The following is a 144,179-nucleotide window of genomic DNA, read 5'->3' on the forward strand; positions in this document are numbered from 1 at the left end:
CAAATTTAATATTTTTTTGTTTGGATGCAATACTCAAATAGCACAAGGTGTACAACAGTATTCGGAGACTTTCAAAGTATTATCATATCATCATCATCATTATCATCATAGAAATGTAAACATTTTCTCCCCACACAAAAAAAGATACCTTGTGTGACATACTGTAAGAGATACCTGCAGAACATACACACAAATCTGCAGCCGTGTCCTACAGATGCTGTTCATGGTTTTCTAGTTCCAATTTCCCTTCACATTTTGGAGAGGAACATTTGCTCAATGACTTGCTGATGTACAGTAGATGTTTTATTTGCCTTTTAGTTGGCCTATTTCGATAGAATTCTGAAACACAGGCAAACCTAAAATAGTTTCCACTTCAAATTGCCTTGAAAAACCACTGTCTGGGATTTTTGTCACCTCGTGAGGCTGTTTGTGTGCACTGACGGTAAAACAAAAGTCTGGCAAAGATAAGAATGTGTTATCCCTCAGACCAAAGCTCTAATTGCCTGCCTGTAGGCATATTAAAATATGTGATATCTTGGAAAACTGAATTTAAATAAATTGAAAAAAAACAAGTGACAGAAAATGAAACCTGTTATTTTGAAAAGGTTTCCCCCGATGTGCAAAACTCGTATACTCTGGCATTAAGTCAATTATTATTGCTGAACACAAACCACAACTATAGCTTAAATCACATGCCATTACCAGTTTTTCCACACAAAATGAATAAATCAATAAATACAACAAGACATGTACTTCGTATTAGGATTCCTTAATCTACCTTGTTTTACCAAAATGGTCTAAATCTTATCTGTTCAAAGGAAAAACAACCAGGATCTACTGGAAAAGGGAATAATTAGCTTGTAATGCAGTACTCCTTTTTAGACTTCATTGGCTGAGCAACATCAGAGCAAAGAGGGATGATTCCTTTGCTGGTGCTCTTGATAACATACAAATCAGACTCGGAGGCAATCTGCTTATCTTCATCAGCACTACCAAATTTAGAGATCCCATCTAAAAATGAAAATTTAACATCAGTTCTAGATTTTTCTATAATTAGCAGCAAACTGAATAGTTCCTGTAAAAACTGCCCTACAGTGTGTGTTTTGAACAATAGACTGTTTATTTGTGGAACTAACTTATAATACTTAGTCTTTATAACCTTTTCAGTTTGTACATTCAAATATTCCTGATGCTTCTACAGTGGAGGCTGAACATCAGGTATGGTAAAAAAATCACTGATCTAGTGGGAGAATTTAAAAACAAGCGAACTCGCAGTATAGTATGTTTTCATAGATACAAAGCCTCTGTTGGTCGTTTGGAAATGTGATTCATTATTTCATTGAATGACTGACACAAGTGGTTTTTAGTGCTTTAGTTCAATATTCTTTACAAGTAGCTGACATACAGTATCAACCTAGATGTTTTATTCAAAAAGTGTTGCTGCAATATGTATATTACGTATTACATATGAAAGCCTTTCAATCTCAGTACAGTCTGTCATTCATATAAGATATTGTGTCCCACTGTCCAAATACTGTGTGCACTAGCAAATATAACATGAAAAAAAACTAGTTCCTGATTTCTTTTGAAATGGTGCTTCTCAGCTTTGCAACAAAAGGTCATGTTACCCACAGAGTGTAAGAATATTTACTGTAACACACAGTAAAAGGTAGGATCAGCTGAGAGAAAATTGAGCTGGAGAGGAGTGAACAGATAACATAACAGCTAGATACTGAGGAGCCATAACATGTAGAGTGTGTTTTAACAAATCGATTTTAAAATGTAAATAAGTATAAAACTTTATTTCTGTGCAATTACATGCGTATCTCCATCAAGCATTGAGTTAGAACAACACAGTTGCATAGAGGAACAAAGTTCTGGCTTTTGTTTGGTCAAACTAGTTTAAGAGTGAAAACTTCAAATACAGTGGAAACTGAATTATTGGAGCACTAAGACACGCTGTCAAATCCTTTTAACAATTCTTTACTTATATCAACTCAGTCTGACTTTGATTATTGATGTCTATTGTGCAACACTATGTACTACAATAATCAAAAAGGGATTAGATATGAAGACAAAATGCAACAGTTGTAATGTTTTTATTTTAAGTTTATAGATACATTATCAAAGTTCCAGTGCTTATTTTAGTTTTTGCTTCAAAAGCTGTAAAAGAAACTATACCCATCACCCAACATTACCTTTTGCATTTTGCTTTGAATCCACATTCAGTGTTAAGATATCACTGCTTGACTTTTAAAGACACATTCTTTTTTCTAAAATGTATTCATTCTTTTGTCTAACAGTAACAATATGAAAAAAAATTAATCATAATTAAAATTAGAATAAAACCAAAATATACACCAAATAATCGAATTATCCAAAAAAATAAATATAACAATTAGTTTCTGGGAAAGTATTGTAAAGTGTATTGTTTAGATGAAGGCTACAAGTCCAACTGATTACATTGCATAGTGCATAAAAACAGTTTTAATATAATTTCCCAAATTAATACACAAAGAATGTCCAATACTATGTAATTTACCAATACTTGCCCAGGCTCAAGGAACTTCATCTGATATTTGTGTAATCTGACACAATTTTATGTAAACAATGTAAAACAGTTACCATTTAAAACATACCAGGAAATGAGGAAACAGTTTGTGTCTTATGAAAACACTGATGATATACTCTTAATATTAGATATGACACATATATATTACTTTCAATATAATAGAAAAGCATTTTAGCTTTATTTCAAGCTAATTTATTTAATATCACTAAAGCAAATAAACTACCAGGTCGAATTCTTGTCTTATGGTTTAGTGCACCACAAAATACACTTGAATTAAACATTTCTTCTACGGTCCACTCAAAAACACACTTCCCATTTGTGCATACCAAAAACCACAGACGAAAAATTGTTTCATTTTATCTGCCTGTTTGCCACGAGACCTGGGTTCTTTAGACTTGAATTCATTAAAACAATTTCTCCACTTTTTAGGGGAACCATTCCATAAAGTAAAGCATATATTTGGGGTTTGGGGATCAAGAAATATCACTAACAGTGATAAATGCATAAAGCACCAGCAACTGTACATCAATACCACTTTAAGCTCTGACTGGCTTTAAAATTGCCTTTAAAGGTAGCAGATGGTTAAAGAGCTGGTACAGAAAAAGACAATTACCTTGTGTCAAATATGGCTAATTTCATTTAGCTTTTCTCTTTTAACACAGAAGATACAATTTAAAAACCTGCTTTCAAACAGAATTTTTTTGAAAACTATTTTATCATTTATTGTTCTACTGTATGTACAAATCACTATATTTACATACATATCACTTTTAAAAGGTGTCAGTAAAAATTAATTGCAGCGGTCATAAGGTACAGTAGGTAGGTTAGGTCCCCTTTTCAGGCCAAAAAGGCCCAAGGGGGAATGGGGGGCAAGGCCACCATTTTTCTTGACCACCCAACACTGGAGGTGGAGGTGATGTGGGCAGCATCACGCTCCGGCAGGCCTATTACCCCTGGAAGGATTAACCCCCTGGTACTCATTTGGAAAACAGGATGACTGGACCTGGGAGCCGTCTGAAAGGAATAAGAGCAAGCTCCATCGCTTGCCCCTACCTGGGATTGAACCTGGGACCTTCCGGTCAGGAACTAGACACCCTTGCCATCTGAGCTACCACAGCTCACAGCAATCATAATGTGAACAAAATATGGTCATCCTGAACTATTACATTTTAGATTTTGAATGTAAATCTGCAATATTAACTTGTCATAGGTGTTTTTAACTAAACTATTCAAAATAGTAAGGAGTTTTGAAACTCGGCCTAAGAAGACGAAAATGACATGAAGTAAACAGGAAATTAAACATGAAGTAAAAATATGTTAGCCTGGCTGTCTTATGCATATTCTTGCCTCGCCACTTCCTATTTCTCACATACAAAAATTATCAGTAAACATTCCTATCAATCATCATTTTGTAGTGAAAAGAAACACACTCATAACAGTCTTATAATAAATTAGTTTTCCTTGTAGAAAGTTATGCTCATCTGTGTCAAAACAAGATTTTAAAACAAAGATAAATATAAATATTTGACTTCTGTGCAAGATTAAAGTAACAGCAATGTTTTGGTGTATTAATTTACTGCACTTTAAAAATTATTTTGTGAAACATTTCATTTTATCAAAAAGTAAAAACAATGATTAATTCAGTTTGATCTTGACAAAAAAAAAGATTTAATCCCCAGATTTTACCATTTTAAAAAGAAAAGGAAAGTTTAGCATTAGAGCAAGAGGTTAGCCTACAAAACCACTCCATTGTTCAAACGAGATGACCCTATAAAGCACTCTGTGCTTGGAAATAACTTTAAAAAAATCTCCCCCTGAAGTTCCACTCCTAAAAGAAAAGGATAGAAAATGCAAATACAGAATGCTTCCGCATTAAAATTTCACTTATTATCAGAAAGCCTTATTCCAGGTAAGAGTCATGACAACCCAGAGCCCATTCCAGAAGCAGAAGGCGGGACAACTCCCTGGACAGGACATGAGTTTATCACAGGGCACGAGCACAGGGACACATGGACAATTTAGAGACACCAATTACTGTAGCCTGTCAGAATCTTTGGAAAGTGGGAAGAAACTGCTGTTCCTACCAAACAAGCACATGAACATGGGGAGAACATTCAAGCCTTCCACAGAAGCATCCAATGTGGAATCAAACGATTATTCCACTTGCTCCGAATTGAATCTCGCACTCAGTGTCAGTAGGTCTCTTATTAGTGTTCAGAGTTTGGCTAGTGCGAGGTACTGGAAGCAAAACTAGTAGGGAAACTCTATCATTAGTTCAATGAAGCTTAAAATAATGCATTCACCTGCAGCCTTCTGTTTATACCAAAAAACACAATGCCATATACACTTGGAAAACATCAGTGTTTCGATCAATGATGTAATGCCAAACTTATACTTTTTTGAGCACCCCCAATTCTCATGGATCTTCCCAGATCAATATGACACGGATCATATTGTGGGTCTGCCTTCCTGCCTTTTTATAAAGTGATCACAAAATTTTGAGGAATCATACAGGTGGCATATAGTAATAAAAGAGTTCTGTGAAAGATTTCCAAAAAAAACTTACGATTAAATTAATTTAGCAGATTTGTTAGATTCTATGGTCTATTGTGTAGGCCTATAGTGACAAGACGGTATCTTGACATTATCTCCATATGTTTGAAAAGGTGAGGTCCAACACCTTAGAACACATTGCAGTAGATTCAGAGATCCAACTTATCACCAATCCTAGATTTAATTTTAAGTAAACAGATCCATGATTTGCTTACTTACTGTGGATCAAGGGATGCAAAACTGCATGTTGGTGTGAAATTAAACCTCTCTATATTTGGTAAAATATTCATCCAAACTACAGAATGCATCATTCTAGATATGTTAATCGTGATTTTTCATTTTTAGCCTAGGGTCCTATGTAAAAGAGAGCACTCTTCAAAAGATACATTTCTAATAGAGCTTTGTGCTCCACTGTTGCTGGTCTTATTTGGTATAACAGGAGGCATCTTAAATGGACGAGAATCTCAGCAGCTAAAAAACCTTTTGTCAAGACCCAGAGACCTATTACTGTGGTAAAGATTCTAGGCATTCACTCTCAGTAGTTTCTGGGGATATAAAGTCTTGCTGAAGAGAATCCTCTGACTTCACAGGTAGGCTCTGGACATCAGGGAATTCTGTACCTGTAACCTCAGCGGTTACAGTGTCCCCTGTGAATGAGTCAGGTGGCTGAGGAAAAGAGGAATCCCAGCTAGGTTCCTGGTCCGATTCCAACACTTCTACAGGTGAAGGCAGCAACTCAGAAACTGCGGAAAAATAAAAATGCACACAGTTTAACAGCAGCGAAAATAAACATGTACTAGCAGTAATGTACTAACAGGGAAAAAAAACAGATAGCTTATTAATCCTTTATAACTTAGATGTTCAGGAATTTAAAACAAAATGTCTGTAGGTCTTCCGAACTGGCTACAAAATGTCACATAAATGGAACAGAACTTCATAGTTTCGAATTTTTTCATTCCTTAACTTACCAAGACCAGGTGTACTTTCATTATGAACGGTTGCCGTATACTCCGTTAACAGGGAAGTTTTTGAAGCATCAATGACAGGGAGAGACAAATCCAGTATCTGGCTCAGATCTGTGAGCTCCGATACAGGGGCTTCAGGCAGATTTGTAAAACCTAAGTTATCGGAAAAGAGAAAATCCTTATTCCAACAGTTTTTCTCACGGGCTTAGGAAAAATTAATCAGTTTCCCTAAATAATAAATCATCAATTGCTTTATTCTTTTCAAGTGTCTTGCTTTCTTCTGAAACTGTGGTCTTTTATATACTGAAAAATGGTTTGAGATGATTGCTTTTAAAGCTTTGATATAAAATAAAGTTAGTGTTATCTCTATTTATCTTTGGGGTGAGATCATAATCACTGGTGTCTCTAACCTACAAGATCACAGAATATGCTTTATTTTATACCCAAACGCTTATCAGAAATGTTTTTGCTACAATGCAGTTTTTGAGTAGGGTCTGAATGCACATGATTGTACCTGGATCCATGACCCGCTGAAGAGGGGGAGGCAGTGGAGAGTCCTCTATGGGTCGGCTGAAGGCCTGCTGACCCAGGCTCTGGGCCTCCTCAGTGTTGTTCTGAACTGAAGGAGCCACTAGTGGAACCTGGTATTAATTGAACAATGGAATATTCAAATTCATATTCAAACACTATGTACATATTCATGGGCATATATTAATACAAAGTTATGATTGTTATGATACAGGAAAGTGCTGTCTTAATGTGAAAATAAAAATCCTGATGCCAATTTAAAACAAAATGCCCTCTACAGTCACACACACATATTTATAAATACTATTTTTTCAAAAAGTGATGAATTCACATTTGGTGAGGGAAGAACTGTATAAGATAAGATCACTTTATTAGCCATATACAATTTCTTGCATTCCATGCATTCCATGAGACACACAGACAGGGAGAGAGAAACTTGGGTCAGCCATTTATATACTGTAGCACCCTTGGAGCAGTTGGGGTTAAGGGCCTTGCTCAGGGGCCCAACAGAGTAGAATTCCTCTGCCCGCCGCGGAATTTGAACCGGCAACCTTTCCAGCCACAGGCACAAATCCTTAGCCACAGAGCCACTGCCCCGCTCCATATAAGTGCAACAAAATCAAGATTAGTTCTCCACACTACCAGCCAGTACTCAACTAATCAACACTGTGTCGCACATGCCAAAGAAGAGAAATCAGCAACAGCCTTATTATTTTAAGTCATGTCATGTTGACCGGCTAAAACGATTACAACAAACAAAATTTGAAGTGCTCATAGCAACAGAAAAGGAGTGGCAGCATCTATCAAATAATTAGCTTACTTCTCACTCAACACACAGAGCAGGACCAGGAGACATGAGCAGAAATCCAAACTAAATTCAAAAGAGTAACATCAGGCATGACTTCATTACACTTGGAGTTGTGGCTCTATGTAAATCTGATAAAACGAGGCAACAAAACATCCGGTGCTGTGTGCGGCACTATGACACTGTAAACAAGTATACACAGGCCTCCGTCTCTTTTGGTCCAATAGAAATATTGCTTTCGATTTCAATCCGGTTTTGATCTAAAAATACTACTAACGTCTTAACTCTGCAGGCAGGTCATGCTAGAACATTTCTGCTGTGAAATGCCTGCCGCACACCCTGTATTTATTTGCTCACAAACCTTATTACATTAGTCATTGCGTAGATTAGTGAGCAGAAAGGGCCACATCATGTCGCAGGTCTTGGGAACTCGAATGCAAGTTTGCAACAACATGGGGACTCACAGTACTTTCACAAAGTTCACAATTTTGTACTTAATTTGAAATTTGTCATTTTTTTCTATAACGTCAGTGAATTTATTTTGTTAATAATCAGTCTGAGAAATTGGGACTGGAGTTCCCATTTAAATTGAAAATTACTGGCTACGTAAATACACATGAAACATTCAGCTACGCAGTATCCCACTGGTAATAAGCCTCTGTCATAATAAAAAGATAACTTGGAAAGGCTCTCTACTCTACCTCAGTGTAGCCATTACTTGGTACTTCTGAAGTGGGATTTTTTTCAGGCAGTGGAGATGGTTGCATAATGTCAGTTTTCTTTGGCACGACAAGATGACAAGGGATCCGATGCAGGTAACCATAACCTATACCACAGCCTAGACTGCAAAGAGGACAAAATATTACACCTTAAACACAAGACTCAAGGGACAATTATATCTGTATCAGAATAAAACAGTACATATTACGGTTGTTTATATACTACATACTTTATTAGTTTCACTGTGCATTAAGGATTAATTTACATTGATTTGTGCACAAAATGAGACTCATTAGGTTAGTTTTGAAAATAGTGCTAAATTACCTTCCCTCTCCACCCCAGGCTCCATTGGGGATGACCACCACCTCTCTGCACCTGTCAGTCTCAGTGTTGTAAACCAGCAGCTTCAGGGGCTTTCCCTCGTGGGACTCGATCAGAGAAAAGAAATCTTCTGACTGAAACACAAAACAAACTCATTCAACACACCTCCAACAGTTTGATTCAATGCCTGAGTTGTTTGAAGCCACAGAAAAATCTGGTGTTTATTTGCTTCTTGGTTTTAATGGCCTAATATAGTGTTATTACTATGTGGTATTACTTTGACATTCTGTCTTTCATATTAATGGTCTTTTTTAATATTTTTTGGGGAGGGAAACAGTACAGCATAACAGCATAATACAGAACAACAATCCCATTTTCAGACATGCCCCCCCACCCTCCATCCCCCAAAACCCTCTCTATTGGATAAATTGTCCCCTCTCCCCTCTCCTTAATTCATCATCCCTGCCCTGGTAGCAATTCCATCCCAAACTAGCCACAAAGGATCCCCAAAACCCCATCAAACAGTGCCATTTAAGGGCAGATTCAACAGCACGTTGATGGCGTCCTCTGCTGGTCCCCAACCTTCGACAACTGTGGACACGTGCACTAGTGAGCTCTGTACTGTAAGGGAATTTAAAGAAAGAAAAGGCTCACTGACACCAGGAAAGGTACTGGGCAATCATGCTTTTAGCAGTAGTAATGACAGCCAGCCAGCCAAGTCTACCCTGAGACTGCCTGCAACGTGAACATTTCTTAAATTAATACTTACATCCTGTAAGACTTGGTCCGCTCCAACTATGAAGTCTGTATGTGCTCTGAGACCAGCCAGTGCTGCCGGTGAATTAGGTTCAATATCCTAAAATGAAGAAATATGATTTATTCAGTACTGTAATTTCAAGGAAAGGCCACCACAATATCTAGTCCTTTCTCCACTACCTACATCCTTGCACACAAACAAACTCACATCAAAATGACATTATTATGGGAAAAGGGTCAAGAAATCATTTGTGGAACAAGGGAATTTCACTTAAAACAAAAAAAAAACATTGTGAATGCTGTACTAAAACAATAGAAGCTGGCAACACTAAATTTTTTAACATTTATTTTAATCTTCGCTACTGTATGAGAACTGCAAATGACATGAGGGGTAAAAGATTTATTAATTGTATTTAACATTTTTTTTCAAAAACAGAACATACCTTCCATTTCTACACCCTATAGATAACTAATTAAAAGTCATTCAAATGTATAACTTAAAATGCACTGTACTTTCCATATCTCTCTAAGCATTTAAAGCAGGGGTGTCCAACGCAGTTCCTGTAAGGCCTAGTGACCTCTGCTTTTTGTTGAAACCTGACCTCTCGGTCTAATTATTTAATGAAATGCATAAGAAAAACCTAAGAAGTACACATAACTGTACCTTTAAAGAAGTGTTTTGAGTAATCAACTGTGGAACCCCATAAGTAACATCCTGTATACGTCTAAGAAAATAATTAGGTTAATTGTTCAATTGTCTGCTCGAGTTAAGAAATAAAAAACAACAGAGATTATGCCCTTTGAGATCCCTGATTTAAATGATATATTAATAGATAACAATATAACAATAATAATCTACATTTCTTTAAGCAATTTAGCTGATAGACTTTTCAATGAAAAAAACACCACTTATTGCACAACTCTGCTCACCAGAACATGCCAAACATTTTCATTAGCTCCTTGGAAGCTGCAAAACCTGACACTGGCCCCGAGCAGTCCCTGTCCACCCCACATGTTACTGGGAACAACTTCGATCTCTCGCATTTTCATGGCTTTAATGCTGAACACTTCAAGCTTCACTGGCTTTTCAACGTTTGCTTTCAGCAGATCTTTCAGCATGTCATTCTCCTTGTTCTAAAGGCAAAACGGTAAAAACAACACTTAAACAAGAGAAAACATTTTTAAGCCTAAACACATTTATGAATAATAATCATAAATAAACCTTACATTTCTATAGTGCTCTCTAGACACTCCACTCGAAGCGCTTTACAGGTAATGGGGACTCCCCTCCACCAATACCAATGTGTAGCACCTACTGTACCTGGATAATGCAACATCAGCCAAAGTGCACATAATACACTCACCACACATCAGCTATCAGAGTGGAAAAGAGCAGAGTAGTAAAGCCACTTGATAGATGGGAAGTATTAGGAGGCCAAGATTTGTAAAAGTGAGGGTTAAATACGGCCACGACACTGGGGTCAAGACCCCTACTCTTTTTGAGAAACCCCCTGGGATTTTTAATGACCACAGAGAGTTAGGACCTGGGTTTTACGTCTCATCCGAAGGGCGGTGCCTTTTTTACAGTATAGTGTCACCGTCACTATTGACGAAATCACATACGAAATCACCAATCACACTGGGGCATTAGGACCCACATAGACCGCAGGGTGAGCGTCCTCTACTGGTCCCCCTAACACCTCTTCCACCAGCAACCTTAGGTTTTCCCAGGAACCCATCCAAGTACAGACCAGACTCACACCTGCTAAACTTCAGTGGGTTGCCAGTTGTGAATTGAAGGGTGATAGAGCAGCTGGCTATATCATCGTTATAAACACTTCTCATAGAAGCCTTAACGGTTCTGCTGCTCTTCTGCACTGTCCTGCTCTTCTGCAATGTTCTACTTAAACCAAACCAATTGAGCTACATTTGCTAAATTGCCTCTTATCATCTGTAAATGTCCTTATGCTCATAAACAGGTGCACAAATCTGATTCAAACATTTTTTGAAGATCCAAATTCCAATTCCATTAAATATATTTCTGTACATTCTTAAACTTTTTATGTTCATCCTCTTTCTGGCAGGTCATTCTTTATGCTAAAAAGCTCACTGAAAATTTCCACCAATTACAAAACTCCAATAAAGCATAAAATAACTTTTGAAAGACTACCTATTTGCAAAGGGAGTACTAGTGGTACAGCTAATTCAGTACACTATAGTTTCTGACTACCTGGGTCCTACACAGTATTACATCATACACCTGCTTTCATCTAAAGTGAAAGGTGTGCAAAAATAAGAGGAATGGCACAGGAACACTAACACACATCCATTTACTTGATCTGGAGTCACTGAAGGTGTCACTGTTGTGTCAAACCTAAGCAAATCTGCATACTTACCAGTCTTGTATTTCCTATTGAAATGATAAAATCAAAAAACGGTTCCAGCCCTGCTTTCTCTGATGGGGAATTTTCCTGAACCTAACAATGCAAAAAGATATCACTGAGTTAACTTTACATATACAGGAACCCCAAACTACTGGAGTGCAAGACGAAAAATGTTTTCCGACTTTTAAGCAAAGCAAAAATATTTTTATTTAAATGTAAAGCTCCACAAAGTGTTTTAATTGTTCCTGTATTATAAATTAGGAAGCATTTCACACATACGAAATCACCAATCACATCTAATAATCACCGGTTCATCTAATAAGATGCGTTTTAACTTGTTTTAAAGTGTGCATGTATGATATCTTCCGACACTTAAAAGTTTTAAACTATGTAATTTGGAATTCGGATAATAACATAATATATTGTATGTTCTATGCACGACTTCCATTAGATAAAGGCACTCTCCATCGTTAATGTATATTAATTCATTGTACCAAATCGCAGATTACTGTACAAACATGGAAGAGACTGTAAGAATTGAATGTATTTGATGTGAATTAATTAAAATGCAGAGAAACTAATGAATACTACATGAACGAATAATCCACGAGATCGATTGCTAAAACAGAATTTTCCACTGCAATGTCTGCTTGGAATGCATGATTAATTTGCTGAGGGCCAAAACGCGTTTTAAGAATTTGCGAAAATGAAGTTTAAACAAATGCATATTTATTTGCTGTATTTCATTTTCACTGTCATAAACGCCGTGGTTATGACAATAACATAATACGAAATTATGGTATTATGAAAGCAAGTGCCACCTCATCAAATGATTGTGAGTGGGCAGGCCTAAACAAGACGCCACTGTACTCGGAAAAGAGTCCGAAGTTAATGGTGCTGAATGAAACAATTCTGTTTGCAAAGAGCAGTTCCGTACCCCATGTACGTGATAGCCTTCTGTTCCTCCCTCAGGCACATCCGAGCTTTGCGATAACCCCATATCTTTATATTATTGTTTTAAAGTATATATTTTTGTCAGGAAAGAGATAAGACCGACAGATCCTTCACTCTGTAGCCATACTGGTTTAAACTGATTCCGGCAGGCTTCTGCAAAGAAAAGACGATAACATCGAACTACCATCAAAGTACTTTTTAAAATCCTACTAAGAATTTTCAAGCGGGCTGCCTCACATATAAATGCTCTTTTGGACATATTTTACTGTGTTCGTCTAGTAAAAATGGCCTCACTATACCAGTTTAACTTTGTCGTAAACGTAAATAGGTATACAGTGACTTTAATATTATAATTCGTAACTTAATACGATTATACAAAAAGCCTTTTTATTTAAACAGCCTGAATTTATAATACAATTAAATGACAGATCACATTTTGTTTCTTAACAGATCTTAACAACGGTGTTGTTGTTTATTGTTTTCTTAATGTGCAGGTAAGAAAATACCCAGCTAATACACAGATATCGATTGTTTTTGCCTTGGTTGTTGCCTGGCGGGTTGTGTAGCAACCAGAGACGCCGAAGCCACTGACAGCGCAGCGGAGCAATAAAGCGTCTCGCTGAACCCTTGTGCGAAAAGAGAAATCAAAGCTGAAAATTCACAGATAATCTGCGGTGCTACGATAATTTCAGTACTGAAGTTCTCAGTGAAAATGGCCGAATCAGATCCAACATGTTTGGTACGTTTTAAAGAAAACTTGCAGAGATTTTATTCGTAAAAGACACACGTGTCCAATTTGAAGAAAGTCAAGTTTCTGTAAGAATAAAAATGACGAAACGACAATAGCAATAACGATAACGATGATACTTTCCATATCTGAAATTTCAATATTTACACAGTAAAGTGTACAAAATTGCCGGGTGTATTATATAGATAACTCAGACACTTCCTTTCATTTATAGAAAATGTTTGTGGCTTTCGTTATTATAGTAATATCGTAAAATTTCGTAATTATTATTACTCGAGAACGTTGTTTTAATTGTTTCGATCTGCTCTGTATTTTTTCAGGCATCCTTAACTTACTATTGCCGGGAGAAGTATTACCATCACGTTATACAAGTCGCAAACGAATATTTAAAAACCTACAACAACGACCCATTACTCCTGTTTTTCAAAGGCTACGGAATCTTAATGGAAGGTAACTGTAAACAATGTAACACTGTTTTCGTTGTGATAGTACACCTCTTCTCGGTTTTTACCAATGTGCCACAAGTTCCTGCTTTTCAAATTCCAGATGATCTTGTGTACAAATTATAGCTCTAAAAAGCATGTGCTTAAATCTAGATTGCTTAGTGTATTTAAATCTAAGTTCTCTTTTCCCGGTATAAACTCTCTGTATTAGAATACTGAAATGAATGATTAGGTTACTCTGAAAAAACAAAGTCCCAAATTAGCATATTTTATAAACTACTGTGTTTTGTACAATATCAAATTGTACAATGGGCAATGTCCTTAATTTTATAAAAGAAACTGTTTGTATCCACTAATTCTATCCAATATTTAGAAAAAGTGATGCATGCAATAGAAAAATAGGTAAATAAGAATTAGTGCATGTTCAAAAGTAAGTGAACCACAAGGTTCATTAGCACAGTCAAAGAGGTAGGTTTAAGCTGGTGTTAAATAATTGGGTACCAAGTTAACCACTCAAATCACCAGGACGAAGTCTGGGAAGTCCTCTATTATATAAAGGTAAAAATGTAGAATGTGGTCTTACCCATACAAGTTCAGTTCAGTTCAATTCAATTGCCATACTCACAAGTGCAATTAAATGCTTATTTTGCATGTATGCTCCAATACAAAGACATTAAGGAAACACCAGACTTAAACACAGAACAGCAGAAGAAGCAACAACAACAAAGTTAAATAACATACAACTTAAGTATAAAGTCAGCACAGGCATGAGCAAAAAAAAACACATCAGTGTGAATAGAATAAGGTTCGTTTTAATGCACTTCATTAACATGATGGTGTTCTTATCAATCATGCATAAAACATACGTAGTAGAGAATGGTTTTTGATCCATCAACCTCTGGGTTATGGGCCCAGCATGTTTCCTCTGTGCCACTCTGCTGTCCTACACTAACCGTATTCTGTCAGTGAGGAGAATAAGGTTAGTGTAGGTCAGGTAAGTGTATTACACCAAGCTACGATCTAAAGAGACCTCGGTCAACCTCAGAAAGATTGTTGTAAGTGCTCATCAGTCTTGGGAGAGTCATAAAACCATAGCAAAACATTTTGGAATTCATCAGTCTACTGTAAAACTAATATTTTACCATGGAGAAACTTTAAGACCACATTCACTTTAGCTAGATCTCACTGAGCAACAAGAAAACTAATACAGGATGTCCAAAAGAATCCCAGGACCACATCCAAGAATCTCCAGGCCTATCTTGCTGATCCATGTTCATACCTCAACAATACAATGCCAGCTGAATAGCAATGGTATTCATGGGAGGGTAGCCAGGAGAAGACCTTTGCTCTCAAAAAAGAACATTGCTGCTCATCTTTAGTTTCCAAAAGACCATGTTGAAGATCCTGGAGATTTTTGTAAAACTTTCTCTGGGCAGATGAGTCTAAATTTTTTCTTTGTGGCCACAAGAAACACCATGTTTGACAAAAATCTATCACCAAAATAATCTTATCCCCACTGATAAGCATGGTGGTGCACTGTGCACTGTGCTGGGAGCATCATGGTTTTGGACTGCTCTCCTGCCCATGGACCTGGAAGACTCACCATCATAGAGGGAACTATGAATTCAGAGTCATACCAAAATATTCTGGAGGACAGTATCAGGTGCTATGTTCCTGAGTTGAAGCTGAGACAAAAATGGGACCTCCAACATGAAAATTCCAAGGAATCTACCAAAGAATGGTTTAACAGGGATAATTATATAATTATATATATTTTACAATTATAATTATATATATAAAAATATAATTATAATTATATAATTTCTGTAAAACACATATTTTCACATACTTTCAAGCAGCACTGTATGTATTTTAGAATATTGAGATGTTGAAATCTTTGCACCTACCTGACCGCAGGTCGTATTCAAGAAGCAATCAGGGACCTCGAGCAAGTGAAAGACAAACAGGATGTTTCCCTTTGTTGTATCATGGCACTTATCTATGCACATAAACAAAGCAAAACTGTTGGTAAGTACCTCGACATCCTTTAGATATTTTTATGTTTTAGTGAAATGTTAGTTACAGTTAGTTACAGTTTTAAAATAAAATTATGACATATCTATTCTCGAGTATACATAATTATTTTTTTGTAGTGTATTCTTTTTAATCAGTAATACTGAATTTAATTTTACACAGTAAGTACCAGTCCAGAGTTTTAGTTAATAAGTTACTGTATGTAAAAATTAATACATGTATATATACATGTATGTATATTAATACATTTTCACTTGAAGTACCTTTCATCATGCTTCAGTACAGTTAAAGTTATTAAAAAGAGCTTATTTGATAGATAAACCGACGTAAAGCATTCTGAATTCTACCTTCTCAACTCAGTTTCAACCAAAAAAGTTAAATTACAGCAAGTATTGGAATCGCTAATCATCACTGTGCTTTTTTATGTGACTGAACATAAAGCAGCAGTTCCCAAACCTATCCCCTGGAGGGCTTATAGTCCTGGACGTTTCTTTCCAACTCAGCTGTTAACGATCATAATGAACTAATTATTGGCTTAACTGGAGCAGTTTAGCAGTTATCCCAAGATCTTCAAATGCTGCTGATTTAAAGTTATCTATAAACACTGCAGGATTAGTGTTGGGAAGATCTGGCATAAAACAACAATTTGTATATTGACAATTAATGTCTTATTTTAGGCATTTCTCACATGCTCTTGTTTTTGTTTAGATTTTTATTCATCATACTAAAGAAATTCTTCAATGTGAATGGTTTCTACAAATGTGATTTTAAAAATGGGGTTATGTGTGTCGTGTTTTTAAAAAAACTAAAAATAGTTATGAGAATCATAGAAGTCTATATAACTGGTATCAAAGCAGAAACAGAAAGTGTACTTGAACACATATATCCTTTCTTGTATATACAATATATGAAATTCTTCAGTTGCCCAATACCAGCAATTCAACTTCAGTATTAGCCAAGTCTACTCTTAAATGGAATTCAGAACTTATTTTAATATGGTACTATACACAGAATAAGTTTTGGTTTTCTTTAGTTTGAAAAACCATCGGGGCTACTTTTATCATGTTTATATGAATAAACTGCATCTGAGCTGAATAAAAAACATGAGAAAATTTACAAAGTGAAATGAGAAGCTTATCTAGCTTGTATGGTTTCTAGTAGTGATCCAAGGATCCAAGTGATCAAAGGAATAAAATTCAGACTAGAATTTGCTTTACTCTAAAGGTAAAAGTTGTCATTTTAGCTACTGAAGCGATAGCAGCAAGGTTACATGTCAGTTGTCAGTGATATTAGAGCTATATTCTTTTGTGAATATAGTTAAGGGTTTAATTGAATTGTAGACCACTATTTTGGCTATTCAGAAACCGTTTGGAAACAAATTTAGTTTGTAGATTGTGCTAGTGCTAGCAGCAGAACTTAAAACGTACATTAACATTCATGTGAGATTTACGTTGAAATTGTTATGTTGCCCTGGTTTGGGAATAATTCTGGAAGATTTACAAAACCTGAATGTTAAATTAAATCCCTATTAAAGTTTTTAATTGATACTAAACTCAAAGGCTCACTTAAGATAGTTACAACAACTTATATACTGTACATATGTAAAATGTCACTAGAAGGACATTCAAAGCATTGTGAATTAATGGTAGAAACTAAAGCTTTGATATCTTACTACTGTGTAAAGATCGAGAGGCTCTTGTGGAGTTGGAGACCAAACTGAAAACAGACCGAAAATCAGCAGGAGAAAAAGCCCTTTATTATGCTGGAATGTTTCTGTGGGTTCTTGGGCGCAGTCACAAGGCTAAAGACTACATCGACAGAATGCTTAAGATATCTGGTTCTACAAAAGAGGTTTGTACATTACATATAATGTAAAGTGATATCTCTAACAGCAAAGAAATTGATTGTAGTTTCCAAAAAGACCCCAACTATTTAAACATACAGATCACATACAGATGCCAGATGTTAAGTTACATAATAATCAATTGACTCAAACCTTGTGGTATTTACAACATTGAATCATTTGTTAATTAGCTAAACTGTGTTTTAAAAGAAAATCAAAATCTCACTAAAATCTTTGGTTCTCTGACTCTTTTACAGATTGACTGAATATTTTATGTTTTTTCCTTTATTCTGACAGGGTCTGATACTTAAAGGCTGGATAGAACTAAGTTCTGATAAGGAATATAACAGAAATATATCTATCAAATATTTTGATGAAGGAGTCCAGGAATCGAAAAATGTGCTAGGTTTAATGGGAAAGGTAGTGTATGACAATCATGTGATGTGGTGCTTGTTGTCATTCACTCATGAATATTTTTATATTAGACTGGTATCCTATCTAAGTCTGTTCTGCCTTACTCCCATTATCTGTTGGGTTGGACTAGTGAGTTTTTACATTAGTGACATGGGATACAAGAGATACAGATGTACAGATGTATATTTCAGTAAATGGCACCCCAGTAATAAATCATGGTCTTAGAATAAGATCCTTTGCTCATTTTACTTTCTAAACAATTTGCTTTCTCAGGAATTATATTTACCAGCATATTCTTCTCCCCATCTGTGTCTATCACATACAAACCTTTTCTCTCTCTTTACTAAACACAATATTTTAGGTCTCCTCATTGTCTTCTTGATACTGTAATAATAAATTTGAAGTAATTTATGTTTCTATAGGATGAACAGTGAACATTTTTTTTTGCAGGTAAATTATTTTGTAAGAAAACAGAATTTTACAATAGCCATTGAAAATGTGAACCAAATTATTGTATCCCATCCTGATTTTTTGCCTGCATTGATCATCAAGATGACTCTGTTCCTAGCTCAACAGGACTGGGATCAAGTGATGGAAACAGCACACAGGTTAGTAAAATGTTGCAGAATACAAATCTAATGATTAGGTGATCTGAGAAATACAACTCTTTTAATTATTCATTAACCAGTTTTCCTGTTTATTGTAACTACAGATTTAAAGAACATCTAAGTTAATGTATTAGTTCACAGCTGAAACATTGTGTTTCCTTTCTTTTCTTTTCAGCATGGAATAAACCCATTATCTGTTCCTAAATGAATGTATTGCTACTTTAATAATACAATATAAAAGCCAAAGTCCTTATACAATCAGCTTGACTTCTTTTGAGCATTAGTTCATCCTAAGGGTATATATGTAATTGTGACTAACTCTCAGTATAGTTTAACAATAGTATATTTATGCCTTACAATTTAAATCAGTTTTCAGTATTAAAAAAAACACTTTATATGTGAACTTGTTGACCAACACTGCCTGGACAAAAACATAATTTCTTTCACAGTGTGTTGGACTGCTCTTGGTTCAGTTCATAGCAAGGGATTGTCACATGAATTCCATTAGATGACAGTGGACATGCTTTTGTGTTTGTAAATGTTAGGTGCTAATTTATTTCTGATAGCACAGTGAATTGGCAATATGTCAATTTTGACAACTGGAAACCAAGTATTGAATTTCCAAGGTGTAATATTGAGCTATAATGTTTCTTGATACAAGTTTCATTTTTCTGTAGTCACTTATTTCCAATTGCATTTGTACAGAATTCTTCAGAGAGACAAAAGTAATGTGAAAGCTCTTCAGATAATGACAATGCATGCTTTAGCCAAGGAAGGAGATGTAACAAAGGTAAAACATTTTTTTTTTAGATTTCATTAAAACAAAGAACACAAGTAAATCAGAATAAGCATAATTATTACCTTACTACCACTATGGCTATGACACATGTGAAACTACATTTAAATTTGTGCAGTGAACCACTTTGTACATAAAGATTAATAGGATTCTGGAACTAGCTATTCAGCCATGTTATTGAACTCTATATCCAGGCTTCATTATAGAAATAACAAGACAAGATGACTGGTTGAATCTTTGCATTAGTTATCTACTAGCAACCAAATGTGTTAGATGGGCCAAATGACTACTTTGTATCCTTTCTTTCAATAATATAGCAAACATTCAAAGATTACATATTAAAACATATCTCAACAATAGCTGTGCCCTTTCTTTTTAACATCATACAGAACAATCTAATATGTACCATGGCAATTTGGTAAAATATAGTAGCATACATATTGAGTAGCATATTGAGTATTATGATGGACATTTTTGACTCTTCAACTCTGGCTCCTTCTTTTGAATGTTCCAGGCAATGGAATATGTGCAACTTCTTATTAGGGCAGTAGAGACCACTGAACCCTGCAATCCAAGTCTTCGCCTCAATATAATAATACCCATTAGCAGGGTGGTAAGCATCCCCTATTTATTTTTATACTTCAATAAACAGTTCCAGTTTCAGAATTCTGTGCATGTAAATCATGTGCTAAATAAGATTATCACATGCAATGATGCCGATTCTGACAACCTTTACTCTGAAGTGAAAAATACATGAAATAACATTTTAACATGTCAGGACTAATCATTTAAGTCAGGCTGGCTTCTTTTAGCAGCTACAATACTGTTGCAAAGATAGAGGGTTAAAGAATTGTTACAAATCTTCTGATACAACTTTTCATTAAGACAGCTAAATCATTTTAAAAAAGTAAAAAAGATCATGTGTGAATTCTCAAAGAAAAAGATAGTTATTTTGAGATAGTTATTTTTTATTTCATACCTTTCTAATTGTGATTTGTAAATTGTTGATCAATTCAGTTCTCCTTTGAAGCCCTATGCCATTACTTTGTGAAGGCTGTGCCCTGTGCTGAGATGCTGAGAAAAAGCCCAATATAGAGCAATAAACTCCACATTTGGACTCAACACCTATCATAGGGATGCAAATTTTTTATAACAAATAGCAGAACATACAGTGTTTTTTTTGGTTTTTTTTTGGTTTTGCTGCAGTGTGGAAACAACAAAGAAATTCTCCAGAATCTGTGTGAATTTGCTGAACGTGGCTTCAGGATGGCACCTGTTGATGCTGATGCTGCCACTGAAATTGGTCACCTGCTGGTCCTACAGGATAATGTTCGAGGGGCTGCTAAGTGGTACTCACAAGCAATGAGCCTGGATGGAAGCAGTGTTCCTGCTCTGACAGGTAATGTGTTAAAAAATACTTTACAGATGTTACCTTGCACTTCATAATTAGGTAAACATCCGTTTTCATCTATATAAATAATTAGAACATGATTCCTGAAGTTTCCAATGTACTCTGACTTAGAGATATTGTTTCATTCTATAAATGAAAAATACATTTGTCTTAGGAACTTAAAATCACTATACATTTTTATACAAAGTAATAATATCTCCATAATATAAACAGTTGATGCTTGTACATTTTGTTTTTTTATCACACATCCTTCATATTTGTTTTGAAATGTCTGTTAATACTTTTAAAGTTGTCATTTTTCTGAGAAATCAGGGATGACAAAATTGACTTTTATGTAGTTTTTAAACTTAAAGACCAAATGACTGAGAAAAAAACATGTAATTCTAGTCCAGTGAAGATTTTCTGATAACTTTATAATGTGCTTATGATTGTTAAAAATTACAGTTACAATAATTATCCTAAAATATTGTCATAGGTGTGATTAAATGCCAGCTTTTAGAAGGACAACTGAGGGAAGCAGAGCAGCAGTTGGAATTTCTAAGGGAAGTACAGCAATCGATTGGAAAATCAGGGGTAATTTACCATCATCTTTCATTTGGCCTAAGAAATGGCATCATTTCCACAAAAAGATACACAAGTGCACATTATTATATTACATAAGAATTTATGAATTATGTTTAATTGCTTGTGTCTAGTAATCAATAAAGTGTAATATAATTTATCATCCTCGGCCCTTAGTATAATATGACAAAGAACAACGGAAAACCTACACAGATGTAATGTAATGGCAAGCAATAGTTTTGACACTCTGGTTCCAGCTGTTGAGTTAATTCAGCCTGATATTGACTGTCAGGAAGTGGCACTCCTTGAAGCAATACTGGCATCCAAGAAAGGTGAAGGACAAGAGGCAGTGAGTGCCCTCCTGAAGGAGGCCACAGAACTTCACTTCTCTGCCATTGAAGGCCTGCCCCTGGGAGTGGAGTACTTCGAAAAGCTGAACCCTGCATTCCTCTTTGACATTGTGAAAACTCACATGACCTTCTGTCCCAGCCAAGTAAGCTATTTTATTTAGAAAGGTGAACTGATACTTCTATTCTAAAACTCTATAAGAGGAGCAGCTGTTATCATTTGATGATGCTAGGATGCTGAACCGTCTAAAGTAACAAACGTGTAATTCCGCATAATATGTATACAGCAGCGAAATGAACATATAGATGTATTGTGACACATGAGAATGAAGTATCATAAGCGGGTCTTTAAAATAGGCAGGTCTATTCAAAACAGACACATAGATGCAGCTGTAATGTAAAAACAGTGTTCCTTTATTCACCACGGAGGGCAAATAATAAAAAACAAACAAACCAAAATCCTAACCTCCTGTTTCAGTTTGACTTAAGAGTTCTTCAGTTACCTCTCTATTGCAGTACATAACTGGGCAGCTATTAAAGATTAAAGTTTTTTTTAAAAAGCTTTTCCAAAAAACGAGTCTCTTTCTAAGACTCTTTCAAAAACTCACTCACGCCTCATGTCCTTGAGCTCAGTCGGTAACTTCCTTCTCTGTTACATTTTCTTCTGGTATAGCCAGCAGAAGTCAAAGGCCAACCTGAAATCTCAGCTTCCTGGTTTTAAATTGTTTTCTACAATTTTTGTAGAAAACATAATTTTTAAATTAAAAAAAAATGTTTTCTATAAAACTTTCAATTTTCAAATCGGTTAGGCAATTCCTAATTTTCACCTGGAGAATGAACTGCCTTCTTTCCCGAATTTACCACTCTCTTACAGTGTCTTAAAAGAAACATCTTTCAAGATTATTCTGTATTTTAAAACAAGGTAGTTGCTATAAATTGTAGGAATATGAATATTAATTAGCTCTGTCCATTTTATTACATTAGGAGTCACAACCATCTAAGTAGACAACTACAATTTTGCATATACAGTATAAAATATAATGTGTTAGAACCATCAGTGTCTATAGCCAGTTAATTGTACATTTATATAAATATGTTTTGATGTACAAAAATAATACAGAATCCTATGTTCCATAGGAGTCACCCATCCGGTTAAAAGTAATGAGAAGGGGCCAGTTTATTTTATGCCCAATGATTCCCAAAGACTGTGAAGCAGATCAGGCCTTTTGCAAAGTATGCTTAAGAATATGAAAAAAATATTCATGTTAGTGGACTCACAAGGGGTATGAGTCTGGGTACACATGTGCTGGGTACAATGGTGAAGGTAACAACAGACTAGGCTTATATGTTAATTCAGCCATAAGGATCTGCAATTAGTTATTGGCAAATAAAACAAACACCCACAGGTGGTTCAGCTCAGTTATTTAACCACTGCCCACATCTTATACTGCTGAAGACAGTGTGGTCCTATATCTAGATGGACATCTTTAAACTAGTGTAATAGAAGCTGCTTTTTGCTGGGGCAGAGAGGTGGCTCTGTGGCTAAGGATCTGTGCCTGTGGCTAGAAGGTTACCAGTTCAAATCCTGTGGCTGGCAGAGGAATCCTACTCCATTAGGTCCCTAAGCAAGGCCCTTAACCCCAATTGATCCAGGGGTGCTGTATAAATGGCTGGCCCTGTGCTCTGACCCCAAGCTTCTCTCTCCTTGTCTGTGTGGAGAGCAAGCTGGGGTATGCAAAAAGACATATTCCTAATGCAAGAAATTGTATTAGGAATATGGCTAATAAAGTGATCTCTCTTATCTCTCTGTAATCACTGAGGTCTACTAACTTGGTATTAGGGGGGTTTTCAAATGCTGTGATGGGACAGGATATATTGCATTTTTTGTGTATGTTCTGCTTAACAGAAGTAGTGAATCCATTTCATGATCGTTCACTTTGTCTTCTTGCTCCTTCACAGCCCCGGTCCCCGGGTCAGCCCCTGTCCTTTGTGTTGAAGCACTCGGCTATGATCTTAGATCCTGTGGTTAAAACTGCCCCCGGCATATTACCTGCTGTCTATCTCATGGCCAAAGTTAAGTTCATCTCAGGTATGAAGACTGTAAAGTTTCTGTGCTTTTTGCAACGACTATCAGTTTTTGCATAGTCAGTCATTGCTTATATTACGGATTTTTTAAACCTACATTTTCCAGCTGCAGTTGTAATATAATATAAGTTGATAAAATAATTCAACAACTGGCAAGTAGTATGTAGTATGTTTGCCTTTAATCTATTTTGTTTTCGGCAGGTAAATACATTTTGATTTCTTATTGGTTACAAGTAAATTGCTCCTATTGGTATTAATTATTTCATTATCAAGCTACTCTTGATAGAAACTTGTGGTTATGTTCTCCATATAGTGCACTTAGGCAAAAGCAGATTTAAGTCAAAGGCAAAAGGGACAGCTGCCTAGGTCCTGCATGGAAAGAGAGATTTAGGAACACAAAGATTATTATATTATAAATAAATATCTAAAAGTATGTTTGCCCTGTGATGGACCGGTGTCCCATTCAGGGTATATCCTGCCTTATGTCTATTTCTTGCTGGGCTAGGCTCCTGCCCCCTGCAACCCTGTATTGGATAAGGCAGTGAGAAAATATATGGATGTTTATTGTTTGTATTTATATAAACGTATTTATTTATAAAAATAACAACAATAAGATGTTGCTATTTGACAACTTGTCCCATTCCCATCTTAAATGGCTTCACTTACTACAGTAATTAAATGTACTGTATATAGGAAGACTGGAAGATAAGGAAATAAATCAATGCAAGAGCTAAAATAGCGTGTGAAAAAGTATTTTTTTACAGGTGACCTGACTGCAGCCCATGGCTTCCTGACCCGCTGTCAGGAACTGGATCCCACGATTGCCGACGTGCACCTTCTGCAGGCTCAAGTTTACCTCTGTCTGGAGGATTACAAAAAGTGTTTCCAGTCCCTAGAGACTGGGCTCAGCCATAACTTTCAGGTAAAGAAAACATTTCCACTTCATCGTGGTACAAAGTACTACTGAGAAACTGTATCAAAAATAATAATCATTTTAATTTGGCACAATAAAATTTACAAATACCCATCCATGCTTTGTGTATCTTATAAATATACTGATAAGTCTGATAAGTGTCTTTTCTATGAAATACACATTCAGAATTGTTGCAGTTGTTGCAACAGATATCATTTAGGCATGTTTTACAGTTCAAGTTGCAGTCTAATAAGTCTAATTTTTACAAAAATATGAATGTTTTAGAAAGTGTATCTGAAATTGCCAAGCAGCTTTCATTTTAACATCATGGACATAGGAAATAAATATTAAGAATGAACAGTTTTATACGAGTCTCAAGTACACAAGCAATGGCAAATATGTGAGGCTATTTCACATAGTCAATACTTTAAAATCTGAAATTGCACAATGCAAGCTCCCCTATAAAATGTGCGCTGCCCAGTCATCTACCTCTACCATCTTTCACACTAAAAGTCCCACAGAACTTGCAGCTAAGTTAGCAGCAATTGTAGTATGGATGGAGTTCTCATTTACAACACTGTAAGTCAAGCATATTCTGTTTACTCAAAACCATTGTTAGGGAAGTTACTTTCTGAAGGAACAGTACAGAAATGAAGACTAATGAAGTTAGAGATAAAGTGATAAAAAAGCATAGATTAGGAAAGGGGTATCGAACTGTTTAGATATACCAGTTAGCATTGCTGGTTAATTAATTGCTAAGTATAAGTTACAGACAGTGCCTAGATAAGGTCGTTCCTCAAAACTCAGCATCCAAAAAGGAAGAAAACTTGTGAGGGAAGCTGCTGAAAGGCCAAAAATCACTTTGAAAGTGTTCAGTGGCTGAGAGTGGAGTGAAGGTGGATGAGTCAACTATCAAGAGCTCTGCAACACTGGCCTATATCAGAGGGTGAATGTTCTTGACTGGCCCAAACAAAGTCCCCTTACTTATGTCAGAATTATAAGAATTGAATTAAATCGAAGGGTGGATTCTATTAGAGGAAATGCACTGCTTTGCATACAGTAGTAACTGAACACAAATGCGACATAGATCACTGTAGCTGATTCATTTTCAAAATTATTTACCTCAGACTTTCTGTTTATTTTTAAAACAAATCCCTTTGAAATTGTAACTTTGATTAATTTTAAAAGTAATTTTGTGTGCTTGGCCAGTTATGCAACACTGCTTAAAAACAGTCATCTAATGACAAGCCAAGCTCAGACTAGCTATACATGGGCATGAGAGCTCAACTGGAGGGCTAAACTATTTTTTTTACTTTCTGAACCTATTAGGACAGATAGACAGATACGAGGAAATGGATTTTTAACCTGCCCATTTTTTGTTTTATTGACTAAAGAAAGCAGTTTGTGTTTTATTCTTTAGATGTGTTTTGATTTTAGTATTTCTAATCGTTGAACTTAAGCCCATTCCTGTAAGAGAGCCTTTAAGATGGCAGATTTATTTAAATCATTTTCAAAGATGGACTATGAGCTCACCACATAGGTTTAATAAGGCCATTTGAACAAGCTTTGGGAGAAAGAGTACTTAAGTCATAAAGTTGACCATGTCGTGGGTGTCTGGTTAATAAAAGCTGTGGCCTGAGAAGTTTTTATCAATGTTTCTTAGTTTATTATCACTTAAAGACCTAATGTTCTTAGCAGTTTTAATGTGTTTACAAGCCTCTTGTGGATTCGTTATGAGTTTGTATTGATGACCTATGAGCAACTGTATACCTTTCTGTTTGATAGGTTAGGGAGTTTCCTCTGTACCACCTTATCAAAGCCAGAGCCCTGAAGAAGACAGGCAGCCTTCCAGAAGCCATCCAGTCCTTGAAGATGATAATGAGTCTGCCCGGGATCAGGAGAGGTACAAAGGAGAAAGACACCACCATCAGCATTGGTGATCGAGTATCTGTTTACCTGGAGCTGGCTGAGGCTCTGCGTTTGAATGGGGAGCAGGTATACAAAAGACCATACTTCTTTTCAAAATAAAACCTCCAGTTACATGATTCTTAGCCAGCATGCCTTTGAATAAGAAACTGAGCACTGTTACCATCTTAGCTAGTTACTCATGGTGCCATCCATCTATCCTTTTTCTAACCACTTGGTCCAATTCAGGGTCACTGGAGAGCCGGAGCCTGTCCTGGTAAGCTGTGGTCGGCAGGCTGCTCACATCCTGGATAGGATGCAGTCTAGCAAAGGGCAGACATGCACACACTCACATCAGGGCCAATTTTCCCAGAAGCCAGTTAAACTACAAGTATAGCTCTGGACTGTGAGAGCAAAGAGGAGCACCAGGAGGAAACCCATGTGAACTCAGGGAGAACATACTAACTCTACATACAGTAGATAGCACCTCAGGGCTGGAATTAAAACTAGGGTCCCACTCATGGTGCCCCTACTGGTGCCACTCCACTAATGCTCGTTCATGGTGCCATTCCTTTTGATTTAAACAGGGACAAAATATGGTTTGAATTTATTCTGCATGCTGGTTACCTGAGAAGCTTAGGCACCAATTGTCTGAGCCAGTAAACATAAGAACATAAAAAAAGGTTACAAATCAATTGAAGCTATTCGGCTCACCTAAACTGTATGATAGTTAGTGGATAATTGATCCAAGGATCAAATATAAGCGTTTCTTGAAAGAAACCAGGGCATTAGCTTCAAGGTAGATTGTTCCATATTCACAACCCTCCGTGTAAAGAAGTGATTAAAACAGGGTTGTTTAATTTCACTTCCAAAAGGTTTTCAGTATTGCTTTGTGGTATGTCATGCCATCCAGGCTGAATAGCTACAGTACAGTACCTTTCAAGTTTATCAGATTAAAAAAAGATCGGATGAATACAGCGAAGGAAATGAAGTCTGTCACAGAAAGTTTTAACCATAGCAGCTAATACTTCATCTTTAGAAAGTTTACATGTAATGTGATTGTGACTATGGAAAAAATAAATTGCTGGGGTTTTTTTCAGTTTATGTTAGAAAATTGTATAATGTTGCAGTGTTCATGTTTGGGTCCTTGAAAAAAATGTTGTCATGCTCACAGAGAAATGTGGTTTTCTGTGTCATATGAATATAAGAAAGGTTAAAAATGCCAGTAGGCCATTTGACCCATCAAGCCCAATTATTAGTTTGAGATAATTGATCCAAGGATCTTTTGAGATGTTTCCAAGGATGCCAACCAGCCATTTCATGTTTTTGGTGTCTTCTTTACATAGCATGAAGCTACAAAAATAATGCAAGATGCCATTGTGAATTTTACGGGAACGCCTGAGGAGATCCGGGTTACAATTGCAAATGTTGACTTTGCTTTGGCTAAAGATGATACAGAGGCTGCATTAACCGTGTTGCAAAACATTGAACCCAGTCAGCAGTATTACACTGAGGCCAAAGAGAAGCTGGCCAAGGTTTACCTTCATAAGCGCAAAGATAAAAAACTATACATTGCGTGTTACAGGTAGGTGAAGTGTTCCCCAGTAAATATGGATTTTGTATTTAATATATAATGATTTTTCTTATTTACTTTGTCAAGTGCAAGTGAAGAGTAAAATATATTTCTGTGATTGCTAGATTTCCAACAAGTATTTTAAGAGTACCATACCAACACAAGAACAGGTACACATTTTTGGACAGAATTAGATGTGATATCAGTGTTTTTATAAATTAATTCCTGCAACTTCAGCTTCAGTGTCAGAACGTTTTATCTTTGCTTTGTCAGTACAGATGATATTGCTTTATTATCTGTTTTATATGCCTTATTATGGTCCCTTTTGACATGTTATAAACTGCTACATCCTCACAGAATTCTGTTAATTTTGGACAAGTTTCAACAATTGTCATTCATTATCATTGTAGGGAACTGTGTGAGGAATTGCCTGGTCCCCACACCAGCCTTCTCCTTGGAGATGCTTATATGCACATACAAGAGGTAATACACCATGTGATACATGTTGTACATTGTGTGCTACTTATGCTATGTTGCTTACATTGTGTATTAAATTTAAAGATTTGTACTATGGAACAACATCACCTGTACTTTTTAGCCAGGAAAAGCAATTGAAATATATCAAGATGCACTGCAGAAGAACATAAGAGATGCAACCTTGGCAAGCAGGATAGGACAAGCATTGGTGAAAACCCATCAATACAGTAAGGTAAATACTTTATCTGCTACATTTGTCCTGTGCAAGATCTGCAACCTCTGTTAACTCTGCCTTTTAGCAAAATAACTTTTCCAGTAGAACCAAATAAGGCTTGCTTGCATTTGTCTGGAGCTTTTCCTCAATAAAGATACCAAAGCACTTCAGACATAGAATTGCATCCACTTAATTGTCCACTGAAGTACTGCAATCTCTAGTGTGATACAGGCAGCCATTATGCACAATCAGCCCCAGTATATAGTGGAGAAGTGGAAAAAATTAAACCAGTTGTATTTAGGAGGATATGTTGTGCAAGCACAAAGTCAAAATGGAGTTTATTCAGCACTTCAGGGTTCACATCCCTACTCTTAGGAACAGTGTAGTTTGGACTTCTTTTTGACATCTTATACTGTACCAACGAAGGCACCCTGTAGAGCAAAGATCCACACGTTACCTGGGATTTGGAAATTCTGTTCCAGAAAAAAAAGGTGTCAACTTCAGGTTCACCAGTAACACAGCGGCAACCTGGTTTTTCTTATAGACCTCCTATGCCAGTACTGACCAAACCTTAACCTTGCTTGATATCTGACAAGATCAGGCAACAAAGTGGTCATTCTACTACCATTCTGATTTGCTGAAAATATGTTTAAAACTTTATTGCCTTGCATATAAAATAGAAGTTAAACGGTCTTCCACGAAGCTAAAAAGTATAATTAGCAAAGCGTTAAAACATTTATGTGTTTGAGTGGTTAATGGATTTTAGTTTCTTCTTTATTACAAATGGTGAAATATTGCTTAAGAAAAGAAATACTGCAATTTATCTGTATTGTTTACAATAAAAAAAATCAGAAAATATTCTGTAATTCTGATATGTTATACAGATAGCAGTTTGCTTAAAGCAGAATACAGTGCTGGTTGTAGTTCTGGAGTGTAAACTGTGGAAAAAGTCTTTTACCATCACTGCTATACCACTTAGCCTAGTCGAGAACTCTGGTGGGAGTTTTTTCTTTACAATTTTACAATGAAGTTATTTGTACTTTTAAAGTTTTAAATGTTTTACTGCAATGTTTCATTCTTAATCATTTTAAAAATTGCTCAGCATTTTCTGATAGAGTGTCATTTACCATACACACCTATCTAATTTTACTATACCTTAACATCAATTGTGTTTTTAAGGCTATTAAATATTATGAAGCAGCATTGAAGAACAGCGAGCAGGATTTCCTGTGTTATGATTTGGCAGAGCTTCTCATGAAACTGAAGCAATATGATAAAGCTGACAAACTCCTCAGCCACACTGTGGACCATGACATTGGTAAAACTGAGTTTGATATTATTGGGAAGAGTTATGGAATGTTGACCTCTTATTGATGTACAGTATAATAAACATTGAAGAAATACAGGAACACATTTGACATTTACACGCTTTCATGATTTATGTTTAAGTTCTTACTGTATATTATTCACGATTATAGATATAAAAGGTGAGAAAATTCTCTAAATTCTATATGCGTTCAGTTTCAATTCAATATTATTTATTAAAAAATGCATTTGATTTTTTTAGAATATTTTTACACTTGCATAATGTTTTGGTTTAAACATATGTAATGTAACTTAAGTTTTTTACATTTAAAGTAAAAAATCAGCTGAACCAAGTAAAGTTCATACAGTATATGAGGAAATATTGGAAACTTAAAAATTTAATCTTCACAGCCTGAACTGTAATATGTTTACACTGGTTCCAGTGTTATGCTGACAACACTCAGATGCAATCTAACTCTACTGTGATACTACTGTTATGATATACTGTATGCACTATAGCTGCCTATGTAATATTAAGCTCTGGATATAACAACAACAGCTCTTAAGATGAGCTGTAATAAGACTGAGGATATGCTTACTGACTGTGTAAAAACCCTGCACAATGTTGGGGAATAGCATGCATGCAAGTAGCAACAGCTTTACAATTTGTTTATTTACTTACTTTACTTTGTAATTCCTTTTTACTTATGGGTTATATCTGTGAACTATCATGTAGTGCTTCAAGTTTTTTAAAAACTGTAGTCTCATGATTAATTCTATTATCCTTACAGTGTTTGAATACAGGAAATATATTTATACTGTTTTCCAGAACTTAAGAAATGTTTGATAAAGTAACAGGTAGTGTTTTCTTCCTCAAATGTGAAATATCTGCTCCGCTTATTTGCCTGGTGAACATGCATGGTGAGATAGCTGTTGGATTCTGGGTGTGATTTAACACTGGGGTTTTTCTACATTTATTTCTGCATTGAAATGTACTTAAACCCATAGTGTCCCAGTACTTCTGATCATTTAGAATCACCAGGTTGAACACAAAATATGGTTCTGTTCTAGTATGATCAAAAATGTTATTACCCAAGAATAAAAATATATTGTGTATTGTCTGTTGATTAGTCAGTATTTGCCTACTTTTACAATAGTTTACAATAGCTTTCATTAAATTTGAAACAAATTCTGCACTGGGGTGAAAAACTTTAAAAATCCCAAAAGCCTCAAAAATAAAGAATTAATTCTCAAAACAATCTGACAAGCATTTTCTCTGCAAAGAAAAGTAATATATAATTCAATGGATACAGTATTTGATGATGGTTTGCAATCTGTGTTTCAGCAAATGACTTGCCTACAATGATCCATGATGTGAAGCATTTAAATTTACTGGCAAAAGTTTACACCATGTGTGGAAAACCTGCCATGGATACATTAAATAAGGTGAATTAATACACAACCCAGTGTTTTCCAAATATAACACAGCATCAGGATATGTAATTTATTAAGCTGTGCACAACAAATATTCGTATGTTCAGAATGATGATTAAGAAAGACATTAAATAATAGCATGTTTGGCATTTGAAAGTTGGTAATAAATTAAAGATTTATTTAATTATTTTAATCACAGTTTTTTTTATTTAATCTACATAACAATCATAACCACAGAAATAATGCAGTTTTCTAATAAAAATGCACCAATTTCTTTGTTTAGGAAGATGGGCTTGTTTGAATAAAAAGATGTATTTAGAAAAATAGTTTTAATATGACTTTTGAGGTAGTGCTCAAAATAAAAAAAACACTTTATATATTGTAGTACTGTTTGAAAAATTAACCATAAATACTGAATTAAAATTGTTTTTAACAGCTGATATCTGCTGTAGTTCTATTAACATATATTCACTCTATTAACCTTGAGTGATGTATACATATTTCTTCTAAAATGCTTACATTTATTCTACCATAGATGTGTGTAAATACATCAAGTTTATTTAAGCTTTAGGATATTTAAAATAAAAAGAAAAGAAAGTTATTGTATTTGATTTTTTTCCCATTAGGCCTATGATATTCAGACAAGAATACTGAGAAGACTTCCCCTAGATCAGCCAGAAATTATTCCTGCACAGAAACAAGTTGCATCGTCAATCTGCTGTTACATAGCCCAGCAGTTTTGGGAACAAAAAGATTTTGAAAAGGCAATGAAATTTTACAAGGAAGCTTTGACTTACTCTGAAGAAGACAGCAAAGTGAGTGCTTTATATTCAAATGTTTATACTGTATCTTACAACCTATTTTATTTATTGGAATAAATCCTTATGCTTTTTATTAGAGCAATTCATTAAATTATTAATTAAAATTTGTTATTTATGTAGTGTTGGAATATTACAAACGCTACAGTATTTTTAATGAGACAATATTTTTCAGGAGCTAAAAAGAGTTGTATTTGTGAACAATTTTACTTAACAGTTGCGTTTTTCTTTGTATGACAATTTAAGATACTGCTTGAGCTGGCACGTTTGTACCTGGTACGAGGAGATGTGGATTCATGCCGCCAACAGTGTCTAGTCTTGCTGAAAAATGAAGAGAACAATGAAGATGCAGTTATGGTATTCATTCTTGTTTTTTTCTCAATAGTCAGAAATTCACACACTCATAGACCAAACTGTTATTTTATACCACTCGGCTATGATGTGTACTCTTTGTGCTTAATAATATATTATAAAGGTGTTTGGTTATTTTTGTTTTTACAAAATTTGTCACATAAACAACCAACAGGACACCCAATTAGAACACAGCATAACAGAGCAATAGACAATACAGCAGTCATTTTATCTCTTACGTCATTAAAATGCTAAACTATGCATCACTTCTTTCTGGTACAAAATGTAAATTAAGTTCTATAAATTTTGGCTTATTATTTAATTTGTTTTGTAAAGAAATACAATAATTCAGTTAATTTACTGATTTAAATTACGCCAAAATCAGGGAAAGTTATAGTGAGAACTATTGGTTACTCTTCCTTCAAGCATCCTTTTGTGAGGAGTACTTGGAAAAGCAGCAAAAGTACTTGTACCTGAGAATAATGCATAGAGTGGAAAAGAGTTTCCACTTAAAATATTTAGCATAGAAATTACATCTGCTGGAACACTTTAAAACTGTGACATTTAATTTCACCTGTAAATATTAATATTTTGTGCTATCCAATTATCTAGTTATCTTGTTTTTTTCTGAGGGGATATGACATGCATTAAAATATTAAGTGTAGCATGCCACATATTTGTGGTAGAAAATGTACACTTCTGAGCTTTCAAAGGTGAGGCAAATTAATATGTCAGTTTTATCATACTGCAAAACTGGCATAATTTAGTGAAAAAGAGAAGAAGTTAAGTCTGGGAATTATGATGCTAAAACAATTATGGCCTGTCCATTCACAATCATGAGACACCAGTGACACTACCAACTGAAATGAAGTAAGTATTGGGAGAGTGAAGTGAAATTTGTTATTTTTGCTGTGTGCTATTGAAATTTGTATTTCACATCAAAATATTAACATGAGGTGAATGCATAGTTTTAAGTTTTGATTCTGGGTATTATTTTGCATACAACTTTAGCCATGTTAGAGCAATCTCAATTGTTGTGTTCAATGTCCCCATTTCAGGTGAGCATAAGTATTGGGACAAATGGCTGACAGGTGTTGCTGATTGCTCAGGTGTTCTGTGTTGCATTCATTCTGAAAAGATAAAGGCTTTGTTTCCAGCCTTTGGAGTTTACGTTTTGGGTCAACCTCTTGAGTTAGAAGACATAAGCCTAGATAAAGACTAGAGTTGTCTCTGATGGAAAAACAAGAATTCATTAACTCGGGAGCAAATCAAACTCCAATTTCAACCATTGCAGGAAGGTTGGGTATCACAAAATCAACAGTATGGAATGTCTTGAAAAAGAAGGAAACTGCTGGAGGAGTAAGCAATCAACAAAGACAATGCTGTCAAAGGGACACGACAGCAGTCGGTGAAATAAAAATAATTGAAGTTGTGAAAAATATTCCGATAATAATAGCCAAAGAGAGTGCAAAGGTGAAAGTATATCAATTGACTGTGCACAGAAGAAGCTCCACTGCAAAATGTAAACCTCTCATTAGCACTAAAATCAGAAAGGCCAGATTAGAATTTACAAAGAAGTACAAAGATAAGCCACAGGAGTTCTGGAACAAAGTTTTATTGACATAAAGTGATGGAAAGGCATGAGTCCTGAAAAAGAGAGTTACTACAAAATACCCTTAGTACACAATATCATCAGTGAAGCATGGTGGAGATAGTGCTATGGTTTGGGCATGCATGTCTACCTCTGGAACTAGCTCACCAGTCATTATTGATGTGGTAATGGATGATGACAGCAGCAGAATGAATTCTAAAGTGTACCGAAACATCTTGTCTGCCCATGTCTGAAAAATACCTCCAAACACACCGGGCAGCAATTTACCCCGCTGCATGACAAAACATACAGCACACTTGACCGAGAGGTTCCTTTGGAAGACGTGAAAGCCTTTGAACTGGCCAAGTCTCCTGATTTGAATCCTACTGAGCATGCAGTTTACGTTTTAAAGAGAAAACTAAAGTAAAAAAAAAACCCATAAGGAAGCAACAGCATAAAGTAGCTGTAGATCTACAAATCTAATGGAGAAGCATTCTTGTATTCCATACGCATTAGCTCTAGGAGTCTATGTCACTCCTTTCTCATACTTATCTTAAAGCTAAAGGTAGACACACCAGTAACTGATCACTCACATACTTTTGGTACCTCGCTTCGATGCTACATGTGACCACTACCTACTGTATATTATTATGTCTTGTGATTTTTACAAACAAAGCAAAAATACGTAAAATCTAAAACATTCAACCTGTTTTACTTGTTTTCTAAGTAGTATTATTTATCCAATGAGCTCATCAACCTTTCTGAAGTATCTCAGTGATTGCTTCTGTAATCAGGTGAGGTAAATTGGCCAAAAGACCCAAAAGGCTTGCATGCCTTTATCTTCAAAAGTGTCTTTTGGCACTATTCATCTATCAAGCTTGATGAAACTATTTGGGTTGCTTTGTCTATTCCGTTTTGAAATTTTTGCAAACAGAACACCCATTTAATATGTTCTGACCCATGGTGAAGAGATTTATAAAATCCAATATGTTAAAAGATACACTTGTATATTTTATTTTGAATTTTCTAAGATTTCAAGATGAAATCTCTCCTGTAGCTAATGGCAGATCTGCTGTTCAGAAGAGAAGAGTATGAAAAATCAATACTCCACTGCACGCAGCTGATTGAGCAATTCCCAGGTATTAAAATATTTCCATTATATGTTTACAAAACCAATATCTCGATAATATTCTTAAACAAGCTTTTTATTATGTAATATGTTTAAATGTGTTCAATGAAAATCTCAGAAATAAACTGTGTAAGTAAATATGTAAGTAAAACATCTTAAAATACAATAAGCATAATATTTTATGAGAAAACATAAAACTAGTTTTAAATAGTAATTTGTGCAGGACATGATACCATTGATTTGAATATTAACTTTTTGAAAAAGGGTAATGTGATGCAAAACACCCTAAGTCATTAAAGGTGAGTCAAAGTACATTTTCATAATGCTGCCTTCATAATATCTTCTTCATTTACAAAAAAGATTTAACATTTATAAATAACTACAAATGAGGGATTTTGAAAAATTTGAAAACTGTCACGTCCCAGGAGAAGAATTATATTTTAAGAAGCTCAACTTTCAATCCTATGGGTAATGGACAATGATATGTAATAAAAAGCAAAACAAATGTTCAAAAGTGTTTAACATATTGTTTAAATATACTTCTTTCCAAAGATATGTTTCTTTCCAAGCCATTTCCAAGGACAAATACAAAATGTTCTTGTTTTGACAGATAACTATTCTGTCTTGGCAAAACTTATTGACCTACTGAGAAGAACTGGTAGACTTGATGATGCCCCATCCTATTTGAAAATGTCAGAAAATCACTCTGTAAGGGCGCCTATGGAACCAGGTTATAATTACTGCAAAGGACTATATCTGTGGTTAGTACTATACATTTAGATTCTATACTTCCACTTTAAGTATAGACTTTAAGTAATAAATCTTGTTGAAGTAAGTTACCTCTCATGCAACCTCAGCATTATATTCTAGAGGTAAAGACAGAATATACATTTTTGCCAAAAGAGCACAATTATGCATTTACTGAATAACCATTTGAAATTAGTATCTGTTTCATCTAGATATGGCTTTAAATAGACATTAACAAGATTTTAAAAATGTCTTTACAATAGAGCTACCTATTCAATAGTCTTCCTATAATCCCAGAAACAGTTTACATGGATTAAGATCTGAAATAGCACCAACATTATAATGCAGATGATTTTACACTGTTTTGTGGTCTTTGTTAACAACACCTGAAAATATCTGCAATGTCTTAAAAACTGATCCCCTTTAGTTAGGGACTGAGTTGCAGTTTATCTTAATGGATTCTGCTGTTGTTAATATTAATTGCTTCACACTTTTTTAGTTTGTTAGTGCTGTCTAAAGAACAAAGAACTGAGAATTACTCAAAAATAAAATGTTAGCATTGTTATTTTGATCAGTGTCATCTAATTTGTTGTTGAAATCAAAGTTATTTTTTAAGGCCCAAGTTTTTTAAGTAATCTCCAGTCTCCTGAGTTGCCACATCATATGTACTGTATGCTTTTTTTCCAGGCACACTGGACAGCCAAATGAGGCTTTGAAACACTTTAATAAGTCTCGTAAAGATACAGACTGGGGTGAAAATGCTATTTATAATATGATTGAGATTTGCCTTAATCCTGACAATGAAACCATAGGTGGGGAAGTGTTTGAGGTTTCTCCTGAGGAGCCAAGGTATGACAGAATATAAATTAATATCTACATGCTTGGGAACAGTTAAACCCAAGTCTTAAAAAAGCTTTCTATTCTGAACATCAGATAACAGACCAGAAAAATTTGGAATCATCAGTTCATTTTTTTGGTGTTTTAATTATTATAACCATGTATCTGGAATATTTGAAAGACAGAATAATTACATTTTCTCATATTTTTCTATCTGTATTTCTTTGTTCTGCATATTATAACGTTTCTGGGTGCTAAAACTAAAACATAGTCGGTGAAGTAAAATGAATAGCCTGAACTGTACAAAACAGCCAGTAGCTATATCACCTTGCAACTCCCAACTGACAACCCACTGAAGCTCAGCAGATGTGAGTCTGGCCAGTACCTGAATGGGAGACCTCCTGGGAAAGCTAAGGTGCTAGAAGAGGTGTTAATGGGACCAATAGGGAGTGCTTGCCCTGCAGACTATGTGGGTCCTAATGTCCAAGTACTGTATAGTGAAGGGATACTATAAAATTTTATAATGTATATTTATACTTTATAACATAAAACCAAGGTCCTGACTATCAGTCAGGTAAATAAAAATCCCAGGGCGTTTCCTGAAAAGAGTAGAAGTGGCCATGGTGTCCTGGCCAAATTTAGCCTTGACCTTTAACAATCATGGCCTCCTAATCATCCTCATGTATGAACTGGCTTCATTACTCTCTTCACCTCCCAATTCTTAGCTGATGTCTGGGGAGCATACTGGCACACTCTGGCTGCAGTCGCATCATCCAGATGGGTGCTACACATTGGTGGTGGTGTGGGAGAGTCCCCATTATCTGTAAAGTGATTTGAGTGGAGTATCCAGAAACCTAAACAAACTTTAACCTGAACAAAATGACTGAACAATCCAGCACGAACGCAATGCAACCTCAGCGCTCAAAATCTCTCTGCACAAGAAATATATAAAACTCACAAACGGACAAATCCTGTCATAAAAATATTTCAGGGACTTGAATGCATGTCCAAACAAACTTAACAAAAAGAACTGTTTTTTTTTTTTCGGTCCCCTGAATGCATTTGTAATGTACTTTTCCTGTGAAATTTGTAATAGATTGATAAAAAGATAAACAACTACACTCATTTTTGTGATTAGAACGTATTTATGCAAACCCTTTTTAATACCAAAAGAACAGAAACATGCTGATTTTTCAAAGTCTTTTTCATTCACGTGTTACAACAGCACCAATGAAAATGAAAGAAAGGAGTTGGAGCAATTGGCAGTAAAGACCGCAGAAAATCTGCTAAAGAAGCATCAACCTCGAACAAAACAAGCGCAGGAGAAGCTTAAACTCCTTCAAAATCGCTGCTTAATGGCTACCAAAGATGTTAAGCAAGTTGAAAAGGCACTTCTCGCATTCACTGAAATGGCTAAGGTACCTAAGCTGTTTTGATCCAATAATACAACTGCTTTTGCCTATCTGACATTAGTATGACACTAAGAACTAATCTGATACTGAAATTGTGTAGTGGAAGGAGTTAAACCATATTAAGTCTGAATCTTTCATTTTGGTGCATTAGCATCATGTATTTTCACTTCTGAAAATATTCCAAATATTCGACAATCAGACTTCATTTCTTTTTTTTTCTTTTCAGAAGAACCACGTACCATCCCTGTTGGCCATGGCTCAGGCTTTCATGATCCTGAAACAAACTCCCAGGGCCAGAAACCAACTTAAGAGGCTTGGGAAAATGGAGTGGAACGAGGGAAATGCTGAAGAATTTGAACAAAGCTGGCTGCTCCTGGCTGACATTTATATCAGCTCTGGCAAATACGACATCGCAATAGACTTCCTGAAGCGTTGTTTGCTCTATAATAAGGCAGGACTTGTAGTTCTACTTGACAGCAAGGGTCAGGGGTGGGCAGCCAAGGCAATTGTTTGAAGGGCTACCTGGCTTTTATGTAAAAATATTAATTTTATTATTGTTAATAAAACCACCTGCCATTTTACACTTTTGGAATATTTTTAATGAACACCACATGGTTTTGCACACACATAAATAATATGCACTTGATACTTTTGAAGGCAAATACTGTTCATTTGTGCTAGTTGGACTGGTGGTGAGCTTCTCAAAGGACATGTCTTTTGACAAGTCAGCCAGAAATATTCAGGTACGTGCCAGGAGCCAGGCGATCAGAGCTGGCTGGAGCCCTAGACAAATATTAAATAATCATGAAATAGTTAAATATTGTCTATACATGACCTCAATTCAGACACTCAAGCTGGATTTTGAGAAGGGCAGATTTAAATTGAGACCTAAACAACAATAATAATCGAAGTTAGCAAGGGGAACTATTAAATATGTTCTTTATTTTTTTTTGTAGTTTTCTTCCATGATACTTCTTTTTAGTTGTGTAAAACTGATATATATATATAGGTTTATGTATGTTTTACCAAAAACAAAATCCTAAGGTTACAGTAGATGAAGCTACAGTATGTGAAGTGTGAAATTAGCATCTGTTTTTGAAGGGACCTGGGGTGGAAAGAAAGATGATTTATTAGTCTGAGCAGGTGTTGAGAGTGGCTGGTTAGAGTGCACTCAGGCCTTGGAGAGAAAAAAACATGGGATGAAACCACCTGATCCCTTTTCTAACGATGAGTCCAGTAGCCCGTGAATATGCATCTGTCAAAATGTATGTGAAAATAAGTCCACTTGGTTACCTAATTACACGTTTTAAACTTTTTTTCCCTGTAAAATGAATTATGTAAGGAATGTTACAATGTATACTACAATCTAATCGTGTTTTTTAGAAATTGGTGTTCATCTCTGCATTTCTGTTTTTGGTTTTCAGTCGTGCTGTAAAGCATTTGAATACCTAGGCTTCATCATGGAAATGGAGCAGTCTTACAAGGACGCTGCAAACAACTATGAAATGGCCTGGAAATACAGCAACAGGATGAACCCCGCTGTTGGTGAGGAGCTGTGTTTGTAAATTACTAATTCAATTTAAACCATACCTCCAATTTCTCTGTGTTCATAGTTTAAATTAGAACAGTACAGTTACTGTGAAACAATCAACTTTAGCCAATAAATATAGCATCTGTTACTGACAACTGGATACAGCAACAAAGAGATTTGTGAAAAATCTAAACTGCACTGAAGTATTGAATTCAAAAGTGGATTCTGATGCAGAAAAAAAAATCCAAAGTACTTGAGCGCAACCTTAACCTTAATATTTATCTCGATGCTCCTCTGCTTCAACGCGTAATTGTGAAATGCAGAATATTGGAAGGGCTGCAGTTTTAATAGCCCTGCAGCAGATAAAAAAGGGCTGTATGGGGATGAAGTTATGGAGTGTACAGTATGTCCCTACATAGGCAACATGTTTGGCTAGTGCTCATACTGTAGATATAGAGAGCCGTTTGGCCTTATGGAAACTCTTTTAGCCAGTGATACAGCAGGATTTACACAAAGTGCCCATATTGCCTAAACAGATATGCATCAATATTTCTACGCTTGTGACATTCTTCCATTTTTGCCTTTGTTTTGTCTATAAGATCTGTTTCAGTACCTTTCTATAAAGGTTATACTAACACCTGGTCAGAAAGGTCCATGGGATTCTTGTGAACCCATACAAGCACTGACCTATTTTAGTGAATGTAGAAGAAGCAAAGCATTTTGTTAGGAAATGTTATTTCTGCTCCATTTTTTAAAATCATTTTAGCAACACTTTTTATTTTTTACAGGTTTTAGGCTTGCCTTCAATTACCTAAAAGCCAAGAAATATACAGAAGCAATCGATGTTTGCCAAAAGGTCTGTATTTACACAGTCAACATTGCACTAAGATACAGAAAGGGGAAGCAGGTTCAGGTTCATCTCCTGTAATTTGTCCTTTACCATTGAAGGTGTAACAGAGTTACATTTGTGAATACTGACATGGTGACAATAAAAGTGGACATTTGTTTTCATTAAATTCTGAATCAATTTTTTTTTCTTTTTCAATTTGAGTTGCCAGATATTGATAAAGTCACTTGTGGAAATGACACCTGGACCAGCATGGCTGAAAATAAAAAAGCTGTGTACTTTCCACTCAGAAATATCCACTGTCATGCAGTTCATCATTTGCAGCAGTGCACGACTGCAGGTTCATAGGGATGTATTGTAATATTTTTGTGTTGTACATTGTGCGTCACAGCTGTTGCTAACAGGATAGAATATTGATGTGTGGAGCCCAGTTCCTTTCCTAATGGAAATGTCAATTTAAAATAACTAGTCAACCAATGCAGCATGTTTTTGGGGGCTGAATAGAAACTGCCGCACCTGGTAAAAGTCTGTACGAACACGGGTGCACTTGGTGCAATTTTTGCCCTTTGTTCTTGTCAAATTTGCTTTGCGATCACTTATGGACAGCGGTTTTTTAGTCACTCTGTTGTAGCCTTGGCCTTGTACTGTGGATTATTGTCCTCTTGGAAAGTGATTATTTGTGCCACTTTTAGCTTTGAAGCCGGTTTTCCTCCAAGAAAGTACTTTGTTCCATCTATTTTCCAAACATTCTTGACAAGCTACCCAGTTCCAGCTGATAGGAAGCAGAATTATAACATAATACCGCCACTACCTTCCTTAACAGTCCCAGTTTTGTTTTTTTCTGAGCATAAAGCCGTACATGTTTGCAGTATCAATTTAGCTCTTTGCTGCAAACATCATGCAGAATGTGCTATGTTTTTTTTTTCACTTTTATACAAGCCCCCTTTGTGGCCTGTATTGGGAAATTGTTTACCTATGGACAATTTTCTGGTTTTAGCCATTGAACGTGGTAGCTTTTTCAAAGTCCCTATTAGTCTCACAGTGGCATCCCTAACCTGTTTCCTCTTTACCCAGCTACACAGTTTGGGGAGACAGCCTGATCTAGCTATTGTCTGGGTGCTTTCCACTGACTTCACCATGCTCAGAGAGATATATGAGATATACCTCATGGTTCAATCTTTGATTGAAATTCACTGACTGTGGATCCTTACAGGGATAGGTATATTTATTCTAAAATCATGAGAAAAACTATTATTGCACACTAAACAAATATTGTGACTCATGAAGGTAGTTTTGTGCACCTAAATTAGTTTTGCCACAACAAAAGATTTGAATACTAATTTTATGACTTTTTCCTTTTTCTTTCATCTGAATTATTTATTTACTTCTTTCTTGTTATTTTATGCTTTGAATGTGCAATGTACATTGTGCTTATAAGATGTATTTAATATATTAATGTTACTACAAAGTGTTGTGACTGCATACTTCAATACAATGTGAAAACTGTGCAAGGGTCTTTTGCATATTAAAAAAGACTTGACAGACGCAGCATACAAATCTGTTAGGATGTTCTACAAATGGAAGAAATACAATAAAAAACATGCAAGGAGGAGAAATTCTCAATAAGGAATTTTCATATATTAAAATGAATATATCCACAGACTCAAAGACTCCTTGCTGCATATTTATTGTGTTTCTTTCATTATTATTATTTCAATGCAGATAACATTGTATGTTTTATGTATTGTATTTACTGTATTTACTTGTATGGGAAATGTGAGCAGTAAAACAATAGGGATAATTGAAGTGGAAACAATTATTCTTTAACTTGTCTATTTGTCCCCAGAATTAGAGTACCCATTTTCTATGATTCTAATCTTATTTTTGTTGTTCAATTTTGTAGGTCCTGACTGACTACCCTGGCTATCCAAGGATTCGAAAAGAAATCCTAGAAAGGGCCCAGTTCTCTCTCAGACCTTAATACAGAAGATTGGAAAATATTAACATTGATCTTCCAAAAGAATCCTTCAAATTAAAATAATTGTAAATGACTGAGGTTATTAGTTACTGTTCTTTATTAAAAAAAACTCAGTTCTGAAATAAACAATGTTTCGCACTTCTGGAATAAAAAGAGATGTTCTTTTGTGTTCAGAACACATTTATTTAGGTTTCTGTAAATTTACAAATATTCATAATTAAAGTTGCTGTATTTCACCACAGTGCGACATTTGCCGTTAATTTCACTTTTAAACTAACACGATTCGGTGAAAAACAGGCTCACTCCCGCCACCTGCTGGCTGTGAGGCAAAACAGCGGACAGTTCGCAAAAAATGGATTTTGGCAGTGTAATGCAAAAATATAACATAACATCACTGTATGTAAATTCATTACTGATTTTAAAAAGAATAAAGAAATTTCATTGTTTATAAAATCATTAAAATATTCTACAATAGTTCCCTCTTCTCACACCTCTCATACTCTATATGAGACTACACACCTGTCTGCTGTTGGTATAGCCTAGGAATCCTCAGGACCCCTCTGGGTGCTAACACCTCTCATCAGCCCTTGATCACTTGCCCAGCCCTGTTTCTTGGCAGCACACTTCATCTCCTTTTAGCCATCCTACACTTGTGATGCCCCTTAGTACAGCCTAAGCTATATTACATATCAGGTATTGCTTGCTCACTGAGTCCCACACATCTGTAAGCCACATCAATTTGTTGCTGCTGAGCACTCCTGAATCCTAGACACAGACTGAAACCTTTTTCCTCCTTTCTGTTCTTAAATGCCTTCCCATTAGTCCAGGGGAGTGATCAATTGCACACAAAGACAATCAGATCTGCTCCTTTACCTCATGTGGAATCTTCCACTGGATGATAATTATGCAATTAGCCCAGTTGTGTATCATTTTACCCTGGGTTATTTTCTGGAAAGTTGCTTTCTCTTAACGCCACCTTTCACTACTTCAGAGATGCATTGACTAGGAAGTGGAACTACTACAGTTGTATCTGGAGTTGTTAGTGCATTTAAAATACTTGTACATATGGATTTGTCTCAACGTCTTACACAAAAGTATAAAGAACAAATAATGAAGAAGATAGGAAGAAGTAGCTTTACAAAAAATCTTAAAATGTCCTGTTACAGTGAGTTATTCTAAAGATGAAGGACTCCTCTCTAAGGGAACAGAATGTCTTACTACACTGAGTAATAATTAATCCTATAACAGTAATGTATCTGTAGTGTAATATAATAACTGATCTTTCTCACAACAGTCTAATCCCAGCTTACATTCCTTATTCTAAGCAACACTGAAGGATCAAAACATTTCATCACATGTGGGCCGGTAAACTGATGCTGTCTTCAATATTACTCCTGCATACTGTATAGCAATACATGTTGTTAAAAAAAATCCATTTTAATGAGACCATTAAAACAACAGAAGTTTTATACAACTCATTTGATATAATAACAAGCATTACGGACAAATTATTATGGACATCGGCATTTTGTTAATTCGTTAGAAAAATAATCAAATGTGCAAATTCTTCACCCTCTAACAATCCATCTATCCATCCATTTTGGAACTGCTTCTTCTAATTCTGCCTGGAAGTCAACCGGGACTGTGGGAGGAAACTGGAGCCCCCAGAGGAAACCTGTGCAAACACAGGGAGAACAGAAACTGCAAAGATAACACTCCACGTCTGGAAATAAACCCAGGATGTCAGCGCTGTGCACACTAATTCCTGGCCACTGAGTCAGCCACCTTGCTGCCCATCTATGGTTTTTTTCTTTTTTTTAAATTTCAATGGCCCCAACGCACATAAAAAAGAATCTAGGATCAATTTAATTGATATACAGCTAGGAAATGTTTTCAATTTTAAAATTGAAAAATAAATTTGCAATTCACCAGTATGCCAATTATTTTGCTGTATTCTACGGTTTAAAAGAATAGCTTTCACTAATGTTAATAAAGACATGAAAGTAAACATGATAGTAACTGTCAAATACCTGGCAATACAGTGTGAAGATTAAAATTTAATTTTGGTGAGAAGTACGCAGCTGAACTAATGGCCAGGTTTGCTTGTGAAAGGCAAATGTGCTGTTTGGTAATCAGCTACACCGAATATACTTTAATTAAAAAAAAAATCTGTGAAAATTCTTGATATTACACTCAAAATGACCAAGAACAGTAACAATTTCACTCTTACCTCTCCGAATCTCTACTGCAGCTGAATTTCCTTTGATATTTGGGCAGTAAAAAGTTTTTTTTTCCCAAAACTATGTTATATCTGTAGTTAGTTTCACATTTTTATAGAAAGTATTACATATTTTCATGCAGTGTGTTCATATTTAATGTATTCATAAATTCCATATCTATACCAAATCCCAACCTATTGTTACAAGACTAGTAAAACCCTCTCAAATTGTAAGCACTGCAAAAGACACTCTGAATTTGGAAAAGCAGTGCTAGTGGGGCTCTTCTGTATCAGTCTAGCTTACTTTCTTATACAATATACAGTATGTAGACAGCTGTGATTCAAGTTGTTAGGCTGACAGGTGTCTGCACCATGCTGCTTAGCCAGGTTGTTAAAATTCATTCCATGTCACTTCAAGAATTGCCTTGAATACTAGAAACAAGTGAACCTGCTCATCACTTCTCATTTGTAATCTTTTTTATGTACCTATGCTGTACATTCACAGGAACATGTTGCCTGTTTGCCTGCAAAGCGCATTTTAAGCACAAAAATGAGAAAATTATCAAATGCATACAACCGAATAAGAGTGTAATAAAAATGATAAACATCGCCGTATGAGAGGAGGCCTGTATATCCTCACTCTACTCTATCGGGATTCTCTTCAAAAACACCTTGAACCACTACTCCAGAAAAGGCTAGATAATTGTTTTAGTTACCACTGGCAAAGTTCAATGCCAAAAATTAAGAACAAATTATGGTTTGTTGTTTACTGTAAATGTCTTGTATGCCATCCCATTCTTTTGAACTCAAACACTGCATAATATGTGTATTTTAGTAGATCTGGTTATCTCTTTGCTAAAAAATAAAGAGATAATGGGAAAAGAACTGGCAGACATTTAGCAACAGGATAAAAAAACATCTGCGGGGATCCCATTACAATTTGCTTAAATTGCGTTTTTTGGCACAACCTTAAACAAAGCTCTGTGTGCTCTTTTCCTAGGACAATATGTGCAAGGACAGACGTACTGGAGAAAAGCAATTCATTTCCATATATATTTGATATAAATAACATCAGCTTTTACTAACTGCATAATAAATCTACTATGCATGTTCACAAATAAGCCTCTAAAGACCTATTTTTCACTAAAATGCACACCATGTATAAAGCTATATTAACCAGTTGCAACTACAGTATTTCAACTTTCAAAGGAATAAAACGTGAATCATTCAAGAATATAAATTATTTTGTGTCAAGTGGTCAAAATAAACTGTTTAAAAATGTCCTTAGATAATCTAAAAAAAACTGCCAGGTTTTGTAAATATATGATAAAGACAAAGGCAGATAAAGTCAGTTTCCACTGGAGTAAATCCTACTTTCCAATCCAGGAAACATATATATATTGAACTGTTATGCTATGAAGTCCTACATTTCTGAATGAAGATGATGCGGCTCTTGGTATTATTGTCCTGCCTTGGTAACTATAATGCTATAGAAATGTTAGCCCTCTATTTTGCTTTGTTTTCTTTTTGCTATTCAAGATGCAAATTGGGTTAAACCATGAGAAAAAATATTTCTCATTTAACATAACGTAACTGCAACATCTTTCAATATCATAATTAAAACTCCCAAGAATAAGAGAATTAAGATTTTCATTTGAGGGATGCGGCAAAAGCAGTTTTTTTTTTTGCTAATTGATTGTTATTTGATTTGCTAGCTGCTATTATATGAATAATATAATACTAATCATTTATTTCTTAACAATCAAAATACATCATATCTCATAACCTGCAACAAAAATATGAAATCCTAAGGACATCTGTTAAGAAAGCAGCTCTAACTAAGAGCATGGAGGCCAGATTGAACAGGAAGTGAATATAATACTCTTGAGATTTGTATTTTTAGCAGCAAGGGATAAACTCCTTCTCAGTCATACATATTAAAAGATTTGTGCCAGATTTACAATGCTGTGTACAGCCAACTCTGTTCACCCTTTCATTTGAAAGTGTAATGAAGTGGCAATTTGAGTGACTGCAACTACTATCAATGTGACTCTCCGTTCACAACACCATGGATGCATATTAAAAAACCTACTAGCAGGTAGTTATGTGAAAAAATAGAAACTGGATTTAGTGTTATGCAGCAGGTAAGAGCCTTCAGCTCCTACAAGTTACTGCTTGTAGTTCGTAAAGGTTGCATACTGTGAAAGTACCAGCCTACCTCTATCATCTGCATCTGCCATGTACTGTAAAAACAGTCTTGACTATCAGGCAAACCGTGAATGCTTGTATTCAAACATTTTTCAGTCGTCAGCATTTCTGCTTCACGGTGCTGGGGCCCTGAGTTCTGTCTCTGGGGTGTATGGAGTTTGTATATTCTCCCTGTGTTTGCATGGGTTTCTTCCTCTGGTTTCCTCCCACAGTACAAAGCCATACTGGCAGGATAATTGGCTTCTGGAAAAACTGGCTCTGGTGTGACTGTTTGTCTGTGTGTGCCCTGTGATTGACTGGCGTCCTGTCCATGGTGTATCCTGCCTTGTGGCCTTTGCTTGCTGGGATAGGCTTCCCTGCGACCCTGAATCAGATGAAATGGCTAGAAAACGGATGGGTGGATAATTGGAATGTAATGTTTTAATGACACATTGGTTAACTCTCCACTGTTGGGTGGGGGCTGTTGTGTTCCATAAGGGGTAATATATGGGAACCATTCCCCCTTAAGCGATGCTGTATCCCGCCAGGGGACAGAACGGGTGGTGGGAGGAACAGATGCTCCCCCAAACTACTGGAGATGGCAGGTGAGGTCATTCTGGAATGCAACAGGATAGGATGAGATGTTTTGTCTTACAAATGCTATTTAAAAACTCAGAAAAACTTTCCCCGAATTCTCCTCCTCATAAGTCTTTCAACTAGGATCCTTCTGAAAGGGGCTCCTCTGTACACACTGTACATAAAGACAGTCACAACCAGATTACCCTGTACAATAACTCATAAACATTGTAATCACGTTGCTTTTTGGATTGGAGTATATAAAGTATTTTATATATAAAAGTTGATTTATACCTCATTATTTTAAATGAATTATTTATCAATTCTAATGATGAGAGATTATGTCGTTCTCGTGTATACTATCTTCTCCTGTCTTCTGTACATTGTTTTTTGCACAGGTCTCTTTGCAATATGGTGAACCATACGATGAGACTAGCTTCTATCACATCTGTGGAGGCACACTAATTTCTATCAATTTTGTCATGACCGCTGGTCACTGCATTCTCAGGTAAGAACACAACATTTAGTTTTACATTCCTCAGAACCTATGTTGCTTATTAACACAGACTAATGAAAACATTGATCTGCTTGGTGTTTTTAGAACACTCCTGATCATTGCTGGTCATCTGTTAATATTCCTGGATTTGTGAGCTATGAAAAAATTGTCTGTTAAGTCGTCTTGATGTTCGTGTCATCATGATGCATCTGAGATGGTGTAGCAGCCAATCCAGCATACTGGAAAAATGAGAATGAAATTAAATTGTTTATGACTATCTTGGTCAAACTCTGTGTGTGCAGAGCTAATGTTCCTTTCCTCAACAGTTTTGACACTATGATGATTGAAGGCTTAGCCATGTCTCTTAAATATATTTACATACTGCATACGTGACTTTTAGGATGTGTGTGATTTTTAGCATCTTCAGGCAAATCCTAATATTCCTAGGCAGTTTCATGTTGGGTAGATTCTGTAAAGACCGGAGATCTTTTGAGCCCAGAAAATGTCCCGCACACAATACTTGAAACGTCCCTTCAAACACTGTGTACTTCACTACAAATTGTGTACAGTTTAGAAAGTGTATTGCGTAAGGGACAACTCAAAGAGTTACGAACAGTAAGTTCATTAGGCGTCATACCTTTGATTTTTCCTTTCTTTTTACAGCCCTCAAAGCACAAACTTCCGGGTTGTTCTGGGAGAATACAACCTTTACATACAAGAAGGCACAGAGATTGTCCTTCCTGTGGAAAGGATTTTTCTGCACCCCCAGTGGACTGGGGATCTTGGCAATGGGTAAGGGCTGTGACCAACTTCCAACTCTGCTCTTATATCATCGTGACCATCCGGGTGCAAGGGTTTTTTTTCACTAAGGCTGTATTGCCGATCAAAAACTATGTTGTAGTTTTTAAAATGATTAAACGGCTTAAAAATGGAAAAACAAAATTATGAAATTAAAAAGAAAATGGCAACGGAAATCTATGTTGTCTAGTGTCTGGATTTTGAAAGTTTCATAGTATTACACTAAAGTCTTATTGTTGAATTCAAATAAGCTTTATTGCCCTTAACGGAATTTGTCTTGCGCATCAAGAGCTCATGCACAAATAACATATACCACAGTAATACAATACAATACAACCACAGTATAACACCAACATTCAACAAGCAGAACTCTTCCAGCACCACAAGATTAAAAAACAAATAATCAGCCTGTATAGACTTTAAAAACAACAATAATAATAAGATAACTTCCTCCAAACAATTATTTTCACTGTTCAAAAACTATATTTTAGGTATAAATGAAGAAAATGTCTCTCTCAGTTTTTATACAGAGGATCTGGTGCCTCTGATCAGAGGGTAGGAGAGCCTATTCTAAAAAGAGAGGATGGGAGGGTTCATCTAAGATTTTATGTGCAAGGTTATCATTAGGATTATAATATACTGTATTATATTATTTTTCAGAAATGATATCGCCCTACTGAAGCTTGCTTCTCCTATCTATGATAATGGTTTTATTGAAATTGCTCAGCTACCAGAGTATGAGCAGTTCCTTCCGAATGGGTATACTTGCTACATCACCGGATGGGGTCTGACTCAGTGTAAGTTTAAAAAAAAACAAGGAGTCTATCCAATTGCCTAATCTTACCCCACACTATGAATTGAAACAAATTGTCCAAGATTGTCTTTGCATTGTTGCTTAAGAAGAACCAAAGAACCTTCAAAAACCATTGAAATCCTAGATTCATTGCAAGAACATCCCTTCTTAATCAACACTTTCCAAAAACGAAGTGGTGTAACATGAAGACATTTCATCTCTGCCGTCCTGCATGAATCTCGGCATTAAGAACTTTTAGGATTTTGAAAATCACCAAGATGAGACCTTCAGCTCAGGCCGCACAGCCTTTTTGCTAGTTTTGCACGTTTCATTGTCTCAGATTCTGTTTCTCCCTCTCAGCTGGAGGCAGCTCCCCTGCTATTCTGCAGGAAGCCCCTCTCCCCATTGTGGAGCACTCCATCTGCTCCAGGAGCGACTGGTGGGGTAGCCTAGCTAAGGAAACCATGCTGTGTGCAGGAGGAGATGGAAATATTGCTGGCTGCCAGGTAGACCCAACCTAGCTTTCCATGTTTAATGTGCCGAGCCCAGTATTTTCAGTTCTTCATCTCTGTGCTTGCTGGCCACAACCTCCATATTTTTAAAACCAGTTACCATCATGTACTCTAAAACCTACATCCCCCTTGAAAATATTAGACTTGTCTCTAGTGGGTCAGATTCATGAGAAGGTGACAGTGGTCTGATTTTCACCCCCCTGGTACAGGGTGATTCAGGTGGGCCCCTGAACTGCTACATGAACGGGTACTGGCAGGTTCATGGCGTCGTTAGTTATGGACCCTCTGGGATGTGCAACGCCTACAAGAAGCCCACCGTCTTCACTCGCGTTTCCTCATACCTTGGATGGATCTCCAGTGTAAGTGTTGATTCACTGAAACACAATGCTCATCATTTTTTTTTAATACAAATTCCTTGCCGTGTGTGGAAGTTTTATTGGGTAGCATGGCCGGGGGTTTCCACATGAACCGTAACCTTATCTTTCCATAACTGCTAACAGTCTCAACCCAGATCACAGTGGCAATTACCTCTCTCAATCAATTCCGGTAGGCCAGGTGCGCTCATTTAGCCTCTTCTTACTTACCAGCATTCCGACCTGGAAATCGACCGAGGCTGCTATCATAACCTAATCCCGCTATGCTCACTGCTTCATAATCTTGAGGGCTCTGTGAAAAAGGCAACCTTCACTATCTCAGGAACCGCTTTTATAAGGAGTGGAATTCACCAGGTGCAGCCAATTCTGTGATTTCCTTGTGAGAATCTGAAGAATGTGGCTTTCCTGAATACAATGACTCCACCCCTTGATGACTCACCCGTGCTTCAACCACAGCTTCGCTACACAGTGTCGTTGTACACGGAAGTGCACATTTTCTTAGCATAATGTTTATACTATCCATGATATAATACTTTATAACTAAAGGTCAATGTGAAGGAAAAACGGTTATAGGCCTGTGCCACTCTCCGAAAAAAAGGGGCTTTTAAAGTCACAAAAAGTTAAAGATAATTCATTTATTTAATTTTTTACTGGGCTAGAGAGCTTGCAATTTACATGTAAAATCTTGGCAATCATTTTAATCTATTTTTTCTCATTTGCAGATCATTAGATACACTTAGAAAAGAAGAGAAGCCGTCCTTCGTTATGAAAAAAAATCATTAAATGTCATTAATTATAAAAAAAACTCATTTGAGATTAATGTGTTTTGTTGCCTTTTTATGTTTCTGTTCTTTGCAAATATAGTGTTAGATGAAAGGCATGGCTCAGGGTAGGGTAATTCACAACCAAAAGATAAACATATCAATTAAAAAGTGGTATGAAACAAAATCTGAAATTCTTTTGGGAATGTTACTTATCAACTGGTACATGAAGCCCTTAACACTGCCCGCACTGAAGGTATTTTGCATTTCTTTGAACAAGAAAATTAAATTAAATATAATAAGAAAAGAAAATTACTCTGGGGTTTAAATAGGAAAATCCTGTGAGAAAAGTGTACCTTTCTTTGTTATCTCTCATAAAACCAGAAAATAAATATGCTACATTAACATTAAAGACTAATATTTAACTGCTGCCATCCTAAGGAATACAATAAAATGCTTACCTGCAGTGTTTTTGTCCCAAAATTATGGTATTTGTACTGTAATATTACATCAAGTACATTGTTTTTACTTGTAGTTTGTGTTACATCACATATAGATCAACAAATTACTAAAAAATGGAAGTATGAACTGCTCTAAAAACATCATTACCTGCAGTCACAGCTGAAGATGTGCTGAAACTCCTCTGGATGTTTTCCTCTCCTTCATATTCACAAGTTTAGTTGTGGTTTTATTGTTAAATACAATACAGATCTGTAAAGAAATCTTTGCCAAACTCTTGTGAAGTGCACTATAGCAAATAAAAGACTGATTGAAACACAGGTAGTGATAGTACTTTGAGCAGCAAGGAGTGATATAGAGATATAGAAATGTTCCCAGAACTGTGTTTTTTCCACTTTTAATTTAACAAAATTCAGTGGAAGTGAAGTGGGACTACGGTACATGGTATTGATTTTCTTTTCCTTGAAAAACTACAAACGTGTAATACATTTTTTTTCTTGATATTGCTTTTAGTTGTGCCTGCATGTGGTCAAGGTGATCATACTTCCAAGAAATGAAGCTGTGAGGGGTTTATTAAAATGAAATGAGTGCATAACATAAGAAAACACATAAATAATCTAGTCCTAACAGGTTTCATTTGTTAATCTTGTGGGAATTCAAGTGTTGCAGTGAAAGAGGTGAGGACAAATAACTGCGCGAGGAATGGTTCCGTGATAGTTTGTAAGTGTAAGAATGGGGTGTTCCTGTAAGTATGTTGTGAAGAGTAGAAAAAACAGGGGTTTAAATGTCATTTCCAACAGTGTGCTGCTCTGCGCTATCATGAGTTTATGCTTTTTCACTGGCTTCACTCATTCAATGGATCACAGCCAACAGTAAAGACTGAAGAAGAAACTGAAACACTAGTGACACACCACTGAAGTTCCTTTCAGAACACTGGAAGTCATTCTCCGATTGAGTGTTATTTGCTGTATATACATATCACATTTTGTTTATCTTGAGATATTTAAAGACTGCTCTTTCATGACAAGAACTCCGGTCAAGGTTATGTTCACGCTGAAGTCAGTCTCATGGCACATCGCCACAAATCACTAACTATATAATGGAAACCACAAGCGAAATGTTACACTCAAAGATCAAAAAATGTGGTGCCTTCTGCCTCTGCTACTTCTCGGTAAGTCACCTGAAGAACTCTTTATGACATCAGAAAGATTTGTAAAACATCACAATTGATTGTGTATGTCCATGTCCATGTCTATATAAAATGAAGTCTGGTTGAAGAGCAGACTTCATTTTATATAGGTAAAGATTGTAGCGCTCACACGGAGCAATTCATAGAGACTTTTCTAAATATAATGACTCTGTAATCTCCTCCAGGTTCTGTAGGTGCAGATCCACCTCATAATGACTTTACTATCATCAACAAGCCAAAAACAGAGAGAGTCGTTGGAGGTGATGTAGCCAGACCTAACAGCTGGCCTTGGCAGGTAATTTTAATCATTGCATTTTGGGGAATGCTGCAATACTTTCATACAGTTGCTTACTATTTTATTCCCTGTTGATTACTGGTAAGATAATCCTTACCTATCCTCCTTCATAGCAGCAGATTTTTGCATCTGTGGATACCATCTTTAGGGACCATATTCATAGCACATATCATTTTTATGCACCTAAACATGTCATGGTGTAACTTACGCGAAGGTCATGCCAAAGCAGTCCAAATAAACATACAAGGGAAATTTCCTCCTTCAAAAAAAAAGGAAATAATACAGAATAGAAAGGCTAAATGCCATGCAAACATTAAAGCTGTTCTTACAGGATTCTCATTTCCTCACTCTAACGTTTTTTGGAAAGATGTGCCACAATCGGACATTTTATTGTTTCCTTTCCAGATCTCCCTGCAGTACACCTACCCCAATGCAGGAGGCTGGGGTGTTACATGTGGAGGCACCCTGATCACTCTCCGCTGGGTCATGACAGCGGCACACTGTGTGGATTTGTAAGTTTAAACAAGCATTGCATTGATGAAGTGGAGTGGACACTTAGCCCAACTACACTGCTGTACTCTACCGTGGTACTAGTTCACTGTCAAAGACAAAAGGACCTCTTACAATATTCCTTCATGTCCGGTACGACTGAGAAGCTTGTGACATGATTCTCCTCTATCTGTATTAATGTGGCTCTGTTTTCCAGTGATGACGGGTCCATCTACAGAGTAGCTCTGGGAGAGCACAATCTCTATGTGGAGGAAGGGACTGAGTATTACAGAGATGTTGATCAAATCATCATACATGAGAAATGGGATGGCTCTCTAGCTAGAGGGTAGGTGTTAATGAATAATGCAGGTTTCATACCATTGAAAATGTAATCACATTTCAGGTATTGTATTTGTGAATATGAAATCTAAGTCAATTTTAACTTTATGCATTTTATGAAATGTATCACAGAAATTATTTTACATAATTCTTCTAGAATTATATGATTATAAAACATCAATTCTAAATAAAAAATGCCATTATAATAATATACTCAAAGGTATTTTTTTTATTGTGTCTCTATCACTGCATTTTTTGCAAGTTTGATTTTTCCACATATGATCATCATCATCATCAGAGGTTCCCTGTGACCCTCAAATGGATAAAGTGATTAGAAAATGGATGGTTGGATAACCTGCAATAGCCATCCATTCTAAATTTTATTTCCATCTCAAGCAGTTATATTGCCTTACCACATACAAAATGGGCCATTACAATGTAATCTAAAGTGGGCACAGCTGGCAGTACTCCTGTTTCCTTGTTTTGTTTTTCATATAGGTATGACATCGCCCTGCTTCACTTGGCTGTACCTGCCTATGTCAGTGCCTATGTAAAGACTGCAACTCTGCCTCCTGCTGGAGCAATCCTCCCCAGTGGATACCCCTGCTATATCACAGGCTGGGGCCTGACTGAAGGTGCCTCCATTAAACCAGCATTACTGCTCCATCTGTCATTTCAAACGTGCATGTCACAATCCTAAATATTGTTACAAATTCTAGCTTTAACATCCCTAAATACTGAAAGCAAATATCATCGATAATGTCATAAAGGAAATTGCGAGAATAGTATGTGAAGAGGGCATCACAGTTTTGGAGGTGTTTCTAAAAAACTACTTAAGAGTCTCGTGCAAACATATAGTCAAAGTCCTCAGCAGTCACACTGCAAGTGACACTCCAGCTTCAGACCAGCTGAATGATACAGCCCTGCTCCATACAATTTATAATTAAAAAAGTATAGTTTTTATAGTTTTTAAAACTGTAAGGTATTGCGCCCTTAACACTCCAATCCTAAAAAAAAACTAACACAAACTGAGTGAGCTGTAAATTTTCTGTCACAAGCAAGATCTCAGTCATCCCCTTGCTTCTGTATGTTACACAGACAGAGGAAGTCCTTCTCCCGTTTTGCTCCAGGCTCTTCTCCCAGTCGTTGACATCCCCACGTGTGCTACCCGGGAATACTGGGATTACTACGCAAAGAATAACATGATCTGTGCAGGAGGAGATGGAAATCTGGCTGGATGCCAAGTAAGGAGGCGCAGACTTTCACAATAGCCTAGTTTCTAAATGTCTTGAAAACTCGTTCTTTCAAGCGTGCATTTACGATGTAAAATTAAATTAGGAATAAAGGACACTATTTAAGGTGCTCCTTATTTGTGTTAGGAATTTAATGCACATCCGACTTTATAACCACGAAAGATGAACTGCGACTTTTCTCACCCAGGGCGACTCTGGGGGACCGCTGAATTGTCAGGTGAACGGAGTCTGGCAGGTTCACGGTATTGTGAGTTTTGGGCCTTATATCTGTAATCTCTACAAGAAACCGACAGTCTTCAGCAGAGTTTCCGATTACATCGAATGGATCCAAAATGTGAGTCTGGTGTGGTGTTTTCATTGCATTTCAGTAACAGTAGCATATTATTCATTTAACTTTTGTCAATAATCTGAGAAAATGATTTTGGAAATGTGCAATGTTTTAGTTATTTATTTTTATTGTATCAAGATCTTTTTACCACGATATCCTATTGTGTTTTTCACTCTTAATTGTTCTGTGTGTTTGCTCCAGTTTTTGCTTTCTTGCTACATTTATTGCGACATAGCCCCTTTGTCATTTACGTTTTATTGTAAGGTAGACATGCCCTAAGTTAAAGTGCATCAATTTTTGTGAGCACTCAATAGTTATTAGAAATATATTCAAGCCATGAAAATAAAGATTATACCGTATTTGATCATTCACTAATGTAGAAAGTCATGCAAAACAAACAAACGTAATGGTAACGTAACGTAATGTTAGCGTTCTCATTACGTTATGTTACAGTCTATCATGAAAACTGCTAAACTGGGTCTAGTGACTCAAATATAACATGCTGTATGTCATTTATGCCTAATCTTTTACACTTACCAGGATTTTGTTTTTCTATTTACAGACAATGGAAATGAATGGAGGCGCCTAACTGTTTTGGGACTGAAGTTGAATAAAAAAACAATAAACATTCTTCATTAAACTCCTGTGTAATCGTCAATCTAATTAATACAGAATATCTGTGAGGAAATTATGTTATATGTATTGCTAAATGCATTGTCGAAACTTATTTTCCATTAGCAAAACCAGAATCATACGGTTGAATTTTGAAAGAGACAACGTTAATCTTTGCATTCTAAAATTCAAGCCTTTAGTTTGTGCAAATGTCGTGTAATTACGATATTTAAGTATCAACACGTAGTTCGTTAAAAACAGCACGTTTTTATGAGATATTATTCCGTAAAAGAAAGTTTTCCAATCTGATTTTTACGTTGAAACTCTTTATTTTACAAAACATTCGAATTTTTCTGATTTTAATATTCCTCATATACATCTCTAATAATACCACTAGAGGGAGACTTTTCCACATATAATGCACAACTTTTTGGCAGATGTAGCCTTGTCTCTGGTTTAGTTAGCTTGAGGGAGGGTTTTTCAGGCTGAATGGTTTTTGGTATTCGAATAATCATATTTATATAACATATACAGTGTTCTTCATCAGTTCAAGAATGAATCTCAATGAGAATATTTTTTTCCACAGTTGTTGTCTTTGAAAAATATTACAGCTGTTGAAAAGATTATGGGCAAGATTACGGGCAAAATACATAAATAGACTGATGTAATTATCAGTCTCAAAATGTATAATATACTGAAATGGACAGGTACAATTAGATCATGGTTTAGGATGTTCATTATTGGAAAACTACAGGAAAAAATATATGAAAAATACCACAGCCCAGTCTAAACTGAAACTTTCATTCACCGACTAACTGCAAATTAAACACTCAATTTAGGGTTACTTTTTGGAAACAGCCCCTTGCAAAACCCGTCATCAAATACTAGGTTTACAGTTAGGCAGATGAGTCAAAGTCTAATTTGGTTTATACCTATTTTTTCCATCTTTCCACAGTTAGCACCCGTCTCTGAATATGTCCACATTAAGTATTTAACAACTAAGATACGCTATTATTTACGGATAGAAACCCCACAGATCAGAACTTACTGAGCATCACTTACAACATTAACCCCTTTAAAGACATAAGAAAAATTGGTTTCAATATTAGTCTAGGATACAATGTTAGAAGCATCAGAAATCCTGAAACAAGATGCTACAGAAAATGGATTCTGTAAGATTATAAATGCAAGACTGTCTTTGTGATAGGACGATGTATTAAACAGAACTGATGGAAATTATCCAGAAAAGTAAGACTATTGGAGGCATGGTGTAACGGGAGCCAGTCCTGACAACCGTGTAGTGTGTAGTTTAGGACACTATGCAGATGGTATAATCCAGAAGAGACTGGAGAAGGACATTAGGGAAAACACAGTGAGGAATAAACGGGATGACGAACAGGGGGCGGTGCCGACGGTGATCTGGGCGCAAGGGGGGAGTGCAGGCGAACGAGTCCAAAAGGGGAAGTCCAAAGTGGGAAACTAGGGCGCAGTCCAGGGTCCGGGTACTGGGAGATCCATCCAAAGAGCAAGGTTAAAACCAGGGACAGGGACAGGAACAGGAGATTAAAAACAAGCCATTACGAGGCCAGAAACTCCGAGGCCTGGACTCAGCTGGACTCAGTGGTGAAGCCTATGCCGTCTGGTCTCTCCTGGACCCGCTGGTAGGCGGCCTTCCAGGCATCCATCTTCCAATATAGAGTCCTGAGCGCCTTGAGCACCGGGTTTAAATAATAATCAGGAAACAATGAACAGGTGTATGTAATAAAGTAGAAACAATATGAAAACTGTAGGAGCGCCCTCTAGAGGAGGGAGACGACCGTGACAAGTGGTTAGCATTGTTGCCTCACAGAAATGGGGCCTGGGTTCAATTCTGGGGGTGCTATCTGTGTGGAATTTGTATGTTCTCCTTGTGTTTGTGTGGGTTTCCTCCTACAGTCCAAAGGCATGCTGGTAGGTTGATTGTCTTCTGTAAAACTGGCCCTGGTGTGAGTGTGTGCATGATTATGTTTGTGTGTGCCTAGTGATGGACTGGCATCCTGTCCAGGATGCCTCTTGCTTTGCTCATGTTGCTCCAACCGTATTCTCCCTCAATGCTGTACTGGATAAAGTGCTTTAGAAAAAAGATGGATTGAATAAGATTATTCCTTATTCTCAGAAAAACACTGATGAATAAATACATTAGAAAACAGATTCTTAATTAGGTAAAATTAAAAGATACCAGGCATTTCTTTATATTTGAAAACACTGAAATCAATGGAGACTACCTGTCTTACTGTCCCATATGTTACTGTCAACTCTTACATATTATAAAGTGAATAAACATCCAAAACAGTAATGCTAAGCACACATACTACCATAGCCTACCTCCCAAGACCACATGAGCACCATGAGTACAAGGGACATAGGAAAGAAATTAGGTTAAAGCTCTTCATTCTTTACAAAAGGGAATATTCATAACTTCATGACTCACTTCTTCTCTAACAACATCTTATGAGCTTTGTGGAAAGTTCAAGTTCATGTTGTATTGCCATGGAAACCATGCTTATCTGTTTTGTCACCACCACTCTAGTTTGTGTTTCTCACACTCAGACCGCAGGGGCGGTGTACTCAAATTTCTTTTCAATTATTTAGTTTGGAAAGTAGAATAGTTTGTAGTGGGCTACCATAAATTACTAGAATAATAGAGTGTAATAAAACACTGTCTTATTAAGTCCATAATACATAATTTTCTGTTCCAGCCATTAGTCAGTGTTGTATGTTGTTTACTTTGCAACACAGGTTTGTACTGAATTTTACATGGTATCTTCAAAAGGAGGAGATACTTTATGCAAATTTATATTGTTTTTTTTAATTAAAAACTGAAAGAAGAACAGTTTATCAAGGAATGTTTTTCAAAGGTTAGTATCTTGCAGAATCAATGTTTTAAGCAAAAAATAATACTGAAAAGCTCCCCTCACTTGATCTGTCAAACTGTAATAATGGCAGAATGAGACAACAAATATAAAGGTATAGCATGCTTAGTGCTTAGGTTTATAACTCTGTTGGGTGAGGAAATGACAGTGCTCCTCAAAGATCACTGCTGTCTCCTCACTCCAAAACCATATCCAAAACACCAAAGGAGATTTTGAACAAATTGGTCTGCCTGCGGTTTCACCAGGACTGAGCAGAACTTCTGTGTAGCGTAGAACAAATGAAAAACTGTACTATGCAGGCTTGAGCTTGTTTGATCAAGTTGATTTGGATACACAGTACAGTAGGAGCACATACTGTACAAAGTGGGTGACAGAACACAAGTCAGTGAACAGGTGGCAGCACTAGCAGCTAGCAGAGGCAGCACGACCGACAAGCAGCGGTGCCCCCGGAGAAAGTGGCCTGACGTGAAACCAGGAAAAGAGCTACCACTTGCTTATGTTTGCTAGGGGGGATGGATGAGCATGTGTTTTAGTAGCAACACTAAAAGAAGAAGGAATATCAGCTATGTATACAGCTGGAAACATTTGGAGAGGGAAGGGCCAAGGGCTGGACCGCATCCGTTGGACACCAGCCAAGGGCAGTGGTAAATGCAGAGAGAATTTGTTGCTGTAGTTGTCAAGGCATGAGCACTAGGTACAGCTTGTGCTGTGAACCTGGTGGCCTGGATCTGGTGCAAACTGACACGTGCTCGTGCTCTCACACCTACAGGTTAGAGTAGGGGTCAACAACTGAGGGCTCCTGTGGGGATGGCCAAAGAAAGGATTTGGGAGAGGTGTAAGATGAAACAACAGATATATGCTGGTTCCATAGGTGCTGTGAGTTGGACACTTGACCAGAAATGCAGAGGAAAGGGGGAAGAAAGGAGTAAAGGAGAGTAAAAGGTGGGACAGAAGCACTTCAGCTGTGGCGGAAGAGGCAAGAAAACAACTCTAGTACTGGAGAAACACAATGAAGGTAAAGTACTAACAACGCCAAGAATGAAGCACATCCATCTGTGACAAACCAAAACACTGAGTGCGAAATGAATATGAAATCCTTAATGTGAAAACTTCACAAATATGGAAAATCTGATTTTAAGAAACTTTTTATTAAACCAAGTTCATGTCAACAATTTGTAGACTAAACATTCCATTACTGTGAACAAAGATATTACCTCTGTTGACAAAGTCAAATTCAAAAGCAGGTGAATATAACACCAAAAACTTCCCCACTTAATTTACTGCAACATTTAAAATCTTTGTAAAAGGAGATGTCTTAACACCAAGGGAAACTTCTGTGTAAATCATAACTGATAAAAAACATTTGTTATGTATAAAATAAACTAAGATGTAGGCACTTCTTAATAAATCTAAAGGATTTCATTGTCAAAAATGCAACTTTCTTTCATTGTGCATCTTAAAAAACTGCCATTAGGATTGTAATCATTTGAGAAGCTAATGGTTATCAATTTAGTTTGCAAATCCACATAGATCTTGTTTTAGTATACATGACTGAGAGAGAGAATAGCAGTACATATGGTGCAGATTTAAAATAGTGTAATCTATTAGCAAGAGCTGCGTTGATAAGATAAGATTGTCTTCTTGCTTCCTGCAGATATATGGTGTAATCGTCCTGTTAAGATTTATACACTATCACAGGTGAGATTTGCTTAATATAGAGAATGGAGAGGCAAAATTTCCTGTTTATGGAAATTTAAGCATTTAAAGTTGTTCCCAGCATATGCACTTGTACTGGGAACAAATTACAAAGTATTATGAGAAAATCTCAGAGTACAGTCATCTTTTTAAGGTAATACACCAAAAAATATATTTAAACAAGTAGAGCATACTATACTAAGAAAGTACTGAAAATTAGACCTTCTTATAAATGAGTATACTGGACTCACTGTTTTTACACTCAGCCAGGATGGTTTACGAACCAAAACTGAAAACAATTTTAGAACTGAATTCTGAAAGAGAGGAAGAATAATAAGTTTAATATAATTGAAACCTTCAATTATGTAAAGATGTTTGCTTTGGCCACAAACGTCTACAAGTGATAGCGCCCTATGATTTCAAAGAAATTGGCAAAAATGGTCCGGACTGTAGGTGAGTACTGCACCTTGCTATTCAGTAGATTGGTCAAATCCTAATGACGACAAAACAAGCCAACTAATATAACTGGAGAGTGTACTTCCTAATTTGGCTTTAATTTGTTTGGCTGAGGAAATGACCGCACTGGCCGAAAGATTGGCAGGGTCACAACCCCTACTAATTTTCTTGCTTGTCAATATTCTGTATCATGTTTGCAGTATTTTGGTTAACACCTGAAGAATTGAATTGAAACCTGATACTAAATAAGTTTGAATATAAAATTGTTCAATCTTGTTAATTCAGCTTGGGCAAGGTCACAGTTTTTGTTTAAATGTGTGCTTTTATGCATCTCCCCAATTTAATATATTGTATAGAGGTGATAACAAGTAATTATCTGAGTCCATGCCTGATCTCAGATTCTGCTCTTTTTTCACAGAACACAAAATCAGAGAAAGTCCTAGATTTTTACAGTTTGGCTTTAGTATTGAGTTAGATGACACAATTCAAACAGAATGTATTTTTCTCATCCCTGTTGTTATTCCCATGGATACAAACAAGTAAAATTGATCTTATTTTAAAAGATGAAAAATCAAGTCAAATAGTCTTACAGTTCAGTAGAGCAGTACATCTTTACATAATGTATGATGGTAGTACTGTGTGTAACTGAAAGACATCATATATTGTTTCGAAACTGTGCCGCATTAACAGAAATAGCAATCCAAGTTTTATGATCTCTTCTTCCAGGAGACATGCTAACTGCTTTGCTTTAATTCATTAGCATTTAAAAATGCTTTGGAAAGCCTCAGTTGCCATGGGAACAGACAGCTGCTCTAGAAATAGTACAGAATTTATCTTAATACCACTGACCATCCCTATTTCAGATACAAATTTGCAAGGTAAAAAGGAAGGCTGCTTTTCTTTTATTAATTGCACCTCGATAAAGAATCTATATACTATCCCCAGCACATCATGAAAAGGGGCTGCTGGCAAGTAATGGCTGCCCTGCATCATCCCCATGGAAAGATAACTTCATTGGCGGTTGAAGCAGGTGACATCCTGTTTGTGAAGTTCCTGGGATCTTCTGGGATGAAAAGCATTATACCAATGCAGGGAATTATTAACATTATCCCACTTGATTTCAGGTAGGACTACCTGGCCACAGGGTTTAAGACTTGGGAACCCCTTTAATAAGCCAATGGCTGCTATGGTAGAATGGTGAGAAATATTTGGAAATACCTATCTGAAGCCTATTTCGTATACCCAAGGGAGCTGACAATTGGTGGAAATTAGGTTACTCCCACTCTTTCTCTCAAAACTCTCCCAAAACGTGAACATTTCTGTGTACATCTATTTCAGCTTCATTCTGTCCCCCACCACGGCTTAAAAATAATGAAGACTAAAAGACTAAATTGCAATCTGTACTTAATTGTAAGCAAAACCTTTCAGCTGAATCTTTATGGAGTCATTTGTATAAACAGGCACCTAATATATTTTAATAATGTTTTGTGCTTTCCGTTCCATTTGTACCCATCCAATTTGGAATTACCAGCTGTGCCATTTGAGCTCACAGCCACGACACCTGTACCAGATGGAGAATGAAGAGGTGAAGACAGGCTCCTCCAACTTACCTATGCTTTGAGCTATTCACTTTTTGACATGCTTACAGGATCTGCAGTGACATAGCCAAAGGTTTAACATAGATTGTGAAAAAGATGCATCCCTACTGTTACCTTGAGCCCGTAAGCACCCAGGATGTTCTAGTGGCGCTTGGCTTTCAGGGAAAAGATAGCTGACAAATCCTAACCTATATGTGGTGACTCTGAGCCTGTTGTGTGCCAACACTTAGGGAATGTAAGTCACAGCTAACTCGTGAAATGATCCCAGAGTCAGCTATTATATATTCTGAAAAGAATGAATTGAAAGATCACAGTTCAGGCTTACTGACCTGATGAGCTCAAAGACTTTTATCAGGAGTTGAAAACACTAAGCTTAAGTGAATTAGAAGATACAGGATTTTCCCATTTGAGTGGTGGTGCAGTTTCTGGCTGTCCTATAGCATTAACCAATGGAACAGTTTTACGTTATAACTCGCAGTACTCAGGACAGAGCAGGGGTCACCTGACCCCTGGAAAGTGCCAGAAAACACCTGACACTGGGAGCTGGAAGAGGTTAGCTGAGCCTGTGAAGTCAGAGAGGTCACCTGATGGTGTGACGCAACAGTGGTCAGCTGTTCACAGGATCTAGTTAACTGAACCAGACACAATGTAGACTTCACCTGACAGACATGATAGAAGTCACTTGACCCTGGGGAAGTGGCAGGGGTAACCTGACCCCAGGACCAGGCGGTTTACCCCAAAATACGGCAGATGTAGCCTAACTCCAAAACGTAGCAGAGATTATGAGACCAAAGTGCACAACGGAGGTTACCTGACCCCAGTATGCAACAGAGGTCACATGAGCCCAGGTGTGGGAGAGTTCACTTGACTCAGGGAAAGGGCAGCGGTCACAGAACTTAAGAGACCCCAGTGCCCGACACGTGTCACCTGACTCCAGGATGCAGCACAGGTCATTTCAGCCCCAGGACACAAGAGTGATCCACTGACCCCAGTACATGACATTCCTTGTCCCTGGAAAGTTGCAGAGGTTAACTGAACCAGGGTTTCTACAAAAGTCATCTAACCCCAGAATGCAGCTGAGGTCACCTGATCTGGGCTCAAGGGGGGAGATGTCCACTGTTTCATTCTGGGGTCAGGAGACCTCTGTCACCTGCCCCCTAAGATTAAGATTTTTTCATTCGATATAAAGAGAGTTATTAGTTACAAATAATCCAGTGATACAGAACTTTATTTCTTTCAACAGAAGTTAAAATCATACCAGATATTCTTTAGTTAATCCACATTTAAACTAGATATTTTTAAACCCATTTTTGTCTCATTTTTAATCAAATATGATGTTCTCACAGCATTACAAAAACCTAAACTTTACCATAAATGAATTATTTGTCCCGACTTCCCAGGAATTTTTCATACTTTTTCCAACATCTAATATGTGGCACACTTCTTTTTAAAAGTGTTTTACCAGCAATGCACAAATTTCTATCAGCCTGTGACAAACTTACTAACACGCTCACTGCCAAAATAACTCCTTTGGGAGTTTTTAACTTTGTCCACAGTTAGAATTAGGTGTAATCCAACCATAAAATGAAGACTCAAGTCAGGAACTGCAAAGAAAAAAGCAGAAGTTAGTTCCATGCTGAGAAGTAGAAACTATCAACTTTTCAGCATGGAATTAAACTCTACTTGTTTCTAAGACCAAGACTTCTTCAAAAAACTGTCACTTAACTGAACAAAACAATCACAGGCATTAAGCAAACTTTTAACATTTATTTAAAGTGATAGAAACATTGTCATATTGCTTGGATGAAATGAAAATAGTTTTTATAAACAGAACATTTCTTGCCATGAAAATGTAAAAAATAAAGCAGCATTCTTTGCTCTGCAGTACCTTTTAAGCAAAAAAAAATCAAAATATATACAACATAAAAGGCAAAAGAACATTTTGAAGCAAAGCCTCAGATCAATACATACAATAGATTACATTAATAAATACCCAGAATTGTATTTCTTCATAACAAGCAATTTTTTATACACGAAAAAGAAATTTACAAATATAGTGCCTTCATGTTGGCACACAAATCAAATAAATTATAAAGAAAGCATATGAAGGCAAAGCAAACATACTTCCAATGGTTCATTTTGCACTTTTTGTGTAGAAGCTATATGCAGAGAAACCTAGGAATGTGTAAATAAATATCACGTTTAAGGGCCTGCATACACATAATGCCTAGAATATATAAACAGCATTTCAAACCAGTTTCACTGTCGACAGGATATGTAGTATCAACTGTAGTGACCTTAAATGCTCTCAATGCAGGGAATATTTTAATGCACATACTGCCTATTTTGACAGAGTATTGGGAAAACGTGTTTTTTCAGAACTGAAAGAAACAGATAAGGTGAACAGCATTAAGAAACAAACTAGTTTAAGTTTTTTGTTTAGTGAAAGTAAATGATTTAGAAATTCTAGCTGATACCTATAAATGAAAATGAATTATTTAGAGCCATTATTCATAAAAGATTATGAATCCCTTCTATCAACATAAGAACTTCAAACATGGATTAATGCTTGATAGCAACAGCCTTCATCATCATATATATAGGCCCGTAGGTGGGCTTCATTATATTACAAAATTTGCAAAAGTATATAAGGTTCCTTTTCCTTCTAAAATAATTTCTTTTCGCAGTACAGATTAGAATTTTCTTAATATACATAATTTAGATACAAAAATTTGAATCTATGATATACATATATTATGCAAAAATGCATCAGACCCAATTTTTTTGCAATTAGAAGGTAGTTGAAATAGCACACAGTTCACAGACCAACAGCTAAATAAGGCCCTCTGTTTTGAATGGACCATTAAAAATGGTTCCTCTGCATAACAGGCACATCATTAGGTCACTCTGAACCAAATGACCAACTTTCTCACTTAATTAAATAAATAAAAATAAGGAAATAACAATGAAAATAATTTAAGTTGAAATGACTTATTTAAAGAGAAAATATAATAGGTTCTTAAATATTCTCTGATTCGGTTCAAAACTATCCGATAACCCCAGCATTTCCTATATGCCACACATTTCTGCACATTATTCACTCCCAAGAAGCTTAACTCCTGTTAGTTTAATGGGTAAACACTTGTGGAGGAAACAGAGTTCAGTCTCAGGAGAGCGCTAGTAAAGAGAGAATTGCACTTTCAATCAAAACCACAGTGCTTCTTAAAATCTTATTAGTATGATGTTCGAAAAATAAATATGGATGAAGAAAATAAATTAGAAATTATACATGTAATACTTTTGAGGTATTACAGAGTTATATTAGTTTTTTTTATTTCACCTTGAGTTTCAGGAAAAAAAGTAACATCGTAGCTCACAATAAATATAATGTTCAGAATAGTGTAGTATGTAAACGGTCTGTAATGTTGCCCCAACACAAGCAGTATTGCCAAACAAGCAACAAAACTCTAAAGGGAGGAAAAAATCTAAATATTTCTTTCTGCAGCGGTTCACTCAGTTCTAAATATTTCACAGTGCTGCCTGGGGATCACTTCCAACACAACACACTACAAAAGAAATGTGTGTCCCATACAAGACAGTGGGCTCCAAGTGTGGAATACTGGTGTGCATCTGAATTCAAGCATCTTCCAGTTATGGCTTAAATTCAGGGATGGGTCGAAGGGTCACAGATTTGTTTGAATCAATGGAAACATTGCCTTATTATGTGGTTACACTTTAAAAACACTCAGATTTAATCACAGCTATGGTCACAATATATTTCTCTGAAGAGTTCTTAAAGTCCCTGAGGCACACTTGTATAATAATTGATGACGACCCAAAAGGTTCTGAAACAAAGTGGCAGCTCTACATGGTGCAATTCAAGGAGGAAAAACATTTTTCCCAGCTTCTCATGATAGGATGACAGAAGCCAAGGGTTAGAGAAAAGACCACCAGACTGTTTTGAGTCAGACTGACTTCGAAGATCTTTTTAAGAATGTTAGCTGCCGACTTGTACTGTAATGACTGAATTTTTAATTATTAACATTTAAAGGCCAATAAGTCTCAATAAAGAAAAAAATATCACAGCTTCCTTTAAAATCAAAATGGTTTTGCCTTAAAAGTGATACTGTAAAAAATATATATGTACAGTCCTCATTCTATGTTTATATTGTCCGTTTTGCAAAGATTGTTTTTCAAACCTTCACAGATTCCATCATAGAGGATTTAATGGCTTCTTCCAAAAGCTGATTGTCTGTGAATGTAGGAGGGGGCTCTGGGACGGATTCAGACAGGCCAATCAGCGACTCCAGAAAACAGGTGCCAGAGTCACTGGCTTGGGGGAAGCTGGGATAGCTGGGCAACTGAAACTGATAGAAATTGTCCAGATTCTCGTAATCTTTCAAAGAGTTGTAAAGAGGGCTCGGGCTATAGTCTGGGAAGCCATCAAAGAACTCTAAATCAGAGTCTGAAGACAGGCTGAGGTCCATGTAACTCGTTGAAGTGTGATCAATCGAAGGTGTGGAGTTGCTAGGAAAAGGTTGAACTGAGTTGCTGCTCTGAAACAATGTAGTGTCTTGGTTAGCATTGTCATCTAAACACTCTGAGATGTTGGAGATGTGGTTGTCAGTGTGGCTGCAACTTCTGCCTTCACTGCTCACTTTAGACAGAGACCCTCCCACAACGTTATCATTAAACAGATCGGATGTGCTGGTGCACCCAAAGCCACCTTCTTGCTGTTGGTTGCAGTTAGTGTCATGGGTGCTACAACAGTCTTCATTATCAGAGTCATTGAAGCTGAGGATTCTTGCCAGACCATTGTCATCCACATCTGACTGGGGTTTGTCACACTGCAGGCTGCTTCCTCCACAAGGCCCTTCAGAATCCTCACTTTGGCCCGAGGAGCTGGAGGAGTCGGTCATGTCGCTGCTGCAGCTGTTCTCTCCAATGGGATCCAGCTCTGTGCTGAAGTGGAAGGTGGGGCTGGCAGGAACTGTCCGGTCCTCCTGTGAGGAGGGGAAGATGAAATTGTCTTCCGCTTGCGGCTGCTGCTGGCGAGGCGGGAAGCCTTCTGTGTGGTCCTCGGCGTCTGAGTTCTCCTCTAGCCTCTTCTCTAACTCTAGCTTCATGATGGTGTGGATGTAATGAGTCTGGACCCTGCTGGAGTTGAACTCAATCCGGCCTTCCGTGTTGCCACACCCATCTTTGGTGCAGCCGCAGGGGAAGGAAGAGTGGTCCATCTACAGAGGAGGAATGAAACGTTCAAAGAAATGAGAAAAAGTACAAAAACAAAGTATGTGAAACTATGATGTCTTATGTTGTTTTTTTCCCCCCAAAGACAATTTAAGAGTGAGAGCTTTCAAATTCTGCATAAGGGACTTCACAAAGAAACAACAAGCTTTTGGTTGAGATTAATAAGATCACTTTATTAGCCATATATAATTTCTTGTATTAGGAATTTGTCTTTTTCGCACACCCCAGCTTGCTCTCCATGAGACACACAGACAGATTGAAGCTTTTCCAGTGATTCTTCTGGAGTGCTTTAAAATAGCTTGAACGTTTCTGGGGAAAAAAAAAATCAGAGAAACCTACACCTGTCCTCGAACGCCCCTCACGTACCTGACACTTGATGCCAGCCAGGCTGCAGCTGCAGGTCTCAGGCTCGCAAAAGCCCTGGCAGTCACAGCCACAGTCTTCTCTGGAGAGCCGGATGGAGTGCAGCTCACGCTTCTCCTCTTTGTCGATCTTCTTCACGCCGGCGGCCTTGAGTATCACGTGCCGCCTCTTGGACGGGTAGGGGTGGAGAAAGAAGCCGTCCTCCAGATCCACTCCACTGATGTCAATGTCGTCTTCAGGTATGTCATCTATGGTGAGTTGATTGGCCTCCTCGGACTCCTTTGTACCATTCTTGGTCAGCTGTTGAAAGATTATCAAAGGAACTTTTCCGTTAGAAGGAAAGTTTGGGCAAAAAGCCTCAGAAACTTTGTAAAGGGGTACAAATGAGTCATCTCTTCTTCTAAATAATGTCGAGCTCTTTTGGATTTGTCTAATCTGCATGCTCAGTTTTTCTCATTGATGTTTACTTGAAATCCATATTACAAAACTGCGGGTTTTTTTCCTGCTATGAAAGCACAATTTGGAGAAAGAACAGCTTGTTATTGCTCTATTCAGCTGGTTCGCCTTAGAGAATTTGCACTGCACATTCAAGCACTGACTACTTGTGCGCCATTCAAAGCTGCAGCTGTCGGGAGTTCTCCAAGCGGAGAAGTGCGTTTTGAAGAGGCACCGCGCCAACAATGCCCCAAAAACATGACTTGTTTTTTTTTATTTCCCCGGCTATTTGTACGAACAGGTGCCCTCTTGACAGCGGCAGGGGAGGCCTCACCTTCTGCTTCAAGGCTTCCAGTTTCTCCTCCTTCAGGCGGTTCTTGAGTTTCTCCCGGCGGAGCTGCTGCTGCTCCTGAGCGAACTCTGCCAGGGTGTACCGCCGGCACATGCTGTGCTGCTTCACCATGCCCAGGGTGCAGCCCCCGCGGCTGGGCACGCTGGTGAAGCCCTGGCATCGCGGGAAGAAGAACACCGTCACCTGGTCAAACTGCACGGTGCTTTTCCGTGCCCGCTTTGCTCTCTTCAGTATGGACGTGACTGCAAAAGAGAAGAGGGGGTTCGAAAGATCAGCCAACACAGTCATCAAAAGGAAGGGAGGGGGACAGACAATGTAAAGCACAAATTGGGGCCAATGACCACAGGTTATTTTCTTGGCGACATTTTTAAAGGACCAGCTGAAATTCTCTTATCATTGCGGAGAATGAGACATACTTGAGGTTTGCAAATTGGGCGATTTACAATCAGATCAATCTATTCTGACATTCCATACAGTTGATATTAATTACCTAAGGGGAAAAAAAACAGATCATTAAATGTTCTAGTGTGTGAACAAAATCATACATTCAATGGAAAAAAAAATTACCAGTCTTCTTTAAAAAGAACTCCCAATGAGCTATATTATGACTATTGAACTGCGGAATGTTTGACTGGGCAATGTTCCAAAAGCAATAGGAATGTTTCAGTGGAAGGAGTCTAAAGCTGCTCAGCAACACTCAAATTTCCAGATAGGAGACTGTAAATACAGCCAACCTCGGAGCCAAACAGCTGCCGCTTTGGCACTTCCACAAGATCACCGCTAGAGGGAGTACAGCACGCACTGCCAACTTCAACTAGCAGTTCTTTTCAATGAAACACGAAGTGCATTGTACAAATTTCCACTCATTGCTAAGTCCCCTAAAACCTTAGAAAGGATTGTATCTAATCACGCCCTGTTTTCCTTAGTTTCCCTCATATACAAATCACTGGTTGCTATCCATGTCACTACACCACTTAGAAACCTGTCTCGTGTTTGCAATTGCCAATTGGCATGCCTATTTATATAAACAGCAAAATACATCTCCATAAAACATGCAGTTTACATACTCCTCCTGCATGATAAACAGCAATAAAACAACATTTTCCACTTTTTCACTTGCATACAACACTGTTCACAAATTCTCTATGTTCATGTAAAACATATATGAAACAGAACAATAAAGTATCACAATAGAGCGACAAATGTAAAAAAAAATGCCTGGGTATTTTAACCAGAAACTTAATGTAACACCCCTCATCCTATACCAGAGAAGCAGAGATGATCTGAAACAAGCTATAAAAGCACGCATGTTGTAGTAACAACCAAAATAGCAACTCAAAGGTGTGGCTTTCACCTCCACCTATATCATTAAGTATGACAACTTCTTGTTCTTTGATTAAAAAAAAATGTAATCTATACATTGTATGAGATTAAGTATGGCATCTTGTCAAAAATGGACAAAGTATACAGGAAAAAGGAAAAAGAGCCCAGAAAATAACCACACTATAATGTATCCTAGAGGGATATAGATATAAATGTTTGTTGAAATTCCACAGACTGATATGATGTGTGCCTGACTAAAAAACACAACTGCATGTTGATTGACATTTTTTTAGTATCATATTGCTTACCTCGATCTTAACATTTTATCTGCTAAGAGGCTTTCTGAAAAGACTTTGCATGCTTATTTGTTTAAAACATAAGATACCAGAAATGTCATGTGTTTGTCACCAGTTAAACTGAAAACCTAATTCTAAATGGCAAGACAAGACCTTTTCTCTTTTTTTCTTAATCTCAAAACCATATGGAAGAGCAAAATGAGCTTAGCAAAGTGCAACATTCTCTGAATATTCTAACAATATACAGTACATCAAAAACTTCACAATTTTCCTCAGGAAGGGAAAATATTGGAATCCCCCCCCCCCCCTCCCCATACGACTCTTGGGGATTTCATAGAATATATACTTCTCCCCTGAGAATGTCCACTCATTGATGCTTATCTTTACTATTTATTTTTTACATTTTGTTGGCATCTGTTTTCCCTTTAGTTTCTTCACTCCATGCTGTGGCTATGCAGAAGCAGGAATATAATAATAATAATGATAAACTTTATTTTATATAATGCCTTTAAAAGTAGGTTTAAAAAAGTTAAAAAGAAAATAGTCATAAGGATCGCAAGATACAATAAGGATAGCAAGATGACTTTTATAGCTGGATCACCATCTCTGCTGAGCTGGCCACATCTGAGACCTATTGTCCACCTATACAGTAAACCTATATGATCCAAAATCATGATCCAAGATGCATCAAACATTTTCACATAAATTTAGAATCCGAGCACCATTTCACTCACAGAAAAAAACCACAAAAGCACAGAAAACAGCTCTTTACAGTTTTTGCATTTGAGAAAGAAAACCTCAAAATACAGTACGAGGGCACAAAAGCCAATGGGAGCAGCAAGCCCAGTGGTCAAGGGGAAAGCAAGGAGAAAACATCAACCACAAGATGTTTGTTCAGAGCATAAACAAGGGGCCTTGCTTTTCCTGTCTCAGGTTTGCCTCAACAGTTATCACTGAAAACTTCAAAGATGGCTCCTCACAGTTGAAAGCTACCCACCCAAAAGTCACCTTATTTATGGACATGCCTGCTAAACAAGCACGGCAATTTTAGAACTGTTGGACACCTCTCAGAAATGCTTCATTCCCTCACTCTCTTTAAAAATAAAGCCTTTTATACTAAAACCTACGAGGTTTCTCTAATCATTCTGATGCAGGCAAACGTCAACAAGAATGCAACGTACCCTGCATATGGCTCTGCATTCCTATTCTTTGATCAGAGCTCCAAAGAGAGTTATTCCTAAAATAAATGAGCACAGCTTGCTGTGCCAAGTGGAAGCTTACGCACTCCCTCCTCAGCAGCACCTGTACTGGGTGTGTGCCAAGCAGCCACACAGAAGTACACTCTGTTCTCTTTGCCAGAGTGTGGAGTTCACGTCACTAGAAGGCCTGCCCTCAGATCTTTAGAGCCTTTCTTACAACTGTTTGTCCCTGTACTGCCGGTCCTTTCTGCTGCTTAGAACAGGACGGACCAGCGCAAGAGCCTTTTTGTAATTATACATTCCATTCATTTTAAAAGATGCCAGATAATCTTGCTTGTTTTCGCCTTTCTAGGATAAAACTTGGATCATGTTAATATATGGAACAGCATATTCTTTAACTGTAAACAGCTTTTGCTTAGTGCTTAAAAGTCCCATTTGCTTCATTGTAGCTCTCATTTGGTAACACTGTTCAGTTTTAATCGTGCTGAAGCTCCAGCATGGAGAAGTGCTTCCTGTGAATGGTTAAAAGAGGAGCAGAGTCAGATGATTCTTGGAGGAGTCTGTCTACCCTTCCTCATTCCTCATTCTCTCTCCTGTGAGATCATAGCTGTGACCCACGAAGTGACCAACACACGGCTGGAACGTCCACAAATCCGGTGGGCATAAAATAATAACTGGTGTTTTTTTTTAACAGAAGAAGCTTTAAAGCAATAGTTAGGTGCTGCTTACACTTACCAGCTAGGCATTGGAATAGAGAAATGAATAGGCATATGTCAAAATTATATAAGGAACAGTGCAAACTGAACTCACCTTGCCTTATTCCTTAGGCAAAGCTTTGCAAGTTCTGAAGGACTAAAGGAAGTGTGAAAAAGGCTTACCAGGATAAGATGTTTCTGGAGAACTAGGATTGCTAGGCCTTGAATCCAGGGTGTCTGAGTAGTAACTCTCCCCATCTGAATCCCACCCCGAAGAGGCTGAAGAGCAGAGGGAGGAAGGTGATGAAGAGGAGTAGCAAGGGTCCTCATCAACCTCGTCGAACTTTCTCTTCAGTACCCCACTCATGGCTTACTCGTGGCGTGCGGACAACCTGCTGGACAAGAAAGACAAAAGATAATTATAAAAATGTCATCAGTGAGCCTAACCACAGGTTGACCGAAATCTACTCTTTTTTTACAGGGCAATGGGGAATTCTCCTTAACATCAATGCAAATGAAAACAACCATCTGCTTCACTTCTCACAGGCCATGCATGCTAACGGAAAAAAAAAACTGCACTTACTGGAAACATCTTGAACTGATAAGGAACTACCAACAGTAAACTGATTGTTCAGATTTTTGCCCTTTTAACAAATGTAACTGTGTAAATGCATTGATGTACAGTGGCAGTAGGCAAAACTGTACCAGACAAAGACATATTTAGCCCTCTGCTTTCACAATCCATCTCAAGTCTTTGGCAGAAGGCAGTTACAAGAAAACCTTGATAAGATTAATGCTCTCTTGCTGAAGCTAAAGGAAAATGATTTTTTTTCTGCCTTCTACAGAATCCTGCATGCATTTGTTCTGCCTAAATAAGCTAAAGAAAGACAAGTTTTGTCTTGAGGGGATATAAAATTTAGTTTATACATTTTTAAAGAGGCTTCCTGAGTGGCTCAACCAGTAAATATGCTCGCCTGAGCATCTTTGATCAGAGTTCTTTGATCACGGGTTCGAGCCTGGGTCATGTCACAAGCTGACTGTGATCAGGATCGCCCAAGTGGTGCAGAATAGGCTAAGTGCTGCCAAGGCTGGGGAGGTCTTCCAGGGCTCTCTTGGCTCTTAGAGACAGACTCCTCCTTCTGCCTCCCAGGTACTATGTGAAAAAGGTATCTCTCCTCCATTTAAGGCTGGTACAGAATTGTGGTGCCTATTAAGTGCTCTAAAGGCAAGTGGCTTCAAAGAGGGGCAGGTCAGAGGAATCAGTCTACTGTTCCAGACTTTCCTGGGTGCGGTCAGAGGGATGAGATGAGGTGTGAAAATTCCACAATTATATTTTCTAAATTCACCAATTATATATATTTTTTATTTTTTTAATTAAAAAATAAATAAAAATCAAGAGGGATAAAAATGAAATAGTTTCTTCTCACGCGGCTGGTAATAATCTGTATGTTGAATGGATGAAACTGCCTAATCTTTCACGGTGTTTCTGATCAGTGAAGGGATTGAGAGGACTGCTTTCACATGCAGGTGGGAAAATTATAGTCTCTTCCTAAAACCCTAAAGGTATTTCATTTACACTGACAAAACACTTACACGGTCAAGACTTCACTCAAATAGCCTGTCACCTTGTTATTTGTGTGGATTAAAGCTGTCAGTCAGGATGTCTGAAACCTTAACAATTTCCCCATGGGATGTGTGCTTGGGTGCCCAAGCACGGCCCACTGACCAAGGGTTTCACCTCACTTATCCTCTTATATACATTAAAATAAAGTAATTTACTTTCACACCACTTATTATTTTAATATTCGAATTTGAAAGAAACAGGCATACATATGCACACGGGTTCTACATTGCAACAAAAGTGCAAAAAAGCATGCAAGCAAAAAAAAAGATGAATGAACAAAGACTGCAAGATCTCATTATAACCATCAGTGGACCGAATTCTTGTCTTCATCAATCTTTTTGTAAAACATGTTTAAATGATCATCCTAATTGAGCAATCGTAAAAAAATGCTAAAAACACACTCCTCCCCCTTCAAAAAATAGAATCTGGTGCTCAAATCCGTTTTTAAGAGATAGTAACATTAATCATGTTGATTAATCTCCTTAACTGCAGTGTTGGCATTCTCTCATCAAGTGGCTCTATCTCTGGAACCTACGATTGTTAGCTGTTCTGCAGCTTCCTAATCAGCTGTAGCCAGTCCCACTCATTAATTAACAAAGAACAGAACAAGACCACTTCCACGATGAGCGGGCTGCTGGCATCAATTACAGGCTGGACTCTGGAGGGAACAGCAGTCTGCGCCTGTTATTAAATGAAGCATCAAATGCACACACATCGACTTCAACAGCACTGTCTGGAGGGAGGGCTGTCAATTAGGAGTTCATTTCCCCAGCTCACAGCTCAGGCTACGGGAGGGACTTGAGTGGATTCATAAACTTCCTCCTGAACTCTGTGTGACTCTGTCCCACACCACATGCAGCACTGAGAGCCAGACATTTAATCAGGTGTGGATGCACAAAATGCCAATAAAAATTATCCTTCTATTCACTTTCTAACCTCTTCATCCAGTCCAGGGTTGTGGGTGAGCCGGAGCTGCTGTCTGAAAGCAACAGGCCCAAGGCAGGGTACACTCTAGATGGGATGCCAGTCCATCACAGGTCAGATCCAAAAATAGACACACTCCTACCAGGGCAAATTTTCTCAGAAGCCAATTAACCCACCATTAGGTCTTTGGAATGTGGAAGGAAACCAGAGCACCCAGAGGAAACCCACTTGAACACAGGGTAAACTCCAGGCAGATAGCACCCCAGGAACTGAACCGAGGGCTCTGGGTCTCCAAACACTGCACCACTTTGCTTCCCCACAGTGAAAATTATGCCTTTTCAAAAATGAATACTTCCTCATCTTGCTCTGAATATATATTACAGTTTGCTAAACACAGTTAAATGTCATATCCTCACTTCCTGTCATCTACTGCGAACTGCTCTGTGGGTTGGTGGGGGTCACAACCTCTAAAGGTCTTGACTAAAACAAGACCAAAACATTTGCAAAAAGAAACACATCACACCTAAAGTCTATACAAAATAAGTGGGTGAAAACACACGAGATGCTTAGATAAACAGAAGCATTGAGCAAAATCCATAACTGACAAAAGATAACTTAATTTCCAATACTCATCAAACACATAAGATAGCAAGGCCTGTGCACTGCTGTTTTTTGTTTTTTTTTTACCTGAAGGAGAATGAATGTCATGCTCCAGCTACTGCACACACTGCAAAACATCTACTGGACCTGTTTGGTTAAATCCACAAATGCAAACATATCTGTGAAGCAGAAATATGTTGAAAACTTCTGAGCATAGCAGACCGTTATTTTGATCGACTGCAAAACTGCACCATAACACACCCCATGAATCTAAAAGAAACGCTTTTATTAAACGAATCCTGGATGCGTTGTCATGGTAAATAGCTATTGCTACACTGTTATGTTTTAAGAAAAAGTGTTACTCATAATTCCAAGTTCGGTGAAACATCAGCATTTCGCATCACTGCTGATGTAGTGCGAGCTGGGTGATTCAGCATGACTCAGAGCATGACTGACCACTTTTTTTTTACTGCACGACATTACAGCCTAAAGATTCCAGACTATGGGCGCATGATCTAAAGTCAGCTGCAGCTTGTTTGGCAAAGTAGTGTAGGAGTGCACAAGCACAGTGATCTTCAGCCAAACAGCCAACCCAACAGCTTCAGTAGGAGTGTATTGGGCGATTGAGCTGAATGAGCTCATCATGAGCCATGATACCCCGATGAAATAATCTGCTAAAACTAAAAGGCTATGAAAGTGATGCAAAGACAGACACATTGTGATGCAGCAGACTAGACTAACTTGATCATGTATTATAACAATATATAAATGAAATATAATAACATGGAGAAACCAGTATTAGATTTCTTTTCACAGCTTATTTTTCCAGACAAGCAGGCTGGTAAGTGGCTTATATTGTAGTTTTTAAAAAAGCCCTCAAAATTAGAGTTCAACAGCAAAATTCCAGAGGAATGTAATATCCACAAGATACGAGATACCGAGAAGTATCTGCTCCTCCTCGTTCAGCATATCAATTTACAGATAATCCCCAGAGGGAAATAGCACAGAGGAAAAACATGGAATACAATTTAAAACACAATCCTAAAATATTCCTAGGTAACATGATGCAAGTACAGAATGACATTTTTCAAGTCGTCAGACAGCGAAAACCTGAAGGGGTAACAGCGGTGCATGCATTCAGCTTTCCCTCAGATTCGATGAACTGAGGCTCTGGGAACGCATTTCAACGAGATTCCTCTTTCTAAAAAGCACAAATGCCATTCCACTTGGCAAATGTGACATTCGTTTCGTGCCCCTTGCGAACGAGAAGTATTCTGGAGGAATTTTCTGCCTACACCTCGCAGCAAAGCAAAGACTGAGCAGACGTCACAGTATCCGAGGAAATTGTTTGGCACATAACAGCGAAGTACACACCAGTTAAATTGGCCCTGGTGTGACCTTAGCTGCACCTTCTTAATGAGGACTTTCAGGTCCCAAGCAGAAACGCTGGGCCTCTGCAGCCCTTTCACTTCATAAAATGTTGACTGGGTTTCAGCTGACATACATGAGGGAGAACTGCTTGACAATTAGTCAAAGCTGAAATGTTTGCCATATTAAAATGAAACTGACTTTGCTACATAGAATAAGGGTAGGGAATCCAACAAGCACAGCATTTTGCAAGAGTTTGCAAAAGTTTGTGCTCATGGATCAGGGTAAAAGTGTAAGCACTTTATGGGAAAAGGAAAAGCACTAACCCATACCATTTTGCTTTTAAGCAATTATATTTACTAAGATAATCTGACATCATTATTGGTACTTTAGTAGCAGTAGAACTTTCAAGTGTTAATAAAAGTGTTTCAAATGTATTATTGGTTTTATTAACTTTCAAATATTCCTTTAATGAATGTTCGTTCAAATAATTTCTAGCATACATCAAACTTCAAACATAACAATATTCAACCTTGTTGTGATTTAAAGTTTTCTAAATACTTTACAGTGAGGTTTAAACAATCAGTTTTTCAAGCCGTCAATTCTTATCAGCAGAAACTTTGAAGGGACTCATTTCTAGTCAAGTACACATAGGAACATTCATATCATGCCACATCCAGACAGCCTATTTATTTAAAAAAAGAGTACAGTACTCAGAGATATAATGGACCAATTACACTAAATATTTATATTAAAGGATGAATGCAGAGGAACAAATTGTCCATAATTTTGAAACTAGGCCAGTGTTTCATTAACTATCAGACAAAATAAGCTGTATAAAATCATTCACATTACAGAAATAGTAGAGAATACTATTAATCAAATAAAGCAGTGTCTGAGAACATGGGAACAGCTCATCTAAAATTAGAATTTTTTTTTTGCTGTGAAGGAATAACATAAGAGCCAGGGACAAGAACTATAGCAGAGTAGTGCCAGTTTTTCTGATCCTTAACATAATCCTTAACAGGTTGAGAGATAGCAAGCTTGGCACCTCTCCCATCAGATCATCTACCCTGCAGATATTCTCACCCTCAAATAATCACTTGCACTTGCTTGCATGGATTCTGATTGCAAGGGACTGGATGAGAGTTGTTTTATACATTATGTATTGTATCAGGCTACCAGCTTTAAGGTAAAGTGGATTTGGAAAACATCTTGTAAAGCATTAGAATATCAGATGTAATGCCAGTTGCAAATGCAATTTATTTGATAAAGTTCCCCATGCTGTTCTTTTACTTTCACTGAATTTTAAATGGAAAGAAGGGAATCCACCAACTAAACTGTCCCAGGAACACTTATTGAATATGTAACATACTGTATCACTAGAACTGTAGGAGGCAGCCGGCAGCAATTTAAATGTGTGTGAAAACCACAGCCATGAAGTAAGATAAACACGAACTCAGCCAGGTATTCCAGCTCCAGCAGTGAATGGCTTTTCAAAGCAGTAAATCACTACAACCATTAGATTATAAAGACGTCAGTGGAAAAAAAGATCAACTAATACAGTACCCAGAAGACGGGACAAAGAGACTCAACACAGTGTACCTATGAATAAATTCAGAGTTGACAATTAACAATCTTGAATTTCAAATTTCACATTTTATCATCAATTAGCTGAAAGCACCAGAAAAAAAAAAATGAAACGGGGCTCGGAGGGTCTCAGCCTCTGTTCTTGCACTGAAAACTTCTCACGGAGAGCCAAATGCTTTGAGCCCTCAGACCAGTTCCTCTCTCACAGGAAAGACTAACAAAGGATCTGGATTACTGGAGAAAACTGATAATTTTACAGTGCAATAAAAGACCAAAGAGATTAAATGTTTATTCAGTAACCTGAAACATGAAGCTGCAAAACAAATGCATCTCATACTGCTAACATTTCCTGTAAAATGTTTACTCACACAGAGTATGAAACTTGTTTTTTTAATGCGTGGTACTTCACTTCCCTGGATCGAAAAGCATTTCATTCGCACCGCTAGAGCTTCACGTTCTGAACAGAGCTCAAGAAACCTTGTACTGAATCGATCTGTGGCGACAAGAGATCTTATCAAGATGACGCCGAAGTATTCCTTTTCAGACACGGCATCCTGTCACTACTGCTCCAGCCTGCCCTCATGAAGACAACAGTCAAAAGGGTAAACCCACTGCATGCAGATGACTTTGTCCTTTGAATTGCTCAGCCGGCAGCTTGCTCTGATAACGAGCCCTCATGTCATGCAAACTAGTACGAACTGCCGGAATGGATTTGCAAGGTAAACACCGTGCGGGACTGTGTGATTGCTGCACTTGAACTACCACCCATTCTAATCCTTCTATATTCTGTTTTTGACTGATGGCACAATCAAATCAAAATGTTTGTGCATTTTCTCTTCTGCTTTATTTTTACCGAACCGAGGGAGAAAACTCGCAACTTTCAGGAATATTACTCAGGGAACAGCCTTGGAAGAAAAAACGTAATAAAATGTCTTGTTCTACACGTATGTCTTACATGAGCCCATCGAATTTTTCATTAAAAGTATCATTTTACTTATTTCTATGAAATATCATTGCCTTAATAATCTGGGTTTAACAGAATATCGGAGCACATTGAACATTTGTTAGCCGTAGGACCACTATAGAACAGTCTACAACAGCTAAAATGAGAGATTCGAACCTAGTGTATATGTTAAAGATGCAAGAACAGAAAATATCTCCCACTAATTGAAATAAAACAGTAGAACAATTTATTTTTGGTTTAAGTATGCGGAGGAACAAAATGAAATTAGAAAATAGTGCCACCTTGTGGTGTCTCAATAGGAACTACCAGCTCTATGCTTTAATTTTTTTTGTTTCTACGAAACGTAATTCTTCCACTGTACATTTCGCCAAGGAGACATTCTGTTCCTTGGCTCCATCTCCTTTGCTCATTCATTCCAAAGTGGGGGGAAAAAAAACTTTCAAAACAAACAAATAATGTGATGGATCAAACCCGCAGGAATTCCACTCTGGCACCACAACTCCCACTGTCCTGGAGATATCATGACAAATATTTAACCCAGATGTGCTCTTCTCTCTTTCTTCCTTTGTACTTACTGTTACTGAAAAACTGAGAAAAATATTGTTGTTTTTTTCCATAATAAAAGGTTATCCATTCTCTTCTGTGAGTTAAACTACAAAACATAAAGAATATTCACATATAAAAAAGCTAAAGTACACATTGCTTGACTCTTTGGATGATACAGAAGAATGATAAATTAGTCACATCTCCAAACACCATTTAGGCCCCCACTAATTAAATCTGTTATTATACGCAACTACCTACAGAGCTCTGCCACCCCGTGTACTTTTCGTTTCCCTTGTCAAAGAAACCAGGCTTGCATTGTTATTCATAGTATTTCTAATTAAATTTATATACAACCAATTTTATGTTGTTAAGGCCATGCATTACTGCAGAAGAAAAACATCCTAAAGGTCTATTTTCACCTCATGTTTCATAAATGAAACGGAAACTAGGAATTACCCTTCTTGAGTGTTTCATGAGAAACTGTAAGTGTTAAACTTCCAAAAAGCCCTGAAGCCAAGTACAATCCAAATTTATGAAGAACAAATCCCAATACCATTTTTACAAGGTCAGATTCATTAAAAATGAAATGAATATTCAAGTTAAAGATGTTTATTCAGGTGTAAGCTGACAGCTCAAGTAACGATGCGACTCTTTTTGAGGAACGCCTAACTGTCCTGTCCTTTACACGCGCACATTTTGTGTTTCAAAAGAAGGCCAGTCCGTCTTCAAGCAGGACTTGGGGGGGGGGGGGGACAGAGGAAAGAGGTGGAATATGAAGAGTGAAAATCTGCCTGAGGCACAGGGGTCACCATTTCTACGCTGCTCTGACAAGCTCTAAGGCATGTTGGAGGGTCACAAAGCAGATGGGACCTCAGCGCTAGAACTTTTCAGAAGGAGTAGGCCTCCAGCAGCACAAAAGAAACGCCATTCTTTCAATAAAGTAACGACTGCCACCCCACCAGGCACAGAGCTAAACATGGGTGATTTACAACGCTCTTTCCCAGGGCTTTGAAAAGTCAAAGGGCCTTGATTGGCAAGTGTGTAACAAAACATAGCAGCTTCCTGCCCTTACAAAACTTGCACTCCAATACACAAAACATCTTAAGAAAACTCCCTTTACAACATTTCAGCCTTGTGTCTTAAGATAACCATCTCAATGTCAAAAGAGAAATGGGAACCTAGCAAGACAGGGTTTTGGGGAGAATAAGAGTTTAAAAATTGAAGAAAACTGGAAACAGGGGAGGATAAAACTCATTGTGCTGAGTGAAGTCTCCTTTCTCTGTCCAGGCAAATAATTCACCACAGCCTCTCATAGTTCAGACTCGTGAAAGGCTTGTGAATTTCAAAACATTCCTATGTGCACCCACATGCCTGCCTGCACAGAAGAGGAGGCTTTGTTGATGGCTAAACACAAACTGACAATGGTTCAGACAAAACCTTATGAATAAAAGAGGCGGAGTGTGTAGTGTACAGGAAATGTTACAAGGTAATGGACAAATCAATCTAATCTAGGCTCCTCTTCATTACAAGAGCTACTAGCTTACACTGAGAATTTTCCACTGTTGGTACTGTATGAAGTACTCCTTCCTACCGCACTAAGCTGGCACCTGCACTTGACTGTACAGACCGCTGAGACTTGTGAAATACCATGTGTTCCAAGTCATCTTCTAATGGTTGTTGCACTCTTTACAAAGAAGTCTGATCATTCAGTTGCCTTGTGGCTTGAACTATACTGCCTATAAGGCATATAGTTTATAGGTAATATAGGCTTTCCATTTTTCCACAGAGATTAAGGTGACAAGGCTGGACAGTGTAGATGAATCTCATCACTTCATATTAATATGGTAAATGTAGTTGACCAGACTGCTTTTTCAAGAACACCATGTTCTACAGTAAAAGCTATTAGGATACAGCTGTGTGGAATGTTAAATCCACAAAAGAATAAAAAGAAAAAATGTAATGAAAGAAATGAGGAGCTCTACAAAGTTTTGTTTTGTTTCTAACCCCAGCCAAAACATTTTTGCCCATGCTTACACAATTCATTGCAAACTAATAAAAGAACCAAAATTATTGTCTGACCTCTGACACTTGTCGAGTGTGTGGTATGCAAGGAGGGGAGTCGACAACAGAAAAGAAAACACAAGTTTCGTTTCCACAGTTGCCAAAACAATGCTGGGAAGTCACTCTACTGACATTCCAGAGAGAGAAAGCTTCCCTGTACTTCTGGGGTCTATACCCTGCAAGGGACTGTGGTCCCCATCTCCTCAGTCTCTGGGCGGAGATTACTCAGTAGGAAGCCCCTTACTTAGAAAGCAGAGATCGTTCTGTTCCACAGCTTTAAGACCCCAGCAGCTTAATTAACTTCTTTTGAATAGTCCTCTTAACGATTGCACGGCTCTTCCAAGACATTGTACGTTTTTCTGAGTACTTCATTTATTAAATATAGGCCAGAGGGTTTAAGCACTTCTTTAAATTAACTAATTTGCTTAAAATACGTGTTCAGTAGATCAAAAACATTTTTGCTACCACTTATCTTGGCTGCAGCATTCTAGGTGATAATATTCCATATATAGTTGCATGCATGTTTAGAATAGTTATTATAAGAGATCTGTTTCAGCGTTTAAGGATAAAAACATTATGAAGATTAAATACGAACCAACCATGGTTTTGCTTGCATAAAAAATATGTACTGCTATTCTAAACACGGTGTATTCAACGTGATGATAGTTGTAGGCAAAGTCTGACCCCCTCACCCTTAGCGATTACTGCTAATTACAATTACAACAGAGTATTCTCTTCAACACCGCGTGACCTCGATCAGCTGTAGTTCCTTAAGGAGTCGCTCGTGTAACAAGCAACTGGGACTTACCGTGAACAAGAGGAATCAATTTTGAATACTGTATATACAGGCACTGGCTAATCAGCGTAGTATAAATCAACACTGTCGACTGTCACCGTGCATAACACCTCAAATTAGAGTACCAAAACGCCTCACGATTTATTGTGTGATGTGCATAAGCAGTCTGTTAAGAGCACTCGTGGCTAATTAATTACACAGAAACTCTTTCTTAGCTTCAGTACCTGCGGGCATGTAGCTTTAGACAATACTCTACAGGATTTTACATTAATCATTTTTCGCATTGACCTTTTTCAGTAATGAGAATTAGAAGCGTATTGGCAAGTTTCATTCATTTTTAAGTGACTAACGATGGCATTCATAGTGTAACTAAAATCTAATAATTACAACAAAAAATCACTACTATAGAAACAAAAGCTTGTATATTTCAAATAAGAGAACGTTTAGGTCTAAGTGTAGAGTGAAACAACAATGTAAAACATTTGTTGCTAGCATCTATCCCAAAAATATTTTAAAACTGCACTTCGGATTTTTTAAAGTAAAGCCGACCTGCACCTCAGTCTCCAATCCCTGCCTTTCCTCAAATCCAAACTTCTCTCCAGAAAAAAATAATTACCTCAACCGCTTTTTAGGTCCGAGTTACATACGACAGAGAACATTCAAACTATTTGGCTGGTGTCCAGTCTCACGGTCTTTAAACATACATTTCATGTCCATTTTTAAAATAACTGGCACACTTAAATAGTTACTTACCAAGAGATTGTCTACCAGTTCACCATCAGTAGAAAAAGAAAATTCCGTAAATGAAATAATGTATATTAATCCACAGAATCGCTCTTATCCTTGCATAGTCTAGACTGCTGGGTTTTTTGTTTGACTCGGTCTGGACGAGAACTACACCAGCTGAAGCTCCCCCTTGTCTGATCCAACCTTCTCGGCAGCACAGCCTTTTTCGTCAGTGGAAAACTCCCTCCTGTGTGTCTGACGCAGGCTGTGACACGGAGAGATAGACTGCCCACACGGTTTCCTGCCTTACGATCACTGGCTCTGGTTTCATTATCTCCCCTACCTTGCCCTGGGGACATGTAAACACTGGCTGAATGGGTAAAAAGAAAGTAATGCAAAAAAAAAAATCGAGAACTATAAAGGCAGAATAAAATAAACATCACAGCTTGCCAATAAATTCGCACCTTTTTAAAACAGGGAAACTTGGTGCTGCTAAAGCAATGCTACCTTTTAAAATATTATGTGAAATATTTTTGCAGTACATTAGGGAATTAATGAAGATATTAATTCACAATTATCATTTTATGTAAACTAGCTGCGTTATTACATAATCTGTTGCATCAAAATTCCTTATGGTCTATGCTTTACTCATTTCTGATTACAGAACATCTCTCACTAGCAAATCACTTCATATGTCCACCCAACACACTAATATCACAAACCAAAATCTCATTTTTTTTAACTTAATCCAGTCTAAACGTGGTTCCTCTAAAATTACTTTACTTTCTGATCTGTATTTCCAGGAGAAAGAACCAGTTTCTTGTAGGCTACAGCAGTCTGGTTTAGAAAAGTTTGGCTTCTTTTTACAGCATTATCTAAATGCTTGAACATCAAAGTACTCTTTTCTTTACCAATACCTTGTGTACTTTTAAATTGTAAACCTCTGCTTTTCTTGATTGCACTTTCAGCACTCTCTGTCTCGTTGTCACATGACTTATTGTAAGGAACGTCTATCTGGTGCTCAGTTCGTGAAACAAAAGTTCCTATTAACTAAACTGGGGAGGATTAGCTGTTGTCAGCGGCCTCCACCCTCTAAGAGAGGTGATGTTCAGCCAGCCTGTCTCCTCTGTGCCTCATTTCCCACCCACCACAGTTTTAACATCCTTCCTCTAAGTTCTTGGCACTTCATTCTTGCTCTTTCTGCTGAAAGACTAATAGTGCAGTGGGATCAGGGTGCAGCTCTGTAATTGAGACTGCACTTTGAAAGATGTAAGTCAGCTGTTACGCTGGGCAGCTACAGATATTTCAACCAAAAAATATAAACCAAACCAACCAAATATACTACCATACTACCAAAGCTGCATTATTGACCTGTCTACCCTATGTTTACTGCCATTTGTAACACAACAATATTTCTGCCAAAACTTTCTTCTTTTTATTATTATTAAATCTAGTTTATCTTAAAAATAAACACCAAATTGCAACTGTATTACTGGCAAGTGCATGTAATACATATCATACATACGTAAGATTAAATCAAAGACACATAACCTCTGCATATGAAGTATGCTTTATAATAAGTGTTTTTTCAAGTATCATGTAATGCAGCTGTATGTTCCACATACTGTCCAGATGCACAGATACATTTACAATCATATCAACTAAGCCAAAATATCACAAATCTTTTTCATAGCAGAAGGACTTAAAAATGTGGAGTAGGACAGCTGTACTCCAGATTAATTTGTAACTACAGAGATGGTTACCGTGGATACTTACTGAATAATCCTATCACGATCAGTCCGAGGTATATTTATTAATCAAAAAACAAAAATAGTTGTGTTCTCATGTGTTCTCATTTTCTTTCTCATTACTTTCAATAACTGTGTAGCAATCATTGATGCATTATAAAAGACTAAAACTTTTAGTTAGACATACAGCAAAGGAGTTAAACATAGTTTTTCTTTACAAAATGGAAGAAAACATTTTTAAAGTTTGAACTCTAGGCTTTTGGGCTTAGACTGCATTACAAGACAAGAACACCACCAGTTGCTTTTCCAGCTTGGTCATGCATTCTCACATTATTTTTTACGAAGGAGGAAAGATGTTGCAGCTTGTGAGAACAGGACTTGAAAGCTAAGAATAATATTTAATTTATAGGCAGCAGATTTATTAGCTGGAACAGCCAGCTTTCCGCTTTGTTGACCATATTTTCTTCTAAGTGAAGTATATTTTTGTCATAATTCATCCATTGGCTTTATCCTCTGAGAGAGGGAAGAATCTTCAGAAATGAGAAATAAACTTGTTCTGTTTTCCTAAGAAATGAGCAAGGCCAGTGTACCGGCTATGTAAATACAGGTGCCACATTCAGCAAAGCTAGAAGGCATTGCTTCAAGCTGATATGTGCATATGCTAATACGGATTTGCAAATGGACCCTTTTAGCAGGAGCCTCCTAGTTATTCAGGGAGTTCACTTTTTAACACCATAGCCGCCTGCTCAACTGGACAGTCGACAGTCTGTTTCTTAGAAAATGACCAAGAATGGTAAGGGGCCTGATCAAGCTTTTTCTGCAAGTTATTTCTTGTTTTTGTTATAACACTCCAAACACTGCATCTGTATCTCTTATATTAAATACCAATCTTCAGGGCTTTAGTTACAATATTCATGCCCATACCAATGATTTTCATAGTTTTATGCTGAATTGGAAATGTGTGTTCTACAACCAAGGAAAATATTACTAAAAGGAAAAAGAATGAAAATTGTGGAAAATGGATAGCTACAGATATTGTCAGACCCATGTTTTTTTTTGTGTGTGATTTGTTTAAAAGAAGAAAAATGTTGAATGTTGGCAGTGTACTTTGAAAGTGTTTATTAATTTGCTGCTGTATTTGTTCATGTTGGGTTTTTTTCACTGCTTGTGAATTTTTAAACAAAAGAACTAAACCCATTTGTTATCCACAGATGGAAACCCAGATGTGCAATTTAATTTTTTATATTGTTTTTGTCATTAATTATTCCCCCAGTGAGAGTATTAATCTTAGTTATTTTAAACTGTATTTAAAAATGCATTGTCATATTGGAATTAAATGTTCAATTTCATATTGTTTCCAGACATAGAAATATAGAAATTGTGTTTATTCCCTAAGGTGTGAATGTAATATCTACTTCTGGATGTTCATTCATGACTTAGATAGCCCCTAAGTATCTAGGGAAAAAAACACGTGGTCTCCTTTGTAATTAGATATTTAAATATTCAAACAAATTCAGAAAAATTCTCACTGTGAACTGGCTTTCCATGAAAATATCATGCTAAGTATTAAAACCTTTCCTAAGAATTAAAAGCTTCTACGAGACAAAGTCTTCCTATAGTGAGATATCAGTTTTAAAATATACATTTAGAACAACAGTATACATTCTGGTCTAGTTTATCAGTTTGTTGTCTTGGCCTAGAAACAAAGACCCGGGTATCCCGAGGGGCTCTGTACAGAGCTTCAGAGCTTCTGGGCCTATGTTCCTGTCTCTTCAGGAACCAGAGAATTCGTTTTGCTCATTGAGGTTGGAGGCCCAGGACTATTTGCCTATGACCTGCAGAGCTCTCTGCGAGCTCCTGTCTGAGCTCAGGAACAATGCTGTTTTGTCTTCATACTGAGAGATTTTCAGGGTTTCCCCTGGCCATAGTAGACCATAAATGTCTGTGTCTTGCCTTACTGCCTCTGCAAATGGGTCTGTAAACAGAATGTACATCACTGGGGATTGGGGGCCTCTCTGTCTCCTCCCGGTTCTACTTGTTAAACATCTTTAACCAGAAACCAGCACTGCCCCCAAGTCTCACACAGAAGCACGTTTTCTGGGATGTCTTTTCTTGAAAGAAGATGGTGATGGTCTTTCGAAGGTGAATACAGGGTTGATCTACCAGAGTATAATGATGGGATAGGCACTAACTGAAGTGGATAAATGGATACAGTATTTGGCTACCAGTGTCTGTTACAACAGAAAGGGACTGTGCAAGGCAGGGAATCCTACACACCTCAGAGTTGGGAGTTAGAGAGTTGGAGGGGAAATTCCTTGCAGACTTAAGGGAAAGGATACAGAGTGATATTTGCAAGTGGGGATTCTCCACTGTGAAAGAGAGATGGAAGGGACTGCAGGTTTTGCACATAGGCTAAGGGCAAAGGTCAATAAGCCACCCTGCTCAACACGGCTCAGGTGAATGATCAGATATTGGCCGCAAATGGTGACACTAGAGGGTAAAAAGTGGACTATTGAGCCACAGTTAGAATTAAGAAACACCCAAAAAAGTCAGGGAGGACAGATTTTCACACCTCCAAATGAAATGCACTTTTGTGAAGTGACTGAAGAAGGACTGGAGAAAATGATTTCATTTACTACTCTGTAAATAGCTAAGAGCTGTAATAATTACTTTGCAAAAAAAAACTGTATGCATTCCTTGGGGCTCATTTTACATGAAGGAAGTTAAAATACATTTTAAATGGGACTTTGATGGTACATAAATCAACAATTGTTGTTTCTTTTCTAATCTGAAATTACTGGATTTCAGATTTCTGCAAAAACTGGATTGATAACTCATAATGTTTTATAAACACAGACTTATTTTAGTGCGCTGTTATGGAAAAAAAAACATTTTGAGACTGAAAAAATAAAAATAGTAAAACATTTCCATTTGGGTTTTAGCAAAATTAGTTTAATTGGAGTCATGCTGTCTGGCTATGCTAACGTCTCTATGTATATGGTTTAATGTGGCATTGTGTGCTCTCCTTTCACTCAGATGAAATGAATGCTCATGTCTTCAGGATATTCATAAAAAGATATCCAAAGGATCTGCTAAGAGCATTACCTCACAGATTACAGAAGCATTTAGTCACAAGTAAAACTGAATATTCAGTATATCATAGCGTTTTCATCCGTAAATTGTCATATGCTGCAGATGTATATGACATTATACAGTACATACAATTATACATCTATACATGGTACTAATACAGATCCCTGCAATACGCTGTTAGTTTCCCTAAATTTTAGCATTCACTCCTTATCTCTACTCTCTGTTTTCTATCCACTAGCTAGTTCTCAATCTAAAGACAATTCAATGCATTACCTTGAACGCCTAACACATGTACAGTCATTTTACAATTCGTTTATTCTGAGGAACAAAATTCTTCTGGATAACTACATATGCCATGTTACATTCATTGTGTGTATTCATTACTTCTGTCGTTTGTTCAAAGAGCTCGGACAAGTTAGTTAAAGTTTGTTAAACACTTTAAATGTCATAGAGATGATCCCCCAGATCTAATCAGTTTCCTTAAACCTACACAAAATTTAACAAAAGTATGACTTTCTGGTCTATGATTACGTGGTTCCGTTTTCTCATTATTTTTTACGGATGAACACTACCTTAGCATTTTTCCAGAAAATAGGTATTTACACCTGAGTGACTAGTGGAAGACTTTTGTTAATGGCCTATGAATAGCATCTATTGTTTAACTGGTAGGATTCCATGAGATATTTGCATGTGGCAGGCAGGATCTCTGAGAAAAAACAGGGTTCCTGCCTGATTTGGTCCTTCAGTTTCCAAGGCCTCTGAGTATGTTTCAAATGGAAACTATGCTGTCCCAGTAATTACAAGGCCTTCACCTGACTTTTGCTAATAAGCTTTCTACTTTTAGGATGGTGTCAGCCATCTTGCCTCCAGGGAGACAGTATACTGTTGTTGATTCAGAATCCCTGAAGCATTTCACACTTTTAAGTTTTTAGTGGCACTGGCACTGATAGAAGATGCTGTCTTCCATGAAAGTGCTGTCCCGGGAGCTAATTCCTTGATTTTTCTCATTTTGATATAATAGCATAAAATAATAGCAATAAAATGTTTACGAGCAAGAGGAGTCCATGCATTCCCTGAATTTATAGCATTTAGGTCTGTTTAAGTTTTGAGATCCAAGGATCTCATATACAGATAAGAATGTGGATGGATATACTGTATCGCATTGAGCAATTTCTTGAAAGAAGCCAGGGTATCAGCTTTAACAACATGGCTTGGTAGCTTGTGATACGTAAGGTGAGAAAAAAAAGCAAATTTACAATGATAGCCTGGAGAGCACACTTTCAAAAAAGGCATTTACCAGAACAATTTGAGCACTCCCATTTCTCCTGGACTCACAACCCTCCAGTCAGCACTCCATATTACTTCCCCCATCTTTTTCTATATATTTGTCCTGGAGAGGAACACACTTGTTTTGGGATACAATATTAAGTGGGGCTGTATTTTGGTTACTGTTGTGTTTTGCTTCTTGTGATGACCAGAGAGCAGCTCCTCATTGTTAGCTTCCTAGTGTTGTTGCTCTCACAATTTGTATGTAAAATTTCCTCTCTCAATTTCCTGCAGCTCTTGAAATTTGAAAACCTGTCACATTATAATAGAGCACTGCGTGCTGTCCCGCTGTGCTGTTTTGTAAATATAAAAATATAATGTTCTGCACTGCTATCATTAAGATTGTTCCAGTGAAAACTATATAAATGCAAGGACTTAATTAAAACTGCAGTACGCTATGCCTTGGAACAAGTCATTCATCAGCAAATAATATATGGTAGAGCACACTGAGTGAATGATTCTTTTTAAATATAACAATGTTTATTTAGTCACTGATATTCATTTTTCTCTCTTGCATTATTACTTCTTCTCTTATAATTACTACTCCATGTTTTAATCTTAGAAAGTTTTTGTTTTAATCTTAGAAACCTCAGAAGAGCTTCTTTGTGTCTTTAAGAGTTTAAAGTAGGTCCCTAAGCTGTTGGTGCTGCAGTGAAAAAATAAGTGCGTCTGCAGAGGGGTCAAACTAAAGGCACAGGAAGAAGGACCTTCCCTCCTGTTACGACCAACCATTCAACCAATTACTTTCCGGAGAGGCTGGTTGGAGTCCAAAGTACTTGTCTAGCACTGTGACATCATCAGCTGGCGATGAAAAGAGGAGCTTTTTTAATTGAAACAGACTGCGGAAATGTGATGCTGGTCTCTGGGAACTCTTTGTCACCGGAACATCGAGCGCTGTGGTTATGTTACCAAAACAGGTCATGATATAAAACAGCTTATGGGATTCTGTTCCCTAGAAACACAATTTACATCTCAGTACCCAGTAAACGCTTGTCTGTGTGTATGTGAGTCTGCTCGCAGCACCAGGACAGGAAATGGGCAAACAAGACAAAGTCTGCCCCTTGACAGTATCTCAGAACATAGTGTGGGGGGAAAAAAGTCAAGTCAAAATTTATCAAAGATTCACCTTAAAATAAAAGATTAGACTATTTCACAATGAAGGATTGAATCAGAAGCTTTAGTTCAAATATGGCTTTTTTCAGTCCAAATCAGTAGCTCTGTGGGTAACCATTGTTTTTAAGTGTTTCTTTAATATATATTATAATACACGACATGTTGAACACTGAGATGGTTTAAATCTATTTTACTGGCCTCTTCACACTTTAAGGTCCTATGCAATGATCTTATCCAGCTGTTTCTAGTATCTCCTTCTGTGTGGCTGGTCAACTTGTTCCACACCCAAACAAACATTTGTGTAAAAAAGGTGCTTTTAAATGTTTGCTGTAAAACAGTCATTATTCACAGATGGAGGACACCTCACTGTGACACTCTGAAACACAGCAGTTTCAGGGTTAATTCCAAATTTATGAGGTTTTTAAAAATAGCATGTGGCTCATTTTTGCCATTTGACTCCCTTGTGCTCCCACCGATCTCCATGGTGACCTTCTTTCCAGACGACACATGCTGTTTTTAAAGGAGCATGTCATAACTGCTAATACTCACCTCTAAAACACAAACCAATGTGGATGTCCTCAAAATCAGTAAGTGCTGTCTCATCCACACATCTCAGTGTTCTCCATCTGGGCATTAACATTACTCAGTGTTTCCTCTACCCTGCCCCGTTACTGTTTTTTTTTTGCTTTTTACAGTCAACTATAAATCTCAATAACTACAGTCGGAAAAAGTGAACAGTAGACCATAAGCCTTCTTTAACCTCAGACTTGACTCAGTAATTGGTAATCTATTCTTAAGATTCTTATATCAACAATATGGAGTAATCATTTCCCTCAAAAAAGAGAAATTATTGAACCCCACAGCGGGCCTGTTAAATGAAACATCTAAGTCAACAGTGATTGATAAATTATTTTTGGCATTTACAATATAGTTACACTTCTACCTTTGCATTGTTTTCAAACACAATGAACCACCATTCTTTTTCTGACGTTGTCTCTTTTAAATGAATTTACATTCATCACGAGCTGTACAGTTACACAATGAGACCCCGTGTGTCACTTCTTGTGATACACAACCCATGCCATTTTAGTTCTTTGTGATTTACAGTATTTGCTTCATGCATCAAGAAAATTGGTGTCTACACAGGGATTTAGAGGACATTTTTAACCCGCTGGTTGTGTTTTTTTATTTCCTGCAGAAGATTTTTTAATTTCATGAGAGTAAAATGGAAGCATTGGCCGTTGAAATTCAAATATTGTTTTAGAATGTATTTACACTTCATACTGCTCTGTTAAAATCATTCAGTTCTAATTGAATTAAGGGCTTATTAATACAATAAGATAAAACATGCAGATACAATGTAAAATTAATCGTTGTTTTGTACCTATAAAGCACAATAGTCCAGGAAAACCTGATGACCGAGTAGAGTTTACCAGGAGCAAGGAGGAAAGTACCAGCCCTGAAGAATTTCCCTTTAGATTAAGTACTTCCTTATTTCTCAGATTTACATTTTGTTACTAAAAATATATTTTTCCCTGTTTGGGCACTTCACTTAAAACAAACAAAAAAAAGAGATTCAAATGCTAAACAGAAAATGCCCATATGATTCAAGCAAGGGGATGGGTGCTTGTCTGTTGACCACTGATTTGTCCAGGGGATTCCATTTCTGGCCATTTTACAGATACCCTTGAGAAAAATAAATATGTGCTTCTCTAAATTACTTGCATTTTAGAACCATTTTCTTCACTACTTTTCAGGCATTGCGCACCTGATACCACCACACCACCCATCACCCCCACACAGATACCACCCTTTGCGAAATATGGGCGTTTTTCATTATTTGTAAAGAACTTGGCATTTTAGTATAATCTAGGCATTTGCTGAACTGAAACAGCTGGTATTCTGTGGAAGGGGCCTTTAAAGACAAATATATTACTTCTTTTGAGTTGTCTCCTAAGAAATGCTGGGCTATTTGCTTTTCTTCACAAAACTTAATGTTGCGTCTTTGTGTCCATTCCCAGTTTTTTAATTGGAGAACGAAGCACATGAAACAGTGACAGTTCACAGCTCAGTTCACGAAGCTGTTGTTGCAACGATAAATCTGGATTCTGGTGAACTGCATCTATCACAGCTGTCAGTCCTCATCGCATATGATGTGAGAACATCGAATAAAAACGTCTAATACACAGGTATCGAATTTGTTTTGATGAACTGGTGGAAGGAAACGTGCAGTGGATTTTTGCCCATTCTATACAGTAGCTCTTTGCTCCTCTTAAAGAAACTGCCAGAAAGGAAACTGATACCATATTAAATCCTACCAGGGATTACCATTATGTTAGACAGGAAATGGAACACCCATTCTCACCTCCTAACACTTTACACCTACAGTAAAAAAGCCCTTCAGTGCCAAAAAAATTGAAATTTGGCTGAACAGTTGGAGCAGCCAGGGTTTTGTTTTACTGGTCAAATGTAATAAGGAAAACCGCACAGAATGGCATCCATTACTTACTGATACTTACTCTTTTCTTTGTTATATGGGAAAATGTGATTTGATTTAAAACTCAACCAAATGGTGTTGTATTTGGGGCACTGTTCATTTAACCATTTAAACCTGTGCTTGCTGTACTGTAAGTTCTGGAAGAGAAAGACCTGAGATTAAAACACATATACAAATATTTAAGAGCTATATTGCCTACATTATAATACACTTATTTGTAGTGTCTACAATACTTTGAGTGTGATAGATTTTTATTGATTAATGATCTGTTTGCTTTCAGATATGTTTAGTGATTAGATATATAATAGATATAGATAAAGATATAGATAGATACAATATAAAATATAGTTTAAACAATATTATCTCTAATTAGAAAGAGTTTTCCAATTAAAATAAGTCATTTTTAATCATTATTCATTCAAATCTAATTCAAGCTTAAATGCAAGATAGTCTTTAGGATTATAGTGAACTTGTTTGGTGCTGCACTATTATAATAAACAATCCAAGACCAAATACTGTACTATGCAGTAAAGACAACAAAATTAACTCATCTTTGAAAGTAGAACCAATGAATATGTCTTGCAGCTTGTAAACGAATGTTTCCAAGGCTACACAGATATGTAAACTCATCACAGGTACTATAATGTTAAAATTGATTTCCAATTTGGAATCTTGACTGTCGGGGACAAGAAGAGATAATTAAATCTGTCTGGAGGCTGTGATGAGTGAAATAAATGGTTCTATCATCATTTATATTTAACAAAAGCCTGGTTAGAGTTTGTAAAAAACAAAATGAAAAGGGCACAAGGGTTGCCAAGAGATCTTATCATCTCACATATATCAGATTGTAGGAGTCCAATTCACTAGTAAAGTGAAAACATACTGTGTAGGTATTTAGGTTCTCTTTGCAAGAGTGATTTATCAGAAATGACAGTCCATTGCTGACACAGAAAACCAAGCCTCTTTGAATATTTTCTAAGAACTAATTAAATGTGTCGACAATGTAAAACTGTATATTATACATGTATATGTTCTTTTAAGAATTATTTATTGTTTTCAGAGGAATAATTTGTTTCTCAAAAACTCAGAAGAGAGAACAGATTTTTTCAAGATTTACATATAATTTACACCAGTATTTGTTAAGAAGATATAGACAAAGCTCCAGGTCCAATACATATAGTGCTCGTACACTCCATTCAAAGTCACATTATATAATTCTCTTGAGACACAGCAGTATGAAAAACAAAGTAGCATGAGCATTAACAAATAATAAATTAATTATGTATTTCATGGCATTTACAGAAAAACTGTACATAACTGTACAGCTTTGAAATTACAACTGACTCATTACAGGGAAAAACATGTATGAAGCTAAAGAAAGCAATATTTTACTCACTAATGATCCTTTTCAGAATACACTAAGACTTTCTCTTTCCAACCTTTAGAAGACTCTTTCTCTGAAACCAATTGTGTAGTAGTACACACTGGTAGTGGCCAAACCTTTCTCAACAATAAATAGGTCTCTCCTTGAAAGTGTATGTGTATATACTTTGAGTTACATTTCATAATTTGTTAAACTCATGCTTAGTAATATTTAGATCATTTAATGAATCTTTATTCATTTACTTTTACATTGTGTTTTTTGCAATGTCATTCAAAGCAAGAGGAATTCCCCTTATGATGTTTATGTATGCGACTGTCTACTGTATTTCGTGAAGAAAATTCTAGAAAAGTTTGAGGCAACAGCACAAACCTTTATGTGCTTCAGAAAAGGTAGAGGAAGGCACTTTTCAAACCACGGAAATTTGAACGAAAGTAATCATTTAAACTGGCAAATTGCCTTCTGCACACAGCACACAAAACTGCTTTTTTTTCCCCGCAGAATACCTAGACAAAACTCCGATGCTAAAAAAGTATCCCACCACACCTCCTGTAGAATATCCCGCTGATTTTCCCTTCAGACCACGGAGGGAACTCTGTGTGATGAAAGCTGGTGTGCACATCTGCACACAATGGGACTATTGACATTAGGAGCAGGTTAAAGCCTGTTTTAACACAGCCCAGGAATAGCTGCTGGGACCCTTCGGGCACAAATGGAGCATACTGTGAGAGTGCAGAGGCAGAATAAGAGGAGGACTGGCTTTTCTAAACACAGACTCTGTTGTGTTTGCACTTTTTCAGACAATGCCTACCGAGCCAAAGCAGGGGAAGTTCTACTAACTTAATCAGAGCAGTGAGACTCGATTCTTACTCACCCTGTGAATGACAGCCCATCAGGGAAAACCGCCAGAGTGAAAAGCGACTTACGAGGAGGCTGCAGTATGTGGCCCCATTTATGTCTGACAGCGGAGTTTCATTAATCAGCAGCCTAGGTTCTTTCAGTGCCGGACCAAAGAGCACTCTCTCTAAAGAGAGGACACTGTCTGACCTAGAGCAGGAGAGATTTCATAACCATGGTGTGAGCACCTGGGCCTGTCAAGTGTCCACAAACATCATGTCTGTTTTCAGTTCTGCACGTATACCTCATCCTTAGGCATTAAAGAAACAGTGCAGCCACAAAATAATAATTATGGTAAATATGGACGACTGCAGTAACCTGTTGTGAACACATTTGCCAGGAAGGCTTTAAAAAAACATGCAGGACGGGGACTGTAAATTTATATATTTACAACATGCACTTTCGAAGCATTTGCAATATTATGTTATGGCAGAAATAATTTTCACTGCAGCTTCCTGAAGTAAGATTTTCCATTGCACAAAAAAAAGATCATCCAACTCACATAATTTTAGTTGTTTCTAATTTTTAGCAAGGATCTATTGACAATGTTTTGTGAAAAAAAAAACACTAAAATAATTCAATGGAATGGGAAAATACTGATTTGTACAAAATGATAAGGAAAGGTGTACAATAACGAGCAACTTTATCAGACAAAATACTGCAAATTGGTTAAAAAAATACACCAAATGCTATCAAAAATTGATTTCAAGCAATAAATATTGGGTTCTTTGAGCTTCTTTTCACTCTGAGAGCCATCTATAAGCTCTTTATAATCATGCTAGAAGAGGTTGAAGTAAAATCTAAGTAAATGGTAAAATAAATTGTGTTGTATAAAAAACATGCAAGTAAAAACACTTTCAGAGAGGTGAAAACATTAAGTTCTTTACAATAACATTTTGCCTAAAAATGCCTAACACAAAACAAATAAGTGTGATGTAGTCAGCCAACTAGAGAAACGTGCCAATTAGAAAGTTATTTGTAAGAAGCTGGCATTAAAAGACAGAATTAAATATCCTTTGTGTACATCTCAACAAAAAGAAGGTAGAGATCTCTTTTGTAGTAACAAGTGTGAAAGGTGTCAAGAGAGTTCCTGAGAGACTGCAGGACAGCTGAAAGACCATCCCCCACATGTACATCTGTTAACATTAGGAGTCATGACCAGGCCACAGAGAGTTCCTGTTACTGTGTGATAGTATATATCTGTTTCTCCTGCAGACTTAAAGAACTTAACCTTTTGAACATCATGATATTTTTGTGTTTGGCAAAGTAGATGCATATTATTGCATTTTCAGGACTGTACTGCACTGCTTGTTACCCCTCAAACTCCTAGTGTTTCATGGAACAGGCTCTACCTGCAGAACAAGTAGGGCAGCAAATAGAACACAGCCCCAGGGCTTCAAAATCAGCCCCGCAGCTATCAGTAAACTGAAAGAGAACTGGACTCTGGCAAATACTGTACAGTGGGAAAATACTGCGAGGAAGACTAAATCTTTTATGTCACAGGCCAAAAGCAGGAAAAATACAAAATCTTCCACAATTCAAATAATGCTGATTGATACAGTAATAAAGTATTTGTCTAATTATTGTGGAGTAATTAATTGCGTAGGTATAGCAAACAGTTAAGTCATAAGAAGACTTCAGCTGTTTTATTGCACAGACTGCTCCACTAGATTTTTAGACCTTTGACTTCACTCTTAAAGGTTCCCCTTCACTCAAAGTGCCTTGCCTCACACGTGTGCCCAGTGTACGAACTAGTCACAACGTAGTGTAGCTGCCTTTGCCCTTTAGATTAAGCCACAAAGCAAGCAAAGGTTTGAGAGGGGGAGACAAATTCTTACATACAGCATGTCAGTTGTGTGACATTTAAAAAATCTATCCCTCTCTATTCACGTTAACGTTATCAAGAGGGTTGTTAGGTACAGAAGCTGATAAGATTTGTGCAGCATTAGGTTAGCTGAGCTGAAGTGCACCTAGATATGCTTTGAGGTGTTTCTTAAACTGTGGGTTGAGAATGACATTACTTTGCCTAATCTCTCCAGACAGTACATGCGTGGACATGTCGGCTTGCTATACTCATGTTCATATAAAACTAGATTCACTTCAAATATGAAGCAAGTCATCTCCATCTGTCTCCAGCTAATGATACACTATATGAAAGTGGTACAATTGCTGTTTAAAATTTTATTATGTTTCGTGTTAGATTGACAAAATATTATGCAGGCTGATATATGATTTTTAAAGGCATTTGTGTATGAATGGAAGTGCGAGTTTCCCCTCTGCGTAAAATTGTCTGTTAAGGTGGCGTGTTACAGGTTGTACAATATTGCCCGCATTCTTGGTCTGAAGTAGTTTTCCTCACAAAGGAAGACAGCGTTCAAATGCTTGAGAGCTGGCTGGTGAGAAAATTATTACCCCGGAGTCACACTTTTGGATCAAAAGATCAAGTGTTAAAAAAATGGAAAATTATAAATGCCTCTATGGCACTGCTCTGTGAAAAAAGACGTGAGGCTAGCTGCAGAAACCAGAGCTAATTTTTGAAAAGTTGTACATGTGTAAATATGCCGTAAACTATCGTTTGTATCTATTCAGTTTTGCAAAGTGTTATTTTGTGTAACAAAGGGAAATACAGTATGGTGCGATGCAGCATGTAGAGGAAATTCTTTCGGCCTGAGCGACTTTATGTGGGATATGCGTGCTCTCTTTCATGCCAGAATATGCAAATTAGCTTAGTACAGGAATACATTTTTTGCGCGACATCAAGACATTACAATACATTAATCCCTTTAATGTAGCCTAGAGTTCTAAATGCACCTTGCAGCAAAAAATATGCATATCTTATACGCGTGTACAGGGACAGTAAATGACCTTATTTTTAATGTGCAGTGGGAACTCACAAAACCTCCCTAATGGCTTTCAACTGCAATGCATAACAATGTATAAACTGCCAAACGGCCTTTCGCGCACATTTAAAATCCAGAGCACTGGCAGTGGGATTGTCCTGTATTCCTCCGGGTGAAACCTTTACATGAGGTATCCTCAGTAACCATTTCAGGTGTTAAATAGCTCGTGATCTTCCCCTGCAGGTAAGAAGAATCCAGGGACTGTTTTGTCGTTACGTCTACCTTATTGGTACAGCCACTCTGACTAACTATAAGCATAAAATAGAAAGTATTTGTACGGTATGAATTCAAGTCTGCTTATACTACAACTCTGTAAACTGTTACGCATACCAAATGGGAAAAAAAACTACAAGGTTAGTGAATATAGGGACTACCCTCCCACGTAAAACAAAATGCTCATGTACTGTAATTTGGAGAAGTGCAGTACCGGACGATGAGCGGGAGTAGTCTTTTAAAATCATCACAAGCCAACGAGAGAAAATATTTTCTGTGGTTTGGTGTGCTATTTTGTAAGTGTTCTTTTGTGGACATACTGTAGGTAATTGTTAATCTCCCTCAGGTTCAATTGTTAAGCAGCATTTCGTAGATTAAGCTCACGGAATGCACTGATGATCTGCCCCTACAGGAAAATTGATAAGGACATTTATCTAGATTCGGTACTCATCGCCTGTATGGGTTGTGTATGGGAAGATTTTAAAATCTGTATCAAGGAGTTAACAAAAATGAAAACGTAAATTGGAATAAAAATACATTTAGTCATTATTCATCTTTGCTAACTTTGCCAGTTACGGTGCTGTATCAGATTTGTCACAATTACATGAAACAATGGAAACGACAAACATCATCTCATAAGATGTTCTGTAAAAACAAAAAAAAATCTTTGATATTTGCTTCTAAGGAAGCCGCATATCGCGGTAGATATTCATGACAGGTAGAATACATGAATGCACAGCAGTGGTTTCTGAATGAGCTTCATTAAACTTAATAGAGTGTACACTGCTACAATGAGGACATTACTGGCTATCAACATAACCTGAAGTTTATTTATGATAATAATAACATACTGTCCATAAAACAAATCACTGAATTCATTTTAAATGTGAAAAAAACAAACACTGTTTTCAAAGAACTCTCCATTTTATTTAAATAAATGCATTGGTTGGTGTTCTCTTCCACTGTGGCAAATTACTGCAAAGTCTTTGTGCCACAGATAATTATTTTTCCTAATGTATTCTGAAGAAGCAATGTTCTGTAATGTTCTGAAATAGAAAATGGCTTTAATTTGTCTTCCCTTTACTTATCCCCAAGGAAGGGTCTGTTTTATTTAATTGTTGTCAAATAAATAAATCTTAATTTAAAAAAAATGGGATTCAACTAGATATGATTAGATTTGCTACATTCATATAAACAAAGCACACTTAATCAAAAATGGGCTATAAGCTGATTTGTCTGTTGACTGCATTTGTAATCTACGCAGTGTTTGTTTCTGAGCAGCAATTTCATCATTAAAAGTGCTGATGTGCAAAAACAATACTTCAGCGTGTATTATCAAAAACTGTTGAATCCCACTAAGATCTCTAAATGAAGATGTAGCCTTTGATATACAAAACAAAAATTAATGGGTTTTGTTTTGCATATATGTATGTTAAGATGAGCTGATGTTTAATGTTAAAAACTGAACAAGAGTTATATGAGTGCTCGTTGCAATTGTAATTGTTGTCTTTTCAGCATTTTTAGCAAACTGACATGATAAAACAATGCACAAGAAAAAATTGAAATGGTCTTTCTTTCAAAAACTCTTTGGGCACCCTTTAAATCAAGGAGAAACATGAAAAATAAAGAAAACACTGAAGGAAGCAGTAGATATTTTTTTTTGGAACAGCACAGCTTTACATCGCTTGACTGACTGATCTCAACTTGTGAACTATGAATTACAAGTGATAGCTAAGTTGACAATCATGATAAAACAGGTCATCTGCAGACACATATCAGTTACCTTAATTAAACTCATCGTCTTTTGATGAGTCCAGCACCACAGCGCTAATAAATGAGCCAAAGACTTTGGCTTTAAATGTAGATACTGTTGATGTAGATACAATTGATCCATTGTATGTCAAGTTGTTATTGAATTAGTATCTATTGAAAATGCAAATAATTCCTAACCTTAGCAAGACATATCTATTCAAATGCCTGTAGTGACAAGACAAAAAGAAAGAGATGATGGTTGATAATGTGAAACAAGTGATTTGTATATAGTTGTAAGCAAAAGTCAATCATAAATTGTTGTTGAAGCCAGGAAAAATCAATTCCACTTGTTGTTCTTAGTTTATAATGTATAGCTTTCATATTGTATATTTGAAATTTTATTGAGCATTACCAATGCAAAAAGCATAATTTTTTTATGGTAATGAGGATATACATAAGCATCTACCAATTGCCTCCTTTAGGAACTAAAGATTAAACCTAGCAACTAGAAGTAATCAACAAAATGATAAAGCAATGACTAAAGATCATGTTTTCTTTTATGTATATATGAACAAAATGGATACAGATGTTCATAAGCATGAACCTGTCTTCGGTTGCACAATTCTCAGTTTTATTATTTGGAAATCTAGTGTGTTTCTGGATTGAATTATTTATTTTGCATTAGGAAGGTGAAAAGGATCAGTATATTTAATCTTAACAAATAACAGCCTGCAATATTAAAAGATTGGATTATGCTAGTCACAACCAACACACCAACAATACTGTAACAAGCACCTACTGATAGTCACTGTCATGAAGCTGCATAAATAAATTATATATTCATTGACTTAATTAAGCAATGCATCTTCATTCAGTACAATGTTCTGAGGTTATAAGCCAGTTTTTCTTTACTTCCTTAAAGTATCTCTTGCAATATGTCTGCAATGTTATCATTTTATGTTGAATCCAATGAATATATAGGTCAGGTATGAAATCTAACTTTTTCCCATGTGGTTCAGTGTTTCAGCTGGCTTCACACTTGGTCTCCACAACCTCACATGTGGTGTTTCAGGTTTTGTGACTATTAAAATTAAAAGTACACTGAAGATGGGCTCATTATCCACACAGATCAGAAATACCAGCTCTTTCTGTGAGAAAGACACAGACTGGGCATACAGTACATTCCAGTGTTTTCTGTATTATTCTGTATGATATTTGATGAAAAGATATTTATTTTAATCAAAATACTATTTCTTTATAATCTACCACTTCTTAGCCATTCTTTAATGTAACAACAACCTACAGTGTGTTACAGCTAACCCAGTTCATACACAGTTAGCCTTGTGCCTCTTAGTTTAAATTCCAAATGACACAACTGTGTTGGTGCAATTGTCTTCATTGAACTTGTTGGCTGTAAATATATAATCCATGATAGAAAGAATTTAAGCAAGAGGTAATATTATATTACATATACTTTATAATACGTAAAACTTGCATATCATAATAGCATACAGTATATCTGTCATGTTTCTACACTCATTTGCTTTCGTCTAGAGCTGCTCTTTAGTATAATGCACAACATCTATTCCAAGGTTTCTAAATGCACTAGAAATTCCAACTCATTTTAGAATAATTTTAGTGGCTTTCAAAGCATTATAGTTTTAGAATTTCTTTTTATTTCTGGAATTGTATATATCCTTTTCTCTCTGAGAAATTCATAAATGAATTGAAATTTGATTTGCAAATATTATAAAAGACAATACAGCCTTTATAAAGTTGATGAAGAGTTATTTCTTGAAAGACACACACAACTCTATTATTAGCATCTTTATGCTGTTAAATAAAAGATTTGTTAAGAAACCGAACACATAAAATGGCAATATATTTATGATTGTGAAATTTTTGACAATATTAAGTTCTTCTTTCCTTTCATGCAACTGGCTCATAACATCTTTCAGGGCCTTACAAAGTCATGATGCACAGATGCTTTTTAATCTGATCTGTGTGAAAATCAAAATCCTAAAAGGAAAACAAAGAAATATGAGACAAAAGAAGACACTTTAAGTTAAACTTAAACCCCCTCTTTGGCTATCATGCCTTCTGACCCAAATTACGGCCAAAGCCAGTCTTGTTCAGTTTCCTGATAGAGAGTGAATCACAAAGGGTAATAATTATATAAAGTAATTAAGCAGATATTTTGTATAAGAAGTAAAAAATAATGGAAATCAAATGCCCTCATACGTTTCTGGCCTTGGCTTCTTTATGTTCTGCTGGAAGTTCCATAATGAGTTATATAGAAGCAATTGATGAATCTATATTTCCTATGGACTATCCTAGGGAAGTTTTTTTTCTCTTTTTCAGGTACCTCCTTTACCTGCAGTTTCTACAAAGTAAGAATTGTTAGGCCTTGAAATTTGAATGGCAAATTCCATAAGCACAGTATACATTAAAAAGACACTAGTCAAATTTAAAACTTCTGTTATATCTGATCTTGAGTAATCAAACAGTGCCTGACAGGCATTGTTGCTTTGCTTTGCCTTAAAGAGAAGGGCTAAATAATTTGTGCATTGAGTCAGCAAACTGAAGGATGAAAGTTAAAACTAAATTCAGCTTGACTGTTTGATAAATGAAGATAATGTAGAAATGCAGATAATACATTAATTGAATTTGAATTTGTATTTTTTAATGAAAGTTCAGGAAAATGACAGACTCTACTTCTCACTAATCCTGGGTATAAACATAGGCCAGATTATCCCAGAGTCCAGTACACTAACAATTTCCTCCACCCCATTCATCATCACAAATAAATGAAGCAGCACCTTGGTAATGTGGGATTCAGACTGTCTTGGCCTCCTGGTCAGGTTGTCACCCCTCTGCTCAAATGAGTAAAACTAAACACCTGATAATATATTGGAAATAATTCTCCATCAATCACAATCATGTTACTTTTTTTTCTTACTATTGGGTTTATTTAATGTTTAATTTTTGTCTTCTCCGTTTATAAGTTTTCATGTTTTTAAACTTGTGTATCAATGTGATGTGTAATCCTTACGTTTTTTAAGTGGGGCTTGATGTTTTCCATCTCTTTCCTTGATGAGGAAGTCAAATGTCATCTAATCGATACTTACCCAGTTTCACCTGTTCTCTTCCTTTAAATTTGATTTGTTCTCTTTGAGACTGTGAAAGGAAACTTTAAGTTTGTAGGAAAAAGGCACCAATCAATAGAAAGAGAACAGCACATGAAAGTAGTGCTGCTGTGTCTCAGAAGCACAAACATGTCAAAATACTCTGGTGCTTCAGTTCAGTGTTTATTGCACAGAACTGATCTGTAACAAATTACCCAGTGAAAGATAATCAAAACATGAAATGATTGCAATTCACTTTTAAGAATAACAAGAACAACACTTATAATAATAACGTGGATTTATACAGAAGCAACTTACAGACATAAGGTGTGAAAATATATATGAAATATAGTAGAATATACTGTATAGACGCTTGTTTCCAGAGAGTCCCTTCAGGAGGGTTTTGTGGGTTAATGCAATTCATTCGAATTCTTCTCTTGATAAAATCCCAGTGCATGCTTCAATGTCTACAAAATGACTGAGAAATCTGGAATCTGTCTAGTCTAAAGTACAATATGTTGTTCAGTGGATCGGTTCAAAACTAATAGGTGTAACAAAAAGATGAAAATGTATTAAAGTTCTGGTTGGCGGAACTTGTCTGTCTGGGAGAACAGACAGAACCCCCTTTCCCCCATTAGTGTCACGAACAGTTCTTTCCGGGCCCTGTGCAGACGACACGATCCGGAATTGTGAAAAAACACTGGGGAAAAAGTCATGCAGGAGAGGGTATGGAGACAGGGAGTGTGTACAAGGGGTGCAGGTGTCCAGGGAGAGTGAATCCGGGGCGAACAATCCATGAGTAAATCCAAACGGGTAATCCAAGACAGAAGGTAGTGTCCAAGGCCAGGGGATCCATCCAGGAGATAAAACCATGAACTGAGTCGGAACAGGCAGGACGGGGAATTAGGAACCGAAGGTTAAAAGCATAACGGAGCCAGATGCAGCAGGACCCCGGGCTCTCATGAAAAGGGATTCAATGAGGAACCAGGAGTGAAGTTTGGTAAACACAAAACCTTGAACTGGGAGAAAGTACTGCGATTCGCTTTGCTGTCACCAAGCCCCGGTCAAGCAGCTGCCCGAGTGCTTTTAAGGGGGAATGGAAATAGGGAACAAGTGCAGGTAATGGGAGAAAACAAGGAAGGGCTGGAGCACCCTTAAGAGGAGGGGTTTGCAATCCTGACAATTAGTTTAACGAGGAACAATCTAGGGAGTTGCTGTAAGGGTGAAGTTGGGATAGTGGTAGGGTTGTGAGACAGATTCACAAAGGGAAGTTCAGTGGGTGAGATGTTTAATAGTTTGAGACTGGGAGTGGGTGAGATTAGGATCTGACCTTCTCTGAACGTCTGTTCAAAACTCCATACAACGTAAACAGAGATTTTTAAATTTGAAATGAAATGAAGAAATGAACATGCATAGAAGGAATCAAGGAGAGGAATCTATGCGGAACCATAGGAACATCTTCATTGGGCAGAGGGCAATGAAATGAGTTGATGATGAAAATGATGAAGATGATAGACACGTTTCCATGCTCTAAAACTGACTTCATATGCCTTGTAATGTTCTATTAAATGTTCGAAAATTGCTGAGCTTATAAGAATTCAAATTTTCTGTGCTGGTCTTCTTAAGATGAAGATTTTTCTTCTCCTTTTCTAATCAGTTGGAGATATTTGGAATTGATTGCTATAAATACTATTTTATAACATCATAAATAAATACAATAAGAAAGAACTGCTTGTTATCTCAAGATAAACATCAGGAATTTTAGTGACAGTTTTACTTGTTTGCAAAGTATATTTGCTTTCCAATTGTTTTTTTTCGTGTCTGTGAATATTTGTCTGTTGATTGTCATGAGCTCTGCTAGTCTACAACTCAGTTCTGTTATCCTCTGTCCATCACATTAGTCAAATTAGCTCAAATACCTAAATTCTAAAAATTGTGTGACAAAATGATAATCTCATAGCAATTATTTCAAACAAATATTAACCTTCAATAAACCATTCTAATTTGTACACAATATAAATCTTTTCTTGCATTATACAACAAATACATTTTATGCAGCTGTGTAACTCAAATGGCAAACAAAAAAGATACTGTTTGGGTGTTGGAAGGACAGGACACGATTTGCATTTTATTTTCTTCTTTTCTGTTTCTGTTCTTCTTTGGTAAAACCAAAGAGAAGTCTTGGAAAACGAGGAGACAAACATTGTGTACACGTTTCTTTTTGTGCCATTTTCTTTACTGCCCACCTAAATATTAAATGGCTAAAATGCTGAACTGTACCTTCATTCTCTTTCTCTTTCGTACCTAAATTTAGACTGAGCAGCCCATGGATCCGTCCCACTTTTTATCCAAACCTCATCCCATTTGATAATATTAATGAGAAAAAGACATCCTCTCATCACAGATCTCTAAAAGCTTTAAGTGTGCTCAGGTTCCACAGAGGTTCAAAGAGCTGTGATCACATAAAGCAGAGCCACTTCCAGCTCCCTGAGCACAGGTCTCAGTTCCCAGTCAGAGATCTGGAGGATATAACCCTTTAAGACAGTTATGTACACCCTTGAAATAAGGTATGGTTCCCTCTTTGATCTTCTTTCAGAACTGATCAGTCCCTTTCTCAAATCCTACTTTTATAATGTATTTATAATTAAATATGGGGTGGGAATGGGCTTGGGGGCTCATTACCACAGATGCTGAAAATGCTCAAGAAACCACTAAAATGCTGTTCTGCTTCTTGACACAATACATTCCATCAAATTAAGCGACAGCTTAATGGATGGTACAGCAGTCCATCACAGAGTAACTTATTATTCAATTTTAAAATTATTGTGTGAAATATTACAGTCTCTTTCAATCTACATCCCTTCCTGTCTTGACCCCTGTCATGTTCTCTTCTTATTTGGCATATACATTAATTTGCACAAAGTGTTAGTTAAACCTTTTATATATATATATGGTATAGGAATGCCTTTTCACAGTATATGTGTTTTGCATTGCGGATAGTTCATTATTCTGGTAAATATAAACATTTTTCATGGTAAAATGGTTAGAATTTTCAGAAAAGGGTCAAAATTAGGCATCTGAAGTAGACAGCAATATTTTTTTCTTTGTCTCAGATGTGTAGACCTATAATATGCAGATCTAGATAATATGAGAGATACTGAGTTAATCACTGGCAAAATGAAAATAACCTTTTAATCTCATTCACTAAATGGTTGCATGGGATTTTCAGATCAATTAAATAAAGAAACAGCAAAGGAACTAGTTGGGCTGAATGGTCTTCTTGTTTGTAAACATTCTTGTGATATGTGATAACAGCAATTGCATCAGGAGATAAACAGTTTACTTATTAAGTTAACTTGTTAAACAGCTTATTATTATCAAGAAATGTAATAAGATAGTATCTTGACAGAAATAAAGCAAGTTAATCTGTACAGCAGCAAGGACACATTAAAAGGAACTACAGTATGTGTGTAGTTAAAAAATTATGGTTCAGAGAAGTACTTCATCAAACCAATGAATATGTATTAGAAACTCCCTAGAGGCATCAATCTCCTACCTATTCATTATTCACCTATCTCAGCAAATATGGCACTAGCAAAAGAAAACAACTTAACTAATAATTAACATAAAAATGGGGAATAATAATGACCATAGCTTCACCAGATTCTGTACAGAATCACCAATATGTGATAACACAGAATCATAAAAGAATGCTGCTATAAAATGCGTTCTTCAGTAGTCGAAGAACAAATTATAATATGATTTTGAGAGAACCAATAAGCTTGACAGAAACAGCCATTAGATATGGAAATGTTAAATATTGTCCTTGGTATTTCAAGAAATATTAAACAAAAATATTAGTTATGCTTACCGTTATCGCGACAAACTAATATTGTAGAAACATTTTGTTTGCAAATGTGCCCCCATTTTGAAAAATCTCTTACTCGATTGTTTTATATGGACCTTCCTCTCTCTCTAAGCCCTTCTTTATAAACAATATTGGGTTATCTGTACAAAACAAAGTAAAACAGAAAACAAGCTGGAAAGGATATTCAGATAAACTTTCTTATTTCTTTTGAAGAGAGCTCTATGTATTATTAACCCATATCAGGGGAAACAAAATCTACAGAACAGTGACATTAGGTGATCTGTCGGGGACAGTAGTAAATTGGCAAAAGAGGATTTCTGCAAAAGAACTGTCTTTTTGAACAAATTTGTAAAATTCTGCAACTAAGGTTATGACTGTGTGCACATAAATGCTTGCATACATCATTTAAAACTGAAACCTAAGGTGTAACAATTTTAGCATGTTTCATTACAATTACTTTTCTATATATTTGCGGTAGCCCATGTGGTAGAAATATTTATCTGAAATACTGAAGAGAAAACATAAGGAACTGGATGGAAACAAATATGGACTCCTTTATACCTGTAAAAATAATGCATAACTGGAACAATTAAGTCATGTTATTGCTTCTAAATCATGCACGAACAGTTCAAATGGCTTACATAAATTAATGGGAGTCTCTGTAGAAAAATCCTTGCCAAGTGTTTTATTTATTTTGAAGTCCCTGTAAGGTACCTGTCATAGCTGCTTGAAGCCCAATTGAACAATGATATGCAGTGCGCTTCTTCATCTACCTCGTTGTGTTGAAATTCAGCTTTACTAGTTCTCTAGAGATTTTTAAATGATTAATGCAGCTCTGTGAAGCTACATGCACAGACTCACATACCACATTACACCTTTTGTTGATGAGACAATAAAGGAACAAGATGAGGTTCTCAAGTAAAAGCATGTTTTAAGTGTTTTCTCTAAACTGGCAATCCACTCACAAGATATGAATGACCAAATGAATGATTGAACAAGATGCGGAAGACATTACTGCCAATGTACAGTATACATAAAGTCACATAATCCATGCCTCATGCATTGATGAGAACAATTAATATCAATTAATAAAAAAAATATTGCGACATTATTGACATTTGCAGAGCATTTTGCAATAAATTATTAACCTGCATAAGTGATTTGGCTCTTCTTTGCTTTGAAGATTGTTAGTGGTTCAGCAAGACAGATGCACATTGAAAGGTTTTCATTTGTTATTGAAAAGCCTGGAAGTTTTCCAGTTGGCAATGATGAACACTTTATCCTACCAGTGCTGCACCCAGAAATATACTGTACAGCGTGTCAAGCAGTTATGTGTGTAGATACGTTTGCTACAGTTTTGGGGTGTTACAGTTGCATATCTGTGTAAGCTTGGATTGGCCTTTCTCTAGTTGTGAGACTTTGTTTTGGCTCTGTTTATCAGCATGGATAAGAACATCAACAGTTAAATGTAGCCTGGTTAAACTAAGTGCTGGACGTGACCTCCTTTACTGTGCCTGAGTAAATGTAGCTGATCAGCTGCCTGAGTAGAAGAATTTTGGGAATGTCTATACATGAAGGAGGAATTGAACAGATTTTTAGGCCACAGAAACTAGTGTTTATCATTCACATATCCCTATATCTCAGCTCTGTACAATTCAATGGTGACTGACATCAATGTTAGTGCTTTCTCCCACAACAAAAATTCTGCTTCATCCAATGAACACTATTAATCTCTGCTCTTCTGGCAGGGCAGTAACATTATGAAGTCTCCTTTGGGAAAAACTGAAGAAATGAGACAACAGCTTTTTTTTTAATTAACATTTTTTTTTCTGTGGAGGTGGTCAAAAGCATTTCAAACATAAGTAGTCATGACAGACATACATTCATTACCCCAAACATAACACTATTGATTGTATGGGACCATAGGAAGTAGTTTAGTCCAGCAAACCGTGAAAGTGGTAGGTTTTGTTATGACCTAATATTTTTTATGATACTTTTGATGGCCTAGGATTCAGCTTTCATGAAAATCAAATAAAGGCTGGAGTGTGTATTATTACTGCCCTTTTTAGAAGAAAAATGCTGTGGGTAGTCAAAAAAGTATCCAGACTTTAATCAGAACTCTCTATATAGAATGATAATTAATTATAATTATGATATAATTATCTATTATTTTACACAAAAATATGTATAGAATATGTAAAAATGGGAGAACCCCCTTCTTTTTGTACTACATAGCAGTGTCTCACCTGTCCTGCAGGGTCTGGGGGGGGGGGTGAGTAGGGAAGATGTTGTGCCACTAGGGCAGAGCTCATGGCAGTTAAGTCTGCAGAAAGAGTTTGTCGTCCTTTCATGTCATTTCATTTAAAGTACAGGGAGACCACAATGTCACAGGATCATTCTGATTGAATGTGGAAAATGTCCTTACGGGCTACGAATCAAGGTGGTATGTAGGAACTGTGCCACATTTAAAATAAAGCCTGGCTTCCCCACTCTTGAATTATTGAGGATATTTAAACACTTATATTTAACCTGAATTCAGCCACATAGATATTTTTGGTGTCTACTAAAGGAACTAAATCTGGGTCTAACATTTTATCATAGATTTCTTTACCACAAAGTATATAGTTACATACTGTAAAATTATATACTAATAATCAAATAACCAATCATGCTGAGAAAAAGGGCTATTAAATAAGCCTATAGGAAAAAGGAAATTTTCAATTCCAATGATTAATAGAAACCCTAGATGACAGAAAATCTGTTACTGAGCCATGCAAGTCACAAAACAAATTGCCACTGGCATTTTTTTCATTCCACATTATTCCTTTTTTTTCCTGATACCTGCTATCTGAAATTGCATTCAATTGTGATCAGCACTCCAAAATGTCCAACATGCACTTATTTCAAAATGTCTATCAATTATGTAAGACATCTTAAATCCAATTGAAGACACTAATAAATAATTAAACACATGGCTTAAGATACCCTTTAATATTTCAAGACATCTTTTTAAAGACGTTTAATAAATCTCCAACTCTATATATGATGCCTTAAAATGACACAGCAGAACTAAATTATGAAATGAGCTATCTTTAATATGAAGGAAAAATCAAAGTAATACATATATGAGATTATTGTGATTATTATATATTGTATGAGAGTCATTTCATATTTTATGCACAGTGCATTTATTTGAAATTGTGGAAATAGCCAGTATATCTTATGATTAGGATTTTATGCTGAAACATAGCCAGAAGTGTACTTTGGATTCATGCTTCAGAACTTGTTAAAAATGTCCATGGTGCAAAAATAGAAAGAGTGAATGGAGAATCTCTGATTTTAATGCTTTTTATCTTTTCATTTGTGCTGATGAGACCTATGGGACACTGAAAAGTTTAATAAAACATCTGACATTGAATTTTACTTTTTATTGCACTCTGACAAGGCCTTCAAACATTTTCACAAGTTTAAATATTTTTTTCTGTATGCTTATGGTCAATATGTCATATTTCTAAATAATGCAACAATACTTTTACAAATAACATCCAAGATCGAGATGTATTGGTATTCATTGAAAATCCCTCCAGAAAACTGGTAATGATTTCCCTTAAAATTAAATTCTAGCAAAACAGCTCTTTTAATTAAAAAGAAAAATACAATATCCAGATTTGTTTCCTCTCAGCAAAGTTTCACATTTCATAACTATATTTACAGAAGAAGAAAAAAATAGCTGTTGCTGCTTGTATAAAGACTGTGCATCCTCATTTTTTTTTATATACTGCACTTTCCTTTTTAATGGAAATATTTCTAAGAAATGTATATAAGTTGGGCCTCTTCGATAAAGTTGAAATATGAGATGTGTGTGAACAATATATTGAAAATATATATATTGAAAATATTGAACAAATATATTGTGGGGAAGCAATTAAAAGGCAAACAAAATTCTAAGATATATAGTTAAAAGCATTTAAATACAGTGATGTTCTGCTAAAATTGTATAACACACTAGTTAGGACTCATTTAGAATATTATGTCAAATTTTTGTCACTACTGTATCAGTCCAGAGAAGAAGAATCAGGTACATATATTAAAATACAAGTATTAAAAATCCTTAAAGCTACCCATGCATGCTTATTGTTAATTTATCCAAGAATCTCATTCAGCCAATACCCTGGCATCTATCAGGAAGTGACTGGATGAGATCCTTGAATCAATTAAGTAACATTTATTGAGATCAGTGGCAAACAACATCCAAACTACTAACATCAGAACAAACTGGCCAGTGGGCTGAACAGCCTCCTCTTGTCTGAACCCTTTCTAATATTCTTAACAGAACTATTTAGGCCCAAGTGAGTTAAACAGGCACTTCAAAGTCTTAGCTAAGCCACTCCCACAGATGTTACCTCTAAACTCAATGACTATGAAATGCAGAGTCTCAGACAATGTGCTGAGAAAAGACTCCTGCTTCAGAAGAAGTCATAACCATCTAAATTAATAGGTTTTCACTTTGCTTGGGTGTGTGTAGAATTTTGTCCTTTTAACAACTTAATGAGTTTCTTAATATGCCTAACCATAAACATTATCATGTAATTTTATTAACGCTCTTCTTCATACATTTTGCAAGGACTGTTAATTGCTGAGAACATCAAATCTGTTCATTATTTTCAAAGGTCGTTGACACTATTTGTCCTTGGCTGCATACTGACACACAAACAACTCTCCTGTGTTCTTCCCTTTTTATGTCTTGACTGCAGCATGTAATTGACATTCTGAGCTCTGCAATAAAGTGTCACAAACAGTAATTTTGATTCTGATATTGTGAACTTCACCAGACATTACCATAGACCTCATGCAACATGCTTCAGAAAAAAAGGGTCCTATGCAACATTCTTAGGAGACTTTCCTGAGCAGAATAAAAACTCAGAGATTTTTTTTTATTTCTTTGCAGTTTATTTATGAAGTTTAAATGGCTAGACTGACTAGACTACCAGGTAATTGTTCCTGTTCAGTTACTGCTTCCTTTTGTATTACATACATTCAAATAATAAAATGTAGATGACATTTAAGATGCTGACCTATCAATGCCACTTTTGCTATTAAGCTAAATTAAAAAAAAGAAAAGCACAGTTTTAAAAATATATATATATTTCATCTTATAAACTGTATACAACCCATTCTGTAGAAAATCTATACTTGGTTTGTCAGAGAGAGGAAAGCAAAGCTCACTTCCAGTAAAATGGGCATAAACTGGTTAATGGTTGGCACTACATTGCTGCCTCATAGCGTCGTGGCCCTGGATTCAATTGCTGGGATGCTATCTGCATGGAGTTTGTATGTTCATACTGGTAGGTTAGATGGCTTCTGGGAAAATTGTCCCTGGCATGAATATGTGCGTGTCTGTGTCTGTGTGCCCTGCAGTGGGCCTGCATCCCATTTAGGATGTATCCAGCCTTGTGCCTGTTGCTTGGAAATTTGGCACTGATTCTCTGCCAATCTAATTGCTGATAGTTTATTAATTCCTTTTTCCTGTCGCTCTGAATATGCTCTTATGTGAAATGCAACACTCTTTCTATGTAAACAAAATTCTGATCGCCTCAGCTGCATTTTAAGGAAGAGGATTCCCGCCCGTGGTTTTGTGGTAGAGGACCGAATGACATCCCTTTTTGATAGCAGGGCTGATTCACTATTCTGCAGGTCTCACAGCTCTCACAGTGTTTAGTCACTTGGGTTAGATTTCCTGTCAAAGCTCACTGTTCTCGGATAGATAAAGTACTTCCTCACTGTGAAGAAATGCCTAGGGTTAACAGACTCACTAAGAAAGTTAGCTATTTCCTGTTTGCATAAAAAGAAAGCTGTCCACAGCTACTAAATGAAGTGTTATGTAATATATGAAATAATTATCTTTAATGTAAACACAGACGTGAAATTACGCTCAATTTGGTGTTTATTAGTCTCAGGAAATGAAAAGCTTGTAGTATCTTTGTTAGTGCACAGAAAGGTTAATTTTTTGTCATTTGTAGCAATTTAACTTAATAGTCTAAGGAAAATATACATTTAAAAATTCACAGACCATACATACTAACACTGACATGAATAGCAATTGTGAAAAATGGCATTCTGATTGACATTATATGAATGAGGAATTGTAATTTATGTTGACCTACTGTAAGAAGATACAATAGAGACCTGTCTGATTCTTTTACACACCAAAGTGACTTTCTAGCATTTTGTAAAATAAATATATAATCATTTCCACAGGAATAAATGTCATTTGATTCCACAAATATTTTCTCTTGACAGACATTGCCGTGTGAGTGAGTTTGCACGAAATCTACGTATTTTGACTTAGTTCTTTTTTTTCTCAAAAAAGGCCCGTAAACAAAAAAAATGGTAATTTCCCAGTGTTTAGCTTTTCCAGTAGAGTAGACTGTTAATGAAACCTGATGCAGACCATTGCCTCCAATGCAGAGTAATTAAAGAGAAAGGTAATACTGTTGCAAGTTGCAGGGATTCGTTTACCCTCTGCAATGCTTTTGCTGAATTCTTGCCACTCAAGGGTTTGCTGCATGCACCTTGTGCACGTTACCGGTTCCATTCTGCCATTCATGTTGTTGAAAAAGTCAATTTTTTCAAAGTCTGACAAGATCTAATGTAAACTACCCCTGGATGTCCATTAGTTTGGGTAGAGAATGCAGCAAGCCTTCTTCTGCTCTCTCTCAACACGATTTAAATGGAGCATCACAGATGTATAAATGATTTAATACTGCACACTGCTGTGACCAGGCCTTAGTTCAATTTCCAGTAATTAGCTTCTGTAGCATTTCTTTTAGGGAACTCTGGTGTTGTCTTATTTTTGATTATAGCAGTTGATGTTCCAGCTGTCATTCAGTCAATGAAGCCGCCCTAAGTTAAAGGGCATGCAGATATTGAAAGAGGCTAGATGACACCACTGCAGTAAAAGGAAGTTAGAGAACAAAGATAAGAAATATTCTGGGAAATCTGCTATCATTCTCCTTAAGGGAGTGACACCGAGAATCGGTAGTGGCCAAGGGAGCTAATTGAAATTCAATATTGCAACACACGGTATAGTGAAAATGGGGCATTGTTCACTGTAAATATTTTCCATATTATTTTAGTTAATAAAATAGTGGCAGGCTTTTCCAAAATAACCACAGAAGTCAACATACATTTAGGCAAATAAACAGAAACACCAATATATTTTCCATGACAAATATCATGATTCCCCAGGCAAACCCACCCTTCTCTATGCCAGTGATACCAATTTATCTTTCACTTTTAGCTGTCAACCCTGTGGACATCTTATTTTACCCCTGGGAATTCACATTGCTTGTATTGTGTGAACAAAGCAAAAGACAGACAGACTTGGTGCTTGATGTTAAATACTGTGTCTGTATGTTACAACACTATACATTTATTTGACTTCTTTTATTCTGGAGAATGATATAGCTGAAGCTCACCAGTAAAGATAAATAACAATGAGCCCTTATGGTAACTGATTACTAAAGTGAAAAATGAAAAAAAAACACACCTCACCTCAAATGAAGAAAGCTAAGACTGTTTTATGGAACTCTGAAATGTCAGTATTTACTATACCTATTCTCCACTATATACATTTTTCATAACAATCATAGCAAAAACCAATCCAAACATTCCATCAATTTTAACAGTATTTTATAATTTCTTATGGTAATCTGGTAAAGCTAGTATCTCGTTTTTCACCACATTTTCATTGTATGAATTCATTGAAAATCTGACTCAAGTAATTTTTAATTCTTTAAACAGACCCTCATTTAGTAATACCTAATGCTGCTTTAATTTAACTCTTTGCATTTAAATTGTGTTTTTAATCCCATAGGATCCCAAAGGGCTTTGATGCGTTAACATTTAAAGTCACCTATTTACTACAAGACTATAAGAAACTAGACACATTTCGTCAAGTGTTAGTTTTGCAGCAGTCAGCTGAATTAAAGCACCATTATAGATGTTAGGTTTACCTTTGCTCCAAATGATATGCAAATCCTAAGTGTAAAAGTAACATCCAATTATCACTGTTAGACCTGCTACGCCTTGTGTTCGTTTAAACAATGCAGCTCTGTTCATCACAGTCTTCTGCTTTAGTCCTTACTGTCACCTTGTTTCAGCTTGTAACGGACTCAATCTCTTGTTTTTTTTGCGCTTTCAGTTTGACTGGTTTTACTTTGGTAGCTTATATTAACATTTACTCAGTTTCACTCAGATGTTATCCAGCTTATTTTTTTTTTTACAATAGAACAAAATGGAAGGAATGTTATTTCAACTCAGGCCTGCTTTCTTTAACTCTGTTTTTAATTAGCTGGATCTCTCCAAATTCTATATTAATGACAGTATCTTGCGCTGGAAATAACACAAAATCATGAGGGTGTTTTGCACCTTGAAAGAAAAAAAAAAGCTTCTCTTCTTCAGAAGCAGAAGATTCTGCTGCTCAAAGCTTTCTTCCAAAAATAGCTGCCTTGTGGTTGTCAGTTTTCAAGGTCACTGTAGTTCCAGCAGCTTGCCCGGCAGCCACTAGTACTGTATCAGCATGCTGAGGAAGGGGGTAATTCTCTTTCTCGTGTCTATGCGCCCCAAGGGTGGAAATACTGGCAACAGTCCACAATTGACCCAACAGCTGGGAGCATTTAAAACCTTGTTTCAAGAGTTGCAGAAATTACATATCCAAAGACACATGAGTACTGGAAGCTCAAGAGATCCAAGTCTTTGTGCTAGAAAGTATGTGTGGGGCACACATCAGGCAGATCAATGAACCAGATGCACATACAATGCTACCAAAAAGCGCTATTACCCTTATAATTTTAGATATAGGGGTTGAAGCCTGGTGGGGAGAGGTATGATTATGAAAAACATTTGAGAAAAATACTATAAACGAGACTTCCACATGTCCTGATTAGTCTTATCTGTCATCAGTACAGCGTTAGTTACATCACTGTAAAGAAAAAAAAAAGTTTTTTTTTAAAACACACTTAATGTTTTGGAAGGCCATGCCTTTCGGCCTGAATATTTTTGTTGATTTTTTATTCAATATACTATTCAGAAGTGACACATTTGGAGGTCACCAAACCTACAAACGTTCAGTCGTGGTTTCAGACAATTATGATAGTATTGGTAACTTCTGGCAGCAGTCTAAAAATATGCTGAAGCTTGCGACGTGTCAGAATCACGAAGGAACTTTAAGTTAGGTAGTGGCAGTATAAATTCAGAACAATTTTATATTAGTTCAGGTGGGTAGCCGCGTCAACATGCACAGTCTGCAAAGGAACAAGTAATAGGTTTATTTCATGCTGAACAGAGAAGAGAGAAAACAACGTTTCGGCTGTGAAGCCTTCTTCAGGTGTGTAATTTTATATTGCCTTCACGTAGAGACTTCCCTTGTAAGACAGATCTGTCTAAGACTCTACCCAGGGCATGGAAAGTCTAAATTGATGGCAGCAAACTTTTACTATTTGTAATATTAATAACGTAGTTACTGAATGCTGATAAAGGTTAAATTGTATCATACCTCTCATTTACAGACTTGCAGTGCTTGTCTTATATAAAAAATAAAATAAGATCACTTTATTGGCCATATACAATTTCTTGCATTTCTTGCATTATAATATAGTACTATATATTCTATCCTATATTCAATATTTTAATCTTTCACATTTAGCAGTTCATAGAAAAAATATTTTAAATACACTTCTGTATGTCCCTAAGCTGATTTATGAGGAGTGGATACTATTATTGCACAACAGAAAATAACATCTTAGCTGGAGCAATGGCAATGAAAAACATACAGCACATAAAGTAGGATATTCAGCATTCATTTCAACTTTAATGTTTTAATTGATGCATCTCTGGAAATCACCTCCAGACCTTGCAAAACTCATTATTTCCTGTATGAAAATATAATTTAGATAAGCATTAATGAGAACTTTTCAGATACTGGCAACCAACTGTTTATTTCCTCCATTTCAAAGCTGACATGTCTTTTTTTTCGAAGGACCAAAAACTGTTTGGGTATTGCTCAGATCCTCAAAAACTGGATGTTTCAATTTGAACTGAAATGAATATTCTAATAATGCCTAGGATTCCACTGAAGTCCTCCAGACTAATCTGACTTGTAAAAAGAAGCAAAATACCTTCTAAAAACAGAACAGGGAACTCATGGAATAGAGTATTCAATTATACATTGATATATATATATTCATTATACATTAAATTATAGCCATTGAAGTGTTTCAAAATATCTACTGAAAGCTAAGGTAAATAATAATTTACATTAAATTATACAATAACAATCCGTTATCAGTTCATGTGAAAATTTGTTGACTTTTTTTCCAAATTGCATTAGTATAGGATGTTTATTGATGGGAAAATCTTTTCCCTCTCTTCTTGAGACTTACTTCTTCCCTATCCCTGTGTAGAGATGCGTTGGTCAGGACCCTGTGCAGACGGTATAATCCGGAAGTAAGTGGAAATGGACACGCATGGGGAGGAGACGCAGAGGAACTGGGCAGGCTGGCAAACGGGGGCGTGACGACTGTGACTGTGACTGTGGTTGCGAACAAGTCTAGGGGGAAATCCAGGGAGAAGTCCAAAAGTCCAGAGCTGGGTGATCCATCCAAGACAAACACAAAACAAGGTTTAAAAACCGGAGCAGGATCTGGTGCAGGGATGAAATAAAAACAGGATAACGAGGCCAGGTGCTTTGAGCCCCTGACCCAGATGGTCAGGATGCCGTGATGAAGCCTTTGCCGTCGGGTCACTCCAGAACCCACTGGTAGGTAGGTTTCCAGGTGTCCACCTCCCAATGATGAACCCAGAATAGTTTGAGCGTCTGGCTTATATAAGGGGGGATGGATAGGAGGCGGGTGCACATAATCAACTAAAATGTGAAAGAGCCGGAGTGCACTTAAGAGGAGGGATTATGATCGTGACACCCTGGACATATTATTCTTTGATACCATCTCATGGATATTCAAACATACTGCAATGATGAAATAGTACTCTTGTGCGGAAAAAACATGTTAAGTGTAATTGAAAAGTAAGTGGCAAGGAAATACATTTCTCTCAAAAAAAGGAGGAAAATGGTTGTTTGAGATTTATACATCTTTTATGAAATCTCTCCTCCTTTTTTTGCTTAAAAATGCATAATCTGGATCAAGGGGATTTTGTGCTTTGTCAGCCTTTAAGAAAGTGTCTTAAACTTGTGTGAATGGAGGTCTTACATAGCAGGCAGTCTGCTCACTACACAAAGATGGCAAATTCCTTAAATGTGAAACCCAGTACTAATGGGTAATGAAACAAGGAGGTAAATGGTCACGCATTAGGAAGGCTCATCCTTTTTATTGAAAAGTTCTTGATCACGTTTTGAGTTGAGTTGAGTGAGTTGTGTCTCATCAAAGAGCGTAATGAAGACCGCTAAAAAATTGTATCACTATATTAGCACTGGAAACATGGGTAGGTGGAAAATGTCTTGAAACCTATTTTTGTAAATGATATTAAGTTTCTTTGCACAATAAAAACATAATTTAAAAAACTAGAACAGATAGCTTATAAAAATAGCACAGTAAACACTGATAAAAATAAGTTCCATTAGAACAAAAGATCCTTGAACCAAGACATCAGGCAACATCACATTGGATGTAAAATATGAAGAATGTACAGTACAAAGCTTTTTTAGGCCATCACCAAAGAAGATCTAAAGACAGAAGAGACAGGAAAAGTATCCACACTGTGAACTAAATTCAATAATCTGTGGAAGTCATCTTAAAAGTAATTTAATTGCTACCATACAATGGTGAGAGCTGGTAATCCACATAAAAAAAAACTAGAGACGAATCCAGATGCTTTGGAAGTCAAGATCCTATTGAAGTAGCTTGGTATTAAATGGAAAGACTGTCACTAATCAAGGGAGATGGAGATACACCAAACAAACAGCGAGTCTCTGAGAATAAACTCTGGGGTCTATCGACTATTTGAGGCATGTTCTCCAGACACAAATACACAGACTTCCTCATGAAGTCATTTGATGGAAACTGTATTACTTGAGGGAAAGCAGCCCCTTTTAGAAATATCTTGGAAAGAATCATTAGCTGATGGGACAGACCAATCCATCTGAATACCTGAACAGCAGAATACAGAAGAAATCTGTATAAGTGTTACTGCTGACATAGAGGGTAGATGGAAGTTGTTTTTCTGTGGCCCACCTGTATAATATATAACATTATAGTCAGATAATTCTTAGTTCAATTTTACTTTTATTAAAAAAATATTAATGTTCTTTTATTTCTGTGCAACTTGAAAGGTAAAGATAAAATATGATGCACATATTAGACTACATTAGACCTGTTAGGCTCACATTGATGATTAAATAACTGATTAGGTTAATTAAATTTCTAAATGTAGCTTTGAAATGCTACCAGCTTGTATTAAAACTATTTTTGGCTAAATTACATTTCTGTTTACTTTTATATAAAGTGAGGAAGCTTATTCATATAAAAAAAAAGGTTTCTTTTTTGTATCTTTCTGTAATTTTTTTTTCATTCACTAGTGCTATTTTGTTACATAACTGCACAATTAAGAATGTCAATGAAGTTTGGTTTTCTTCACTAAATTCCAATCTTGAAAGCCTAGGGGAAAACGAGGAAGGTATCTGGTACAGATGTCTTGACATTCTGCATCTCTTGATGATTTCAAATAGATAGGTTCGATAGTTGTATTTACTTTTGAGATGCTTCTGTCATATTTTTAATTGATGAGTTCCGACCTAAATTAACCAAAATATTATCTTCTAGTACCAATATATTTGTCTACCCATGTGTTTTGTGAATTAATTTAGTCCATGACACAAAAAAATATTAAACTATCTGTATTATGTTCATAGAAACACAATGACAGCAAGGGTGATTCTAGCTTTAGCTCTAGACATCTGAGAATTAAGACACAAAGGAAAACTAACCGTATGGGTGAAATGTTTGCATCCTTATAAACGGTTGTGACCTACACTTTCTGTTCAGCTTGTAATTAATAAGAAATAGTTGTTGATTACCAACACTTTTGCTTTTCATTTAAAAAAATTCCAACAAGGAATTATCCAAGTCCAAAATGTCTTTAAGTGAAACAGGAGCTTATCTGTATTTTGGCGAAGCCATCATGAGAGAAAATATATATTCAGAAAAAATAACTGAGCTCATCCTGGAGTGTAGGACTGATCTCTTTTTATTCTGAAAAATGAAACGTTTTTTTGGGTGGCAAAACTCTTAATTATTCACAGAAATTATTTCAATAATTTCAAATGATTGGAATCTACTCTTTCAGTGCTGGCCAAGAATGTTTTCTACCGCTAATGATAGATCAGTATATAGTGCACAGTCCCTGGTTTCTAGAGAACATGCAAGGTGATAAGAGAGCTTCCCAGCTCATTAACAAAAAGGTGAAGAAATTATACTGCTTTCTTTTTAATCCTCTTTAAAGCAATAGAGGCAGCTGCTGTTTGCCTAGTCAGTATTTTCAATTAATAACTCAGATATGTCTAACAGTGCCCTATAAATGACACTTTTTCTTAACAGAATCATTCTTCAGTCTGTGAACAGACAGAATACCGCTCAAATGCTGCATGACCTAAATAAATAAATTAAATATGCACTTGAGTGAGTGTCTGACTTCACTGACCTACATTTGGAGTAAACACTGGCTATACATTGCTAAAATCTATATTAGTGCTTTATGTATATGGGCTTTGTGATACTTAAACACATCTTTATCTATGAAGTTTTGATAACCAGCAATTACATTAAATTGTATATATTTAATTTCTCATTTTCTGCTGTTCATTCATTATTAAATTATATATTTAAAAATAAAATGGTTTTCACATTCTTTCTGCTAATTACACATTCAGCTTATTTTAACTTTAAGACAGTTTACATATATAGATTAATAGTGTAGAAATTTAAACAATTATGGGCCCAATATTTTGGAATAGTTGTAGGTTTCTCAAGAAAAGCTGCAAATTGATTTTGTTTATCTTCACCTTTCTAAAAGAAAAGTGGAAGGCAAATACAGAAAAGAATTGTACACCATTGGAAGAGTCAAACATTAACTGTTGAATCTGAAAATGAAACATGAACTATTCTACAGAATACACAACACTACAAAGGCCTTATATTTGCAGTAGTCAATTAACTAAAACCCTGCAGGGGGTCTCAAAATAAAAGCAAATACAGTAGCTAAAGAACAACAGAGATCCATGATAAATAATGAATTGCTCAGAATTTAGAACTGGAAAAAAATCAATACAACACTACACAAAACAATAATCTTACATTCTACATACAGTAGAATTTCCATTTACATTATGCTTTGTGCATTTGATCGATGATGCCCTAAGAAGTGAAATGATTTAATCGACTTCACAAGTGGCTTTGAAGCATGCCATCAAAAAGCTTCAGCCTCCGTGAAATGTCTGCAGTGAGTTTGTTTTTGATCAAGTCTCTTTGCTCATTATAATGAAAAGCCTGTCTCTGTGTACAAGCAGATCATTCTGGGTCAGGTTGTCAACCATACGCAGCACAATACAGCAGAAGTCCCACTTTCTGTGTCCTGCACAATTGAGATGACACTTGTGTCTACTCAGTATTCATATATTTATTTGAGAAAATCTGCCAACATCTGTTATGGTCTGCAGCAACTCTCTCGGACAGAGGGTCTACACTGTGGACAGCAGACCAGTCCATTGCAGGGCACACACAAGGGTGATTTAGAAACACCAATTCACTTAGCCAGCATGTCTTTAGTAGGTGGGTGGAAACCAGAGAACTGGAACAGTCCATGAAATTAAATCAACAAAGTGAAAACATGAAAACGCCATACAGAATGTGTCTGGAAGTCTGGAAGTGAACCAGACACTCAAGATCTGGAAGGCAGGAGTGCTACAATGCCACTTTTCCTCCTGCTAATCTGCAGTGCTCTACGCATGCTTATGATAAGCTTTTATATGTTATATTATAGTATTGTATAATCATAACAACTTTTAATATGTTATTTTAAAAGATCTCATTCAATTAGTTTTGTTATGAGCTTTAAAGGCATCATGTTTTACATTAGGAAACACCTGTTTTTGCAAATAACGACCATTCTTCGAGGGTGAACAACTGGTGTCTAAATTCCAAGGTTTCCCGCTATCACAAGGTAAAGACAAAGATTATACTTTGAGCAAGAGATAATGGTTTTAGCCAGTTAAATGGAGTTTTAAAGGTTTGTGAGGAGGTCGAGCCCTAATTTCGCCCACTTCTGCCTTCCTGCTTATAAACGGCATGATCCGAGCCTCCTAAGTTGCGCGGATCTACACGGATTCCCATCCCTCCCTCCACACCTTCTTCGTCCTCACAGGAGCTTCCTGGTTCATTCCTCATGAGCCGGGTGGAGGTGTTTTGACTGCCTCTTCCTAGCAGACAGGTTGTTGCTCCCCTCTGCCTGGTGAGTTATACCAATCAAGCAGTCAAATTCAAATCATGCCTCTGCTCTGCCTTACATTAGGGTTTGGCAGCACTGCTGAAATTTGTACCGGAATGTTGTAATTTTAAAATAAACCTTTTTTTTCTTCTTTTTATGAATATCAATTACAGTATATGTAACAAGATGAATGTGAAAAGGACCTGTTTTCAATTCTTATTGTATGGCCTGCAGTTTTGAAGGCAATAATAGAGGTCCTCAGCTTACCAGCTTTGACAAAATATGCTGAAAATCCTTTTCTGACCTGTGGCCAAATCCTTAAAAGGGAAAAAAAGGATACCAGCAGCATGTCAAGCCCTGGTCTGCAGATTGTGTTATACCTTTCTGTGAAGTAGCAAATGTATGACCTTTAGAAGTAGTTACTTAGAAAAATTCTTCCATGCTTAGACAAGGGATTTGGAGATAATTCATTAGGTAAAAAAAGCAGAATAAACTGCCAAGTTTTCGTCTACTGACAAGATCACTGAGATGGGTTGGATTCCATCCATGGAAGAATCTGCTCAGTATATTAAAAGGGACATTACCAATCTCAGCACCTGGTGGTATTTAGACAGTGAATCAGCCACACTGGTGTGAAGAGAGGGTGATGTGATTATTTTAGGTGTGTGGGTTAGGATTTTATTTTCTAGTGAATCAGTAACACAGATAATTTTATCATGTTATTATTACCTTATCCAATGTGCGATCTGCTAAATATCTGATCCTATCAGGAGGTTTTTGTACTAAACTACTTGCATAAACCTACCCAGCAAAGATAATATCTAAACAGCTTCTGTGGCATCAAAATCAAAGCAATTGAATGTTTCTGCTTGGGTGAACATCTCCAATGTTTACTACTGCTACTGCAGGCAGCTCAGATCAGTACAAAGAAGCAGGACTATTTTTGTTCTCAGAATGAAAAAATGAATCCTACCCTGAAATTAAAAATTTCTCTCATTAATATCGCATGTGCTCCTTAACAATGTCACTTCAAGGACTCAAAAATTTGTGTCACTAAAAAACTGCAAAAGAATTCCCACCATTTTCACTTTTTTACTGTTACTGTCATGCAATTTCACTAGGAAACACAACTTAAAGTTTGGTTTTGTATAAAGTAATAGCCAATCACTAAATGGTGATTTGGTGTTATATCATTGATCAATTATAAAATAAGTAGTCCTTAGTGCATACACAGTATTTACATTATATTGTTTATGGTCCCTTCCAGTTTAATGTTATGGATCAAAAACTATTAGTGATAAAGATACCCACTACTATTCTGAATTGTTATACAAGCGAAAATGGTCCAGACATGCAGAATAATCTGTTGTTTTCTAACATTTCAGGCTATGCCCATTAAAATAAGTCAGTGACCACAGAGAATGCATAACACTATGCATTTTGGCAGTAGTTTGTAAGATGCACTAAAAAGCTGCTTGGCTTTATCCCTTAAAACTCCTCTGAGTCCTTACTAGGACCAATCCATTTACCACAAGATCTTATCCTCCTCATCTATCATATGAAAATAAAAGGATGAACTATTTCCATAGCAATGAAGTGAAAAGAAGCCCCAGAATTGTCACGCAGATAATACATTACAAGAGGAAAGAATATTGTGTGAGAGAAGGTGGAAGGAATTTAAACAGCTGGATACTGAAACTGACCTACATAAAGACTTTATATACTGTATAAAGGAGCTATTACATAGTTCGTATATTCAACTAAAGACAACCAGGATGTCATTCTTAATTATTCTCCTGTATCTGAAACAAAAAAACAAAGACATGAAGATGAGATTTATATCATATCCATTATATTTGCTTCAGCATAAAACTTTGGGGAAAGTAGCCCAACGTTAAGCTGTTTAGCAATTAAATACTTTTTTTTAATTTTGTCTACTATAAAAGACTGGGATGCAATCTCATGTTAGTTAATACATCACAAAACCATTTTTAATAATCATCCTTGCATAGTATCAGTGGTTTTAAGAAAATAATTAATCTCTTATATAAACTCTCCACCTTTATACATTTTGAACATACAGACGTAATAAGCAATAGGTTTATTCAATGCTGAAAAGAGAAGAAAGAAAACACAACAATTTTGGCCGTGGAGCCTTCTTCAGGTGTGAGCAAGTTTTGTAAATATAATAAGGTTTTAAGGAATAATTATTTACTTAAGGAGTACAAGTGTTTTGTTTCTTCTTTACTATCTGTTATCTATCTACTATCTGTTGTACAGAAAATCACTAAAGAAACATTCAAATTAATGGCATTTTCAATTAACTGCATTACACCTAGGTAAAGAGTTTTATAAAATCTGAGTATGTATATTTTTTTGTAAAATATAGTTATTAAGATGGCTGGTCTGCGGATCAAGGCCTTGTTATATAATAGAACTTCATACTGTTAAGTAATGAGGCAGAAACTTCTGGGAAACAAACAATAACACTTTCTGATTCACTGGAAACGCACCAAACATTAAGGGTGGAGTTTTAAAAGTTGTTAGGCAGGGATGATTCATAGGATTTTACCTACTGTTGAAACTCCAATGAATTTCAATCCTTTTTCTGCTAAAAAAAGAGAAGCTGTTTTTTGTTTCTGCTTTATCTTTAGCAACTTGATAAATGGCTAACAGGCTGTATAACAAGAGGTGTAGGCTGTAAAGAAACAGGTAAAGGTTTATTCCATGCTGGAAGGAAAAGATGTTCCCAACCATTGAAATGTCAAGGGAAAGGTGATGAATGTCATTATATATCCAATAGCAACTAAAATGTAAAGAAAGTAAAAAAAACAATGCTGATAGCTAGATCCTGAGGAAATCCACAATTTCAGAGTACACATAGCTTGTTGTCTCCATTTTTTCAAATTGTTTATTGATTGAATTAGTAATCCTCATTTTGATGCATTTTAATTTGTTTTGGGCAAAGCATTAAATAGATGCTTTGTCCTCTTTATACTAAAGAAAGCAATGTTATCATTCAGAGAGGGGGTGTTCTGTCCTCTCTCATTGTCTTTGTCACTTAATTTCACCTTTTATTAGGCCGGAGAAAGTTCATGTCCAACTTTTTGTTCTCCTGGCACTGCTAACCCAGTTTTGGGGTCACTGGAGTTTAACACCTCACTTTCAGAGCTCACAGACTATTGAGTCACAGTTCCCAGTTGGTCAATATGAAAGGCGTTTTTTACTTGAAGATAGTACCACTCAGACATTACTACACCCACGTGATTCATACCTAAGTATTCTTTCAGACTCAGCTGCCTGCTTTCAGACACAGCATAGAAACACGAAATATCTATTGATTCTAGAAAGACTTTAGTGGCTTTCTGAATGTAACAAAGCCTTCTCTGTCACACAGTGCACTCCGAACGTCACCCAATTTGGAATTACGAGAACAGAGACTGGTTCTAACCAGTAATAGCACGAACATAGCAAAATAAAAATCACAGAATACAAATAAAAAGTAAATGTGTGAGTATAAGAGGTCTGGCAATAATATTTATATATTAAAATGACTAATGGCAGTGACTTTGGCAGTCACCATCTGTTTAACAAATCTTATAAGAACAGGTTAAAAAAGTAAGAACACTGAGAACCACATTTTGAAATTATTTTCAGGGAATATTAAGGTAAAATGTAAAACAGAAATTCCACATTTATATTTACTAATGGTCTTAATGTCTCTGTTTCTGTGGTAAGCAATTCTTAATGTTAAATTTAATAGCAGCTAATTTTTAAATGAAACATGTTGTCTGAAACGTAAAATCATTACATTGACCAAAATGGGGTAATCTCTGAATCTTGGGGTGCCTGGTTCCAAGCAGCCTCACACCCATGAAGACTGTTTTGAGATAACAAGTATCTTAATGTCCTTGAAGAAACATTCACAACTGCAGCAAAGGTTGTTCTCAGGGTCTCTACTTGATTGTCACCTATCATGTAAAAATTCTACACTGTGTAAGTTGACATCAGTTTTTGAAATTTTGAGGTTTTCTTCCTTGACCTCTCTTAATGTTAATTGTATTTTATGTACTGCACAGCATGGAAGCTAAAATGAGACCACAATGTGTCAATGAAATTAACCTTACAAAACTTTGATTTCTGTGCTCATCATGTGTATTTAATTCATGTCTTTCTTCCTTAGAGCCACAGAGTTCACAAGATCCCCTAATGTTCTACATTACATTACAATCACTGCCAATAGTTACATATGCCTTAAGGCAGGGTGGTGCCTTTTAATGGGTTGACTCACAATCAATGACATTGTAACACATCAGAATATTATTGTATTATGTCACATTTCATTTATGCACAAAATATCATCAGCACATCACTTTCAATAACCCCTATTCAGGGTTACTCTTACTCCAACTCAGGATCACGGTGGCCCAGAGCTTATCCCAGGAAACAATGGGTGCAAGATGGGATACACCCTGGAAGAGAGGCCAGTCCATCTCAGGGAGCACACCGATACAAACAGAAGCCCCAGAAGCCAATTACCCTACCAATATGTCTTTGGACTGTGGAAGGCAATTGGAACATCCGGAGGTGACCTGTGTCAGCATGGGTGACCATGCAGGTAGTACCCCAGGAACTGAACACAGGACTGTGATGCACCATTTGCTAAACGCTGTGCCAGCATGTGGCCTTTATATACAAAGTATGTAAATGTATAATCCATAATTTGCATTTTATACCAACTTTAGATTAAGTTTCCATAAAATATATTGACGGAAAAAAAGAAATGCAACACCTCCTTCTCCACACTCTGGCCCTTACGTCTGCATGGAACAGGCTGAAGAGTGACTCATCTGTGAAGAGGCTGTGATTCCACTGGTGACGAGTTCATCCCAGCCTCTGTCTGACCCACGTCAGTTGGGTGTGACTTCTAGGAGTTGTGAGCAGAGGGCCTCTGACAGGTCTCCTTGCTCTAAGGCCAGCAGCATGGAGCCTCACTGTCCTGTCACTGATGCGGGTATTGTGTCTGCCGTTTCAGCAGCAGTACGGGTGGCAGATCTGAAACAATCTCTCAGATGGACCAGTCTGATGTGTCGGTCCTGTTCTGGTGAGGGCGACCGGATCTTGGACAGTCATCTGTCCTGCCGGTCTGCTGAAACCTTTTCTGTAGTCAGGACACAGTGGAGCGGCTTACTTCATAGTGTCTGACAACCCTGGCACATGACATGCCTGCCTGCAACATGCCAATGGCCCTCTCCCTTGCTTCTGGTGACATTCGAAGCATTATGGAATGCACAGAAAACTGAAAACTGACTACGTGTGGCCTTTTTCTTGCAGTAACTTTGAATTAAGGCCTTTTTAAAGGTGACCTGATCAGGCATTGTTCCACCTGGACCTCGCTGGGTAAAAGAGTACCTAACGAGCTTTCGTGTGATTGGCAAGTTGCAATGCCTCACTGCACAAGCTGTATTGCTGGTCATAGGGCTTAAAACAAATTGACAACTTGTTTTGAAAGTACATAAGCTATAGTATTCTCATTCCAGAAAATGTTGCGTTTCTTTTTTCCATCAGTATGTTTTCAAATTGCATATTTTTGCCTCATGCACACATCTTTGCTTATTAAAGTGCCTTTACTGTAGTTTTGATTTCAGATAAGAACGTTAATTAAAATACTGAACTATTGCACAGTTTCATTTAAAACAGAATAATACATGAGGAATGACAGCATCTGAATATTGTGTGACAGTGGAATCGTTTATGAAATGTTGTAAAAACTTTCGCTTAACCCGCTTGGTTGAGGGCCAACCTCTGGGCCACAGGATAGGGAGCCTAAGACCCCCATGCTTGGTGAAAAGGGGATCAAGGGGTGGCTGCAAAGCTGGAGATGGGGTGGAGGAGGGATGCAGAAACGAGCGAGGAAGAGGAGAGGGCGACGTGTGGTAAATATGGAAACTGAGGCAATTACGTCAGGATTAGCTGTGAGTTGCTGTAGCAAAGCTTAATTAGTTCAGCTGCCTACATCTCTCCCGAACGTTCATAAGAACTCTGTTAAAAATTAGCCTTAATTAAACAAGTATATATACGGATATTTTAAGAACAGCAAGTACTTTTCTCCTGAAGCAGAATAATAAGGTCTCAATAGAAATGTAATTACAGAACTTCCAAACCATTTCCCCACTGTGATGACCCAGGACACTGTGCTGAATGAGTTGCCATCCCTAGGATATGATTTTAAATCAACCTCACAACTGTTAGATCATTAAGTTTCTACAGGCAATGTTCAAAATAGTGGGGTTGTCAACCTAGGTTTCCTTGCTAGATTTTACTTTTGTTTCGTAAAATCAGTCCTTCCCAAGGTTTCCACTTAATTTAAATGATGAAGCAATTTTTTAGTTCTCCACCTGATCCACTGTGTAGTAGGTCACCCAGGTGGGAGTTGCACTTCCCTAGCGGTTGAAGTGGATCCCTTCTCATAGTTAATGTTTTTTAGCATCCTTTGAGGTGAAAAATATATGCGAATGCAGAGAATTATAAAATAATGACTGTTTAATATCATTTCACTTCCCAGGGTTATGAAAGTGGTACAGCAATTGCTAGTTACTTCTGTAATTCATAGGAACTGCTTGCTCGTAGAAAACTCTACAACCCCGAAATATGTTCCTTGTAAGGTACATGTATACTCCTGTTTAAATGTTAAAAGTAAGCTGTTCAGTGCTAATGAGCCTCACAATGAATGAAAGAGAACTTTGACTTTATGTACACAAAAGTACAATTAGATTTTTTTTACATGGTTCAGCTTCATAGTGTGGTCAAATGGCCAGTGTTAATCTTGTTTCCCATAATTCATAGAGATTGTCTTCAGTGAAGACACAAAATAACACTGAAGGGTGTTCCTTGTTTCATACAGTATATACTGTATATACAAAGAGATTAAACTGCCAGAACTTGTGAGGGCCACCATACTAGGAGACCACAAAACTGTCCAAAGTCCTCCAGGTTAGGCAGAAAATATGACCTGTCAAGCGTGCAAACATAAGACATCTGCTGTTGTTTGGATATTGCTCATTCCCCTTGTTTAGTGTGAGAGTGTCCTAACAAACCAGCTAAAATAGCTTTTGGTGATCAGATGGAGTATAAATATACCATATATTTCAAAAATGGTGAATGAACAAAAGCATTTTCCTTTCTGAAAGACAACACAGGTATTTACAGTAATCTAAAATTCTCTGCTGATCCAGCAGTACATTTAGAACAATCAAAAATAAATACAAAAATTTGGCTAGGAATTTGTGCTCATCCAGTCAACTCAAATTAGGATTATTTCATCACTAACTGTGTTCAGTTGTTAAGCTTCAATCAATTCATTAATTGAAATGGAATTTTAGATCAGCAGGTATTTCCGAACTGGAAAAACACCATGTTATGTGTGCCGTATAGCTGTATGTCTTTTTTCTATTCAGCTTTAATTGCTGCCTAATCTGCTGTGCATTAATTTTTAAGCACATGTTCTCGCATACCAGAAAAATCTCTGTGTGCTGGTGTTGACATTCTCAAAATTAATACAATAGGATTGTAAAATTAAGTGATTCATTTACAGGGAATTTTGGGCTGTTCAGTCTGCATTCTTGGCATTTTTCTCTCCTATCAGACAGCAGTGTGAAATTCCTGAGCATACTGATGGAGCCTTCTATTATTCTGGTTTCAAAGTATTGGAACTTTGTGGTTCAGCGGTGTATGAACAACATTACTAGTACATCAAATTCTTAGGGCACAGGATTCCATTTTCACAAAGGCAAAGGAAGCCAGGCACTTGAGGGAGAGTTGTCTTGAATCCATTTATAGAATAGGTGCTCTGAATTTGAGACATAGCTGTGGGTACATTTCTAAACAAATTGCAGACAATTAAGAAAAACATGATTGCAAAACAAACCCACATACTGTTTGAAGGTTTAAAATTGGGAAAATGACAGAATTGAAAAAAATGTTGTGCTTCCTTGTGAGATTTTTCAGGCTGGGTCTATGTGTCTGCTTGTCCTTTAAGAATGTGTTTCTTTGCCTGCCAAAGACAAACTTGAAACCATTCTTTCTACTGAGGGCCTTCTACTACAATTTAAAATGTCTATAATATTTCATTATTCTCAATATTCTCAATATTTACTGTAGTTGCAGAGTAAATCTAAGAGAAACTCTGGGATATCCACCAAAATAAATGATCTTACAGATAAACACTGAAAAAACAGCTTTAAATAAACAAAGATGACATCTTAGCTTTATTAATTTTATTGACATGCCCTTCTAATGTTAAAAAAAATACTCAACAACTTGATTTTGAGGATTATCCTTAAAAAGACCCTAGCTTTGGCATGGAGGAGCAGGTCATATTAAATTAGCCAGAAAATGCAAATTTTATAGATCCTGTTAAAAGAGTCAGATGCACAGAAAGAAAAAAAAAGGTTGATAAAATCTGCTGCAGTAACTTTAAATAGGGTCTGCAACCAGTTTGCAACCAGTTGTATAGTCTCGAATCACAGTTTTAGAGTATATTGGGCCTCTGGAAACTGAAACCTGAAACATGGTTCTCGATACGCTATGACTTTTAAAACAGCATAAAGCCTCCCTTGGGCGTAAGTTAAAGCACAGGTGTATTTCAGGCCACCTGTTTGAAATGGGCATTTCCTCATACTTTTTCTTCATGAAATAAAACTTTAAAAATCGACTCGTTTTATGTGTCGTATGGCGCTGCCTGTTTATAATTTGCAGAGGGAGAAACTACTTTGTCTATGAAGCTTTCAGAGCCCTGATTGTTCTGCTTTCATTTTTCTGAACCAGCCTCCCTTCTTAATCAGAGACGATGAAGAAAGCAAGCAGTGAGATGAAACGGGTTGCCTGTCGTCTCCAGCTTGCTGCCCCACTGACTGAGTTTTTAATAAATGATGAGACGGTGTATAAATAAACCATGAGAAGACTACAGTGTAAGGCAGCAAGGTGTCAAGGTAACACTTAAAAAATGGAGAAGCTGCACAAGCATTTATATGCTCATCAAATGAACATATCTCCCATTAGCGAAGAGGTGGGGGCTGGAGGACATTGTAGTTATGTACATTTTTTAATCAAGGGCTTCTTCCCAGCACAAGGAATCACATCAACACAGATAAAGTTTTCAGATGATCCAATACTGCAAATTATATCATTTCAGTTGGGCTTCTTTTTGTTTGTTTTTTGGAGGGTTAAATGCTAATATATGCGTGCTTTTCTTTTGATTGGAGTAGAAAAATGATATACAAGCCCATGCCGTTTCCAATTGTACTGAATAGAATATGGTTAATCTAATTGTGAGCAAAAGAAATGATCTGGACTGAGGCGGAATAATGCATATTCTACCGCTAAGAATGCAATTCATTATTTATTATTGCTCCCTAGCATAGTACGCATCATTTTCATGTATCTTTCAAAATAATTGTACTGCCTTCAGACATTTTCTACTTGATATACCCAAAGGTAAATTAAATGTTTTCAAAACACTATTCTAGCTATTTGATCAGCCAATGAACAGTGATGTATTTTAGTAAAGACTCTTTCTCAGTCTTGTATCTTCACAATTAACCCCTCTTTCTTGCCAGAGTATGTTGGTTTGTATTTCATTTGTATTTCATTCATGTATTTCAGATGGGTGAAGAGTGTTCTTTTTAAAAATCACCAAAAAAATTGAAATGGTACGGTTTATTGTTATGAACCATCTATATCTGTATATTTAGTATGTGCTGTACCAAATGTTCTGTTTTCACAAGATTTCAGAATCATACCCAAGAGATTATTTCCTGTTTGACTCTTCTCTGCTCTTGCCCACATTATTAACATAAAATTATGATCTTCTAAAGCAGTACAGGGCAACTGTGAATGGAAATATGTCAACCGTTAGATGTAAAAAAAGAAATCAAACAAATGAATATTTATAACGTATTCTGCATAACCATCATACAAGACACCACAGCTCAAATGAGTTTAAATTCTGCTGTGTTTTCTTTAACAAACAGAAATGAGAGTAAATTAGACTAGACAGCAATAGGGAAAAAAAAATAATTTTAGACTCTCACAGGCATTCACAGGATTATTTAAACATGCAGTAATTCTGCTTTGCAGCTGTTAGCAAAAGAAGTTGTTAGGTATTTTGCATTCCATTTTAGAAACTGCATTCTGCTTTAGTATATTTATAAGGCAAGTGATTCATTTATATAAAAATTAATTAGAAAATTGTTATCTGTGCAGTATATACAGTACATTATCTCTGCAATGAATCCAATATGTTTTATGCTCTTCCAGTGAGTGATTATGAAAGCCAGCAATTTCGGAATACTGCTAGCAGCCAAAGAGGGACTGATATTTTTAACTTCCTACATATAGCAACAACTTACTATCTGACTCAGACATACTACTCCATGTAAGTGATTCAATAAACACTGCAAATCAGGAGAAAACATATTTCCATCTCATTTCAAGTCAGAACTTTGATATAATCAGCTCACTAATTTAGCTGAACTGAGTAATGATCATTTCAGTATTTAACGTTAGAGTGACTTTGAATGACACATACAAATTAATGTACTGAAGAAGATTTAGAAAAACATTCTTTGCTCAATAATTGTTCAACTAACTATTGCAAAACAATAAAAAGGTTGATTGGACTGAGTGCCATCTTAAATCACCAGTATTAGTTTGTGCCATCTTATGCGTACGATTGCTCAGATTAAATGAAGAAAATTCCAGGATAACAATTTTAGACAGTTTCATTTTTTATCTTCTGGTTTACAAACGAGTTTATAATGTTCATTTGAAGTGTAAACCATTTGTATTAGGAGATACAAGTATCCTTGGATAAAGACCTCTGACAAACTAATTAGAATTTAACAAAGAAAAAAACATCTGCTGAAGCACTTACAGGGTTAAATAGACCTGTACTAAGCAGGGAATCAATCTGGTCTGTTTTTTTGTGCTAAAGATTTGTTCCCATACCCCTTGAAAAAATGTACCTCTAATTAAAACATAATGGTGTATTCATGAGGTTGAAACAAGCCTGTGTCCGCTTTAACTTAGCATGAAAGGCTTCCCCAAGGGTAATCTCCAGTCCCAGCAGCCAGACAGTCCCTTAGAGAGGCCGGGTTCAACTTCATCTTACAAAATAGGGTGGTAAAAAGTCACCATTCCTAGCAGAACATATACAGTACAGAAGCAGAGGAGGAGCAGTAAAGAGACTCAGACAAAGGGCTTGTCTCGTTCCCAGGATTACACTGAGATCTGAGTGGAGTTGACTTGACACAAACAAAATTTCCACAAATTTAGTCTGCCATTTGGAACAAACTTTTGCAAACATTGCTGTTTTTAAGTGTCAGATTTCTTACTTTTAGAGCTCACAGAGAACATTTGATAGCAACTGTCAAAAAGCACAGAGCAAAGTACTTTTGCTCCTTATTATCTAAAAGTGACTACTCAACTTTACGTTTTGCCAATAAAAAATGTATTTAGTTGTGAGGTTCAAGAACAGAGTTGACAGTATTAGTTCACATTTCCATAAAAATGTTTACACTGAATAGAATGTAAAGAAAGCAATTCAGTAAGTAAAAAAAGAAGAAACAGTTTTAAAGATGTGCGACGAAAACTTGGAAGGACAAAACTTTCAATCTGGAAAGCTGTGCTCAATTTATGAAAGGCAATAGCAACCAATAGCTTCAAAAATTAGTTTCATTTTGAACTAAGTCATTTATTGTTGGTCAATGCTCTTAGCCTAGCTTTCCAATACTTCATTAAGAGGGAAGTAACTGAAGCACTTTCTCCCCTGATTGACAGATGAATACGAGGCTGTCTGGCACTTCAGCCAGTCTGACCTGACCTACAGCTCATGTATCTTTTCCTGTTGCAGTCGCCTCATGTTTACCGTCCAGATGCCTCACTCCTGCTTTCTCTCTTTCTCTTCCATCGGGACATGTTTCTCAGCTGCCCCCTCAAGTCCTTTCTAATCCACCTTCAGGACCCAGATGACCGCAAGACTCTGTGGAAACCGTTTCTGCCTTTGAAACATAATAACTTCAACACTGACTCTCTAAGGAATCATATTCCAAGCACTTCTTAAAGTCAGAACACTTTTTTGTTAGTTTTACCTTTTTTTCCCCTCTAAGCCATGCCTGTACTGAAATGCTCTATTTGAACATAAAGCAACTAATGGTGCACATACTACAACTAAAAAAAGCATTGTAGGTTCAGATAAAAATGGTCCTGATCTAATTGGTATTTATAAGATAATCAAGGTCAGGGATGATTTTGAGTAGATTGTAAATATGGCATCATGTTTGCAAAACTGCATTTAAGTTACAGAATCCACCTCTTTACAAATTATGCGGCTTTTTCAAATTTACCTTGTCAAGGCTTGTCATTGACACTGTAATCAAGTTATTCTGTGCACCACTCTTGTAAGGCAGAAGCAAGCTGGTATTCAGAATTTTTTCAGGAAGATGAGACAAAACATATTTAAATGTGGAGTGGAGATATATTAGGGTATGTATGGTAGTTTTTGGGGGGAACAAATGTTAGCACACAGGTGTTAGCACACAAGTCAGACAGCGCAGTAGAACTTGATATTTTGCTCTTGAAAAGGTTGAGTTGAGTGGCATTCTTGCAATTATAAATAGACGTTGCTTTTCAGTTTTAGCCAACAAAAGCTCCTGAAACAAAAAAATTGAACAGGTGTTTGACTGAGTGCTGTGAAGAAAATGTCGATTTGAAGTTTGAAGTTTGAAGTTGAAGAGTTTTTTTTTCTCTATTGAGAGAAAAGTATTTTTTATATTCAATAATAATGTGATTACATTTATACTCCTTGTTCACATAACGCCTTTAAGACAGAAATGCAAATTAAGTATCCTCATTCACAAGACTCATTCTCTTATTTTTAATTATACAAACTTGAAATACAAACTTGAAATTTCACACAAATATCTCATCTTAATTCAAAATTGACAAAGTATATGAAATGCACAAAACATGACTCATTTAACAGAATACCTTTGCAACATCCTAAACAGGCAACTTTGAAATAGCACATAGTAAAATGATTGTGGAGAGTAACATGTTGTAGGGAACTTAATGTCAGGATCACATAATGAGTAACAGTGTGATGTTGCCACACCACAGAGAAAGGGCTTAATGCAAGGCACATTAAAATTAATGCACCATAGGATATTTGTGTTTTTACAGGAATTAAATAATGAACAGGCAAAGCTGCAATTCAGAAAAACACAGTGGCAATTACAGAAATCAGCTTTGTTCAAAGAGCAGAGGTGAGGAGACTCCAAAAAGGTAGATGGATAATCTGATAGATAGCTACTCATATTTTATTTCTGAGTGAATGCACAGTTGAGCTTCTTTTTTCTCACAAAATTCAGTCATCTGTGTGTCTGTAGACAACATATCTTATCTTTAACTCTTTAAAGTATCCTTTACTGTTAAAACGGGTTGATATGTCAAACTACTGAACATTTAATCCAACACTTCTGTTCAAAGAAGCAAAACCTAATGAAGTGGAAGATACCAATAAGTCTTCAGTCTGTCTCACACAGCATGGCATTGCCAAGTGTGGCTCGGTCGTATTGACATTTAAGTAATCCTTATTGTGCTCTTTAGCAGTTATTGTTCTGCATGCCTGGTAGCAGATGGCTTGAAGTGTGCAAACAGGTGAAGCTTTCATGCAAAGGCAGGATCTGTAAAAGCAAACTTGCTAGATTATCTAGAGCACTGTACACTTAACTCACTGCAGCAAAACTACAACTAGACACATGCTAACTCCGTAAGTAAATAAATGAACAAATAAATGTATCTTCATATTTGTTTCTCTCACCCAAACTGCAAAACTGCAAATCATGATCTAGGTCTTTAACGGATGTCCAGTTCTAATACTTACCCTCCCTAACAGGAATGTGCAGCATATATTTTGTGAGCTTCATCTAAATACAGTGTCTATTACAGCTTGCATACTACTGTAGGTTAGCATTAACAGTAAATGTTTGCTGATGTGATGTATATCATAACATAACATATTATAATGCCTTTCATATTGTTGTTTTAAATGCATAGAAACTCATTTAAAGCTTTTGCACTGAATGTTTCCATATTCCTCTAAAAAGGCACTTCAAAATACTGTAAATCAAGGAGCTGTTTCCCTGAGCAATGTCTGTGTACATGAGTGCTTTTCAGCTGGAGTTTGGGCTGGGTGAGCCTTTTAAAAATCCCTTTCACTAAGGTCCCGACTTTACCAAAAAAAGAAAACTGAAGTCTGATAAGAACACTATTCACTAACAAAAGTTAAAGCCGAACTGGAGGTCAGCAGATCAAAACAAAGTTGGTTTTATTTATTATGTGCTTATGTGTTATTGTAAGAGGAAACTCAGTAATAACAAACACAGGACACCATGTAGCCGAAAGCCACACAAGGTCCCAGTCAATGACCCACCTCTGTTTCCTGAGGCTTTTACAAATACTGTTGTCAAGAAGCTATAGATAGCACCGTCCATACTGTAATTGCATGTTGCGACATCAGAAAAATTCTAGACGGGAAATAATTAAAATCTGACAACAACCCAGTGAGAACACATCCTAAAACATGATTACATTAGAATATATTTTAAGCTGCAGGTCAATTAACATCAGTAAAATAGTTCAGAATTATTGCAGTTTCCTTTTTTACATTTTCATTATACATCTCAAGCCATTGGAAAAATGTCAAAATGATTCCACATATATACTGTAAGCATAAACAAAATTTACTTTTTTCTTGAACAGGAGCAGATCCTAGTCCTTCACAAATACTGTACAATACGTGTTCAATCCTAACCAATATCAGACTTAAGTACCAAATATTAGGGATTTGTTTGTTGAAAACATTAATAAATATCAATTATTAAACTTAACTTAAAAAATGACTCATTTTCAGAAACCTTACAGAATACATTTTTGACGAAACAGTAAAATAGAAAGTGTTTTTTTGCTCTAACGATGAAAATGAAAAGCGTTTCCTCTTTTGTTTCTTTCACATCTATGAGGCTACATTTTGAAAAACTCAAGGATTTTTTTCAGATAAGAATTAGTACTTTTCAGATTAAAATAAGTACTTCTTAGGTACTTTTACTCAACTCAATTGATAAGGTATCAAATATACCTATGCGACTAATAATGCAAAAAACACACATCTTTGAGTTTATTGCCTTCATACCCCTTTATAAAAGTACACTTTTCTCTGTGAAGTTTCACCAAGAGATTGCAGTGTTAAGACATTTCTAGAAAGAAAAAAATCTAAAATTCTGCATATATGGCCACTGAATTCTGTACAAATCGTAGGGTTTCAGGCCAAGCTTAATTTCTTTCTTTTGCTGTCACACTGCTGTCACACTGTGAATGATTGGCTATGGATCTTTTCATTCATATTTTGGTCATAAGAGGGTCACTTCTCTACAATTACTACCCCTGTTTTAATATAAGCAGACAAACACACTTTGGATTCTGCACTGGTAAAAATATAGTCTAAACTAATCATGTGTTAATATGGCGATGCATTACATATTACTCCGTAAGCACAGGAGTTTGAGCAATGGGACAAAAACAGCACAGCGGGACAGAATTAATATTTTATTATGTTACAATCTGGGTACACCAAGACATAGCACCTAAAATGGGGCCGTCCCTAAAATGAAGGCAGATGATACCATTCAGCTTTATGACTGGATTCATACTATTAATGACATAGACATCATAAGACTTCGGTGTCTGGGAGTAAACATTTTTAATAAAAGTTAAATTGAATTAAATTGTACTTTGTAGTTTGAGAATGTGTAATGGAATGGGAAGTACGTGAAGACAAATTTCCTTAAATTAACAACAATAAACCTGCACCAAGGCTTGCATTAGATACATATTTGTACAAAAGTAGTAATTCCAGAGCTATGGCTTCACAATGTAACTTGTCTTACTAATGAAATTCACTATAGATATCCATCACTATGAGAGGGACTTTACCAAATACTCCAGGTTCAGGGAGCTTGGGGAGCACGGACCTGAGAGGTATTTTGATCAATATAAAAAGATTGAAAAGCATTATCTTAAATTATCTATTGAAACGTCAAACAATAGAAAATGTGTTGGACAAAAAACCGTGTCTTTACTACAAAACTGAAAATGAGGAGCAATGATCAGCTGAGCTGAGCTCTCTCAACACCTTGGGAAAATAAGAAATACAGAAAGACTGCTAGCAACTGGTTAAAGGTCAGAGCCTGTCCTTACTTTCCCAAGTCACTCAAGAGTACATCCTCAGTTAACCTAAGCAGCTTTGAGAATTTCGTCTTCTCACTGTCCCAGACACAGCAGTTTGCACCACTGAGCTGCAGATGAAACCAAAGTGGCCGTTTCTGCAGTCATTCGCCATCTGCTCAACAATACATGTAGGGACTTGTATCTTGTTTAAAGTTTTAATATTATTCCAACATTTAATGAAGACAAAAATGGAGGTCTTTTGTGGTTGGAATTTAGAGGTTATTGTTAATCTGTTTTGCAAAGAAAGAGTTCAGAACCCTGCTGTTTTAAAATATGCAACCATAATGTGGAAAACAGCACTGCAAGCGATCTCCAGTTCTGCAGACCATCCTAGCTGTGTCATCAGAAGGCTCAGTATACTTTGCAAGGTGGTAATGGGGTTGAAATTGATCATCCTAGGAGCTGTATCAAACTCAGACTTTTCACTCTCCTGTACTCAGCACCAATTGTTTCTGTTGCTGCACCAAAGCTGGTAAAACGCTAGAGATTTAGGGATTGAGGAAAGAAGCCCAGATCTGCGGCACTGCAGGCCAACTCATTATTGTCTCACCACAAGGTACAGACTTCATCACAAGGTGGTAATTAGTTGGTATGCACATCCTTGGAACTGCACCTGAGGGGACGCACATTATGCTTACAAGGCAGGACCATGAACAAATATAAAGGCAGTATAAGAGATCACTCTGAAGCACCAGCTTTTGTGGTCACACAGATTCCAAGTTAAGAATAGCACCATGGAAAAAAAATGTGCACATTCAAACAAAGGAGCAACAGTTAAAAGAGTTAAAAGAGAGATGTTGAAAGATAAAAATAGAGTTTAATGCCATCAAAAAAAAGCAGGCCACCAATGTTACATTCTTCACATTTTCTGGTGGAGATGCACATTTTTTTTGGAGATCTGGACGCTTGGTTTTCTACTACCAGGATAGAGGAAGACCCCATATATACTATAAACTTCTAAATGACAGGATAATATTAAACTGGAGTTTTAAAATATTTTTAAAGATGTCTTGGGAAATTAGAATTAAATCATTTAAATGTAGAAGTGTACAGTAAAAAAAACTACCCTAATTCTAAAGTTCTGTTTATTTTTCTTTAGGTTGATCCCACAAAGATAACAAAAGAAACAAACATTTTGTCAGGTAATTATTTCTATTTAAACTGGAGTTTTAAAATATTTTTAAAGATGTTTAGGATGTTAAGATTGGGAAATTAGAATTAAATAATTTAAATGTAGAAGTGTACAGTAAAAAAAAAATCTACTCTAATTCTAATGTTCTGTTTATTTTTCTTTAGGTTGATCCCGCAAAGATAACAAAAGAAACAAACATTTTGTCAGGTAATTATTCTTCATATTCCTCTTAGCCATATAGTAAATTTCATATGTCCTTGTAGTTATTTAGTCAGTACTTTGCAAACAAATATTTAATGTAAGTTCCGAGTGTGTATAATTACTTTGCAGGGGGATGAAAATAGCGTGAGGCAGTGACTTGGGCCTGTGTTTAATTGTTATTTCAGTTTATGCATGTGCTAACTTTGCATATTTGTAAGATTAATGAACACCTATCCCCTTTACACTTCATAGCCACCCCCACTTTGTTTATATCCACCATCTTCCCATGGTCACCTGCACAGTCTGCCCCTCATGGGAGTTTTTAAGTCTCATCTCATGTGGCAGGCTCCAAAACAGTGGATTGGCTGGCCACTATGGTTACAAATAATGGCCCGAGCAGGTGGGACAGATCTCCACTCTTATCCTCGTGTCCCAGACTTCAGACTGCCAGTCCATGGGAGTTTTCCTGGAGAGCTTTTTGGAGATTTGGACACTTGGTTTTCTACTACCAGGATAGAGGAAGACCCCAACAAGATACCCTGTATCCTGTGCTGTGCTGAATTTTGCTTGTGGGGAATGATGGGATACCTGGAAGGCAGAGACTGAAAATTGTAGAACTGTATTATTACTGCGGAAGGACTGGTGTTTTGATTGTTCAGTTTTGGACTACTTAACAAACACTGTACGTGGATGGCAGTGGAAAAGGAAAAACTGTGTGGAAACCAGTGCCTGCAGAGAGGGAGATATGTGGTCTTCAAAGTGGAGCATCAGGCAATGTTGGCAAAAGGGTGTGGGAAAGCCAGGTTGGGCATAAGAGTGGTGGAGAGGACGGTGTCCCTGACAGGGAGAGAGAGGGACTGCGTGACAAGTGCTACCACACGAGTGGAGGATGTTTTCACAGGCCTGGACGTATGACCCGATCGTTGCTCTCTCTCTTGTCTCAGCCCTGGCTCTGCTGTTCCAGTGGTTAGTGGTAGAGGCGTTTACCTCTTTGGAAATAGCAGTGATGGATTCTGGAAGAAAACACAGAGTAGCAGAACAGTGAGAGCTTAGACAGTGCAAGTGACTGAGAGAGACTGAACTGCATGTCTGTGCATAAGTGTGCTCCTTGAGCTGTTTGCCGCTCTATAGTTAACATTGTATTAGAAAACCAATTGGTTAAAATAAAAGGAAATATCAAACTTACATGTTGTTTGCTGGCCTGTGCTTGCACCTGTATTTTTGGGAGATCCTATAGGCTGTCTGAGGAGGGGTCCTAACCTCAAGTATTGCTAGATGGTTTAGTCAACTACAGTTTCTAAAGAAATTGTGACAATTATAATACCAGAAAATGTCCCTCACAATATCAAGGGCTTTAGTTGTCTCACATTGCAATAGCTAGTTAATTAATGGAGTAGTTTTGGGCCAGGCAAAAATAGCTTTGTTATCTCGTAGGATGGCTTTATAATTAGGTCCAAACAAAAAAAGTGGTAGAGACTAATTAACACAATTCATTTTTCTGAACTGAACTGGACGTTTATGCAGCATAATCATTTTCATTAATGTCTGAACAAAAACAGATATATTAAAAAATGTAGTGAGACCTATATCTTTTTGTATTTTTCTTTTCAAAATGACAAGCCATCAAGTCATAAACTCAGAGAAGGGATCTTATGGTGTATCTTCATACCACTCTTCAATTATATCCCAGTGCTAGAGATGATTGCAGATCTATAAATAGAACTGCAGTGGGAATAAAGAGAGATATGCTCATGAATCAATGTTAATGAGGCCATGTTCCTCTCTGCAAAGCTTAGTTTTGAAACGTATAAATACTGCATTACACCACTATAGAAGAAGACTTTTCAAATTATATATATATAAATCACTCTTAATATTTTACATGTGCAAAATATCATGTTCACATCAAGTATCTTTAAAGTACAAAGTAAACCGAAGACCAAAGAAAGGTTAATGCATATGAAAATCTGACAAAGGCAGTACTCATTCACAGTAAGATGTCTTTTTTTCTCACAACAGAGAGAATTAGTGATCATCTTACTGAATTATGAGAAGATGACCATTTCTATATCTGTGTTCAAGAACAAATGTGGTTCATTTTCTACTTTGTTTAAAATACTCCTAGTGTGCCAATAATACATTTTTGTAGCATAACAATTTAAACTGTAATCTGTCAGTACGTTGTTTACATGAAAGTCAATATCAGAAACATCATGCCAGGAAGTGCTATTTCCATACTCACCTGGGATTTTCCACGATCACTGTTTTCCTCAGGGATGATGCCTCTGTTCAATACCCTGATTTGGGATTACAGCATGTCTTGTAGCATGTCTTCAGCTCTTCATCCTGAAACTCAGGGGGCTCTTTCTCTTAACGGTCCACTAAATCTGTTTAATTTGATAATTGCAACCTGGTGTTTATTGTGTTTGCTGTTGTTATAACCTTCAAGCCAGCAGAAGAAGAAAAAAAGAATTAATTTCTTCACCTCAGTTAAACGAGACAAGGTAAATTTGTATCATGTATATGAAACATGAGAGTACAAAATTACAGGAATCTGGTCATATAAACGGTCTGATTATATTAAAGCATACAATGCTTTTTTTCATTATGAATAGATTTTGAAGTGTGTCTAATGTGAGATTTCCTTTTGCATTTTAATAATGCATATATTACAAGAAAAAGATTTTGCATAATTTAAATTAATTAACATTAATAAATGTTAATGCATTGTA

General features: G+C 36.6%; 5 protein-coding genes across 6 annotated transcripts; 3 read left to right on the forward strand and 2 right to left on the reverse strand.

The window, feature by feature from the left end:
* Positions 1–2,084: 2,084 nt before the first annotated feature.
* Positions 2,085–12,691, reverse strand: gorasp1b (golgi reassembly stacking protein 1b). Its single transcript, XM_088919658.1, has 9 exons — positions 12,542–12,691; positions 11,617–11,697; positions 10,151–10,354; positions 9,234–9,320; positions 8,468–8,598; positions 8,125–8,266; positions 6,605–6,731; positions 6,094–6,243; positions 2,085–5,868 (listed from the first exon to the last, which is right to left on the reverse strand). The coding sequence occupies exons 1-9, from the start codon at positions 12,602–12,604 to the stop codon at positions 5,630–5,632; spliced, it is 1,224 nt and encodes a 407-aa protein (XP_088775784.1). The 5' UTR covers positions 12,605–12,691; the 3' UTR covers positions 2,085–5,629.
* A 579-nt stretch (positions 12,692–13,270) lies between these two features.
* Positions 13,271–42,938, forward strand: ttc21a (tetratricopeptide repeat domain 21A). Its single transcript, XM_088918137.1, has 29 exons — positions 13,271–13,297; positions 13,627–13,756; positions 15,667–15,777; positions 17,468–17,634; positions 17,924–18,046; positions 18,491–18,648; positions 19,354–19,438; positions 19,959–20,057; positions 20,651–20,843; positions 21,331–21,428; positions 21,709–21,909; positions 23,723–23,852; positions 24,613–24,770; positions 26,547–26,756; positions 28,013–28,251; positions 28,650–28,722; positions 28,838–28,948; positions 30,110–30,248; positions 31,581–31,681; positions 32,296–32,484; positions 32,734–32,844; positions 35,487–35,568; positions 36,169–36,319; positions 36,993–37,134; positions 38,342–38,560; positions 38,781–39,005; positions 39,979–40,099; positions 40,874–40,941; positions 42,836–42,938. Exons 1-29 carry the CDS (start codon positions 13,271–13,273, stop codon positions 42,911–42,913), a joined length of 3,939 nt encoding a protein of 1,312 aa, XP_088774263.1. The 3' UTR covers positions 42,914–42,938.
* Positions 42,939–46,569: 3,631 nt separating this feature from the next.
* Positions 46,570–51,664, forward strand: LOC148832707 (elastase-1-like). Its single transcript, XM_088919011.1, has 8 exons — positions 46,570–46,603; positions 47,814–47,920; positions 48,290–48,399; positions 49,051–49,179; positions 49,846–49,982; positions 50,339–50,484; positions 50,700–50,849; positions 51,587–51,664. The coding sequence occupies exons 1-8, from the start codon at positions 46,570–46,572 to the stop codon at positions 51,602–51,604; spliced, it is 831 nt and encodes a 276-aa protein (XP_088775137.1). The 3' UTR covers positions 51,605–51,664.
* A 1,560-nt stretch (positions 51,665–53,224) lies between these two features.
* Positions 53,225–56,617, forward strand: LOC148832708 (elastase-1-like). Its single transcript, XM_088919023.1, has 8 exons — positions 53,225–53,255; positions 53,459–53,568; positions 53,974–54,080; positions 54,275–54,403; positions 54,895–55,031; positions 55,495–55,640; positions 55,837–55,983; positions 56,540–56,617. Exons 1-8 carry the CDS (start codon positions 53,225–53,227, stop codon positions 56,564–56,566), a joined length of 834 nt encoding a protein of 277 aa, XP_088775149.1. The 3' UTR covers positions 56,567–56,617.
* Positions 56,618–64,997: 8,380 nt separating this feature from the next.
* Positions 64,998–84,565, reverse strand: csrnp1b (cysteine and serine rich nuclear protein 1b). 2 transcript variants are annotated; one of them, XM_088919157.1, is made up of 5 exons: positions 84,390–84,565; positions 73,347–73,558; positions 69,633–69,892; positions 68,867–69,163; positions 64,998–68,487 (listed from the first exon to the last, which is right to left on the reverse strand). In XM_088919157.1, exons 2-5 carry the CDS (start codon positions 73,528–73,530, stop codon positions 67,444–67,446), a joined length of 1,785 nt encoding a protein of 594 aa, XP_088775283.1. In that variant the 5' UTR covers positions 73,531–73,558; positions 84,390–84,565; the 3' UTR covers positions 64,998–67,443. The 2 variants fall into 2 exon arrangements, with proteins under 2 accessions (XP_088775283.1, XP_088775284.1); XM_088919158.1 differs by having other exon boundaries at positions 73,347–73,555; positions 84,390–84,563.
* Positions 84,566–144,179: the final 59,614 nt, after the last annotated feature.

Source organism: Atractosteus spatula, chromosome 6 (assembly GCF_055471065.1).
Source record: "Atractosteus spatula isolate fAtrSpa1 chromosome 6, fAtrSpa1.hap1, whole genome shotgun sequence".
Lineage (NCBI taxonomy): Eukaryota > Metazoa > Chordata > Actinopteri > Semionotiformes > Lepisosteidae > Atractosteus > Atractosteus spatula.

Bases quoted from the DNA above. Each gene is read 5' to 3' on its own strand.
- gorasp1b (XM_088919658.1), bottom strand. From the start codon at position 12,604: ATGGGGTTATCGCAAAGCTCGGATGTGCCTGAGGGAGGAACAGAAGGC. The intron at 8,599-9,233 runs GTAAGTATTAAT...TTTGTGTTTCAG, and splicing joins CGGACCAAGTCTTACAGGAT to TCAGAAGATTTCTTTTCTCT. The intron at 8,267-8,467 runs GTAATTTAGCAC...TCCTCTTTGCAG, and splicing joins GCCTGGGGTGGAGAGGGAAG to TCTAGGCTGTGGTATAGGTT.
- ttc21a (XM_088918137.1), top strand. From the start codon at position 13,271: ATGGCCGAATCAGATCCAACATGTTTG. The intron at 15,778-17,467 runs GTAAGTACCTCG...TACTGTGTAAAG, and splicing joins TAAACAAAGCAAAACTGTTG to ATCGAGAGGCTCTTGTGGAG. The intron at 32,485-32,733 runs GTGAGTGCTTTA...TGACAATTTAAG, and splicing joins ACTCTGAAGAAGACAGCAAA to ATACTGCTTGAGCTGGCACG.
- LOC148832707 (XM_088919011.1), top strand. From the start codon at position 46,570: ATGATGCGGCTCTTGGTATTATTGTCCTGCCTTG. The intron at 46,604-47,813 runs GTAACTATAATG...GTGTTCCATAAG, and splicing joins GGTATTATTGTCCTGCCTTG to GGGTAATATATGGGAACCAT. The intron at 49,180-49,845 runs GTAAGGGCTGTG...ATTATTTTTCAG, and splicing joins ACTGGGGATCTTGGCAATGG to AAATGATATCGCCCTACTGA.
- LOC148832708 (XM_088919023.1), top strand. From the start codon at position 53,225: ATGTGGTGCCTTCTGCCTCTGCTACTTCTCG. The intron at 53,256-53,458 runs GTAAGTCACCTG...AATCTCCTCCAG, and splicing joins TCTGCCTCTGCTACTTCTCG to GTTCTGTAGGTGCAGATCCA. The intron at 54,081-54,274 runs GTAAGTTTAAAC...TCTGTTTTCCAG, and splicing joins GCGGCACACTGTGTGGATTT to TGATGACGGGTCCATCTACA.
- csrnp1b (XM_088919157.1), bottom strand. From the start codon at position 73,530: ATGAGTGGGGTACTGAAGAGAAAGTTCGACGAGGTTGATGAGGACCCT. The intron at 69,893-73,346 runs GTAAGCCTTTTT...TCTCTTTTGCAG, and splicing joins TCCAGAAACATCTTATCCTG to TCACGTCCATACTGAAGAGA. The intron at 68,488-68,866 runs GTACGTGAGGGG...CCTCCTCTGTAG, and splicing joins TGGCTGGCATCAAGTGTCAG to ATGGACCACTCTTCCTTCCC.